The 144,179-nt window shown below is 37.6% G+C and overlaps 2 protein-coding genes across 2 annotated transcripts in view; one reads left to right on the forward strand and one right to left on the reverse strand.

Annotated features, from left to right (window-relative positions):
- Positions 1-24,471: 24,471 nt before the first annotated feature.
- CLVS2 (clavesin 2) lies at positions 24,472-71,522 on the forward strand. Its single transcript, XM_042825328.1, has 5 exons — positions 24,472-24,860; positions 33,822-33,996; positions 63,116-63,226; positions 66,927-67,147; positions 71,435-71,522. Exons 1-5 carry the CDS (start codon positions 24,472-24,474, stop codon positions 71,520-71,522), a joined length of 984 nt encoding a protein of 327 aa, XP_042681262.1.
- Positions 71,523-127,850: 56,328 nt separating this feature from the next.
- TRDN (triadin) overlaps positions 127,851-144,179 on the reverse strand; it is a 206,521-nt gene continuing 190,192 nt past the window's right edge. The window contains 5 exon segments of the mRNA XM_042827318.1: positions 127,851-127,993; positions 139,389-139,436; positions 140,396-140,440; positions 141,099-141,134; positions 142,417-142,443. Coding sequence (XP_042683252.1) covers positions 127,851-127,993; positions 139,389-139,436; positions 140,396-140,440; positions 141,099-141,134; positions 142,417-142,443 — 299 coding nt within the window.

Genomic DNA, 144,179 nt, shown 5'->3' on the forward strand with positions numbered 1-144,179 from the left:
AGAAGATGAACAAAGTTCTGGCATGCAGAGAAAAGAATGTGCTTATACTGATAGCACTATAGTAGACATTGAGTGCAGTATTTTAAAAATTACTGACAAATTGCTTTGAGCCATTCAGTAAAAATTATTTTTCCTGATAGAAATGCAGCTTAGCATTCATGAAGAATATTATAAAGATCCAGTTTTTTTCTGTGTAGTTTGCGTTCCATTTTGTAATGAAAAAAAGACAGTGAAAAAGATATTTTTAATCTATAAAAATATCAACTTACTGAGTGTTTTGTTACTGCTTCCTCTAATAAGATGCTTTCTCTAAGTCTCTGCTTTCCTGTAATCAAATTTCAAATAGAGGCTATATTTTTTCACAGTATGTCACTGGAGTAAGACAAAGAGATCCACTGTAATTTAATATACTCTTAAATTCTGCACTTTCCTCCACTATCTGTCCCGATGGGGAAAAAGACAGATGTATGCAGTATCAATTCCATCATTTCCAGGTGCGACCTTTGCTTTGGAAGGAAATTTACTCTCCAGATTTGGACTTCTTTAGCATTATGATTTTGACTGAGAATACTGGATTAACCTGATGAACATGAAGATTTTTCTACATGAAAGAAATAATTCATGAGCTATTTTGCTGTTTTGCTCTAGCAGAGCAATTCCAGGCTCTCCTGGCTCATATACAGCACTGTGAAAAAAAAATGCCATATACAAATGCTCTGCTTTTGTAGCACATTGTTTTAGGCATTCCTCGTCTCCAGGATTTATATACTATGTGGTAAAGAAAATGTCAAAAAATTCAATCATAACTTTTATTTTAAAACTTAAGTTTTTATACAGTGCTTCAGAAGGAGATATAGTGAAACAGCCTTCTAATCATTGCCTTTTATGTTACTGAAACCACAAGAAATGATGAAATAAAAGAGGAATATATTTGTATATGTTTAACTTGGCTGTTTCTTGCTGATTCATACCAATTTTCAGTATAATGATAGAATACCAGCCAATAAATAAGTTAGAAGTAATCATTTCTGCACTCAAAATCCATTATATGTTTTCGTACTTCATTTTTGCCATAAACAGCTACTTATTTTCCTGCAGGTCATGCTTACACTACTCTACTTTATAGCTTGCCTCTTAAAAGTATGGCCTATTTATTATCTCTTATTTGGATTTGTATTGTCAAAATCTGCTTCTATTTACCATGCCAGCCCAGTTTCCATGCCTTCTTTTAGCAGGTGTCTTTTTCTCGCCTTTTTGTTGAAATAATTTTGGGGTATTTTACATGTGGATTATTTAAAACTACTTTTTTCCAAGGCTATCTACAAAGCACGTTCACTGTTTGCCTTCAGGGTCTCTTTTGTAAGTGGTGTCTGCCAAAACCTACAAAAACTGTTAAGCTACTGCCAGTCTGAGGGTGCTGCTTTTTCCACTGACCTCTGCATTAAGAAGCTTTCTGAGAAGCTCAGAAATTGAGCCTGTCTGACAGTGACAAACAAAAATCATGTCAGAGCAAAGTAACTCTCCTCTAAGAATGAGAAGCAAAATAGAAATAGGAGCAAATTTTTGTGAATATACTGGATTAGCTTGAAAGAACCAACGGGAAGTACCTAGGAGCACTTCTTTTAAAGAACACTGTTGGATGTGCTACATTTTTAGTGAAATCTGGAAAATTCAACACAGAACATGCTGCTGGCATACTGACCTTGAGCTTGCAGGGTCTTATTTAATAACTTGTAGGACTAACAAGGACCAGCTGTGACAAAAAACATGTGTCTTTAAAGTAAAATAAAAGAGTTTTGTTTTTTCTACAACCTACTCACGCTTAAAGCACTTAAATACCAAGCAGCATTTCCATGGTCCAGCTGTACCCCAGGCAAGGCAGAGCAGATCCACTTTAGCTTAATACATGCTGCACTGGCTGAAGCCTTGGGGAAGGTTCATTAGTTCTGCTGTTGTAAAAGCAACTCAGTCAGCTCCCTTTTCTGAGACACAGATAAGCACATTTTCTAAAGTAAAGGGAACTTACTTTTCTATGCTTACCTGTACCATATGTTTTCTTGGAACATTCAAAGAAGCACTTGCTAGGAACAAAAATTGTAATAGCTCACAGTGCTAGAAGAGTCTGTAAGGATTTGGGTTTTTAAATCTTGGTCCACTACCAAGGCAAAAAATACAATGTTCATAACCAGGAACTAAAAATTCTGGCAGCTACTTTGATAATTCTAGAAGACAGAAGACATTAAGCGCACTGGAGTGGATGCAGAGTGGTAAAGTTGAGAGTCTGATGCTGCTGCTCTGGGTGGAGCTCATCCAAAGAGTAGGATAGTGACTACAATTTCAGTGTCAGTAGTCTTTTTTCACCGACTCCAGTGGAAATCCAAGTCAATCTCTGGGAAGAATTCCACCAAAAAAAAAGACATTTCCATTTGGCCTTCATGTTTGTAGTTACACACACAATGGTTATCGTAGAAAGAAATGTGAAAAGCTGAAGAAAGATGAAACCTTGTGGAGGGGTGATTCATTTCACCTAATGCAAGCCAATCTAAAAGGTCAGTACCTGACCTAAGCCAGTTGTCTGGGCTCCTTATCGTCAGAAAAAGCACAGAGATAGAATGGTGACCAACCTCATGTATGCTAGACATCCATCTCAGGATAGAGATAGTGAATTGACAATGGAGATGGCTCTCCTTGCAGCAACTAAACTGCTATTCTAGGTAAGATATTTAATTTCTAAATGGCTAAAAGTTAAGCAAATTGAGTCCCTCATTCTTCCTCTAATCACCAGAATATATTTTGTTTCCTAATTGCCCATGCATAATGACTTCTTGTACCATTTATTTTGGATATGTTATTATTTATACAATATTTAAAAGTTGTATTTACATCTTGTCAATTTTTTAAATTAAAGTGACAGAATAAAATAACGGTATTGATTATTACTTATATTTATCTTAGCCACTTTATTCATTGTGTTTTAAGCAGATTAAAGCTTAATAGGAAGCACAAAATATTGCAGTACGGAAATTATGCTTACAGGTGTCAAAAGATAGAGAAGGTTTACTTATAAAGGTAAAGAAAACATTGCTTCTTCTAAGGAGCACATTTTTATTTCCTGTCTTCTCCAATCATTGCAAAGCCTCTAGAAGTCTTCAGGCCGTTAGTGAGCAATACAAAGAGTAAAAAGCATTACATCAATAATATTCATTTGTCTTCCTTTCCTTGTCTCTCTGTCCTCTGTTGATCTGTCTCTCTCTCTCTTTTGTCTTTTCTCAACAAAGCACATCTGTTTCTTTTTAAATAGGTGTGATACTCCCTTGGGCTGACTATGCTTCAGCAGATGCAGAGTGTATGTAGAAGTGTGGCTTGTTGCCTATATCTTCATTTGGGAGCCAATTCTGTGAAATGAAATTGACTTTTCCTCGTCATCTGCTGACATATCAAATCAGGTAGAGGCAAGAAATACATACCTGGATTAGGTAGTGAAAAAGGTGAAACAAATTCAACAAAGCTGGTTGATGTGTTCATGTTTGGAGAGGGTCACCAGCAATAGATAAGGCAAATTAACAAAGAAACTATCATATACAAAAGTCCACTGGAGATTGAAAGGCCTGCTTAAACTTCTGTTTTTAATGCTTTCTAAAGAGGCAATCTGTAATCATGCAGTCTCCCATGGGGAGAATGCCTATGACCATGCTGTGGTTGCAGGCCAGTGAGTGAGTACTGGCTGTTTGTCTGGGGTTTCTAGCACTCTGGAGACCATAGGGAATTTCCTGGTCCTGACAACCCAGAAGCCCAGGATTGGTCTACATTAGGGTGAGGAGTCCTGCTTTTTCTGTTTACCACACAGCAGTATGGTAAGCAGCCTGATTTGGTTCTCTGTCCCGTCCTGTCTTGTTCTGTCCAATTCTATCCCATCTTATCCTATCATCAATTCTATTGTCATATAATATAACATGTAATTTACAAGGCATTTTATAACAAGAGCTTAATCCAGCAACTAATACTTCGCAGGGGAAGTCTGAAGACTTCAGTAGTGCCATAGACATACTGCACATTTGCAGAGGGAAATGGTGAAAAAGAAACTACATTTGAACTGACAGCATTCATATTCCATAAAGTTGTGGAGTTTTGAACTTCCTTACCACAGTTCTCCAGTCTTGTACTCAGCACTCTTTGACATGAGTTTTTCTAAACATCCAACTGATTCCAGAATCCAAGTCCTGTTGACACCAAAGTGCTTGAAGTACCTGCCCATATCTTTTTCTTGATAGTAGGAAGGTTGAGGAAAGAAGGAGCAGCAGCTGTGCTGGTGTGTGCAAGTATTTGATTTTCCCTTTGAAATGGTAGCTGTGACTCTCAGAGGGGGATAGTGATTATATTCTTGGAATGTGTAAGTTATAAAACTACCCTTGTGATCAGTTAAAAAATGTGTAGAAAAGCACTTGCCTTCAGGAGAGTTAACATTAAAGTTTCATTTCCTCTAGAGACAAATATCAACTCAGAGGAGCAGGAGAAGATAGAAAAGAATGAACCAGTTAACTGTAAGAGTGTGGGGGTCATTCTTATATAATTCCAGACATTTTTGCAAAAGCTGGAATATTAAATCTCACTAGGTGGAGAGATACATGCAGACTAAGGGCAACCTAGAGGGAAATTGAACTAATGAAAGTTTTCTCTCTCAGTAGTATGTAAAGAATGTCTCCAATATTGTGCTCACTAAAATAGTGTCTCTAGGCGATATGAGAATAATCATAGCTAGAAATTACACTTCCCTACTAGAATCACGTGAACAAGAATAAAAGCTGTGTCTGAAAGAACGTGAGCTGTAGATTTCTGCAAGCTGTCTTACTTTTAATGGTATTTGAGGATCTAATGAGATTTCTGGCTGGATTAGACAACATCTTCATTTCCTTGAATCCTTCAGCAATGTTGATTACTGTCTGATTTTCTTCTTTGTTCATATTTGGTTCGTGGAGTTTCTATACTGGAGTTGTTAAAACAATATATTTGACTATGTCTATTATGACAGAGCTACGAGACATAATTTCATTGAAGGATTAATCTACATTTACTAAAATTGAAAGAACTCCTGAGAATTATCCTAGTAATTTTCAAGAAAGGACTGGAAGAGTTTATGTGTTTATATAGACTCCAGGATTTTACAAGAAAGAGAGCTTGTGAGAAATAGGATCTTAAGGCCAAAGATCATAGAATCACAGAATGACTGAGGTTGGAAGGGACTTTTGGAAATCAACCAATTCAGACCTCTGGCTTAGAGCAGGGCCAGCTGGACTACGTTGCTTAAGGTCATGTCCAACGATCTGGGTTTACAATAATTCCAATGGAAAACCACACAATCTCTTTGGGCAACTAGCTACCGTGTTTGATAATCCTCAGTGAGAAAAACCTTTTTCTTATGTTTAAATGGAATTTCCTTTATTTGTGTCCATTTCTTCTTTTTACAGTCTGACAGAAGGTGTTCTCTACCCCATCAAGGATGCCCAAGGATGTTGTGGATACCTCATCCCTGGATGCATTCAGGGCCAGGCCGGATGCAGCTCTGCAGCTCTGGGCAGCCTGGTCTAGTGGTTGGCACCTGAATAGGACACTGTTCTCCTGAAATCGATTTGTGGTCCTGCTTTTCCCCTTGTTTCCTCCTCTCAGCATCCTGAACTCTGACCTTTCATGGCCACCATCTCATGATAACTGCAGCCAAGGTGGTGCCTTGTAGACCTTCACATAACTGACTGGTTCTTCCTCTTTGTAGATATGGGGTCCAGTAGAGTGGTCTCTCTTCATCATCACAATTGCCTGTGCTAGTAATGCACTTCAGAAACCTCCTAGATTGCACTTCTGTATTGTCCTTCCACCAGATATAGGAGTGGTTAAAATCTCCTACAAGGACCAGGGCCTGCAAACATGGGGCTTCTTCCAGTTGTCTGAAGAAGGCCACACTTATTCCCAGTTGCAGGTCAGTAGCTGACACATACCACAGCACCTCAACCATTTGGGTCTGTGTACCCATTCTGACTCATATACTGACATCTGGCTCATAATCTTTCCCCAGGCAGAGCTCCATGCATTCCTGCTGCTCTGTCATGTAAAGGACAACTTCACCTCCTTGATTACTCAGCCTGTTCTTTCTAAAGAGAGCATCCTCTACTCTCCGCTGTGATCCTCAGGGTGTACACAAGTGCGTGGCTAGACACAGAACAGCCCTTGGTCATTCATTTACGCTTAAACCTGAGGAACAAGATAACTCTGGTTCCAATACCATTCAGTTGTATAAGAGAAGTTGTTAGGTTGCACATCAGTAACTCCTATTGCATATTAGTCCATTTTAATCTCTCTCTCTTCAGCCTGGTTGTCATATGTTAAAGATTACATCAATCTTAGAGTTCACCTATTAGACTAGACTGCTGGAAAACCTGAAAAACTACTGAAATTTGGCCACTTGTGAGCAGAAAAAATAAATCTAGCATTTTCCGTACACATTTTAAAAATGGTTAAGTAAGATATACATCACTATGTTACTGTATCCTTTAGTTAAAGAAAGACAAAAAAGCTGTAGGAAATATGCTCAGTTTAACAAAAATAGCAGGGTCCTAGTTAGATGTAGCTACTTAAATGATAAGGTGATGAGGAATCCAGATCCTTGGACATTTGAGTGGAATTAATCAATTTTAACTAACTGATTTTAATACCATGCAATCAGTTTTCTTTACCTGAATATTATAAAAACATTTGTGTATTAGTTGATACAACTCATATAAATCTTTATTCATGTTAATGAAAAGGTTTTTAAAAAATTATTCTATCTCTTGAAATATTACTATTGGATATTCCACTGTGCTGTAACTATTGCCTGCAAAAAGAAAAAAAAAAAAACAACAAAAAAACCCTCTTGAAGAACTTTTAACATCATCTTTATGAACTCTGTTCTATACGCTTGTCCCTTCTACTTTTTATTTCCTGTCTATATTATCATTAATTTCCATACTGCACAGATGAAATGAACTGCCCCATTTCTTCTTACAAATTGTAAGATATCTTGGTAGCAGACCTCTGATGTCTGCTGGATACCAGTTCTGGCAGATGCTGTAAAACTTACCCAAATGGAAATATCTCTTTCCTTGACCCAAATGGAAATTTTTCTTTCCTAGAAATGACAAGCATTTTAATGCAAATTTACTTGCAAGGAGATATGCTGTTACCTTTCTTGGCCTTTCTAGAGGAAAAGTCAGTTAATGGCCTGTGTATGCCTCCCTAGCAAGTCATGAACATTTAAAATGGGAATGCAGACGGAGACATTGCTTACCATCTAATTTCTAGTAACTAGAAGGTCAATAATTTCCTTTCTTCCTGTCCTAAAGTGATGTTTTAGGGATTTCAATATCCTGATTTTGGCAAACTGATTGATACTGACAGGAAATAAGTGAGAGGGGACCCAAAGTGCCTGCTATCAGAAGGATTTGATTCAAGTTGAAATGCTATGTGCACTGACAAAATATAACTATACCACTTTACATATGGCTTATTCCTTCTGTGTTCTTGCACCACAATGCTGTGTGGTATGGTATTCTCAAGTCACTTTGATCACATAAAATGTTATATATAATGATACATATCCTAGGTTGTTACAATTACAAATGTATAAACGTCTCAGGTTAATCAAAATCTCGGAATGTGTGTTCTCAGTATTGTCTAGAAAAGAAATGAAGTAAATCCAATTTAAATATCCATCGACTATTTTGTGATAAACATGTTGGAAGAAAGTGGGGTAGCATTGCTACCATGTATGAATAACTCCCATTTACCTTGAGTATAGAATAAAGAATAGAGATTACAAACCCTGTCTGCCCCTGCTCTGGCTCAGGGTACTGCCTTTAAAATAGTGTTTGCAGAGAAAATCCCAAGGATCCTGTACAAGTGGAGGATGTTACAATTTTTATTTATTCTCTTGCTCCCTGACAGTTGTTCTGGAGCTTGGGATAACTACTGGAACCTGCATAAAAATTACCTGCACTTTTAAGAGAAATGAAGAAGGTTTCATACCTCGTATAGGACAACAAGAGCCAAGCATATAACCAAAACAAAAGTCCGATTTGTAAATCATTTCCACTTATTTAAGTAGGAAAGATGAATACATTTTCCTACTTCGTATCCTTTTAACTTTCTAATTCTTAACAGACAAGCTGACATCTCAAACTGATATAGTTGATGTCAATTACTGTCTACAAGAATCGCAAAAGTACAGAGGCTGAAGGTTGCTGTAAATTAATTATTTTGTGAATAAATTCTGGAAAATCACTAGTTGTGATTTCATTTAGTGATCTTCTCTGATTTGAATTGCTCTGGCTAGTCATCTTTGTACTTCTATCATATCACTGCTAAGAGGGAAATGAGTGCATTTTTGTCCTCAGACTGCAGAAAGGAGAGATAAATGAAGCATTGACGTAGGATTCGAAAGAGAATCCAAGGATAATTCATTAACTGATGACTAATGGAATATATGTTGACAGCCTACAGAGAGCTATCTGCTTTCTGGGTTCTTTTTTTTTTGTTCTTTTTTTTTTTTTTTTCCTAAGTGATCATCTGCATAAAAAGATAGAGGAAATCTACAGTGATTAATTTTGTAGTAGTATTTTCATACAGCCCATTGTTCTAGTTATTATGTGGACACAGCTATGTTAAGTGCAGAGAAGAGTGGAGGAAAATTTTTTCATGAGTGAGAGTGTAGGAATTAATGACTGATGGATAGTTATAGATGAGCACTGCAAAAAGCAAGCAAAGAAGATCACAAATAAACAACCCCAAGCTCAGCTTAAAAGTTCATTCTAGAAACTGATGTGATTGGATCTTTTGCAGCTTTTTTTTTTTTTTGTCTGAGATTGTCTCTAGGTTTTCAGGAATCCACCTCTTCCCTGTTTGCCAGAAAGCATTTCTTACGTTTTTAGAACATTTCATTTCCTGTTCTAAAAGTTTCTTCATCCCTTTTTTAGGGTCCTTGTTATTTATACAGTTCTGGCTCTTTTAGATGATTACTACCTCCCACCAACATATGCTGTAATTTTTTTTATTTTAAAATTAGGAGTAAAATCAAATTACTATGGAATAGAGAATCTTTCTCAGATTTGGACAACTGAAAGAAGTCTGAACTGGGTGCATCCTTGCGGGGATTATTTTCTAAGGAAAGGTTAATTTCCCTGCACAGAGGAAGAAGTCAACTCCTCTTTTGAGCTTTTGAAATTCTCCTCCCTCCGTTTTCCTCTGCTTCTGTAATCTGGCTGTGCTGAAGGACACCTACAAGAGTCAAGTGTCACCTTGCAACTGGCTAGCAGAAAAAAATCCCTGAATGGAAAAGCACAGTTTTGCAATTAAACTTAAATCTCTCTTTTTGTGATGTCTCTTTCATTTCTCCTTCTACAATTCTGCTTGTATTATTTTGACAAGGACTTCTGTAAACTCCCAAGATGCCAACCTGAAACTGACAGGAATGGTGGCAAAAATACTCGATGCGCAAATTCTTCTGACGGACTAAGAGTAGTCTGTCGTCTGCTGGAATCACCTTTCTTTTTCTCCCTGTGCATTTCTCCTGCTATGCCCTCCATACACACCTCGGTGACAGCCTGAGGGTGTCAAGCGTAATTCTGCAAAGACACAGAGAAGGAGAAGAAAATGCCAAGTGTCAAGTCTATCCCATGACCTCCCGGTACAGCATAAACTGAAAATAGCAGCTCTGGGAAAGCAGCCTGTTAGCTTTTTTAGTCTTGATAGGTTGAATTGGCTTTCAAGTGTTTTCACAGCTACTCTGGAGAATTATCAGTACTTAGGGTCTGATGCACTGTCTGCTGAAATCTGTAAGACTCCTTTCACTGACTGCAGTGGACTGAATGCTGACCCTGGTTTTCACCATGAGTCTTCCGTACCAAAACAATCTAATGATGCATGTTTGTAAAACTATAAAAAGTTCTTACCATTAGCCTGTAAAATTAAGGAGACAAGGGGATGAGTCTTTTGTACTGGAAATACAAATTCAGTAAAGTTGTCTGGAAGCATGTGAGATCAGATACGTACTGTTATAGATAAAAAAAAGCTTTTTTTTTTTACAATTACTGCTGCAGTAACATTTCTATTGTTATTGATCCAGTGCTGTATTATGGAGCTTTTCTGAAGAAAACTGTTTGCTGTCATTGCCAAAGCTCACCATTCTGTTGTATTGTCAGTTAAGTCTAAGTAGTAACGTTCAAGAGAAATATGAATAAACACACTGAAAAGAACATATCTTTGCAAAGACAAAACACCGACTTTGATAAAAATTGAATGAAATTGCAACATTTAGATAACCCATCTCCTTGAATATTTACCATTCTAGTTGATTCTGTTTTAAAACAAAGATTCTTCACTTCAAAGAGTTGATGTTTTGCAACTACTCACTTCAATGTTTGTTTGTGCTCTGGATACCTGCCTTCACTGCCATTTACCACAAATGCTGATATGTGTATGCACACATTGTATAGGCAAAAGAGAATGGTAGATGTTAATAAACAAGCTGGTGATAAATATTCACTTTTCAATGCAAGAGTTGTGTTAAATTAATTGATGTTACTTATTTCACATCTTTTGGAGCTGGAGTTTGCATGGGAAAGAATTGTTGTATGAAGTATAACATTCCACAGGTTTGCAAAATTAGGTTTGATTTTCCTAACATCTGTGAACTTATTTTCAACACTTTAGTCGCAAATAAAATCCACTTGAACAAACTTGTCATATAAATAACTTGCAGTACTGAAGACATGAGTTCAAAGTAAAAATGGGGAAGATATAGTCCCTACTTGGCAAGAAGAGCTAATACATCCTAGCAGTCAGAGCAGGTGGCTGGAGTGGCTTAAGTAATCCATGCTTTTTTTTTTTTCTTTTTTTTTTTTTTTTTTTTTTTTTTTTTTTTTTTTTCCCCTAGAAATTTCTTTAGATATCCAAAACTTAACAAAACAATCTATTCCTTTAGAACAAGAATGCTAGTGGATAGATGAAGTCTTCTTCCACTTGTACTTTGTCTATTGAAGAAATAATTTTCAGCACTGTCTCCCCATTTAATATCTTAGACCTCCAGTTATTGCACCTCATCTTCCCTTGTACCCCTTTGCAATACAATCATATGCTGAACTGTCCTTAATCTGTATTTATGCCTAAGTAAAACATACTGGGCTTTTATAAATTCAGTTTGAAATAGCCACGTGGTGGGGCAAACATTCAAAAAAAAAAAAAAAAAAAAAAAATCTTTGGTTTGATTCTCATCTCTTACCACTGCAAATCAAGGATAATCCTTCTGAGGCTATTGGAGTTACATAACAACATAAGGAGGTGCTTGCTCCAGCTGGATGTTCTTGACTCTTTCTAAGCAAGGGTCTGGTAATATAATCAAAAGCAGTGACAAATCCTTAATAGATACCTATTGTTCACAGTCAAATGGCCTTTTAGGTCAATTGTCAAATGGCCTTTAAGGTCAACTATCAAATTGCTTAATAAGCACTAGTATCTCTTCCATTCAGTGCCTAGTGTTGAGTGATACATTCCTGACAAGCAAAAGAAAATACAGTTACCTACTTTTCTTTATTGAATCTTCAGGAAATGTTTAAATTTTAATATGGCAGCTGGCCATACAATACAGATATTTTCAAGGTCTCTTTAGAAGAATAATATTTTTGTAACTTTCATAAAAGTGAAAGACAGAACCAATTTGCTGCTGCAGCTAGGAAGAAAACAGCATTAAATCTTTGTCTGGATAGAATCTCGGAGAATATTACAAAAAAGTCATAGAAAATGTTATATTGCATGTCTGATTTCCATTCTCTTGGGCCAGCCAGCTTGTGTTAGGAGGGTTGCCATGAAACAATGCCACCAAACAGGAGCTATCTGTCGTAAGTGCTTCTGTGAAGAGGAAACAATTACAGGCCTTTTGCAACTATTCTGAGGCCAGTTTTATAAAGTTCTTCAGAATCAGGTAAGTGGCCATTGAGTTTCAAGTTACAGGAGACATCCAGCTCTGAAAGTAAGAAGATTTGTGTTCACTTATGGCTCTACAGCAGTGTTTCTCAGACTGTTTTGGAGGATCAGTTAATGCTCGTGATAAAAATACATCCCAAACTTTGCTTGTGTGTATGCAATACTACTGAGATGAGCATGAGATTCCTGTCTTCCTTTTGCAGGGGTGTACATGTGAGGGAGGGGTGTGCAGGTGCACACTTCACAGTAGAAACAAATTTACCAAGCAGAAACAGGTGCAAACCATGCCTGTATCTCACACAATTTTATAACTGTTAAACACTATTTAATTGTTTGTTTGTTTGTTTGTTTATTGCAGTTTTAGCTTTATTTTATGGCTATTTCCTCTGTAAAGAAAAGGAGAATCTGTCTGGATTCTTGCTATTTTGAAAGTCAGCATAGCTTTTTGCCCTTTAAAAATTATAATAAATGTAACTGGCAGGACTTTTGAGACTCAAGAGCTAGATTTTCTGTGGCTGAATAAATAGTACCCTGAAAATAGATTCCATTGTCTTCAAATGCCATGGGATGACTCTGACCTTTGAATGTAAAGTTTCAGATTAGTGAGTTTTACCCCAAAAGATTCTCATTAGCATTTGTGGCAGTTAAAAAGCTGAGTGCTATTCTGCTGAACTAAAATTTAACTCTATACCATGGACTATGAATTCATATAATGAAAGTTGGAGGAAGCGCAAAATACACTTTCTCATTTTCTAACATTACCTTGCAACAGATTTGAGCATATTCTGGACTCATTATGTGTTGTCCTGGTAGTTTAAGACTTCATGACACTTGGACTTGAGATGTTTCAAGATTTATTTAACACTTCTTTGATGTAGGAATATCAAATAAGTTTTATCAAATCTGTAGAAGGTGCTTTCTTTTACAAAATGCTTCTCATTTTTAAGGCTGTTTACCCTGTTGGACAAAGAATCTATAGAACTACACCTGCTCCTCCATCAAGCGTGTTTTCTATATATTAAGCCACATTGTCTATGTATTTTTTACAAAATCTTGGAAACTCATCTGTTCCATCTGATGATGTCAGTTTTGCTTCTCCCTGAGTTTTACGAATTCCTTGGCAGTAATTTTCTTAGTTAGCACTGCGGTATGTCATTGCTTATTTTTATTTCACTATTAACAGTGAGACAGTTGACCTCACAGACATTATGCTTTACAGATTCACTTGCATTTTTAAGGCCAGAGGCACTGCTGTGTTAGTCTACGCCAACCTCCTTTGTTAGAAGAAATATTCTTCCTTACTTGCAGAAGTTTGAGTTTCCACACTTCTCAAGGGCAGAAGGAAAATTCCCCCTGACTTTGTGCATCAAGACTTTATAATCTGCAATATATTTTTCCCTGAACTGACATGCAGAAACAAATAAACTCATAGGTTTGGCGTGATCACTTCAGAGAGATAATTCACTGGACGAAGCTGAAAGGTAAAGTTTATAAGGGAATGTCTGCGTTCAGAAGAATTCTATACGAGAGACTTGTCAAACAAGGACCACATTTTATTTTTATCTACAGGACCATATTGTTACCTCTTGACTCCATTTTTCCCCCTACATCTACAATTTGATGACAGAGACACAGATTCAAAATGTCTTCTCTTCAACACAGAATCACAGAATCACAGAATCACAGAATTGTAGGGGTTGGAAGGGACCTCTAGAGATCATTGAGACCAACCTCCCTGCCAAAGCAGGTTCCCTACACCAGGTCACACAGGCATCCAGGCAGGTCTTGAACATCTCCAGAGAAGGAGACTCCACAACCTCCCTGGGCAGCCTGTTCCAGTGCTTCGTCACCCTCACCGTAAAGAAGATCTTGCGCACATTTGTGCGGAACTTCCTCTGCTCCAGACACAGAATACACTCAGACCTCTCTTAGCTGTTTGAAAGTGCGTTTCTTCTGCTCAGAGGTCTCATTTTCACCAAGAACAACCCACAGCAGATGCTGGCATTTCTCCTTGAACAGGGCAGGTTGAACGAGGACTCCTCTTGCTGCTATGAGCATTTCTGTGTGCCTTAATTTGTGCCTCACCTCTTCTTTGCTCCCCTATCTTCTGCATTGCCTTTGTGAAGGAAGTTTAGATACGGAACCCATGATTCCTCAGTGATTGTTATTTAATATCCAGTGTGAATCAAACAGTACTTGGAAATCTCAGTTTGTGAAAAGTGTTCAGCAACCGCCTTATGTTGGACTCCTTTTTTTCCATGAACTTTCTAGGTATAAAGGGGTCTAACACTTACACAGGCAAAACTAAAAGCAGTTGCTTGCCTCTGTAATTAACATATTGATTATAGGAGTACTTTTTGCCACTTAACGCATCATAGTTTCACAAACAGTAAAACAACCAAATGATAGCTAATGTTTAAATTTGTCACTGAAAAAATGGGAAGGAAACCCTTTAACTCTAATGTGCTGTTAGAAAGCCAGCATTCCTTTATCCTTATGATATTTACCAGGTGACTTGACAAAACAAGCATGTGCTTTCAGATTTCAAGTACTACATTTAAACAGTTAAGGCATACATACAAAATACATTGGCGTACATACTCATTCTTTTCCAAGAACTCATGAATATATGCTACTGCCCCTCTAGAATGTGCAAAAAATAGCTTTGGAGGTCATCTCCCCCTTATTTCATCCTCATAACTTTGTCATTATCTTCTTCCCAGTGCCCCTTGGCAGACCTTTAGCTATTTTCTCCCAATTTGGCAAACCTTCATGTCTTGTTTATGCTATAATGAGCAACTTTCTCTCTTGGTACACTGTAACTCTAAACAACTTATATGAAATAATAAAAAAAAAGTCCTTACACCTGGTGGATGCAAAGATAAAAGATAAGAGTACTCTATTGTGGCTTCAGTGCTTCAGTGAACCAGGGATCATTCAGAAAAACAAGACTGTTCACATACCAAGCAAAGCTAAACTGGAAAGTTTTAGAACTAGCACACATTAATTCCTTTTGCTAAACTAATGTACTGGTCCTTAAGCTAATATAGTGATCCTTATTGCTAAACCAGCCTATATCAACTGCCGCTGGAAGTAAATATACAATTCTATATTGTGGCTGGCAGGTGGAACACAAAAGCTATGGGCAACCCTTGCCTTCCAGAGCATCAGCTGAAGTTCAGGCGTGATTGCTGAAGGCATTTCAAGTGACTCTGAATGTCTGTACTTTTGCAGCTGAATTGAATCTTAAGTGACTGAATGAAGTATAAAATTAGCATTTCTAAGGTGATAAAATCAAATCACCTGCAGCAGTAGCTGCATTTTTGGAAATGAATTAACTTCATTTCCAAAAACAAATGTGTCAACAGTTGGTAGTGTTGAACTCTTTCCATCCATACTTTCAAAAAGACTGAGCTTTAATTTTCTATTGCAGTTTCTGTCTGTAATAAGTGCAGATAAGCTCTCCATAAGCCATGTGGGTAAGTTTAGAAAACACAGCCCCCTCTCTGCCCCTTCTAGTCTAAGGATTTTCAGTGTCTCCATTTATTTTGAAAGATGTTAACAGCAGAAGGTAATTTTGCTACTTGATAGCTTTGAGTGCAATCTGTTTTTGACTTAGTAAATAGATGAAGCTCTCAAATACCCTGAATTCTTTAATTGGAAAAAGAAAAAAAAATACTGGAATCAAAATAGAAAGGCAAAAAGCTTATTCATGCCTCACAATATTCTGAAAAAAAAAAAAATAATAAATCATGAAATATGTGGATGATATTCCAAGTTTTCAAAGAAGGGAAGAATAATGGAAAATCCTAATGAAATTAGGCTGCATCACCAAACACAGTCCATGTTTGTACACAGTACCTTGCCACACAAGTATTTCTACTGTGATGGTGATCCAATGCATTTTCCTGAACAAGCTGAAAGTTTTGCCTTAGGAAAACAAGCTGACTGAGCTTTATTCACTTGCTTTGCTTTCAGGCAGTTTTTGCTATTTCAAGGTGACTGACAGAACTGAAACAAGTTTACAAGCTCAGACATTTAAATTCATATAAATTCTGACATTTAAGATCAGAATGGGTATTTCAGTAAAGATTTCTGGACAGTACTATACTGTAATGGTAGATGAAAATAATTAACTTTTATAGATGGCATGTGATTTTGTTCATTCTGCTTATGGAAGGTGACATCAAAGTTCATAAGAATTCACCTGTAGATTATACCAAGTAAGCAGCTGATCAGTGAATATAACCAAGTCAACAGTGAGAAATTAGTTATTGTGTCTTGATGTGGGGACTAAACAGTACCAGATATGGTGTTGTGATACTGGAGGACTAATATCAGTAGTTGTAACCAGCTTACAGCTGGCAATGTCACATACATCATTATTCCTGTTGATATTATGGGGTGTTATCACAATGTGCTGGAGAGGAGCTCTTCATAGAAGGACCTATGTGTTCAGGTGGACAGCAGGTTGGCCATAAGTCAGCAGTGTGCCCTCGTGGCCAAGAAGGCCAGTGGTATCCTGGGGTGCATTAAAAAGAGCATGGCCAGCAGGTTGAGGGAGGTGATAATTTCCCTCTACTCTGCTCTGATGAGGCCGCATTTAGAATACTGTGTCCAGTTCTGGGCTCTCCAGTTCAGAAAAGACAGAGAAGGAGTCCAGTGGAGGGCCACAGAGATGACTAAGGGCCTGGAGCATCTCCAACATGAGGAAAGATTGAGTTACCCCATTCTGTTCAGCCTGGGGAAAAGAAGACTGAGGAGAGACCTGATTAACATTTATAAATATTTAAAGGGAGGTGGGAAGCAAATGGGAGAGGCCAGGCTCTTCTCAGTGGTGTGTAGTGATAGGACAAGGAGCGATAGCCTAAAACTTAATATAGGAAGTTCAGTATAAACATACAGAAGAATTTCTTTAAGGTAAGAGCAATGGAGCACAGGAACAGGTTGTTCAGAGAGGTGGTGAACTCTCCTTCTATTCAAGACCCATCTGGAGGTCTGTCTGTGTGACCTATTATACAGTACCTGCTTTAGCAGGGAGGTTGAACTTGATGATTTCTTGAGGTCCCTTCCAACCCCTGCAATTCTGCAATTCAGTGATTCTGTGATTATTTGAGTTAAGCTTTCCTAAAGAATGCTGAAAACAGTATAGTACTAAGAACTACTTATGAAACTGGTAATGAAATCACATATCATGGGAAAAGTATCCTAAAAAAAGATGCTACATTAAAGCAAAAAAATTTCTATATGTCTCAATCAAGAGACATGATGTGGTACAAAGAGTCATATTTAAGGATAAAACATGATGCTGTGCACACCATCAGGCATCCATGTCACCTAAACTGTAGAAGAGACTTACAGTGAAGAAGTGTAAAGTTTTCTGACCATGTGGACAAAGTGGGAGTTAAAAATATTGTAAAAAAATATCAGGAAACGGGAGCTGGGAAACAGAATATGATAGTTTAAATAGGAAATGTTTACTTGCTTGGTAGAAAATGAGCTCCAAACATGATATATATTTAGACAAACAGAAAAAATAAGTCAGGGAGTACAGTAATAAGCCACAGAAACCTCTGCAAAGGCTGTATTATCAGCAACAGAAGACCATTCTTTATGAAAACAAAGCACTGTTGTCTATCCAGTCAGACAAAAGTTGCAGCTAACTCCAAAACCAAATCCAAAAAGAGATTTTGAAGCTGGACAATCTTAGTTTCCCTGAATTCAACATTGAAAAGGTGAAAGCCTGTCCCCACTAGGCAAAGGAGTTCTTCAAGTAACTGTATGGTCAGGATTCCACCTGATAGCATCTCTCCCATCAGGATCTGAAGAATCCAATCCTAGATGCGACAGTGCTCAGCCTCCCAAACTGTAAGCTAAATGAGGCTTAATGAAGTTAGAAGCACCTTAATTTGCACAGCCAGAACAGACATTACCTGGTTTCCAATGCAGTGAATTTAGTAGCTACTCTGGCATTAGTAATCAGTACCATAAACTAGCCTGGATTTTTCAATCTACATGACATCCATATGCGGCTGTCACTCATCTGGTGCATATGTTGTTATATATAAAAGGACATCTTCTACTTAGAAACACAACTTTGGATACTGACTTCAAGAAAGTCAAGGCAAAGACCACCATCATCTGGAGCAGAGTTGCACGTCTTTCCTGTACTTGCATAAAAATGAATAATTTTATCCCCTAACTGCAATTATCCATTTTTAATAAAATGAGCATTTATTCCAAACTTTCCAATCTTCAACATTCTGTATTAATTTTGTACCTAAATTTTAGAATGTTTAATGTCCTAACTCATTATTTGACTAAGCTTACTGGAACTATTGGCTCAGTTATGAATTCCTATGCTTTTATTTCTCACATATCCCTGATATGCAAATTTTTATAGAAATGAATGACTGCATTGCTTCCAGTTAATGCAGTATTAATATAACAATGAACTTCATTATATTGCCAGATACCTTTTAACTTACAGTACATTAATATTTGAACTTGCTTGATAAAAAGTCCTTAGAATTGCCTATTTAAGAAAAAAAAAGAAGTTCAGATATTAAGATATTTTGTGGTGGTCTAATGCTAGATGAAACTTTTATTTTTGTTTATCATTTGCCTGTGATGTGCTGACTTTTCTAAATCACAGTTCATTTTTTTGATCTAGAAATTGACCTCAGATTGTCTATTCCAACAGTAAAAATGGCATGGTAAGTAGATAGAAGAAGAAAGCCCAGCAAAATGGTGTCCCCAGGATGCTAATACCCTGCCCTGCTCACACCCATTTCAAATGCTATAAATTCAAATTACAGAGATTTTGTGGACAGAAAGAGGAGAGACATTTTACCTGAGCTTTATAGCAATCTCCAAATTAAAGAAAACATAGCTACAAAATAAAGTACTCTGTCAGTCTACGGTAGATAAGATAAAAAGCAATGGGCTAAATTGCAGCAGGTGAAAGGTAGATTAGACCTTGGGAAAAATGTGCGGTGTGGATACTGAAGGTCTGGGACAGGCTGCCTAGAGAAGCTGTAGAGCTGCTGGAGATTTTTAAACACCATTCAGAAAACCATTTATCAGGATAGGGGATAGATAAACTAGAAAATCTCTTAAAAACTCTTCTAGTTCTATTTTTCATGATTTTTTTTTTTTTTTTTTTAAAGTAGGCTTGTCATACTGAAGTATTTATCTGATTAAGGTCTGATGCTATCACTTGTCTACTGTAGGGCTATTTATTCTTATGTTGTTAGATATATGATGATGAATAAAAGACATAGATGACTAGTTTACTTTCTAAAGCCAATTTTTCAGCTGGTCAACATTTGAATTTACAGATGGATTGTCAACATAGCTTAGTTCTAGATGTTCCCATGTTCCAGTTACGAAGGAACTTCATAGGTCAAGCATCTTGACCCTTTCTATGTATCTGCTTAATTAAAGCAGGAGTTCAAGAACTTAACACCAACTCAGATACTGTCCCTTAGTCTTCTACGCTTCGCCATTGTAAAGGTATGTTATGGAGCCATAAAGACGCTTATTGTGAACCTCTATACTTGTTCTTGTGCTCTTAAAATGTTTAAATGAACTTTCTAAATCACTTCAGAAAATGGGACCTAGACTCTGAATTTATCTGCTTTTGATTAAGCCATCATTTAGGTCTGAAATTATATTTAGCCCTTTTCAAAATCTTCAAGAACGTGCTTAACTATATACACCTACACAAACACTTTGCTGAAGAGAAATGGATGCTGGCATGTATTCCTGTTTTTATGTACTTTCAAATATGTTATTAACCTCTTCAGCTATATCATAGCTAAATGAGACAAACGCTCTCGGATACTTAATCCTATACCCACGTTTTCATGAAGTAATACTTGGAGCAGGATGCTGAGGATAATATAAATGAAGCCTAAGACGGCAGCAAGAGCTGTCCAAAGTCTTAAACCAACTTCACAGAAAGTAAGGTATCAATAATATCAATACTGGTCTTAATTGAGTTTTTATGATGGCTGCTCCATCATAAAAGCCTGATGAAAGATGGACTGTGTGGGCAGCATTTTCCTAGCAAGGATGCTATCATAACAGCTGTGAAATAGTGGGTCACCTCTGCCGGTGCAGATTTTTATGAGCGTGGCATTTAGGCTCTTCTTCATCACTGGTGAAAATGCATGGCTAATGGTGATGATTATGTTCAAATAGTTCACTGTAGCCGAGAATTTTCGCTATCAAAGTGATTATTATACTCTTTGTAGTTTCTATAGAAATAAATAAGAGGCATGACTTTCTGAGTGACCTAAATTTTTAGTTTCATGCCTGTATTCCATATTTGTTCCTGAATGCTCCAGTCTATTACTGATGTTATACAATTTTGTTCTGAATGCCAATCAGCAACCTGGTACAACCTACACAAACACCTTTGTACCTTATTTGTGTTTTATTTTTATTTCAAATCAGGTGCTTAATTGTAGTGCTTGTAGGATTGCAAAACTCAGATTTTAGTTCAGAAAAATGTAACTATAAAAATATCAAGGAAAAATAATAGTTTGTAAGAAAATGTGAAAGGATGCTTAGATTTACATAATGGCATTATTCAGATACCCTGCTGTTTCACAGAGGGAAAAGTGCATGTGCACAATAAATACATTACACTGTGCCATCAATATGTTGCATTTAACTGCATTAGAGGCTCCATTTTTTTTCCCTCATGACTTAGGTAGCACGACGTGTTGGAAAACACATATTTCTTCATTATATTATTTAAATGGTTTGGTAGATCTGCTTCTAGATGATAAAGACAATTTTATTGCTCCTACCAAGTTGTTTATACTTAAAACAAATCTTTCATGCTTTTATACACAAAGTTTCAAAATATTTTTAAATGTTAGCATCTTAATAAGCCCTAACTGTGGCTTGGGTGGAATGTGACCAAAATCTTGTTTCATTGATTTGCTCTACCTTCAGGCTGCCTTGCTGCATGCATTTTTCTTAATGAGATCCTTCTGAATCCACTCGGATCAGGAGAGAGCTGTGTAAACTGTTTCATTCATGATGACGACATTTTGACCTATGATTCAACTACAGAATTCACTAAAAAAAAGTTTTCTTGAAATTCTGTTACTGGCTGTTGAATTTCATTTTAATGTGATGAAGTACTTGCTAGAAATTTTTATATCAGTAAATCCATTTTTACGGAAATTGATCTGTTCTTTGAAAATGAAGCTTCTAAATGGGATTTCTTTGGTGAAATAACATATTTGCTTCTAGATTTTTTTAATCCTCTACCTTTGCACTTTTTCACTTTTTCCTTCTTTTTTTTTTTTTTTTTTTTTTTTTTTTTCTTGTGTGTGTGTGTGTGTCTGTGTGTCTGTGTGTGTGCTTTTTCTGTTTAGGAAAGGGTGAAGAGAGGAATCAATTAATTTGGTCAAGAAGGGGAAAAACAAAAAGATAATTGCAAAAGAAAGTTTTCGGATGAACTTCCATGTATTTTCTTAACTTTTTAAAAATTATTTTAATCTTCTGATGTAACTTCCTATGTAATTTCAGAATTATAATATTATAATTTTTGCCAGCTCAGTTTTTTTTCCCTCTTCACTGCATTTATGTACTGAAATACATGAGAAAAATCTGCTATGTGTGTATGTTTCCCTTTGTAAAAGAAAAAAGAAATTAAGGACTGTGTTACTGGAAGTCATATATGGGCTTGATTTTTCAAGATGAATGCCCACAGTCTGCCTGGCACAAAGTGAATTTGAGGCACTTGTCACATGACCTACTCTTTTATAGCTTTGTTACAGAGGCAATGGCTGAGCAGTAGCATTAGAAAGGGGAAATGATGACAGGGAAAGCCTGGTCAGCAGTTCCCTATGGCAAATGGAAACAGCTACTCTGAAAGGGTCACTCAGAAGAATATGTGAGTAATATACAGGTAGACAGTGAGAGTGAAGGAAAAGGAAGACTTAACAATGATACAAACTGGCACAAACCGAAACAAAAAAAAGAAAAAAAAAAAAAAAAAAAAAAAAAAAAGAAAAGCACAAACCATTTTGGAGCAATGACTACTCTAAGAAAGAGTTACCAACCGCACATTTGCCACATAGATGTAAGGAAGCTACTTCAGAAGCATCTTAGGAAACAGAGAATATCAAAGAATATCCGAAGTTGAAAGGGACCCACAATGATTATCAAGTCCAGCTCCTGGCTCCACATGGGACCACCCAAAAATCAGATCATGTGTCCAAGAGCGTTGTCCAAATACTTTTTGAACTCTGGAGGCTTGGAACCATGACCACTGCCTTGGAGAGCGTGTTCCATGCCCGACCATCCCCTGGTGAAGAACCTTTCCCTAAAACTCACCAGACTCTCCCCTGACACAGCTCCATGCTGTTTCCTCTGCTCCTACTGCTGTCACCAGAGAGCAGAATTCAGCGCTACCCCTCTGCTACCCTCATGAGGAGCTATAGGCTGCTATGAGGCCTCCCCTCAGCTTCCCCTCCCATAAAGAGTTGGCGTTTCTAGAGAGCAATTCAGTCCTTAGCTGGACCCTGCTCCTTCCTCTCTTGTGTGGCATCCCACAGTACACGGTACAGCTGGATGGAAGAAATAGGGACTCTCCCACACTGGCCTATCTTTAGATCATGTCATTCGTGCCCAGGAAGGACTGTTTCTGCTGCCCTCCCAGCCACTCATATTGCAAGTATTTTGAGATTGGGCTGCTGTGAGGAAATAGGTAAAACCTGTATTGGCACAAGGTTTCTGGTGAAGAACTGTTAGATCTCATAGAACACTGTGAGAACAAAACCTCCCTGAAGTCCCCTGGTGAGTAATGATTTTGCCATCTGACACCTCTCCCGGCATAGCCCCACACTCGCTGCCAACAGCCCCCCCTGCTGCTGACCTCATATGTTCCACCTGAAGCTTTGCAGAAAACGCAGGGCACCATTTAATTGTTTTTATGAGTATCTTTATTTGTCTTAGAACTCAGCCTATACTTCCCACTGGTCTCGTTCCCATCTGCACTCTGCAAACGGATCAGTGATTTCACTGCCTTTTCAATAATTCAGGCTGTGTGCTTTAGCGATGTCATCTCGGGAAAGAAGCACCAAGGCGCTGCGCTTCCCACCGGCGGGAGGAGGAGGAGCACGGCGGAGGCTTCCCTGAACCTTTCGCTTCATTTTCAGAGACATTTGCATCAGAAAGGTCCAGTCCCTCAGACAAAGGTCAGATGCTCTTCAGCGGGAACTTTTCCCTGAAATCTGACCTCAGACCCAAACTTTCTGCATCAAAAAAGCATCTTTCCTCACCGACATCTCCAATATACAGGAGCACGGTATTTTTGCTCATTGCAACACAATGCATTTTAAGACATGCGAGGCCAAAACACAAGGCTGCTGTATTTCAAGCCCAGGCTCTTACTCCTACAACGCTGCACGTTAAGAAATGCCGCCCCGAGAGGGCTGGAGGCAGCACACAGGCCTCTGATGACACCCCGAGCTCTGCGCGGCCCCTCCCGCAGCAACACCACCATCTTGCAGCTCTCGGCGCCGGCGCAAATTCCGCGCAACGCCGCGGGCAAAGGCTGAGTCTCCGCTTCTCCCCATCCTGTCCGCGGGGGCGGTGTCCGCTGGCGTTGTCGGCGCTCTGCTGCGTGGGCGTGTGTCCGTTCGTCTGTCTGTCCGTCCGTGTCCCCGCAAGGCGGGGCCGCGCAGACCGCGCCGGCTGCTGTCATCTGGGAGCCGGGGCGTGGAGCGGAGGAGGGCGCAGGGGGGGAACGAGCATCCTTCAGGCCGAGGCTCCGTTCGTTTCTGCGGGTTCCGTGCCCGCTCTTGGGCACCGGTACCAGCGAAGTACCTGCAGAATCGGTTTGCCTCCTCCTCCTCCTGTTTTTTGTGTTTTTTTTTTTTTTTTTTTTTACCTTGGTGATTTTTTATTTTTATTTTTATTATTATTTTTTTTCCCTCCCACGAAGAAGCTTCCAAAACTGGGCGAGAGCTGATTTCCCGTAGATGGTGCCGCGGCGGGGAGGGCAGCTCCCTTGCCACCCCCGGGCCGGGGGAGCAGCCCCCGGCTCCGCTCGCCCTGCCTAGCGGCTCCTTCCGCGGCACCGGCAGCGGGGCGAGCGGCAGCCGTCAGCCCGCAGCCCCGTCCCCGGTGGCGGGCGGCGGCGCCTCCGCTGAGAGGCTGCGGGGAAGATGCGGCCCGGAGAAGCCCGCCGCGGGGAGGGCGCTATGCGGGAGAGATAACGCGGCTCCGCCAGCAGCCGGGGGCGTCGCGGTGCCGGCGGGGGGAGTCAGCAGCCCCCGGGACCCGGGAACCTCCGGAGCGGGCCGGAGAACGGCGGGACGCGGCCCGGCGGCGGGGAGCGGCGATTTGCCGTGCCCGGCTCCGCGCCTCGGGACCGGCGTGCGGGAGGCTGAGGAGCGCGGGCGGCAGCAGGAGGAGGAGGAGGAGGAGGGCAGCGCCATGACTCACTTACAGGCAGGGCTCTCCCCTGAGACTCTGGAGAAAGCCCGGCTGGAGCTGAACGAGAACCCCGACACCTTGCACCAGGACATCCAGGAGGTGCGGGACATGGTCATCACCCGGCCGGACATCGGCTTCCTCCGCACCGATGATGCCTTCATCCTACGGTTCCTGCGGGCCAGGAAGTTTCAACACTTCGAGGCGTTTCGCCTCCTGGCCCAATACTTTGAGTACCGCCAGCAGAACCTGGACATGTTCAAGAGCTTCAAGGCCACCGACCCGGGCATCAAACAGGCGCTGAAGGATGGTTTCCCTGGCGGGCTAGCCAACCTGGACCACTATGGCAGGAAGATCCTCGTCCTTTTTGCTGCCAACTGGGACCAGAGCAGGTAAATGCGGGGCCACCTGCCTGCTTTTATCCCTTCTTCCCCAGGGGCATGTGTGGGAAAAGCTGTGCCAGAGCAGAGGGAGTGGGTGGGTGGACAGTGGGACACACGAGCAGGGCAGCAGCCTGGAGGTAAGGGAAGAAAAGAAATGTATTTGATGACTTAGCACCTCTTCAGCCATTTCATCCTTTAGGCTCTGAATTTTTGGGAGCTGCTCAGGTGCTCTTCTCAGTCAGGTGCTTTGGGGTTTATGCCCATCTGCTTCCCCTTCACCACAGGGGTTGATATGGCAGATGCTATGCTCAACCCTGACAAAGGCTGGCTGCACTCATTGTGCTGGTCTCCCTGCTTCAGCACACACAGAGCTGCTCAGGTACAATAGGACAAAGTGGGAGATACTCTTTGCAAGTCAAGGGTACCCATCATGGTTTTGGAGCTGAGAAGTTTGCCCGTGCAAAAAGCTGAGGCTCCAAATCCTTTCCCTCATCTAAAGAAAGCCCTTTCTGAGCCACCTGGAAATGCTGGGATGAAAGTTATAGTAACCATTTCTTTTCCCCACTCATGCTACTCTGAGTGTGAATCCACTTGCTGGTATGATCCAGGCATACAAAGCTCTGGTGGCAGGTTGAAGGAGGCTGATGCAGTCTCCAGAATAATCTCATTCTTCTGGGGACTGCTCTAGCCTGAAGATGACTTGGCAGGCTGGCCAGAAAACTGCCTATCATTAGGGCCCTTTCTTTTAGCTTTTGGCTGGGTATTATAAGACTGTCAGATGCCATGCCTATTTTCTCCTGCAGTCGTAAATCACCAACACAGCTTGACTTCAGAACATGTAAGTGTGTGCATCCATAAAGAGAGGACTCTAAAACCTGCAGCTTTAAGCACTGCATCTCTAGGCTTCTCCAGGGTCTTCATTGCATGCAGATTTAAGATCTGCAGCACTTAGTGAGAAAATCAAAACACCTGCTAGTTGCCTTCACCCACATTATCCTATACAGACAACACAATCTGGGCAGTGGCAGTGCTGAGCACTGAGGGATCTCCCTCAGCTGCTTTGAAACGGGCAGGACACAAATGTTGATCATAGTGGATAGAATGGGTGCAGAAGTATCAGTGTTTGTGCAAGGCCCTCCCACAGGCTGTCCATGGCCATTGTGGGAGGGGGCTCATTCTGCTCCCATTACCAGTAGGTGCTTCAGCTGGAGTGGATCTCTGCCTGCTGTGCCTTTCTTCCTCCAGATAGAGTGGCCACATACATGCTGCCTGCCAGAGAAGCTTCCTTGCCCCTGCTAGCCCTTGGGTTGTACCCAGGGGTCAGAAAGTTGCTGTCTAGCACAAATTGAAACTGCACCCACCACCACACTAACAAGGAAAATACAGATGGAGGTGGGCAGACCTGGGACCAGATCCTCACTCTGGTGTGGTTTTCTGGCATATGGAGCCACTGACGATAAGTGATGAGCCAGGGTGATGTGGCTGGGGACTCTGAGGAGCTTCATTGTCCTTCCTAGGGACCAGGTCAAATTCTTATTTTAAAAACAGCTCCACAAACTCTTAAAATCAGAAAAGGAGGCGTTAGCAGAGGAGTGGATGTTTGGGCCGTTTATTAAATCATGCATCTACCATGAAGAATTTCCCATGTTTAAGATAGCATGGACTGCTAAATGCCATTATTTCTCAGTAATGAAGAAAATTCCTGAAACTTTCTGACACTTTGCAGATCATCAGCACTTAATCAGATGAATACCAAGAACTGGAAACCTAACCTAAGGAACCTGCTTTAGCAGGGGAGGTGGAATATATGATCCCCTGAGGTCCTTTTCAACCCCTATGATTCTGTGGTTTTGTGTAACCTGAGCTCAGACAGATTAGCACTTCAAAAAACATATATATATATATAAATTGCCATGTGAATAGAATAACTTCATTTTCTTCTTAATTTTGATTGTGCTGATATTTAAATTGCAGGAGACCAGCTGACACAACAGTACATTTACTGTGATTTTTGTCCGTAAGTGCTGTTGGTACAATTCTTTATCTTACAACAGCAGAGTGACTGAGGTCCACCAGCATACCCAATGGCCATGTCTGCAGCAGAGCTCCTACTCCTCAGCAGCACATGCCTCAAGCATGCTCTCCTCTGGCTGAGAGATTCATTTTGAGACCACAGCACAGACAAAGGGGAGAGCCCTTGAGCCTAGCTGTGGGGAGTGGCTTGCTCCAAGGCTTGGTACACATCAGCAACAGACCTGGGAATGAAGCTAGGCCACTCTTTCTTCCTAATTATCCATTTCCATTATCTGTTGTCCAGCAGCTGCATCTATGGGGTATTGTGTGGGGAGCACACTGAGGTTTCTGCACAGTATGTCTCAAGCTCATGCTCTAACTGATTTGAAATAGTGAAGCAAGTAAACAGTGTTCCTCTGACAGCAGTGCTGGGAGGATTCCTTTTCAAAGTTTGTTTTGTTAGGACCTTATTACATGCTTCATAAACTAAGTGAATAGAGCGCAGCAAGTCTCCAAATTTATTATGGCCAGCATGGAACCATTAGAAATAAAAAGTTCTGAGGTTTTTTTTTTCTTTTTTAGATGAGTTTCAGACATGCTATAAGTAATTTATTTAGCATCAGTAGTCTTATCATTTACACTGTTCCAATTAGAATGAAAAGCATGGGAGGCAAGAATTCCTATGGTAAAACAAACCCATCTACTCAGTGTTAAATCATTAAATTAAAGCAGGGCCTGATAACTGTACCAGCTGTCCTTCCTTCTGAACAACTAAATCAGGATCAAGTAGCCCAACAGCTTTCCAGACCCTGTTCACTCTCCATTTTCCTTGCCAAGATGACACTTGGGGTAGTGGGATCAGCCTCCCACATGAGCTTCCAGGCCATGGATTCATATCTGTGTGTGGCTTGTAGGTGTGTATTTGCATTTGAAGATTCCACTTTTTCACATGTCCAGATGGTGAAGTTGTTTTGGGTTAATGGCATGAATAACTTCAGCTCTCACAGCAAAGGATCTTTTGCTGTTCATGTTCTTCAGTATGCTTTGTAGCATCTGTACACAAGCTCCTCATAAAATTGGTCCATTTTGATGCTATTTTCTTGAGCTCTTTCCTTGTATTAGCTATCTCAGAGATTTCCTAGAAAGTGCAGGGGACAAGTACACTAATTCATGGTTCTTGTCTGTGGTGTAGTGACCATGAAGCAAGGAAATCTGAGTGTGTATACCTTGTGTATATCTTGAGGGCTCTTCTTTCACTGAAATTGTGAAAAAATTATTAAGCCAGAACAGTAGATTAGAAGTGAGATGATGGCTCAGACTCAGATAGCTTTCTCCTTTAAGCCACAGTGGCACAATGGCTCATTTGAAAGAAATTTTTATTTGCCAAGACAGAGATGATATTAAAATACAAGTTGTGGATTCTATACGTTTGGCACTTTCAGGAGACATGTGGTTTAAATTCAAGCAAAGGATTTGTCATTTATGTCTTCTAGTTAACAGTTTGCACCTTGAGTGACATAATCATTCCACCCAGTTTTAATCCTCAAGTTAACTTAAAACTTTTTGATATTGTGGGTAGGATGGCAATTAAGACAATAGGATAACTGCCAAATTGGATTATCTGTTGTTCAATCTGAATGTGAACTGGCTGGAATCAAAATGTGTCTAAACATAAGATGTGGTGGTTGCCACCTATCACCAAAAATGTTTGGTATTAAAAGCAGCTGTCTGCTAGATTTGACAAGACTTCTGTCTCCTGTGTTCTCCCTATCCTGTCCTTCTCTTGGCCATGTGGAAACCACAGTGGCTTCTGGTAGCAGAGTTAAAAGGTGAAAGATTGTAGTGAAGTACTACCAAGAATGTCTTCCAGACTGTTTTTCCTATAAACCATTTGAAAACTTTGATGCTTTTTGTATCCCTTAAAAAATTCTCATAGAACTATTCTGTAAATTGCTGCCACTGTTAAATAACAAGAGAGTGGGATGTTCAGCAGGTTGAGCTGTTCTGTTCTTGACAAATCAAGGCCTCAGTGAGCGATTACTCTAGCAGGCCTTGTTGCTGTAGAAATGGTAGCCCTCTTACATTTATAAGAATCACTGTCAGCATGGCTATTAACTTGTCAGGCCTTTGTAGCCTCATTGCCTCAAAGTCAACTGGAACAGAACATTTCAGGAGGCAGTAGAGTGTATCTACACGCTGGTCCCCACCTCATTTGAACTCAAGCTGGGGTTGACATAGAAAAGGAACATTACGAGTGTATTATGTATGTGATGATGTATTTTCAGCTTGTGTTACTCACTTTAACAGCCAGGCTAAAGAAGTTGTCTGAGCTCTTCATTGAATTAAGCATGACTCTATAAATAGAGGACATTAAATACATATAAATTAGCCATGAGTTCTAGATTATCCTAGGAATTAGTGGTACCTTGCTAGCTACAGAGTGTGCTGGAAGAGTCTGCTGGAACAAGGGAACGTTGGGCATGAATAAAGCAGGACTTGTCTGTGCCCAGCTCACCTCCAGGCTGCCTCAAGACATGCACAGCAGTAAGGCTGCTAGTGCACCCTGCTTCCAACAGCTCTGCAGCCAATGCCTTGGAACTGGGACCAGAGTGAAATGAGGGTCTCCTAAATAAGCACTGCAACTTAGCACACATCAGTAAGAATAAAATGATTGTGTCTTTTCTTCATATTTTGTTCTCTTTACATTAAAGGTTAATATGTTATATTTTTTTCTTTTTGCTTTAAAGTATAGAAAAGCAGTCAGAGCCACTTTGTACAAAATTTATTTCACAGTCACTAGTAGCTCTCATCCTGCTTTTCTCCCTTTTCATTGGTTGTATTTCTGTATCTATATAGAATATAATTCCAGTGTGGAGTGAAAGCTTCAGCAGTGCAATCCCAAGGACTGGGAGTTAACACTATCTTATCTAGAGAAAGGCTTTTTCTAAGAAAAATAAGCTACCTACTTGAAGTTTGTAGAAGTTGATGGTAATCTGCAAAATATTAAAGTAAAAGCCTGCATTAAACCAGTAATTTGAATATCACCTAAAAGCTGCAATTTCTGCATCAGCTTTTACATAGTGCTCTCGGTGCTGTATTTCTGCACAAATATAATTTATTAAATGCAGAATAATGCATATTTCTCAAACCAGTATACTAGTTTTTCGGAGGCTCACAATTCGTGAAGGATTGGGAGTTCAGCTTTTAGCTGTAAAGGTGCAAAGTACATTTCATCACGCATCTCTGAAAGCTGAAATGATAATTATTTTGGCAAATATTTCTATCAAGGTTTTGGCTGGAACAAAGCTAATTGTGGGGAAGCAGTTCCCTATGTGGAATAACTAATGCAGCAGTAAGATCACATGGCTGTTGTGAAAAACAGCTCCCAATTCTCAGATGTTATTTATCCAGGGTAATATTGCAGTTGTCTTACCTACTGGTTAAATTTCCAGTGCTTGTCTGGAGATTGGCTGTATCAGATAGTTTGTGTGAGATTATGTAAAGAAGTTCAATGCCATTTGGGTTAGCTTGTGGTTGGCTGTAGGCAATGGAATAGCCATAGGTTATCTTGATGTGTGGTTTTTTTTGTGTATCTGAATCAAGTAAATTTTTCCACCTTCTGTTTATGTGGGATTTTCATGTCCCTAAAGCCCAGCTATGATTGGAGAGCACCTGTTGTGGTAAAGCCTGTGCATCCTGGTGCAAATGTGAGCAGTAGTAGCAGTGAGGTGAAATGCTGGACAACATGTAGCTGTCTGTACACAAATAAGTCTACTGTGTGAAAGCTTTACTATAGTTTCCTTAATCATATTTCATTTGCTTGGATTGTTCAGGTGGTACATTCAGTACTCAGCTTGCCATTTGCAGCACCTGAGATTTCATCTATCACACCAAGCTCACATTTCTGGCTTACCTCAGCATGTGTCCAGCAGAAAAGCTGCTTTAAATATCCATTAATGGATTTGTGTTTCTTTTCTGGTTTTCTGTACTGTACTTAAGTAATGTATCAAAAACAGAAGAGGAGGTCCATTACACAATAAAAGATCACTCTTATTTCCAGCTAATTGCCCTAAAGAGTATTAGAGGGGGGAAACTTGGTTATCAGTGTCAAGTCCCTGTGTAAACCTAATGTGGATTTTCAGACTTAAATGAGTATCTCAGATACTTCCCTTTGACAGAGAGAGTTGTTGCTTGCTTCTAGCTAGATATTTGTTCTTCAGGATGTTGTTTTCAACGAGAAAACAACCTTTTGTTTTTTACATTGGGTAAACATACAACATTGTCATTGTCACTGTAGACAGTATTTCTCACACTAAGCAAACATGCGATAGGCAATGGTGAATATACTATACATAGATTTGTGGAGACCCAGCCCTGTGGCTATTGGTTACTCTCTGTGGTGGCTGAAGTCCTCGTTGATATCTAACAGTTTTCCCACTGTCTTGAGCAATTTCAGGATATTATTAAGTACATATATATACATATATAATTCAAGTGTATATATATATATGTATGTAAATAAATAAAGATGTACTGTTTACAGAACTGATCAAACAAAGCAAAGTAGCCTTTTGCCACCAGAGAGCCATTAATCTAAGGCATACAATATCTTTTTAAAGTCCCATAGGGAGAGTGTTTAGGGATCTATTGCAGGAAACTGGGAATCTTGGACTGGAGGTTGGTGTTTCCACTAGCCTCCTGCTTTGTGGAGCCCCTGTCATGGACAATAAGGTCACCTAAATAAGGTAGCACATATGGCAAGTGGGATTGAGGCTAACTGTATAATTTGAGTAATTCCTATTTATTTTTCTTGTAAATATGAGATCTGATAGAAGGTCTGCCTAAGGCTGAGATATTTGTAAATAGCTGCTGTCACATTGCCTCACCTGGGGATGCTTTCCTTCTCTGTGCCACCTTTCCCCTTGGAAGATCTCTTACAGAGTCTATTTCTATCTAATTTTATATTAAAAAATACTAATTCTGAGACATGCCCCATTGGTTTTGAAGGCAGTTGGGCACTCTCCAGCCCTGCCCCTGAACCCAAACACAATGCTGTGTACCTCACCCCCTCAGACAAAGTATGCTTTTATCCTAATTCTGGCAGTTATACAAGACATTGACCATACGGGGGAACTTCAGTACTCTTCTTGATTAGGCATCCCCTAATGTCTTTGCATGCCTGTGCTGTAGCGGATAGGTTAACTGGTGACTCAAGGTGCATTAAGACCATTTTAGTGCCAGTGTAATCTTCTGTAGCCTTCCTGCTGCAGAACACCCTGAACATATCTCATTTCACTTTGGTCAGGAAAGAGACGATGGATGATTTCATTTTTCCTCAAGTCACTTTTTAAGCTACAGAGTTGTGGATATTTGTTGCTTGTTCAGAGACTTCAACAGCAACTTTGGCATTTCCGCTTCCCTAATGGATGTTGCATGCAGCAATTGGGCTAGGGGAGCTGTTTTGCCTGGAGAGAGGGAGAGAGCATCAACTGGGCCAAGCCTGAGGCACTGTCTGTGCCTGTGGGAAGCTTTACCCAGGCTTGCTTCACTGTACCTTCTGCAGAAATGGGGTCCTGGGATTACAGCTCTTTGATCTCCCTGTGGAAAAATTTCCATTTTCAGTAATGGCCTTTTCTTTTTTCTTTTTTTTTCTTGCCAAAAGGAAATAGAGAATTTCAGAATTTTGAGGACTTCCATAGGGAAATTACAGAGAAGAATTTTTCTTCTGCAGTTCTCTCTCCTTACTGGAAAAATCTGAACAATAAAAGGGACATACAAAACTACCTGCAAATGTGAGCTCTTTGAACAGTAAAAAATTAGAAAAAAGAGACTTCTCAGAAAAGTGGAAAATAGAGAGAGGTGAATATGAAAACTCTTATCCTAGTCAACCAAACCAAATTCAAATCAAAGAAAGAGTTTTTAAAATGAAAAGAAATATCATAGTAAACAATAGTTCCCCTATTCTTTTCAGAGGAAAACAAGCTTTTTCTTGTTGACTTGAGTTAGGCTGACATTAATTATCCCCTTTCCCGGGACTGTTTAGTCAGGAGATTCCTCAACTTTTATTAGGCTAAAACAAAACTACGTGGAAAAATGTGAGAAGTTAGCTGGATCAGATGACTATCACTTTTTTTTCCTTCTTTCAAAACATAGTATTGTGTATAATGGAACAGTGCACACACTGTATTAAAAGAAGTAGCATTTAATATAATTTAATGCAATATTGAAATAGGCATATGTACTTTTTGCTGGATATACAATATAGTGGAGATTTCTCTGAAAGTTCAGAACATTGAGAACTTCTGTGTTTGATAATGTCACAGGGCCTTATTGAAAGGACCAGAGACACCAGACAAAGGCTATTACTCTTAACCAGAGGCACTCCAACCCTATTGTATGTTACTTTCCACTTTTGAGATCCTTGAGGCTCATTACACATCGGCCTTCTTTATAGATTTAAGAGAAAACATTATGGGTAAGAGGATCATGTGGAAATTCCATTTTTTAATAGGGTAATTTTGGGAGGCTATTTTTTCAATTATTTGAAAAGAAAATATGGGAGGAAACTTTGGATCTATGCTTCTGGTATTAGACTCAGATTTGATATAATTATGATTTCAGGAAAATACTATTTGTTTATATACGTTTGTACAGACATTTGAGATAATATCCAGAATAATTAGGCAGTCTCCTAGAAAAAAAGTTCAAATTTGCTTTTGGTTTTTCATATTCTTGTATTCTTTTGGTTGGCTGATGGTCTAGATATATGTAATCATTCCTCAGAGGATGAAGTCAACTAACCAAGCTTTTGAGATCTTCCTAAGCTTACATATCCACGACTTCTGAAGTTACGTATGCTGTTGGACTCTGGATAAACAGTGCATAGGAGGAATGTTCAGAACTTCCACCATACCTTGATGTACATGGCTTAACCAATTCTTGCTTTCACATTCACAGGTACACATTGGTGGATATTTTGCGCGCCATACTTCTTTCTTTAGAAGCCATGATAGAAGACCCTGAGCTTCAAGTGAATGGATTTGTTTTGATCATAGACTGGAGCAACTTCACCTTCAAGCAGGCCTCCAAGCTCACACCAAGTATGCTTAGGTTAGCCATAGAGGGCCTTCAGGTAATATTCTTCTTTCTTTCTTTTCCCAATTCTTTTTTTTTTTTTTTTTTTTTGGCAGTTCATTGTAAATCTGGAAGGCTAAGAAAGCACCAAAACAAAAACAAGAATTATGCATTCTTCCAAATAGCAGGGCTCTTAGCACCTTAATGTGTCTTCAGACAAATTACAGTGGAGGAAGCTAATATGTGAGCTCAGTCTGCTAACTGCACTAAGTCCTGGCATGTAGGCTCCTTCTTTGCCATAAATAAGAGGGAACATCTCTGTCTTTATCCCAAAGTGACTGTCTTCCTGCAAATTCAGACCATAGCTTCTGCAGCTGCAACTTAGAAACAATCAGTTGATTTGTCATTCTGAACGGGCTAATGGAGTGTGGGGTGCTGCTGCCTTGCTAGGCCATTTGTTTTGTTGGCTGTATTGGAGACAAACTCACACTATATCAGTTGGCCTGAAAAGTGTGGGACAGATAGTATTTACTCATGGAAAGGCCAGCATGTGCTTGACTTTTTATTGGGTTAGGATTAATTTGAGTGGCATCTTTTAGGACTGAGTATGCAGTGATTTAAATTTCTTTCTGCTCCTTCTACATGTACTTTACGTGGAACAGGCACAAACGTGGATAACATACTGTTGACTCCTGTGGTTTTTTAATGCTTATTAAAATTAAAAACTGGAATCCATGAAGTGGTTGTTTCCTGTAGAATCTTGAGACACTGTGTTAAAAATACCTGTAATTCACTACTAAACAAGGTAGTGTACTTTGATTTTTCAAGGACGTATACTTATTTTCTGTGATATTTTCATCCTTTTTATGTTTTTATTACTTATAAAGCAGAATAGCAACCTCAACTTTGAACTTGCTTCTTTGATATTGAATTTTGATATTGCTATTTTGAGGAAACATGTATAGCAGTAATTTGGAGTTTTGATCTAAATCTTCAAATGGCTGAAAGAGTACTCAGCCTGCTGTTGCACACAGAAAGGTAGTGACAGTCATTAATGATGATTTGAATTTTCATTTTGTTGTGCTTACTTATGCAATGGTGTACTTACATAGTTTCAAATGTATATCACAAAGCAGCAGCGGGATCTGTGCTTTAAAAGTCCCGTTTTCTTCTATTGCATTCAACATTGTTTTCTTCTTTGTGTTGCTTTTCAAAGTTAGCAGTTGTTTTCTCATTTAGATCATGAATAAATACTTCAGTACTCCTTGCTTTTAAATTATGGTGTCTCTTCTTGTACTTTAACCAGAGGTTATTTTGAGGATGTCAGTGGATAAGTTAGTTGGACTCTTAAACTGTGTTCTCACGGCATTAGTTGTTTCATTGCTGAGTTGAGATGAAGTCCATTTGATTAGTTTACCCATCTGGAGACAAAACAGTCCCCAGTTTTGTATGTGCTAATATCCTCAATCTGACAGTGGTAAGCACCTAGGGCATTATTTTCTCACTGTCTCCAGTCTTGTTGACTTCAAGTAAGTAGAGATGCAACTCTATGTAGATTTATCTTGGAATCAATGAAAAGGGCTCAAGCCAATTGCATTGATCATCTTGGACAGCAAACCCCCCTTCAGAAATAATTATGATGAGGAAAAAAAGAAGAGAATATCTTGGTAGAAAGATTATGCAGAGAAACCCTGGGCAAGGGATGCATTTACTTGCATCTTCTTGCAGCATTTAGTGCCTAAAATATTCCATTTCCTTACACTCTATAATGATTGCCTTTTATTTTTAACAAAAATTTGTAGCAGAAATGTAATTCTGAACAACGTTAAAGTAAGAAGCACTGAGGTAGTATGAAGAAGAATAAAAGCAGCTCAGCCACACAATTTATTTGTGATCTTTGTAAATACTCTCTGTTTAATCATAGAAATAGAATTTACTTTGGCTTATAAGATTTAACAGGGCTCAAGATGCTTAAAGTTACCACTTAGAGAATTTAAATATTTTTCTTACTTGGGTGGGAAGGGAAAATGGGATTAGTGACCACTATATTTGATATTAACCAAGTCTCTTTGCCTCCTCAATGAAATCTACTAAATTTGCATTTTATTTGGTTAGCTTTCATTGTGAATAGAATATGGCAAGTTCCAAACTGAACTTATTACAAGCTATGGCATTTCCAGGCTCTTCATAACTGTTTATTTTTCAAGAAATGTCTATTGAAAGTATAATAAATAAATACATACAGCTTTCCACTGTATGCAGGCTCTGCTTTACACTTTGTCTACACATACGTGTTAAATGGGAGCATGAAAAGAATCATGCCCCTGATTAACTTGAATACATTAGAAAAATATTAAAAGCACATGCAGTTGCTTTCAGGAAAATAACCTTTTGGCTATGGGATTTTTTAATCTTAAAGGACAGTGATTATCTGTGATTCAGCAATTAACTAATATGAATTTCTAGCATATCCATTCCAACTGTGCCGTGCCATCCAGCTGGTGCAGTGTAGACCGCTTTTGATTTTCAGATCAAAGGGGATTACTAGCCAAGAAACGGTTATTGTCTCCTGTGGAGGTTGAGGCAGTTGGCTGGGATTCTTGACACTGCAGTCCTGGCTGATTCACCGGCCTTGTCCTTGTGGAAAAGAGCAATACTCTTCACTGTGGATGCAAGTGGGTGTGGGATTTATGTTGTTCCTAGTCAGTGAGAAAGAATTTAAACTTAGATTCCTTATCTTTCTGTAATGAAGGATAAGCTCATAAGCAAATGTAACATGTAGTATTCTATTTTCTGAGAATGGTTTGTCTAAGTTAGGTAAATATGAGTACCTAAAAGCTCAAGGCTGTGAAATCTGGGCAGAAGGAAGCATCAAATACACAAGAGTGAAACTCTTAAACTCATGTCCTGACTTAGCACCTGGCAAAGTACTGGCTCTTGCCAGAATATTCAGTCCTAATCTTTAGGTGCCCCAAAAGGGAGTTGGCCTTGATGATTTCTTGATGTCCCTTCCAACCTCTGCAATTCTGTGATTCTGTGCAATTCTGTGATTCTTTATCCCTTACTTTTTTCTGTTTTCATAGCTTGGAATACTTGGGCAGAAGGAAGAAAGAGGTTCTAGGTATGATTCTTTTATTTGTGATAGCTGCTTTATAGCTACTTGGGCTTTTATTATTCATCAGGGCACCGTTGTTTTCAGAAAGAAGTTAAAAAACAGTGTCAAAGACTAAAAATTCAATTGCAAAATTATATTGAAAGTTTTTTGCAGACTGGAAAGTTGTGGGCATACACGAAACGCTCTGTGTGATGGCTGATTAACTGATAATTAGGATTTTAAAAACTTGGGCTCTAAATCATTCTTGAATACTTTATTTCTATTTAGCTCACAGTAGTGCTTGTAAACTATATACAGATTGATTTTGCACGTTCCCATACAGATAGGTTTTGCAAAACTGCGTAAGTATCGAAGGCTGAATATTAATGCATTTTGCCTAAGTGAAAAACTGGGGAACAAGAGATAATACCCGTTTACACTGCAAACTGAACATATATGGGGACACTCAGTACTGTCGCAGAAGACAGAAGACTTTCAAATTGAGGATTTTTACAGGGAGATAGTGAAAGCCTTGTGGGGACAAGGCAGGCTGTTCAACTGATCATGACTTCTTTTTGTAACAGAGGGAGGATTCACAAGCTAAAACAAACTGGTTACTGTGAACATGAAAATAAAACAGAAAGATCACAAAGACAGCATATTTGCAGCTACTATAGCTATCCAAAACATCTTTCAGTCAGCTGTTCTTGTGAATTGTGAGCATAATATCCCCAGTCAGATTTGCCTCAGTAGTGTAAAGTGGAAGTAAAAGAGACCAGAGCATGTAGAATCCAGTGATGAAAAGGACAGGGCTTTCTATGCCCATTTTCTCTGAATATAAACTTCATTAGTATCTTACAGGGAGTCCGATCTGAACATTATGGTTGGTTCATTTTCATTTTATTAAATATCCATATACAGTGCTGAAATTTAGTCATCTAGTTCTGTATTACATCTGTGCAACGAACAATTTGTCTGTCAGGATCTACTAGAACAAAGAGCCTCTGAAAATACTATTTTTTTTTTTCTTTTTTTAAGGTTTGCTGGCTATTTGCTGTGAAAAAAGAGTGGGCTGGAGCTGATTGTTAATGCTGGCTCTTCGCCTGATGTTTGGATAGGCTAAACCCGCCAGTTAAGAAAGCTTGAGTGCATTTGCTTACAGGCATGTCTATATACACAGCTATTCTTCAGCATGATCCATGCTGTTAAAAACCTATTATTTGAAGGAAGACTAATTCATTTGCTTGCCAGATTTTGTTACGATGCTCATCAACAAAAGGCACTGTATTCCTTTTTAATGTTAATATATTTATTCACACAAACACACTTTAAAGATATGTGGATACTCTTCTCTCTCTCTCTTTTTTTCTCTCCAGGTGAGAGCTATTCCACTGAAAAATTACTGCTAAAAATGTCTACTAATTTGTGGTGCCCACTGTGATCTTGTTTTTGTGCACTTTTAATATTTTCCTTGTCCAGCTGCCTTTGACTCTCAGTGAGGAGGAAGATTTGAAGATTTGATCCTGAACTGTCAAGCCAGGAGCCTGGATTCTAGCATTATGTAAATTTAAAGTTTCTCATTAATTGCTCTTTGCATCTGTCTCTATGTGGGCTGCTACCTCTTTGAAATAAGTGGTAGGAAGCAACAAAACTTTCTCCCCAGAAATTGTATTTTGCGAAAGCCACAAGGACCTGTAATGGGGTTAAATATCCATCATGCAAATTCTGCTGCTGGAGTTAGTGGAGTAACTGACTGTAGTGGTTTGTCATCCTCTTTTTGAAGCAGTATGAGGAAGAGAGTGGGCACTTTGCCATTGTTTTGCAGCTATTTGCTGTAAGCAAGGCTTGATGAGTTGTGAGGATCCTGGCTTTCATTCAGACTCCTTGATCTAGCTGGCAGATTCTTAGGCCTGTTCCTTCTGCCCTCTTCCCCCGAGCCTTTGTCCCTGTCCTGCCACTGCCTTAATTCCTTATCCCACTCCTTTCCACATTGTCTTATTTTGTACCAGTCTTCACTGGTGTCATGCTGTGAAATCTCAGCTGCTGTGGGTGATTGCATGGCATGGTAAGATCATCCCAGATTCCTAAGGAGATCTCAGCCTTTTCTTGTCCCTCTGTCCAAATATTCTCCACATATGGTATCTAGTCAGCTTCAAATCTCCTTACTGCCTCCCTGTAACCAGGGTTCTCATTGCTTTTTGTGTCACTCTGGAAAGCAACATTAGAGAATGAGTCCTGATCTCTTCATGTATGAAATAAGCGAGGCCTCTGGCCACAAAGCTGTTAAAGAAACTGTCCTTGCAGTTGCTCAGACTGAAGCTGGTCTGTTTGATATAGATGACTCAGAGCTCATTGGGCCTGGAGACAACAGGAACGTCTGGCAGAGGTAGTGGAATGACACTGCATGATCAGGGAATGCCTCCTATGGCATGATTAGCTCTCACATATTATATTTTCAACTACTTTGCATAGTTTAATGTAAAGGCTTAAAGGCAGGTATGGCTCATTCTTTGGAGACCTTTCCACAGCTACTTTCTCTTCAGATTTTCTCTCAGTGCTAATACTTATATTTTATTTTGTAATGTCACCCCCTATAAACCCTTCGTTATTTCATCAGATGCTGTTGGGTCCAAAGCAGAAACTGGTGTGTGAATATCTGTTTTTGATTCACAGTAAGGCAAAAACTTGCTTTATTTGATGAAGTATCTGCAGCAACAATGATGTGGAATCAGAACCTAAGGAGATTCTTCCTGTCTTGTTTGCCAGAGGGGATGTAAGATTTATGGTCTCTTTCTTAGTATGAACATCAGCAAAATCCTTCTTATGTTTGGAACTTAAATTTGCTTTTTGTTATAGTGTCCAGATTGCCTATGTTATCTATCTATTTTTTATGTACTTCTTCTAGTTTTACCTCAGAAAGATATATTGGATCATTTTTGGAATTATTTTCTGAAATTAGTATAACCTTTGTTTTCTGTGACACTCACAAATCCTCTGTGATCTTATTAGGCTGTGCACAGTTGGCTTTCTGTTACTGTCTTCTCTACGTGATGTCTTTGCACATCATCCCTGTCTTATTAACTAAACTGTCAGTGCTCTCTCCCCAAAATATTATAGTGGAATTTATTGTGATTGTTTTGTTCACTCATTTATTTTTCTTATCAAGGGTTCAGTTCCTATGAAAATTATTTTTTGAGTCCAATTTAATTCATTTAATTTTAATTTATAAGCAAAAATTTGGCTTTGGTTATAAGTGGTTATCATATGGGAAAAACTGCAAACGTTCCTAATGTTGTAAAAGCACACATGGGAGACTTCCTTGGGTGAACTGCTACAAAAATGTGTAATTATATTGTTTAGCTGGAGATGTTTTTTTCTCATCTTATGTTTCATAATCATAAAAAATTAGAATGGTTTGATTCTCATTTGTTTTAATTGCTGCAACTGTGGTTTAAATAGGTGTTACTCTAGTGCTCTAAACTCACTCAGGATCTGCAAGTTTAGATTTGTAACATGTAAAGAAAACTACATTTTAAAGGAAAAAATAAGTAAAAGAAACACAACTTGGATAATATATCAAAAAAAGAACAGCAAAACAAAACAACAGCAATAAAAAAAAAAACCCACAGAAAAGAAACTAACCAAAGGCAAAATAGATTTCTCCATTCATTTCCTGCATATTTTGCGAAGATTGAAAGAAGTTCCTAAAAAGCAATTTTGAGTTATTATTGCGTAGAATGGAAAAAGAATGCTTGTAATCCATTCCAGTGTCTTCTGCAATGAAAAAGAGTGAGCACTAATGTTTGTCTAAATGTAATGAATATCCGAACATGGATGTGGACTGAGCTCTGAGATGGCTGCACTTATCTTTCGTTTTGTGGAGGTCTGAGTGTAGATTCAGTCAAAAAAAAAATACATGTAATCCAACACTCGAAACTGGTAAAGTCCTGTGTCAACATCTCACCCCAGACAGTTCTGGCTATGCTATAATTGAATTGGTGTCTCACAGTTTAGGCCTGACTTTCGACTATAAATAGGTACTCATTGTCCTTATGGCTGTGTAAGTTGGTTCTTAGGAATCTGTTAAACATTCTGGAAGAATCCAGAAATCCAGAAAGCTGAATTTCAACTTTCTGCACTTCTGCACTAAAATTTCCTCTCTAAAATAGGTTTTTAAAGCTACATTGTCATGCCTGTGATAATTAGCCTGTTTCACACCACCAAATAATATCAGTGGCTTTTAGCTTGGCTTGGTAATCACACTACCATTACATGGTGACTTATATGTTTGCTCAAGACTCCAGCAAGATATTTGCATTACAAGGTGATTCAGTTAAGTAGTTACAATTGATGAGGGATTACATATCACTGTGGAGCTGGCTGAGCCCTTTACCCACTTGTTTTCCCATTCTTTCTCTTTGGTGGTTTTAAGTTATTTAGAATTGCAAGTAAGGTTTGCTGGGTCTTACTTTTCAAATCATTTTATTATGAATATCCAGCAATTGATTTTCACTGGAAAACCTGAGGGCATCTTCATGCTATTGCTATCAGTATGATCCAATTCTGTTCTCCACAGAAATTCAGCAGGGGTGCAATTTAATGAGACCAGTGAAAGAAATCTGACCTCTTTATTTATAGAACACTAATTGATCAGGGTAGCTGTAGTAAGAGGAAACTTCAGAGAAAATCAATGCTGTATCAAATGAAAGTAGCACTCAAGCCCTTAAAGAGAGGTGCATGGAAAACCAATTAAGTATGAATCTATTTGATGATCCATGGGAAAAGCTAGGACCATGCTTGTTCTTACTTCAAGTTACAGGAAATAAATCAAACTAAATAGTATTTAACTTACAATGTTATCCTTGCGATACATTTTCCTCTTCATCCTGTTGATATTCTCTCCCATTAAATCTTGATGAATTATATTGCTTTCATATGGAAACCTTAAAACATTTTCTTTTAAGAGCCTATGTTTGACTGCCTTATGCAGTTTTTGTAATGAGATCTGATATCCCTTCCTGAAGATAGCAGCAATATTGCAGCATGACTGCGCAGCCTCTTGGTTTTCTATTTAGGACTCTGTCACAGTCCAAAGTCTCAGGGGTTTCACTTAAATGCAGGGAGAATGTGATCCTTTTATGTTCATTTTCATTCCTGTCATCCAAATACTACCAAAGTTCTGGTAGATACAAAACTTAATCACATATATTATTGCTGGTGTTTCTCAAAGATGATGCAACATGTTTGCAGCATATGCAGATGTTTGCTCTCTTTTCTAATTGCATTTTTTTCTTCTTGAAATCTGCTAGAAGTCCTGATCAAACCTCTATGCTCCATTCCGAAGAATTTAAAAAAATAAAAATAAAAATAAAATACAGAGCAAAAGGGAGAATTACTGCTTATGCCTTACACACAAAACTGTTCCAGCTAGTAGCATGTGTCTCTCTTCCTTTGGTGCTTAACTGTGCTTGCAATTAAATGGATAAAAACCTTGCTTTCTTTTACAGTATGTGGGATATAATGCATTCATTCATTTTCTGAGGAAGAATTCACATGCTTTTTTTTTATTCAGTAGCATAATCAAAGAGACTGCATTAAGGAGTTGTTGTATAAATAATTCTGTATTTCTGCTTTTGATTGGGAAAGGAGTAAATAATCTGTACCTTCCATGAATGCTGAATTTCTGTGGGCTAAGTTAATATTATGCCAACAACTGAGTTAATAATGCTGCATTTTTAGTTCATTCAGTTTTAAGCATAGGTAATGACATAGGGTTGTGCTTTGATTAGCTGGATGAATAATGTCAAAAATATTGTCAATTATCAATATGGTTTTCATCTTTCTGTAAGCCCTGGTTGGAATCTAGTTCCCAGTGACATCAGCAGTTGCCGTGGTGAAGTTTCATAAGCTACTCTTTAATCTTTCATCATATCACAGGCTAAGGAAGCAGACATGAAGACTCAGATGAAAAAAAAAAAACAACCACATACATTTGTAGCATTGATGTATTCTCTGAAAAAGTACAAAAGGCATGTCTCTGTGTTTTTAGAAAGAAAAATTTGCTGCGTTGGTGAGCACACTCTATCAAGCACATATATCATCTACGCAACACCGTGAAAACATAATTTGTAGGATGTAAGCAGAGCTGAAATGTGTTGTGCTTGAGAGCAGTCAAAAGCAAGGATGACACCAGGGCCTGAATAGTGATAAATAGCTTGGTGCTGTTATGCACAGTGTTGGAAAATGGAGGTAAGGATGATAAGTTTAGCAGCTCTTCTTGATACACTGGGCTTTTGGTAAAAGTGGAACATTGTTCAGTTCTAGGCCAGATAAAACAGTGTAGTTTTAAGTTACTGAACAGGAGTCTGGGGAAATCTCCATGTAATCTACCAACATGGAGATGTTTGAGTTCGTATCTGTGGAGTTGTGTGTCCTGGCTGACACATAGCGAGAGAAGTGGAAGGGACTGAGGGTTGAGTACTTTCAGCCCATATGAAGAAAGACTAAGAAACAACCTCAGGAAAAGATAGAGCAGGAAGGAAAGCCAACAAAGCAAATAAAAATTGTGATCAAGTGTACTAGTGGTTTTCTGTGGGAGGACAGGCTACAGAGTCTGACTTTCATTAGGACCTCTGAATGCAGAACAGTGAAGAGCTATAGAGCATCTTAAGGATACCAAACAAGCAATGTGCACAGTTAGGAGGGCAAATGGAAAGTAGACTGTGACTATGTCTGTTGCACTGAGCTGACTTAAGAATAAAAGTATCTGTATCAGCAACGAGGAACACAAAAGCATAATCTAAATCTTTCATTTAGAACAACTCCCTGAAATAGCAATTTGGTTCAAAATGTAATTGTCTCATTCTATGCTGTTTTGCCTACATCACTGTCTAGAACTTTAACGTACTTGTGTCATTACAGCATTGTGGCTTTAAGAATACCATCGTTATAATTGTCATTTGCACCATTCTTCTCTGCAGTTTGTTTCTGGATAGTTTTTACTTTACCTAAGCTTTTTACTATACCTAAGCTAGGAACCACTGAACAGAACTGGATGTCAATCCAGAGTTCAGAGTTTGTCTGTGTGCTTTTCAATCTGTGATGTGGCTCCTTTTTGGGAAAAGAAATACAATTACAATTTCGTAGTTGTTTTGCCACACTAGAAATGAAGTGATGATAATTTTACAACTTGGAAATGGAAAAGATGTTAAAGAGGCAGTAAAGAACAAGGCTACAACTGTTCTACTTCATTTTGCAAATGCATTAATTGAGAAAAAAACCCTAGAAAAGCCAAATTGAAACTTTTTTTTTTTTAAACAGACCTTGATGTTGAAATTGATTTCCTTTAAAATCATGAGGTCTAACTCACAAGACTTACGTTTTCCCTGAGGCTTTTCTTTCCTGGAAAGGTTTTTGGCAATTTTAACTTAGTCAGAAGTAGAACATTAAGCAGTAATTTATGTTGTCTAGCATTGTTTCCTAAAGAACTACCTTCTCACACATAGGTTCATACTGGTGAAACAGTGTTGAGTAGAATTTAAACAGGTCTTAATAGAAGAAGTTATCCGTGAGAGAATGCTGTTGCATTTTTTTTACCAGCACCAGCTTGACACTTGTGTCCTTGAAAAATACTGTTGTGTGCATGACAGACTGCTACAGGACTGGGACATAGGTTATTGCTGTGAGATGGGAGCCTTTTGGAGATCCTCTGAGTCAGTGGTGCCGTCTGTCTCTATTCCCGAAATTAGTCTGGAGTGGTGCGAGCAAAGTTCTGTCATGCTATTCAGCTTTTTATTTGGCATTCCAGAGCTTGGATCAACTGCAGGCTGATGGGGAGGCTGGTTTAGAATAACTTGTTTTGTTCCATAATCTGCAGCGAACTCTGGGCATAATCTGCTTTGATTCACATATTGTATTATAGGAGACATTTTTCTGCTAAGTAGAACCTTTTTTTTTTTTTTTTTTTTTTTTTTTTTTTGCCATTAGTGCATCAGACTGGGCTACATGCTGCCTTCTGTTTACACCTCCTCACTCAGAAGTTTGTTTTTGTTTTGAATACACAATTAAAAACTACAAAGGAGATTCAGTCAGATTCATTTAGTATTTAGTCTGCAGTTATCCTCATCCACATAGTGTCAGTCTGATTTACTTCTCTGCTTTTCCTTGTGAAAGATGTGTTCTTGTTCTTCTTTTCTTGGGTTTGATCATTGTTACATGGACTGAAGTTCACATCCCTGGACTCATCAGATCAAAATTGATACCTACGCTGTTGTCAAGAAAGGCATTTTAGGTGGTGGTCTTGTACTGAGAGCAATGGTCTTAGAAGAGAACAGGACTTTATGGATGAAAACAAGGATATTTGATTAGCACAGAGTTTTGGGGGATTGCAGTAGCACTACAGAAAATAAAAAAATAAGAGAATTTGAGCTTCATGTTGGTTAGTGAGCTTTCAGCCAAGTAGTATGAAATATGAGGCTTGTCTGTGGAAGACAGAATGTAGGGAGATGTGTTTCAGCCTGGGGATGGCAGCTAAACGCTTGCAAGTGAAGCAAATTCTGCAGGGATAGCACCTAGTGGGAAGAGAATGTTAAAGAAGGGCAGAGTTCTTTGTGTCTGTGGTAAAAACAGGAACTGAACAGGTGCTAAAGGGGAAACAGAGTAGAGTTAGGAAAAAAAGAAAAGGTCTAGAGGAGGATGTAAATACAAGGGTGAACTGCAGAATTGTGGGGAGGGCAGTCTGCAAAGAATGGTGAGGCTGGGAAGGGGATAGAAAATGGATACAGCTGTTGAGGGCATCCCATTTCTTAAGGAATGATAATTGAATAGAGGAGAGATGAAGAGTGAAGGAGACAAATGCATTTATATGCTAAAGAAAATGACAAGGGAAGAAGAGGGAGAGAAAAGAGGAGCCAGTGCTGCAAGAAAATGTAATTGGGAGTACAATTAAAGGAACTGGTACTAAAAAGCCTCATCTGTTGGTAGGTTTCCAAGGTAACAAGTGAAAGTGTCATGGGGCAGGTGAGACTGCAATGTGGAGCACAACTGCTGTGCAGTGTGACTTGAGGGGTTGTGGTTTCATGTTTAGGTATGCTGTTAGTTTTGTCCTCATTTTCGTGTTCCTAAAATAGATCCTAAGTTTCCCTTAGAATTACTTAACAGTGAATCAAAACCAAGATTTAAACATCTTTAATTAGTTTTAACAATCAAATTTCTAGTTAACACATTTAATATAATAAGGCTGCTGTCCATTACGGGCAGAAGAACTTCAAGCAGGGAGCTTTCGTCAAAGCCTATCAAACCTCTGCTACTGTTTTCTTGAGCTACGTAAGATGATCCAGTGCAGGAGGTCAGAACTTTCCAGTCTGCACTGCCTCTGGTCTTCTTTATCAGATATCCTCACACTTTTCCTTGTCCTGTACTCATGCTGTATGCATGTGTGATCTTTGGTGCATCATGGTGCCTGCAGCCTGCAACCTCCTGCAGCCCTGCAGTGCCCACCTGTCAACGGAGATCGCCAGAGACAGTGTCAATTTGATATGAATTTCAACAAAGCTAGGCCTGCCAGATTGGACAGAGAGTTACTTGCTTGAATTTCAAAATTTTGGTTTCTGGTTTGATTCTTGCTTCAGGCATTATTTCAGATCCCATGTCTGGAAAAAAAAGAAAAAAAAAAGTATCTTCTCTTTCTGGCTAGAAGCTGTGTTCAGGGCAATGTGGTATGATCATTTCTGGGAATACTTTACATCTGCAGTAATGCTAGATCACCCACTTACTTGTGCATATGAACAGCAACTGCAATTTTTACTGCTTTGTGTGGTACTGGACAACGCATCTTGGTGTGATGGATACAGGCTAGGGAAGGTTCATAGTTTGTGTGGATGAACTATATATATCCTGATAATCATGCCATGATACTTTTGTCTTATAAAGTTGATACTCTAGCAGAATGTGTATATCAAGCTTTCTGGATTGGTGCTGGATTCTATTAACCTGTCACCACTAGTTTAGCAATAGCAATTCAGAAAAGATCACTTAATTTTTTATTTTTATTTATTTTTTTTTTGTGACTGTATCTACTTTTATGTCAAAAAACACACAGTGAGGGAGAGTTTTTTTTTCCCCCAACAAATAGAATACTTGTAAACTGATTTTTCTTCTGTGAAATATAGGACCATGAAGGTCTTGATCACAGTATTTTTTTACTATGAATTCAACTTCTCTGCTAGCCTAGCTTATATTTGCTTTGGGGCTGTGCTTTTTCAGCTTGCTGATGATAGGAGGTAAATTATTTTTATTATGATGTTTATGAAGTCTCTCATACATAAAAAGGGTTCAATAGATATTTAGTAATAGAGAACCATTTTCTGCCAGAAAATGGTTGATAAGCATAGTTTTGAATAAAAACAATCTTACAGCCTGGGTGTTGTTCTCTTTAAGATCATGAGAACTCACTGTTAACATGAAAAAGCATATTACTGGTTACTGGTTACTTTAGACTTGTTAATTCTGTGCTCAGACAGGGCCTGCTTCCAAGGTGGCACTTTCTGTGGCCTCACTCCCCCTAAGCACAGATTTCATAATTGATCCTCATCTGTTAAGGTTGATACTCTTGAGTTACTACTGAGTTAGGAAGAATATTGGCAGAATTTCCAAACACGCAGGTGTCATGTTGTGTCCACGTGCATGTGCACATGCACATTTATTTTTTATTTTTTATAATATAATAAAATTCACCAAGAAAGTGTCTGGCTGCATGGTGAAGTATGGCCCATCTGATGTTGTACAAATACAGTGCCATCCATGTATCAGTTCCTCAGATTATTTTATTTAATCTTATTTAAGATTACCTACTTAACATTGCTCTTAAGTAACACTACATTGCTCAATTCTAAAGGGAAGGAACTGGGATACTGAAGAGCTAAAAAAGTAATAATTAGAAAGTGTTCTGCTTGGAGAACAGTTTACGTATTGAAAGTATTTCCACTCTATTTTCTGGGCTGTACAGAATTTGGACAAGAAAAGTTTCAACAACAGAATATGAACAAAAGAATTTATGTGATACTAATTTTCTTAAGAAAAAGCTATCCAGTAGAGTTCACTACAGTGGGTGGAAACAGCTCTCAAGACTCCTCAAAATGTATTTACACAATAGACTTCATAGTGCTTGAGTGATCACTCTGCTTAATTAGTGGTACTTAAAAGATTTAATCAGTGTAATCAATAGTATTTAGAAGGTCTGTAGCTTTCATTTGAAAGTGAATTTATTTGTTTTGTGTAAGACATAATAACGTTACACTACTTCATATTTTTATGAGTTTTCCACTGTTTTATAATGGGCAGCTGCCAGTGGAGAGTATTTCTAACGCAGTGCAACAATGTCTGTGTTAATAAAGGAGACATGCCCAGGGCTGCTGCCTGCTGTTGAGGCCATGGAATAGCTACATCCTGGCTATTAAAGTTGTTGTCATCCTAAACAAATGGCTACACGTGAAGACCCTTTTGAGAGTGGTGTTGAAGTACGCAAACTGCCAAAATGTTTGGAAAAGTGCAGGGTGGCTTTGATCTTCTCTAAATTTCATGGTATAGTTGTTTGAGTTTTTCCTCTATGAATGCTTGTGGGTGCTAAATGCCCGACATAGATGTTACTTGGGTTTTGAAAAACATTATTTTGTGCATCTTGGTATTTCCTCTGGTACATTTTAAGAAGATGGACAGATTACGGACTACACTTAATGCAGTCAAACTGGTGCCAAGTCCCCAAAGACCTCAAGAGAGCAAGCTCCATTTGAAGAACATTGTTTTGGAGATCTTTGCACTCACCCTTGCAGGTGAGTGGAGGAGAAAAGCTGGAACGTCACAGAGTTGAGTTTAGCGGGATCACCTGCTATTAGCTTTCATGTACTTATAATTGGAAGTGTTTGCAGTGTGATGACAAGAGTGCATCTTGCATCAAATGAATAGTCGTGTCTGGAGTTTTTCAGCGTCTGGTGACACTTTGAGGCAGCCAAAAGCTGCAGTAAATATGCTGGAGTCAGCTGAAGGTGTAGCATTTAGATGGACAGAATTAGATTACTTGAGCTGTTATTTGATCAAGACATTGGGGTTAATACCTCTACTTCTATAGTGGCACCATGGGGCTTTGTATAAACAGAAGTGGTCAAGGCCTCAATTGCACTTTTCTGCTGAAAGCTGGCAATTCCAGCAAGCACAGCAATCTCCTATGGTGTTGCAGGAACTTAGGCAGAGCTGAGTCAGGAGGAGCCATGTACTGAAGTGCCAGCACCATTGTGCAGCACTGTGGCTGCCACCTGGAGATGAATCTGCACAGCCTCATTTCTCAGGTGACCTATGCCACAGTTGCTGAGATAGTTTCCAGAAGCACAACAACTTAAAATAACAAAGAAATCTGTATACTCAGAATTTACTGAGATAAAGATAGTGCTCATCTATAGTTTCTTCATCACACAGCTTCATGCATCAGTTCTGCATGCAGTTCAATTTCTGATCCTGGTGTATGCTTGCATTTTATACAATCACATCAAATAACAAGGTGGAATCTATTAGGATAGCACTGAGGTGCTGTGTTTGTACACATGTGAAAACACATGTAAAACAGAACATTCTTGTTTTAAAAATTTAAGCAGAAATATTATAAGCTTAGAGACTACATTCTTTCTAAGAAGAGTTGTATATTTTCCATCCAGAGTAAATGAAAATGCTCATGTAAAGTGTCTCCTTTGTAGAGAGCTTTTTCTTCCTTCAGGCAAGTATCAAATGGGTCAGAACTGAACCATTTTGTTTGGGAAGACTGCCAGTACCGAATGGAGTATCCAGACACCTCACATACCACCTCCAGGCTGTATCTGTTCCTGTTTTCAGGAGAGACTACTGTGCACCATGGAAAACAGATTTCAACCAAATAATGTTCTCTGTATAAGGCAATAGAAGCCTAGAGCACTCAGAGCACTAAAACTGCAACTCCTAGTAATAGCCAGCAAGCATTTTGAGATAATTTTTCCTCTTTTTTTTTATTTTTTTTCTTTTTTTTAAATCCCCCCTCTTTCCCCTCTGTTCTGTATTGCAGCAAACTCAAATTCAAAGGTTGCCTTTGCCTTTTGTACACTGGCAGATTTAGCTGTTGCATTCTTATCACAAAACACTTAAATATTCATGCTGCTTTTAATTTTAGTGCTGCAAGGCTGTGGTAGTGGATATGATGGTGCAGAAAATTGTGGTCAGAAAATGGAAGGCTTTTTAAGCTTGAGCTGTGTGTGAATATTTTTCAGTTGGCCTCAAAGTGAGCAAAGCTGACTGGAGTATTGCTTTAAATTATCTATTTCAGTAAATGCACAGCCATGATCTTTAAATAGTTAAGCATACAGCTGGTGTCTGGTATCTAGAATGTGGCTTGAAATATTATTCATTCAGGATAAGAACAGATCTTGGATCTGTTGTACTAAAATGTATAAATATGGACACATCAGCAGATTCTTTTTCCTGAATTGCCAAAAAGAAGGGTAACAGTGTAGCATATTAAAATTAATCTTATGTTATTTCAATTGGAATTTATTACATTTGAGGGAATTTAAGTGAATTATCTGTACAGTTCATATTTCCTTCTTTGCTGGCAGTAGGCAGCCTGTCTCTCTATGGTTGGCATTTGTCTGATTAATTGGCCCTTTGTTTTCCTTTCTTTTTGTATATAGCTTATTCTAGTCCTTTCTCTTTTTCATATGATAGCATCACATTAGCTCAAGGTCTGTGAACTAAAATGGATTAAAAGTCAAGAAGCAGCACTAATATATAATTGATCTACCAGTAGAACTCAAAGAACTGATTCTCATTCAGAGATAAGAAATGCCTACTTTTTTGTCTTATGCTGACAGTCTGAGCTCTGAAGTCTGTTTCAGATTAAAGTGAATAGGTTACTGGAAACTGACAAATAGTGTTTAGACAAATAATGTTCAGACAAACAGAAACAGACAGTGGTTTATTACCCATGACAATAATCTATTTACAATATTAATGTGATATTTCATTTGAGGTATAATTATTTTCATACTCAGAAAGACTCATAATTTTGACACATTTTTAAATTTCATTGTGTTTTTGTTCACTGGCTCTTGAAAATGCCTTATGTCTAAGATATGTCATGTGGTTTGGGTCTGTATTTGTCTCTTGCTGTGATCCTATACCTGTTAGTACCTAATGGAAGATTTTAACCGCTTAACTATTTTCTGTGGAGGTATGATATGTGTGTGCCATTCACTTCAGATTCCCTCAACAACTACATGCCTTTGCAAGTGGACAGACTGAAAAAGGCTGTGTCTGCTCACATTAACATTGGCTCTGATTTTGCTTCAGCTTGGCATATGTCACTTTTCTTAGTTGCTGAGGAATGACTCTTGACTGTTCAGTTAAAAGGAGATGGAAGCTTGTTTAAGGCTTAATGTTTAATAATATCCTCACTGAAGTGAATTCTTCTGTATTTTCAGGCTCCTGTGAAGGTACACATGGCAGTCACAGCAGGGGCGTTTGCAGCTATAGCATGAATGACAAGAGGATGATGGTTGCACAGTTGTGTGACTAATAGTCTGTGTATGCTGGATGGTGTAGCAAGGTACAGCCGATGGTGCTAATGGATAGGAAACAAGCAACAGTCTTCAGGGTGTTTCTCCCTTCCATTAAGTCCATTCAGGCATGCCGTATGTCATCATCCATGTACTGGGGGTTTAATTCTCCTCTTGGTATCAACTGCTAACACTGCAGTGAAAGTAATGTAAGAAAGCAGAAAATTTAAGTCATTCTGGTAGAAGAGGGCTGCAAGTCAAAAGGTGACTAAGTGAGAAGAGTAGTAAGAAAGGAGTAGTAAGAAAATAGTACTTCTTGTGCTTTTTTTTTAAGGCTGTGTATGTGATAAATAGGTTGCCCAATTTTAGCATGCTGCATTAGACTTGAGACATTACAATCTGAATACTACATTAACAGTACAGCAGTAAACATTACACAAAATACAGTTACTAACATTTAAGATGTTACATGTGCCATAAAAATATCTTTTATTAAACAAATGCTATACTTGGAAAAAGGCATTCTTTCACATGCAGTCACTCTTTATTAGGTTGGTAATGCTATGAGCATGGCAGTAATCAGCCTCAAAATGGAAACTGAACTTACTTCCTAGAGACTTTGTTATTGAAATTAATCAGTGTTTCACGCTTTCCTTGCAACTGTCCCCTTTGTAACATTTCTGAAAAGCTGAACTTCTAGGTATGTGTAGATCCATATAGAGGAGAGAAGCTCATTCCCAGCTTTTGGAAGCTAAGCTTGTTCAGCCTTCTGCAGGCAGCTTGGCAGTATCAACACCTTGTTAATCCTTGTCCAGTAAATAAGATGTATGAAACTTTGAAGTTTTCAAGTAAGTCAAGTCGTCATTTAGGTAATTAAGGCTTTCATATTTTATGCTGTTACTTCTGATGAAAAGATGACTGATCTCAGGCAAACCAAGAGCTTGAGTACATTACACAGGGTAAAAAAGTCTACCTGCAGATCATTTTTTTTATTATTTATCTTGAGAAGTCTATCTTCACATTGGTGTTTTGGTTGATGATGAACTTGAAAAAAAACCTTGGGAAATGAAGAAATTTTTGAAAATATACAAAGACCTCCTGTAGTTTTGTATTTTTTTTTGTCAGTGGCTGACTTGGTTAGAATTGGCAGCGTGCTCTCTTTCGTTGTTTTCTTATGTTCAGAACAAACAGTTTGTATTCTGGTTTGTGTCCATGGCCTCTTATCTTGGCGATGGGCAGCACCTCTTTGCATCTTCCCTGCAGGTATGCATACAGACTGATAAGATGTCCTGAGCCTTCTCTTCTCCAAGCTAGACAGCCCAATCTCTCTCAGCCTCTCCTTGAAAGTCAGGTGCTACAGTACCTTAGTTGTCTTCGTGTCCCGTTGTTGGCTTTAACCCAGTGTATCTCTGTCTGCCTTGTACTGGGGAGCCCAGAAGTGGACTGGCACTCCAGATGTTGCCAGAGTCCAGTTCTTTTTCTCTGTGAGTATCCATGTAACATGGAATGAAGCTACTGTTATTTTTTTCTTCTTGAGAAGAGATTCACACGGGCTGCACTTTGGTCTTAGAAATGCAAATATCTTCTTGCTACTTTTGATCTTCTCACTCCTGAAACCTTTTGGGTATGAGTTTTCAAGAGCCACAGAAGTGGGATTTCAGGATAGGGTAACATCACATTTCTTCATTACTATCACAGTAATTGCATATTATGTGTCCTAGATATGTATGATAAAATAAATATTCATTTATTTGCCCAGTTTTTACAAACCTCTGTTTTTTGACTGTTGGGGTTTACATTGCAGCAGCTAACACAGAAACAGCCATGCTCATGTGACTTAAAAAGACAAGGTATTGGTGTCTGGAGTTAGAATTCATTAACAATGATTAACAGTAATACTCCAGAGTAATAATCAGATTTATAGTTCTCCCTCAAATAATACTGTAATTCCTTGGGCTTCCTGGAGGGTTTTATGTGTGCATACTGCCAGCAGTCATTCAGAAGAGAGAAACTGTGGTGGGGTTACCTTATAGGAAGCCACATCTTTTCAAGCATCTTTGCAAAGAGAAAGCACAGATCGGCAGTTCAGACTGAGGCTTTCTTAAAGCTGGAAGGCTGACATAAATCTACATTTTATGCTATGATAAAGACGTTTGAACACTTTTTGGAACTGGTATCGTTTTTTACTGCTGAAAACTGACCTTTTGAAAATTTATATGCTTCATAGTTCAAGATAACTCTACTTTTAATAAAATATAATACTTATTAATGGATCTCAAGTCAGATATTCAATTTCCCTAGTAATTTAAAGCTTAATTAGGCTGCATTCTAGATCTCAGTGGCTGTCCTTAACTGATTCTTCTTTAGTCAGTATCCCTCCAATTTTACAGTTCAGTTCAATTCTCAGGACTGTAATTTGCATAGAGTGACAGATTAAAATTGGATAGCTAGAAGGATTTCTGCTTTTAGTGCCTGCTGCATTGGTGAAGATTAATTCCTCATAGTATGAGGAAATATGACTCATGAAGTAACTTTTGAATCACTGCAGTTTTCAGTCTGTTGTATTGTTGTAAATTGAAGCTGGTGAAGTGATGATCTAATTTTAATGTGGCCTGTCTGAAACTAAATGTTACATATATGGAGAGTTTTCCATAATTATATTGTAGACAACAGTTTATGAGTTCTTCATCTGTTGGAAAAAAGCGATTGTTTTGATTGGAGAATTGTTTTTTTTCAGATCAATGGTTAGTTGCTGCCACAACAAAGAAGCTTGCATTTTTACCTCTGTTCACCCTATTCATTTGCAGACCTGTGTAATTTGTTGCCTATATAGGTAATATATACAGTTCAGATGTAATTTCTTGCAAATTTTGGTTGAAATCCTTAGGTAGGCTCTGGTTCATCTGGGAAATTTCCAATTGGGATGATATGCAGATACGAAGATCTGGTATAAGATCAATCAAATATCAAATCAAGCAAATATCAAATAAGATTTGGTATTTGCTTACCCTGCTTGAGATTAGGTCTGCAAAATCCATAAAGTCTTCACCTGTTATAAAAAAATGTGGGTCCTCTGTGTAAGACTGTTATTCATTTCTCTTTCCCTGACTTTCTATTCAAATTTTGAAGACGAACTACAGAAGAAATATGATGAATATGTTTTTCTCTTGTGCATCATTGTAATTTCTCTGTATTCCTCTTTGAATGAAGTTTAATTAAATCTCTTCCTTTTCCTCCGCTCCTTACTCTTACGCTATTGCTCTGATTCCTGCCCTCTCATTGTTTCTCCCTATCTTTGTTGTTTTCCAAATGCTTCTCTTTCCTCTTCTCTGAAACAACTGTGAGATCACACAAGAGATCATGTTTTGGTTATATCTCACAGAACAAATAGGTGTATCTTCCCTAAGGCAAATTTATGTATGATGTTACATAGTCTTCTAACATGTGGAAGTGGTCACAGTGTGAGGCAGAAGCTGCGTATATTTGTGCTCCTCTTTGAAATGGCCTTAGGGTTGTGGGAAGCTTCCCTCATGATGAAAAGCACCAGGACAATCATGCTGTGGGCAGTGAACTCGGTAGAGACCATGGGCTTTTTGGGATCAGGTTAACCTCTTTGACTAAAAGATGGTGACTTCATGACCATGTTGGTAGGATTTCAGATGCTGGTGTGGCATTTCACCCTCCTAAGTGCCATTCCTGACCGAAGACATTTGCCTTTAGAAATTTGATTATGATATATTTTAGGAATGGTAATTTCCTGAATTATTTTTATTCCATCAACATTACAAAGGTAGTGCTACTATATTTATGCACTGCACCGTTTTCACAGAATCATAGGAATTGGAGAGAAGCTCTAGAATTCAGCATCCAACCCCCCTGCTAAAGCAAGTTCCCTGCAGAATTTGTAAAGGAAAATGTCCAGGTAGATTTTCAATATCTCAAGAGAAGGAGACTCCACAGCTTCACTGGGCAAGCCTGTTTCAGTGCTCAATCACCTTCAAACTGCTGGCTCATGGCGAAACTCGTGTCCACCAGGACACCCAGGTCCTTCTCCACAGAGCTCCTTTCCAGCTCCTAGCCTGTAGTTATTGCACATAGTTATTCCTTTCCAGATGCAGGACTCTGCACTCGCTCTTGTTGAACCTTGTAAGGTTCCTCTCCACGCAAGTGTACTCTCTAGCCTGTCCGGGTCTCGCTGAATCACAGCACAGCCTACTGGTGTGTCTCCCCCTCCTCCCAGCAAACTTGCTGATAGCATAGTGTTTTTCCATTTGTCTGTAAACTTAATTTAATAAGACATTCACAAGCTGCCTAGAAAATGGATTCTTTTCCCCTATGGGAATTTCCACATCTGATAATTGCCTATTGTAAAACATGATTTCCATCACAGGAAAAGAAAATGGTATGGAAGAACCTACTCTACTGATTATCTCATACAGCTTTTCTGGTTTTGCCAATTTGGGAACAGCATTACACTTTGAAAAGCAATTTTTTTTTCCTTTCTGTTATCTCACATTCCAAACTGTTGAAGTGTTATGCAAAATTTTAAAAAAAAAGAGCCAGGATTTGTAGCTGAAGATAGAATTCTCCTTGGAAAACAGCATTTTTAAATTTCCTTTGTAAAATCAAATTCTTCGTATTCCCAAATTCAAGATGAAAATTGAGCAAAGGGAAAAAAAATAATCAAACCCCCCAAACCCTTGTCAAAACAAGAAAATATTGCTTATAGAATTTCACACAGTTTCTAATTGAACTTTAACTCCTACAAAATATCAGGCCAAAAGACTCTTGAAGTTAATTTACAAAAATGAAGTAATTCTAAATGCAGAGGAGAGCTTTTATGCAAAATGTTTTCTTTATCAAGTGCATGTAATTAAAAAAAATGACAGTGATTGGAGTTCTCTAAATAATGGAAATATGAATTCTGTATAATTTATATATTATTATATTCATATATAAACATGCATACAAATAAATGTCTTTTAAATCTCTACCCACCTATCTTATCAATATATAGTTTTCATGATTAACATATTGAAATGAAAGATGCAAGATTATTTGAAATTATAACAGATACTTCAGTGAAAAGAGCAATGTTCTCATTGTATGGATATAATCTCTCTCTGTTCTCAACTCATTCAATTTAACATATTTCTATATGAGCTGTGAGATAAAAGGACTAATAGAAATGAAAAGGAGAACTGCCAAAAGTCAAATTGCCTCACTGGAAGCTTCTTAGCAAAATTACAACATTCAGTTCTAGATAATTAAATCTTATTTTGTAGGAATGTCACTGAATGATGTTAATTTGCCTGTAGGTAGTGCTCTTTAAGTTGAACAGAGTAACAAAAATTTATTTGGGCACTTTTAGTTTGTGTTAGAAATGGTTTAACATTGTTTAATGAAAAAGAAAAGCTTCAGCTGAGGGATAACAACACCGTACTTACAGAGGAAAATCATTAAAGCAACTAACTAGCATATGAATATATCCATATATTTTTGGATAGGAGGAAATTTCTTAGTCAATATCTCTTTCATTGAAACTAGTTTTGATTCAGATTATGTAGATGTTACAAATATTTCAGAGATCTATAAAAATTTCACCACCTTTGAAAAAAATGAAACCTGAAAAATGAAATGTCTGGTTGCTTTTTCAGCAGTCTAATAGTAAAAGTGGTCTATAATAGATTGCAATTAAACATCTGCTTTAGTATCTTGAATTTCTTTATGTTAAGAAAGTTTTGGGACTCAAACCTTAAAAAGTTTAGCACAGAGAAATAGATCACTAGATGAAGTCTCCTGTTGCTACAGGCTGGAGAGCAGCTTCCTCATAATTTAATAATCATTGTCTCAAAGTCTCTGACGAACTTTATAATCCTTCTAACTCGGGATATTCCATGATTCTATGAAAATGTGTTAGCTTGCTTATTTCCCCCCGTATTTGTTTTATGTTCATGATTCAAGTCTCTCTGCTGTTTTTCAGCCAAGCTGTGGTCATGGTAAACTGTTACACTTTTGTTTGGGTGTCATTGTTGTCCTTTGTTTAGAATGAGTCTTTTCTCATCTGTCATTTATTTTCTGTAGCATGATTATAGATAGCATCTGCCTTCTGGTATTCCATAAGCCAAACGGTCCTAATTCTCCTAGAATCTTTATCATCCCACCGTACCAGTGGATATAATCAGAGTTTAAAGCCATGTCTTGAGCAGTTATGGTTTTTTTAAACATTGTAAATACTTTTGTCAAGGATGGATGCCTGCAGGAAGTTTGGTATTAGAAATGTTTTATTTTCTAATTCCTTCAATGAAAATTGCAGTTTTGGAGCAAAACTTTTCTTATGTGCACAGCAGTGGCTCTTTGTTCCTCTGGTACTTCAAACCTTGTAGTACCAAGGAAGTGAAGCTTTAATTTTCCAGTTAGGGCTTTTCTGTCTCTGATTTTGCATGGTTTCCTCTTTAACATACTAAAAATTAAGTTTAGTCATGCTGCATCTTTCATCTTACAGAATGTTTCAGTATTTTTCTCATGGAGCTTTCCATTATGAAAGTACTGTTTGGGCTCATTATAGTGACTTTTTTTCTCTGCAGTGCTTGATTTTTTTGAATAACTGGAGGAGATCTGAATTTTTCTTTTTTTCTTTTTAACTTTTCTTAAGTGACTTTTAAGATATTAATAATTCAATATGCCATCTTTGAACTTGTGATTTTTATTATGAATGTACAATTTTCACAGTCTTGACCCTGTAGCCTCTGGTTGACTGTGGATGCTATGACCTGAATTCAGCACAGCACTCAAACGCAGCCTTAAATTCAGCACAGTACTCAAACACAGCCTTAAGTAAAGTTTTTTTTTTCTTTGTTTGTTTTAATTGTCTAGACAGTCCATTGAAGGATGTATCGAGACTGTCCACAAAAAAACAGCTTCACTTGCTGTCACCATAAGGACAACAAACCCTCAGAATAAAACTCTTGAGCATATGTGCCTAAGCACAGTGTTTGTGCATGGTAAGGTATGTCTGGACAAGGTGGTAGGCAATGTGCTCATGCAGCCAAGATGTGGCTGGGCTGTAAGTGCATCTCTGGGCTTTCAGAGTGCGTCTGGAACTACTTTAACAGCTGTAAAAACAAAGATTAACTCAGTACTGATTTCATCTGGAGGAACTAAAAGTAGACAGGATATTTGAATGACAAATTTTATGTGGAGATGTCATTATTGTGATTTTAAAAAGCTCGTTTATTTTTCATATTTTTATTATCTTAGTTATCTTAGTACGATAACAATGCTCACACCACTAAGAAGACTCTCATACTCAGTTGGAATTTGGGCACTTTCCTCTCTTAAGTACTAATAATATTGTATACTGGTTTTGGTGTTATTACGTGTGCTACAGATATTTCTTCAGGCCTTCAGTTTCTTCAGAGAAGGCCAGGTAATCCAAGGTAATTTCTTCAGATCATGGTTGAGCCTAGCGCAGGGTGGGATGTGGTGCGAAGCAAGAGGAAACCTGGCCTCTCAGCATGTGCTATGAGTTGTAAGAGCAGCTAACTCCTTGGAAAGAAAGTGAAGGGAGACAGATCTTTCGAACTGTGAGAGGAAGAGAAAAAACTGCTGTGTGTGAGTAAAACTCTGCTGTTAGGAAATCCAGTAAAGTAGAGTGTGTCAGGCCTTGACTGACCTGGAGGCATTAGAGGAGAGGTCAGTTAGTGCCATGCAATGGTAATCAAACGGCACTGTAGAGTAAGGCTGCACTTCTTCCTTGTCAGCACACTCTTAATTGTCATTTATGTGCCTTGTATCACAAGGAACACAGGCCTTAATTCTAAATTCCTGTCTGCCTGTGTTGGTGGAATGGCCACATCACAAGATCTCTGGAGTATCTTTACATTGTTTTCTGCTTACAGGTTATAGCTTATTGTGAATGCTAAAATCCTTACGTTTTGCATATATAATTAGACCTTTTCAGGGGTTTGGTAATTCCCCATCTGATTTATTACTTTTCTAGTAAAATGCATGGCTTACTTTGTGGCTGATCTCCATTTCTGGCATGGGACATCTTTTGCTAAAGATTTGTATGATTCATGGCTTACAGGCTTTTCTGTAGAAATAAAGAATGTCTAGAGAGGCAGTCATGACTACCACCTTACCTGTGACTTCATTATGTAAAACCAAAACAAAACACAACACACAAGAGTCAGTGATTCGGAGAAAATTCTTACCTGCTGTTTATGCAGAATGGCCATCTGTCTGGCAAATCCCAATATACTAGTCAGATAGATTTGAGAAGAGCCAGACAACCTTCTGATGCCTCTTTCTCCAGCAGCTGTTGTGGTTTTTTTTTTTTTTTTTTTTATTTTTTTTTTTTTTTTTTGTCTTATGTGCTGATGAGGCTGTTTTTTGTTGTTGTTGTTGTTTGTTTGTTTGTTTTGTTGTTTTTCTTTGTTTTGCTTTGTTTCTTTTTTTTTAAATCTGTATTCAGAAGATTTTGAATTCTACTCTTGGCACTGTTGATAATGCAGAATATTTTGACCAAGTCACCCATTCTCATTATGGGCGTAAATTTTTTGGGTACCCACTTAGAACTGAAATTGCGCATGGGTGTAGTCACATAAAATGTTAAATATCCAAGAACTTCAGTCAGGTTTGGAAACTGCCTTTAGAATTGCTGAAAAACACCAAGGTGAGCTTCTTGTAATGTCAAACGGCATATCCTATTGGAGGATCATTGCAGACATTCACAATTGTCTATGTAAATGGATTCCAAGATGCAGGAAAATCGTGAAGTGTCAAAGTAGTAATTTCTAAACATACTCCATTTATCTCTTAGAAATGTAATATCTTCATAAATAACCAAATTGTCAGGGAATCCATTTTGAGTACACAATAGAATACAATTGCTGTTGGCTCTGCTCAGTGTGCATTCATGCGTAGCCTATTGAGATCTTCTCATTCAAAAATTGTCAGTTTCTGTGGGAGGCATTTTTTAAGCAGTAAAGAATAAGCATTCCATAGTTTTGTGTGTGTAATTTTGGGGGCACTTGTACTAATTTAAAAACCTTATAATAATTATGCAGGAAGACATTACTGTTAGGGATGTCTTGTTTATTTTGTTGTATTCTGTGTTAGATTATAAAAAGTGTTTGATCTTTGCAAGTCTTAATATAGTTACCATTCCAGTTAATTCTGAAGATATCTTCAAAGACATTTAGATGGCAAAATATATCTTCTGCAGATATAGTGAGTGTTCTTTTGTGTTTGCAGCCTGCTGCATTGCACTTCCTTGCTGGATAAACCAAATACACGCAACCTTCCATAGATGAATGGTATCTCCTGCAACAAAAGGTTAAGGTGTCATCCAATGATTTATCCTTCCCACTGGATTCATTGGGTTCCTGTGATAGGGACATAATTTACTACCTTTCATATATCAGAGGTTGTGCTCTCAAAATGGTGCTTGGGGATTTATGATATTGAACAGGGTGAATTACATGTCATATTATCAACCATCCTGTCTGACATTTAGTGTTGGCAGGAAATGGGCATTTAGCAAGTAGCACAATCTTCCAGTAGGATTGTTTTATTTCAAGGATTTTGTTAATCAAATATTTCTGAAGAAAATCTTCAAAATAGGCTGTTAATCACATTGGCCATCTGTGGCCATCTAGATGTTAGTGGTGTCTGTCAACCTCCATGCAGAATATTTTTAAGGTATTGTCTTCTTGATGAAAGTATTTCTTCCTTGAATCCACACAGATGTTGGAATCACAAGGTAAGTGGCACGCAGAAAAAGGGTGACAGAGAGTAAGGGAAAAGGAGATACTGTATTAATCAGATTGAGATTCTGAAAAACAAGTTTGCACATGTGTGTCGGCATTTGTCAGTTCTGTATAACACATATGCATATCTGCAAGACAGTTAAATCTTTATTCTGATTACAGCTTTGCATCATGTCGTGTTGCTTCTGAGTGGATAAGACTGCCTTGGTTAGGAGTGCCTACCAGTATCTGAATGGTACTTTTCAGAGAAGCAAATGGCCTCTTCAGTCTTCTTTTTTGCAGCAGTTATGTTAACTCTAGCAGAATATGGAAATTTCCTGGCACATACACTTTTTCAAAGTATGTTACTATCTGGCGACATTTCATTAAAGGTTTCCTTCCTGCTTTCCTTATTTGAGAACTCTTGCTTGGTTGATATAGCTTATGACTTTTTCTTGTCTACTTTTTTTTTTTTTTTTTTTTTTTTTTTAACAGTGCTCTATGACCTTAAATCAATATACTTCAAATGGTGCTTTGTGAGTTATATCTAGACTGGTGGATACTTGTATATGGCCTGCTATCTTGTCTCCAGAGGAAAAAAAAAAAAGAAGTATATTTAAATAGATGGTCCTGACAAAATATTTGATTGCCTCATTCTGAGGTTCTGATCCCTCTGACACTGGCCTGAATCTGCATTATTGCAGCCACACAAGAGTGGGAGATGTAGCTGGCAAACATGTCCTTGTCTGTACCTATATTGTCAAGCAAGAGATAGGAATTTCTGCTGCTGTAAGAAAATATGGTTTTGATATAAGTGACTATCATGATTGCCTGGGATATGGACCACATGTTGAATAAAGGTTCAAAAGGAGGCCATTCATTTAGTAAACTTGTACACCTAACACGATAAAGGTTCTGACATAACCTGGGGAAACAAAAAAGGGGCTTTCATCAAGTCTGATGCCTGTAAGTCTAGGCAATATGGGAAGCAGCAGCAGCTTATTGCATTGTTTGAGTATACGATCAATCAGACAAAGAGAAAATCAGGACACGTGATGAGTTTGGAAATAGTATTTCAGGACAGAATGTCTGTCCTCTTCAGACTGCCAAATCCTTTGGCATACTCTCTTCACTTAGAAACTGAAAATGCAAATCAGAAACTTTACTAGGGAGTTATCTACCCTTTGTGTTTTTCTATAAGAAAAAGATGTCATTTCTTCAATGCAGATATTCTATCCATACATTTAAGTTCCCAGAAGGCTTCTGCCAACATGAGAAAAATTATGGTCTAATGTATTTTCTGTTTTGTGAAATATGAATAATACTGGAGAGATTTTTAATAGTAGCGGAAATCAGAGGGACATTTCCTGTGCTCTTTAGTGACACTGGTAGTGATAAGTAAATAAAATGAATAAAATTTCAAAGAAGTGGGAAGGAGAAAATATTGCATTGATAAAATGTGGACAAGTGATGCGTGTTCAGAGCATTTCTGGAGGTTAGAAAGACTGTCCGTTCTTGATTTTTGGAATGTCATTGCTGTTTCATCACAGTTCTCAACCAGTCTGCTCCTTGGATGTGTTGTTCCTTGGTATAGAAGATTGACGCACGCTGAAAGGACACTTTTTTTTGAAAAATATTTCTTTTCATTTAAGCTATAAAAATAAAAACATTCAGTATTTTAAAAAACATATTAGATATATGTGTGTGCTACTTCTGTTAGGAGTTAACATTGCATCTACTATTTTTTTTTCTCATGTACAGGACAGTTTTCCAGCTCGCTTTGGAGGAATACATTTTGTCAATCAACCATGGTATATTCATGCCCTCTACACAGTTATACGGCCCTTTTTAAAGGAGAAGACACGAAAAAGGGTATTCTTTTTTTTCATTTTCCATTATCTGGTAATTGTAGTCAGCAGGTGTATTGTAATATAAATAGATTGTTATTGGTGGAAAGTTTTTAATTGCAATTGCATTGTAAAAACCTTCTTTAGCTGTTTTACAGACATCCTTCAAGGACCTTGTAAACAGTGTTTTTAAATGTATTTTTGCATACAAGCATGTGATTCCTTCTGGATTATATAATGGTATTGTCAGCATTGCAATTTCTATAAGAAAGTTGTGGCAATAAAATTTGGGAATGATTTGTGTCTTTCTCTTATGATAGACACATTGAATACCAAGTCCTTTCCTAGTGATTTCTTTGACACTAGTATAAACTAAAATACAACATGCACAGTAGCTTGAAAATAGTCACTTGAGTTAAAGCCAGTGAAAGGAAATATGTGTGCATGTGTCTGCATAAGCACAAGCAGTCTCTCAGACGTTGATTAATTTGCAGCATTTACATCAGTGCAATTAAGTTACAGCTTGGTAGCACATAGAATGATATTATTTCTGTAACAGGAAATTTGTCATCCAGCAAAACATAGCATTCCATACAAAATCATTACAAAGAGCATGATGATAATTTTTGCTTGTTCACTTACAGGATCAGGTCTCTAAGGAGCTCTGTTTTTTTTCTCTGCAAAGAGTCTACAAGGCTACAATGTTCCTTGGTGTTTACCTGTTTTTTACTGACATTATGCTTTAGAGGCCTCTGTATTCGCAGATTTTGAACTATAGATTACAAAGGCTTTTATGTAATATTTGTTATAAATATGCAAATGAAAACTCATTCTGCAGGATTCAGTTGCGCTCAACTGACTACAGCTTCAATGTAGAACAATACAGTGCCAGATATGTTTGAGGCCTATCTAAGCCAAGGACCATCTATCTACAACCAGGCAGTGCAGTACACCTCCTTGGTTTGTCACAAGATTAAAAATAAGTGACAAGGCAGTGCGATAATCAGGTATCTAAGTATTTATTGAGACATCTGAGTCAGTGGCTGGTGGCTCCAGCTCTTTCAACATGTCCTCGTACAAGAGGTGTTCCATCCCTTGGATCGTTTTTGTGGTACTCCTCTGGATGCGTGCTCCCACAGGTCTGTGTCTCTCATATACTGAGGACTCCACATCTGGACATGGTACTCCAGGTGAGTCTCAGCAGCACAGAGTAGAGGGGCAGGATCACCTGCCTTGACCTGCTGGCCACGCTTTTTTTGATGCAGCCCAGGATATGGTTGGCTTTCTGAGCTGTGAGGGCACATTTCTGGCTCATGTTCAACTTCCCATCCACCAGCACCCCAAGGTCTTTTTCATCAGGGCTGCGCTCAATCCTTTAATCGCCCAGTTTGTATTGGTGTGGGGGTTGCCTTGACCCAAGTGCAAGACCTTGCATTTGGATTTGGATTTGTCAGCCTGGGCTCACTGCTCAAGCCTGCATAGGGCCCTCTGAATGGCATCCTGTAGCTCTGGAGTGTTGACTGCACCTCACAGTTTGATGTCATCGGAAACTTGCTGAGGGTGCAATTGATCCCCCTGTTGATGTAATTTCTGAAGATATTAAAGAGTATCAGTCTCAGCACTGACACCTGTAGGACACCACTTGTCACTGATCTCCATCCAGACACCGAGCCACTGACTACCACTCTCTGAATTTGATCTTGCAGCCAGTTCTCTGTTCGCTGAACAGTCTACCCATCAAATCCATATCTTAACAATATGGAGAGAAGGATGTTGTGGGATACAAAGTGTCATAAGCCTTACTGAAGTCCAGATAGATGACATCAGTGGTTCTTCACTTGTCCAAATGCAAACTTTTTACAGCAGTTTTTGTTAATTCTTAGTCAGTTCTTCCATTAGTCAGATAGTTAAATATTACAGTTAATAAAGTTTGTTTTTCAGTAGGAAAGAGAACAAATTATTGTGAGAAAAAAAAAAAATCCCACAGAATTATCTTCAGAAGTGTATGAAGATCTCATTATTTATCTTGCATGCATTTCCTGAATTATTTTTGCAGTTTTTGAGAGGTCTGGTAGATTTGCAACTGATAATTGCATTGAGATAAATGTAGTACTCAGCATATATAAAGCAACTGCTAAAATAGTGAAACATCCAGTTTGAAAATGACCATAAAATAAATTGCTTTTGCTATTAATATTTGTTCTATCACTCAAAGATAACTCCTTTCTGAGAAGGAAATACTGTATTTGCATGTTTACATTAAACTTTCTGTCTATGCAGCTGACTGGAAGATGACAAAATTTATGACTGTTTCTTTTCTCATTCCCATTACAGCATCAGTTTTCCAGTTGAGGTACAGAGATGTCCCACAACCAAGTGGGCTAAAATATGAGACAAGCATATATTTGCTTTTTTTTTTTTGTCTGTCTGCCTTTTGAATTTAACATTTGATAAATCAAGGTATAGCTCCCCAGAGAAGTTATTGCAAGGTGAAGTAGGATAGAAACTGGTGGCATTCCATGTACATGCACACCCTGTCTTCCCCATGGAGAGCAAGAGGCAGCGGTATGAGGCAATAACTTCCCTTGCTTACTTGGCTGCTTCTGCACAAGTCAATTAAAAGAGGACTGGGCACTGCCATTCCTACTGTTTAATTGTACAGGCACTCTCTGGCATGGCACTGGCCAGTGCCAGCTAGTACTCTCTTAGACATTGCCTTGGAACAATTCAAGGACTAGTAAATAGTGTTGATGAGATCTATTCTGGAGATAAAGGGAATTTAACTCTGTGGATGTAAACTGTGCTGTAGCACTTGCTCCTGGTGCAAGAAATGAATCCTGGCCTTTTTGCTACTCTAGAAATCTTCTTTGAGCTCTCTGTGAAGCCACACTCAAGAGAAGGCATATCCTCTCAATGGAAGGTCTACAGATCCTCCAAAGTGGGAGAAGGCTATCCAAATCCAGAGATCCTCCATTTTTAGTACTCATTGATCACCTGTTGCAGATTTCTGAGGAGAAACAATGAGGTTAAATATAAACAGAAGTATAAATGTCAGTGTAGGTATATGTGCATATTGTATACATACATACACTATGTATATGTAAATGTAAAGCATATCTGAAAGTAAATCAGTCAATAAAAATACTGATTGACAATATCAAATAGTCTATCAGAATTCCCTTGTTGTCACTGAAAGTATTTTACTGTTATTACTTGCTTTGTTGCTTGCCATGTACAAACAGAAGGAAGAAATTTTCTTCATTATATTCTTGTTTGTCTTTTTAATTTTCTTTTCATAGAACTCAAGGGTGGATACTTGGAAGTCAATATATTCCTTAATGTATATAATGAATGCTAATTTTATTTACTGAATTATGTGCTTATTTTATGTACTTAATTTATTTCTCAGGATTAGGAGAAACAAATTACAAAAGATAAGCAGTCTGTCTGTCTTGACTTCTGTCTGTCTTGTTAGTCAGCATTAGTTCATACAATCCTTACGTTGCTTGTCCTGCAGACATTAATGCTTTAATTGCTTTGTAGGTGTATGAACATTGTCTGACTGTACTGAAGGTAGAAGTAATGTGTGCCTTGTTGGCTATTGTGTTAGCCCAACATAGGCATAAAATTGGAACTGTACAATATTCTGTCATAGTAATGATGTAATTTGGGCTTTGATGATTTTTTTGATACTGTTTTGTTTTTATCTTTTTATATAAATACAGATATTCCTTCATGGTAATAACCTCAACAGTCTACATCAGCTGATACATCCTGAGATCCTGCCTTCAGAGTTTGGAGGAATGTTGCCCCCATATGACATGGGAACATGGGCAAGAACACTGCTAGACCACGAGTATGATGATGACAGTGAATGCAATGCGGACTCCTACAATGCTCCAGCAAAAGATATAGAAAAGGACCTCTCTCCTAAGTCCATGAAGAGGTGGGTTAAAGATACTAATATGTTAACCTCATATTGCCATGAGGTTAACATTTGCCTTCTCACAATATCATAGAATAACAGAATTGTAGGGGTTGGAAGGGACCTATAAGTGAGCATTGAGTCCATTCCCCTGCTAAAACAAGATCCTTATAGAAGGTCACACAACTAGTTATCCAGATAGGTCTTTATTGTCTCCAGAGGAGACTCCACAACCTCTCTGGGCAGCCTGTTCCGGTTCACTCTCAAAGTAAAGAAATTCTTCATTGTGTTTGTATGGAACTTCTATGTTCCTTGTTTATGAACCTGTTGGTAGTTTCCTCAGCTTATTAGGTATAAGAACTTTTTTTTCCTTAAGAAGACTCTTGGCTATAATCCACAGCATTAATTTTCACCTCTTGTCCTATCACTAGTTGCTAGGCAGAAGAGGCTGACCAATTTGTACTGGTTAAGCCTAGCAGTGAACATATGGGACAGAGAATCTACATAAACTCTTTTAAATTAAGTTGGAATATGCTAATTTGAAAATTCATTTTCAGAACTTGGCATTTGGTGCAGAAAGAAGAGAGAATTTGGAAGCAAGTCAAACAGGAGAAAATATTTTGAGACTTGTCAGCCAGGAAAATGATGTTGTCTGGAGTATATCTTAAAGACTTGTTAAGACAGTGTAGCTTGAAAGAGATATATTTTTTAGGAAATGGGGCGGAGAAAATTGCCATAGAAATAAAAACAAACACATACACACACACAAAGAAAAACAACAAAATAACAAAAGATTTTATATCAGAAATCTAAAATACATTGAAAGTGGGAAATGTTCAGAGCCTGGCTGGGAATGAACTAGGATAAGTAAAGTTAAAAAAGATTGTGAATGCATATGAAAAAGATGCAACTATCACAATTGTTTGAGAAAATAGGACAGGGAAAGAGTAGCAAGGGGAGAGCGTGAAAATGAGTGGCATATTTATATACAATTTGTACTTAGAATTATGTAACAATTATACGTACGTAGAATTATTTGTAGCAAGAATTATGAAACAGTAGAGAAGTTTACTTGGAAAGATTGGTGGAATGTAGGAGCTGAAATACGGAATTCTTAGTGATGCAATTAAACCATGAGAGGAAGTTGCCACATCCAAGGATGCAAGAAGGACCCATGAGCAATTCTTTGACAAGACTCTCTGAAGCAGAATTTCCCAGACTACTCTGAAGAAACACTTTGGAAAAGCAGCAGATTGACAGATTCTTTTTTCTTTATTTAAGGAGAGAAAGCATACCTACTTTCTTCTCATTTAACTGGTGCTGAAAAGTCTTTCAAGCCGACTTATACTTCATTATATACTTCTAATTGATCTGCAGTTTACTGTCAGATATTCTTTCAATCTAGGCTAGCTGACGCAGTAGGAAACCTATTGCAGAAAATAAGGATGTTGAAAATTGGATCTATGTTAAATCCAGCTGAAATTTCCTCACCATCATTATATTCATTTTCAGTTAGCATATCTGCAGTACCTGCTGAAATCCTCCTTCCCAACTGCTGGATATAAAAGGTACTAAGTAGGCTTACTGTGACAGTACCAAGTAGGAGGGAATGGTAGCAAAATTCTGGACAAAATCCCACAATTTTGTAGTATTAGCTGCACAAACATTTTAAAAACAGAAATAAAGAAGTTAAGATAAGTAGAAAGAGGTAAACACTATGAAGTTTAAAATTAAATTTAACTTGAATTGGATATCGGACAGATTATACTTCTCTCTGCTTAAAACCACATTAAGTGTGGTATGTTACTGCAGAAACAGGACATCTGAAAACATGAGGTAGGTCAGTGAAAGTGCTTGAGTTCATAGGCAAAATTTCACAAGGGTAACAAATCGCCAACAGTTACCTTGTTTAATTTGGTTTGGCAGTCTAGAATTAACTTATTGCTTTGAAACATTATCATTCATAAACCAAGATCATGCTAAGAGTTCATTTCTTTGTTATTCATTTTTCCCCTTACGTGAACCACTGAAGTTCCTTAAGATCTGCTTGAACTTTGGATAAATTGGATGACCTCTCCTTGGAAAAAAGGCTGATCGTGGGTAGATTGGTGGAGATAAGGAGAAATTAACCCCACCAAATAGTGTAAATCTCTTATGAGAACACCTTCACAACGTGACACTGCTGCAGCTGTCTCAGTAATTGTATTTAGTTTGTGGCCATGTACACCCATGGCTCTCATGGCTGAGGCATTCAGATGGGGTCACAAGGATCTGCACATCTAACTCCACAGGGCAGATGTCTGAGTTGACCAAGTTTGCAAATTATCTTTGTATAGCTTTGGTTCCTTGCCTCTGCAATGGGACTTTGCATTATAGCTCTGTCCTGTTGTGACTTGTGAGAATATATTCAGCAATGTCTGTAAAGTTGTTTGGGAGACAGAAATAAAAGATGTTACGGATTTACATAAATACTTTCCCTTTTATGTGACTTTGTTCAGGAATTGCTGCTGAATTGGAAGACAATAAACATTGATTTAAATAAAATGAAAGCTATTTCTTCTTCTTCTACAAGGAATTTTTTCTCCTGAGCTTGCAAACCATAGGTTAGGATTTGTGCAGTTTCATTTTCACATCTGTCTTGGAATTGGGAAGCTTGGAGGCCCTGAGAATTTATGGTCGTTACTGCCTCTCCGGGAATTTGAGTCCCGGTTTGCCTACTTTTCATCTCTCCTTTAATTCCACAGATGAGAAATGGAAACTTCAGTTTCTCAGATATTGGCAGCCTAAGAAGGCTCAGTCTGCTATTAGTACTTAAATTCAATTGGGAATTCTATGAAATTAGTATGCTCCCACAGCATTTTTTATCTTGGTGAACTGGATCTTCCAGTACAGTTTCCCACCAGTAATTTTTAATCAGCTTTGATTTAAAAAAAGCTTTTCCATTTCACTGGTTTAACTTTTTGCCTGTTGAGCTGACTAACATTGTAGATGACGGTTATTGTACAGTATTAATTAAAAATTTTTAATTGTGTTTATCACAAGAGAGGCCATCAGATTTTCAAAGTTGATTTTCTCAATTGTAGCACTGGTAAGAGCATAATTACTGTTTGAAAATATCCTTGAATTTCAAGAATTCACATGAAGTTTGATTCAGATGTTTTTCCTTGTTTGTTTTTTTAACTGTTTTCCTTATAGTTTTTGAAAAAAAACTAATCAACTCCTGCAAACAGACTCATTCATTGGCTTCAGGGGATCGTTCTAGAGTGGGATACTGATAATATGTTTTTATCTTAAATTGATCAAGATTTTTCTCTGTGCTGTAGTCTTTAAGGTGGGCAAACTTGTAATGTTTCTTCTGATCAAAAATTTGTGCCTATATTGTTGAGATGCACACACATTCTAGCCATATAAGTCCTCTTTGCAGGAAGGAAGAGAAATTTATACCTCTAGCAGTAGATTCATCACACTTTAAAGGAAACATCTATCAAATATTTCTTTTACTGTACCCTAGAAGTGTCTGTTTTTTGACAATCTTGTGACATGATGTGAGACTCATTCTTACCACTTCAGGCTTTGTTTCCAACAGAATGTTTTATTTTGCTGGAGGCTGGGGCTTCTTTCTCCCCCACAAATGGCCGTTGCATGGTATCTATACCAGTGTCATGCTTCTGTGCTGAATCAGAGAATCTGGAAAAGATTTACAATCATCACTGAGTTCGTCCTTTTGCCATCCTTTTCTGCTGTGTTTAACTGAGCTGACAAGCGAGTTTGACAGATGTGTCCACTGCTCCAGAAATCCTGCTGGCTATGGCAGGCTTCCCCAGGGTTGGCTTAGGAGCATGCTCTGTTGCATTAAGTGCTGTTTGCAAAAGGAACAAATACACCTCTAGCTAATACATGCCACTAATTGCTGCATGCCGTTTGCCAGCTGGGTGGCTGAATTATACCTTCTTTACCAGACAACTGCTTTCTGGTAGGGGGGGTCAATGCTTACATCAGTACAAAAGACAGCTTAGTTTGCTCTTTGTTATGTGCTAAGGACGCGCTTTACTTGCTCCTTCACTGAATAAAGGAGGATCTATTTTATTGCACTTTTTGTCCCTATTTCCACAAACCAACTCAGAGCTCTTTAAAGGCATGTATCCACTCTTTAAGGGTATTTTCTGACCATTTGTGTTGACTGGATGCTCAGTGTAACAGTATCATTGTTTTTAAGCCCTGGCAGAAAGGAAAAGCAAAAGAAAGCTGAGATTTATCTTCATTTGTTTTCATCTAGAAATGTCAAATAAGCATGTTGCCCTTCTGCAGGTCTCAGTCAGTGGTGGATCCTGGGGTGCTAAAACGCATGGATAAGAATGAAGAAGAAAACATGCAGCCTTTGCTTTCCCTTGACTAACAGTTCCTGAGCATCAAACATGAACTGCAGTGGAAGGCACTCAGCAACAAGCAAACCATTGGGAAAGAGTGTACCAGCTGGAATCCTATTTACTCATGTTTATGTAGCATAATGGAAGCAGGCACAAGATTTTACTATTCTGCCTGAATTCTGGATGCCCTGGGGTGAAAAGAAAGAGAAGAAAGAAGGAAAATAATTAAAAATAGGAATCAGTAATTTATTCTGTAAGTGCCAACCTGTTTGTAAATACAACATAATCCTCTACTTTGACTTTCTAAGATATGGTAAGCAAATACTATGAGTGACTTCTAAATATGTCAGTGAAGTGCATCGTACAAAAGAGTAGAAAATGTGCATGCATACACACGTGTGCACACACAGAGAAACATGTACTGGACAAGAAAAAGTATCAAAGCCAATTAAATGTTGTCCTTCTTATAGGAAGCCATACTGCAGCTAGTACATTGACTGCAATATACAGTATATTCTCTGCAATGCTCAGTAATGTGCAAAGATAAAGAGGGATTATAAGAACTTGGGGATGCTGTAGCCAGTCAAGTATTTCCTAAATGTAGGAATTTATTTCCAACTAACTTTGTGGCTTAGAATTGTGACTTAGCATAAACCATGTAGCATTGTGAAGAAGATAACAGATGAGCTGGAGCCAACTCTTTGACAGTTTGATGTTTGGCTGTATGAGTCTGTGAGGTTTCTTCCTTAACTTTTTATTTACACTTTGCAAGTAACCCAGCGTGTTACCCTAAACTGGGTGCTGTAATGTGGGTCATGTTGGAGTTATTTCTCTTGCATTTTGGGTGCACGTCAAGAAGTTTTCCAGAACTCTGTTCTCCCTCGTAATGAGAAAATAATCCTCTAAATTCAGTGTAAGAACCAATGTTTGAAGTTAAAGCCTGGCAGCAGAGTTCAAAAGTTAATCACTGAATCCTGTGCATTGGGAGACTTGGATACATACATATATATATTTTTTACCAATCTCTGACAAACATGTAAGGTGACATTGTTAGACAAGTATATTTAATTGAAGGTTTATACAGGAAATCATACCAATTCAGTGTACTTGTTGTCAGCAACATGTACTTAGATATATTATAGATTGTATATTGAGATGACTTCATGATTAATATAGTGCAACTTTCCATAGAACAACAGCATCCCACTCCAAGCAAGGATTAATATGAATAAGTTGTAGTCAAATATCTCAGCCTATGTGTTTGGGGCACTTTTTTGTTTGTTTGTTTGTTTTTGTAGTGTAAGTGTATGTATTTAACATGTGCCATAATAGAAAAATATGTTTTACCTCAAAAGGGCAACAGGTTTCAGTAGGTATTAAGTCAGCTGAAATGCAGGGGCTGTATGATCATTGTGTGTTGACACGAGTACCATTTGTTATATGCTGAGACAGGAATACATCCTTTGAACTAGACAGGCATTTCTTATTAAGGTTTAACTTTGCAATCAGAATAAGACAGCATGGGATGCTCACCTAAACATCCAAATAATTGGAGATATTGCAACGCAGTGATTAGAAATATGCTCAACAGATGACCACTAGGGAGGCAGTAGCTCATAGGTACCTTGCCTCTGAAGCTCTGTGGTAAGAGTTTCCTCCATCACTTCAGTATTCACTGAAATTTCAAAATTGCTGGTTATGGTTACCTCTCCTTGCCTAGGATGATTCCAGATTTCAGAAATGGTGGACTGTGGAGAATTGAGAGAAATCTTGCAAATGTGTCATCTCAGAATTTGTCCATGGTGGCAACTTTGGCATTCCTCAGTGCTGAGATAAGCCAGTCTCTTCCAGCATCACCCTTGATTAGCTCAGGCAGTACATAGATGAAGCAGTTCATTAGGAATACTGATAAATAGAATATGCTTCAACATGCATATTGCAGAAACTTGTCTGAACCAGTCATCTTTTCACACTCTTATTTCTATTTTCATGATATGTGTTATGGAGAAACAAAGGGAAAAGATACAGAGCCTGAATTTGAGAAGTATTAATCAGTGGCAGTTGCAGAAAGGGCAATTGGGAACTGTAGCTGCCTACATCTTTGCAGTCTGTCCTACAAATTTTTAGTAGGTGAAAGTATTGTAATACTACTTCCACTCTTTGATGGGCTTGAATGTATGATGAGTTCTTATCTACAATTTTATTCTATTTTTTATGAATCTTGTAACATCATGCTATATAGTTAAGATGTATCTCTAGGATTTATGTAAGTGCCATATTTGAATGTATGTTATACATTCCCACATCTATGGCTAGTGGAATAGTGTATTGCTGTAGCTGATTCTTAAATCCTTACTAGATAAACTGTAATATCAGTATAAATGTTCTTTTCGTAAGGGCTTTGGGATTTAGTCACATCTGTGTAAACTGTGACACAGTAGTGATCAAAGTCTTCACAGATGCTGCTGTACACTTGGGCCAAACCTTGGTGTGAGCCAGCCCAGCACTGATTGCAGAGTACACCAGCTGTCTGGACAGAAAATGCAAATGCCTCTTAATCCTGACAGAGTATCTTTGTAGGAAAGTATATCTGCTCAACTGTATGAAGCTTCTGCATACCAACTGATAAATTTATTTTGTTTGTGAGGTCTTTATTAGCTGTAACGTTTTCTGATGCCTGATTTCAGCTTGAAATTAGTGAGCATAATTATTATTTACAGTTAGTGAAAGTGGGGTATATTATAAATTTGCATTACTTGGTCTTCATCTTTCACCATGAACAAACCTACTTTTTCAATAAGATCCTCACTGTTAAGGAGTTAGGCTACAGCTTTTATTTCACTGAAGCAAATTCTTGCAGTAGTAAGTTGTGACACTGGAAAAAATGGATAAAAATGGATAAGAAAACCAATTTTCTGTCACATGCTCTTGGTATTCTTTGAAGGCTTTTCTCTTTTACTCATTAGAGTACATAAAGTGTTTTCCCCTTCTCCCTGCTTCTTGTAGAAAATCTTTATAGATAGGTCAATTTTTAATAGCTGAAATTTGGACTGAAAACTTTTTCCAATCTTTATTATGATAAGACTTAATGTTGAATTTTTATAGCAGAATTGAAGTGCTAAAAATAAAATTCAAATGTTTGGGAGGGTCATTTTTATTTCTGACCTTTGTTGTATACTGAGTAGAATAAATCTTGTGCTTATGCATGCTGATATGCATACCAGAAGAATCCTGCCATATGAGGAACTTAGTGGAAAGACTGGATTCACCTGTTCAACCAGCTAAGTGAAAAAAAAATAAATAAAAAGGAGAAAAAAAAGTGTAAAATTGATTTAATGCTTTCGACAAGAACAAAAAATGCTTTCACAGAGTCTTTTCCACAAAAGACTATTGAACATACGTGGAGAAGTTGTGGAAACTTTAATGCCCAATGCTCTTTGATCCTGCAATGACAGATGTGCAAGTCTGTTGGCCTTATAAAGACAGGTAATCAGTCCCACTAAGCTCCAACAAACATGCAGGTTCCCAATAGATATTAGGTGTAATATAGCTTTAAGAAGTCTTTACAGAAATGTAAATTTATTGTACAGCATATTTAAAAAGATGTTTTGCACTCTGCAAACATGAGATGCCTATCACTAAAGATATTTATAATGGTATACATAACACAGAATTAAAGAAAATAGGTGTAGAAGGGACCTCAAGATGTCAGCTGTATTGTTGTGTGGAAGAGCAGATTTTCTTCAGTCGTGTTTCTCTTAAAGAATTGTTTTAACTCAGTACATTGCATGGAATGTTCTTTGTATCATTTAAACACAGCCACAGCACAGCCTAAGCACAATATCTGACAAAATTGTAACGTGATCATATTACGTTGATTTCTTTTATTATTTACTTTCATTATTTCTCTTTGGGAAATTAAAAAAGTTTACCAAATATAATAATTCTACCATTCAGAATTACCTGGAAATCAATTTACAGAAAGCTCTGGTCATGTCCCTGTTAATATATTGTTTTTACTATTATTAATGTATTCAACTGTTCAGATTTTTGAAAGGCATGTTTGGAAGAACATACGCTTAAGAAAAAAGTTCAAAATAAGACTTAAGGATTGCAGGCAGGGGAAAGCTGAGTTTGTTTTGGATAATTTTTACTTGCCTCTGGGGCAAGTCCTTTTGAGCTATCAACAGGATTAGGTACTAGGACAAATTTGTAAGAATATCAGTGTGAAAAACAAGAGACAAGATCTCAAAGGATTGAGTACAGAAAAATCACTTGGCTAGCTGTGTAATGTCCTTTTAATGAAAGGCATTTTGTGAGTAGCTTCTGTGCATGCATTTGTGGTGCTGAGACTTTGGACTTTCATCCAAAAACTTTAAAATATAATATGAAATCAAGAAAATAATAATCATCCCATTTCTCAGGTAGAAATATGGAAACAGTCAGTTAGAGACGTTCAAATCTCAAAAGAATACATTTGTGCTGAGTTTATGTATGGCAAAAGCAATGCTTTGATCACTCAGTCTGGTTTGAAATGAAAGAAAGAAAATCTTTTTTGTGAGAAGAATGTCTAGCTGTTGATTCAGTCATGCCCAGTTTCCTTAGAAATGTCCTACGCATTTTAGCTTGAGCCCTTTGCAAACCAGGGATGGTTTGCTTGAGTTACATCTGAATGTACGTGCCTTCTGCTGAGGAGCTGGTAAAAAAGGAGTATGTCCCCAAAATGAAATAACATTTTCCCCACCTAACTGATGAAAAACTGTTTACTGTTGGCTGCCCAATAGAGAATCTGAACTTGTCAAGGGAGGATCTCTTCACGATGGCTTTGAACAATAGGTCCTGTTAGCCATACAAGGAACACTGACATTTCATTTGGAGGCATTCTTAAGTGACCTCCAGTGAAAGTGGAGGCTAGCTAGATAGGATTCCACATTCTGTACTGTCTTGTAAATTTTAATGATGCTTTTTCAAAGGTCTCTATTTAGGACATTAACTTTGACGTATCATTCAGTCTGCATTTCAGCTTCCATTTGAGCAGGAATTTTTTTCCTATCGGATTTTGGGATCTTAGTTTGTCTCCTTTACACGAGTCTGTTGCCACAAATATGGCACTGAGCCTTGATGGAATGCACAAGTTGCAACTTGATTTTGCTGTTTAAAAATTGGTGCAGTTGAAGCATGGGTCACAAGCTCACACTAACGTGTCATTCATTCTCCAGTGTTTTGTGTATATAAAGTGCTTTGATTGATAGCAGATATATCAAACTCCAGTTTAAAATTGAAAAAAAAAAACTTTCTACAGTGAGTTCAAAATCTGAGTTGGTGATATTTCTGCAGAATTCAAGGAAAGGAAACACTGCTCTAAGGGAAAACGTGGATGCTCTTTTTATGGCATGCTATTTATGTTAAAACACAACCAAAGTATTTTGTCTATGGGAACTCTAGTCAGGCAATTCTTTTGTCTCTGTACCAATCACAAACAACAAGCCCTCTCTAATAAAGAGGTGTGACAAATCTATTTGTTTTTGGCAAATGATTTCCAGTGAATTGCCATATCTCAACATCAGACAAATGGTGGGAATTAATTAGGATTTGTATTTAATATGGAAATACTGCTGTGATTCCTTAAAATGCTGCTACATCATCAGCAATGCACAGCAGTGCCTAAAGGCAAGCATCTCAAATGGGGTCCCTTGGTTAGTAAAAATTTAAGGGGACAAAACAAAGAGAAGAGATAATAGAAAATTGATAAAATGCAATAATTAAAGACAGAAAGTGGTCTGTGCTGGAAACCTGGAATGGCAAAAATTATGTGAAGGTCTACCACATATATTATGAGTAGAGTTCCCATTTTGTTCCCACACCATTTCACTTGTATGGCTATAATGGAGTTTCCCAAATCTTCAGAAGATGCTTCTGAGCTACCTTGTGAAATCACATACAGAGTGGTTGAGCCTGAGAACATGACTTCACAGATCAGTGCTTGACATCAGATCCTCAGAGAGGAGACCCGGGCTGACTGAGACTTGGGCACTTGAAGAAAGATGCAAACTGCTGTGCCCTGCCTGGCTGAAGAAGTCATGCAGGAAGAGAAGGCAAGGAGCCATACACCCAAAAGTAAAGGTGGGAGGCCTGTGGAATAAAGGACAATGGGGAGGTGGAGTGAACAGAACAATCATTGGAATAAAATGGTGAGAGAGGCTTTCATTTGCTCTGTAATTGATGTTAAAGGGGCTTTACAAAGCCCAATGGCGAATTTGCCATCAGAAGGGTAAAAAAAATATATTTCTCACTTTCCAACACAAACTTGATTTTGATGTATTTAAACCTGATATGTACAGCAGGCCTGAACTGTCTCCACTGCTGTTTCCAATGGGGCTTTGGGATGTGGGCATCACATAGCATCCAGGAACTGCAAAGCTCATGTTCACAAACCTGTCCAGAGGAGGAGAAGGAAGGGATATATTCTGCAAGTCCCTGCTACAGAGGTAACTTCACGGGAGAATGGATTCAAGTCTGTTTTGCCCTATCATCTGTATCTGCTCCTGTTCTGTGTAGAAGGCTGTGAGCATAAATGGTACAGAGATCCCCCCTACACACCATGGTGCTGTGCGATAATTATGCAGCCTTCAAGCTATTGCTAATGGTGTGTCCTGTATCATTAACAGGTCTGCTGGTGATGTTAGTAGTAGCCAGTAGGCACCCAGAGTGGAGATGATTTAAAGGAAAGAGAATTTTATGAACTACACTTAAATATAAACATACTAAATTGGTGATTGTTGCAAGTAATACTAAGATTATAATGAATTAAAGGTTTTCAGTGTTTGGTTGCATTGTATCTTGATGAGACTTAGCGTGTAATCAATTTCCCTAAAATATAATTTTCCCTGAGGTTCATGTGCACCTTTAATGCTTCAGTGGCAGAAGGAATTGAATGATAGAAAATATTTTAAAGCTATAAATTTATTCAAATGGACACTTGTAAAATACCTATCCGTATTAAAAATAAATTTTGCAATTAACTAGGTTTCAGCTTGACAATAATAGCTCTTAAATCAGTTGGCTCTAGCATTTTCATGGACTGTTGTATGAAATGTATCCTGCTAACCTTTCTCATGTGCATTTTTTTTTGTTTTTTATCCCTTGCATTCCACAACATCTTGTTTTCTGTATATAATTCATTCTGTGTGTAACTGGGGAAAACTGTAAAAGGAAAAACAAAAAACCAACCAACAAAACACTGACGATCTACAGACAGGAGCTTGAAAACTATTATTTTAAAAGTTTCCCTTACAGAAATCTCTGGTGAGTGAATCTCCCTTCCAGAGTGAAATGGAAGATGGAATAGAGACTGACTTCACCATAGATGAATACAAAAAAAAGATTTGGACAAAAATCCATGAAGGTGTAGATAGACAATTACCTGGGATAGCTTTTGTAATTTAAGGTGTTGCCTTCTCCTGGCTGTTAACAATCAATCTTCAGCTAGAGTTTACTGCCCCAACACTTAAGCAGTAGTAGATTATGACAGCAGTCCTTTTCCAATGAATGTTGTTAACAAACTCACACTGTTGGTTCTGTTTTCATGCATGTGTAAAAACATTCATGTAATCTATTAAAACATCTTAGATGATGGTGATATGGTGATTAACAGCTAGTCATGGCACCATCTAAAATTGCAGAAGCTAGGTTGGCTGTCTGTGCCTTAAGCCTCTCCTGATCTGTAGTACTTGTGTAGTAGTGACCACTGAATACTTTTTTTTTTTTTTTTTTTTTTTTTTGCATGCAGTAATCTACTTTGGAGCCTTGCAGAAATGCCTATAGCACCATATCAAGAATTCAGAAGTTAGAGAAATAATGTACAAACAGCATTTGTATCCTCAGGATAAATTTTGTTTGTTCGTTTCTAATATAGTATTGTTAGGACTCAGGGGGTCTGAGATTTGTAAAGTCAGGACAAGTCTATCTGTTATGTTCTATGTATATTTTCATTAAGTATTCTATTTTCACAACTTGTTGTCAGTTTGAACTTTATTATTGGACCTAGTAAGATTGTTACTTATGGTCTGTTGTGTTCCAACCTAAAATCTGAAGATTAAGCAACTTGTGAAACATGTCACTCTTTATAGTGCATATTTAAATATCATCAGTTCTCTGTGATCAGTGGGCTGCTTTGGAGGGTACTACTACTTTAAGTCACTGTTGGATACTGAGGAAGAATTACATTGTTAAATAAAATATGACCAAATGAAAATTAAAATACATATATATTTTTGTGTTGTATTTGGAGTGTTTGTCTGGCTTGCTAGCACTAAAAAATAAAAAAATACATGTGAAGGACAGATGTTAATGAAATTAATGTTTACAGGCTTTGGAAAGAAACTATTTCTTTCTGCTCAACATTAGGCTTTATACACCTAACACATTACACCTTTACAATGATATGGGTAAAATACAAATGCCCAGGTAGCCCAGACACGGGATCCGGTTGGAGTCTCTTGCAGCTCCTGTGTGACTACCTCACCTTGGTTTCCTACTAGAGGAGTCCAGGCTGCAGGACATGGGGAGGAGGACCAGTTTTTGTTTGGCCTAATGGAAGTAGGTTGTTGGTGCCCACTACAATAGAGCTACAGGGTAATTTAGATATATGGCATCATCAAAGCAGGTAGTCGGGAAGGGAAGAGCAATCCTACTAATTCCCTAATGGATTATAGAGTTAAGATTTTGCTATCAGGCACCAGTGTTTTTTTTGTTTTTGTTTTGTTTTGTTTGTTATTTTAAAAACACAAGCTAAAGGTCATACACACCTTCCAGCCAAATGGAGTAGCAGTGTAGCTCCCACTTCCACTGTATGTACCTCCATACTTTTTGGCCACAAGGGCACACTACTGGCCCATGGCTGAGCTCTTGTACACCAGAACACCCAAGTCCTTCTCTGCAGAGCTCTTCACCAGTAGACCATCCTCTAACCTATACCGATGCATGTGGTCATTCCTCCCCATGTGTAAGACTCCACGCTTGTCATTATCAAACTAGAGCAGGTTCCTTTCTGCCCAAATCTCTGGTCTGTTCGTCTCCATAGCAGCACAGCTTTCTAACATCTCCACCACTCACCTCAGATTCACATCATCAGCAGACTTCTTGAAGGTGTACTCTATTCCCTCATAATGCAACAGAATGCACAGCAAAAACAATAGAGCAGCGAGATTCCAGGCTGTAGCAAGTGCAGAACAGCTCAAATACAACAGCCATAGACGTAAAGAAAAAAAAAAAATACTACTTACCTCCAGAAGGCCTCAGATATACAGAGATCTCCAACAAGATACTCCTACCTCCACTGTCAACCTTTAAATGAGCTCTCGGAAGAGGTGGGTCCAGGTTCCACCCCTTCCAGTTGCTCAGGTGCATTGAATGCACCTGAGATCTCATAGATTGGTGCTGCCTTTCACTATTTCAGGCTGTGACTTAGCATTTCTGCTATACCCTTCAGATTATTTTACCTCAATTCCTGCTTGTATCTTGACAGGCCTGGTTGGCCTTCTAGATATGTACAGAAGGTTAGCTAGTCAAAAGCACTTCCAGCACCTGAATCCTGACTGACAGAGTGTTCCTTTCCCTCTGGATAAATTAGTAGGCTGTCAAACAATCTTTCTTCCCTTCATCCATCTACCTAACTGTTGAAAACTCTGGAGATTAACAACCAAGAAATGTGTATATGCATCAAAAATATGTTGTATTGATCAAAATAGAGGGAATATTTTTTATGCTACTTTTCTATTCATATCTATTCTATTTATATCAAACGTATTAACTTTTCTATCACTGAAGTTTAAAAAAAATAAGTTAAAATTATTTAATATTAATAAAAATCATTTTTAAAATGTTACTTACAACAATGGTAATGATAGAGGATGCAGTTAATTATACAAATTGATAGCAATATTTTTTATTTCAATCTCTGAAAACAAATACATTTCCTTAATAGATGGCACTTCTTCACGAAGCAAGAAATACTACACCTAGTCACAGAATCCCTGCAGAAAACCTAACCTGATGAAGAAGCTGAGATGTAAAAGCTGGTCTCGATGAAAAAAAAAATATATATATATATATCAAAATCTGATTTTATTTTGATGTGCTAACTGAAAAATTGCAAAATTTGAATGTGAAAAAAAAATAGTTTTTTTTATTTTTTATTTTTTGATTTTTGTTTTCTATATTGACACAATGCTGAAAAATTACAACATTCAAAAGCTTACAGTTCATTTTTTTCACAATTTAATAAATTGTGAAATTTATTAATTTTCATTGCATATAAATTTTCACAATTCTTATCAAGGTACCAACAAACAAGAAAATAACCTGAAATATTAAAGTGATCAGCATAAAACATAAAGCACAGCTGTTTATCAGACTATCAACTGAAAATTTTCTAGTTATTAAGGCTTTACATTAGTACTAGATCCTCTTAATGCTTGGATAACAAAGATCCCAATGATCTTCCTTAAAGAAAACAGCAACAAAGGAGAAAAGATACAAGGCATATCACAGCTCATTCTGATCTCTGTTTATTTCATTCTTCATACATATGACTTCTTTAAAATATCTAGATCCATGCACTGCCTCTGAGTGATCTTTTTTGGAACTGACGCCCCATGTACAAGCACATTAAACCCTAATAACATCCTATGTTATTATAGTGTGATTGCTTTCAAGCTACTTCAAAGCATTTGTGGACTAAACTTGATAATGAAATAATTCTAGAGCTCTAAAGAAAGTGTTTGGAAAAATCCTTCAAGAGATATATCAAGTACCTAGTTCTTCAAAGCAATCTTGCAATGGAAAATTGACTTTGGCTTACTCTTTAGTTCACACTGTGAGAATACTGCCATACTGTAATGTTTTGATAAAATGCAGAGGAAACCAAAGTGCAATGTGAATTGGTTAAAATTCAGGCAGGCATTATGTAAGATTTACCTCTAGTCAGAATTCTTGTGAATGACATACTTACACTTTTTTTTCTTTTTTTTTGAGGATCTTTACGGAAGTTTTCAGAAAATACATGAGTTACTACCACCGATTCTTTGCTTCTTTATTAAGATCCATTACCTTTATTTTTTTCCTACGTTATGAAAGGGAGTAGATGGTCCTTTTATATAGGGATTTCTTTATTCTCCATTTATTGCCAGTATTCTGTCTTCTAATTTTATCAATTCTGACATTATTTTTGTGTTGTTTTTTTCAAAGGAAAGTGAGGAGATAAGTCTTTTTTTTTTTCTCCTTTTGAAGTTGATTAACCAAGTGATGTTTTCATAACTCAGCAGCTGTAGACATTTATTTTTGGCCGTTTGATTTCAAAACCTCTCACCCCATCCTCCCTGTTTATTATTCAAGGATCAGCTGTTCATAATTATTAAATATAAGCATCTCAGCTGTGTGCAGTGATACCAATTTTCTGCCTAGTTTTCTTTTCCTGGAAGCACCTTATCACTGCAATGTAAAACTCATTGACAGCAATTTACACCCTTGTGTAGGTAGTAAAATGTATAAAATGTTGCTTAGCTTAAGTATTTTCCTCTGAAAACAATTAATTTTACCTTATCATAATTTTTCCTTGTGCAAAAAATATACAATTATAATATAGCTTTTTCATTTATTTTACTTCAGAAAAGAAGTTCTCTGTTACAAATAACTATCAGCAAACGTGTATTTTTTGGATGCAACATCCAGTTACTTGCTTATTACTTGCTTATTGCCTTTTGTCACTGTTTGTTTATAGTGTGTAATTTGTTGGTGTCAGATTACTAAATTGAGTTTGTGTTATGGGCTGAAGTCACTAAATGGAGGCCGTGAAGGCTGGTTGCAGAATGGTTCATGATTTGGATTTGGAATGTACAAAGTTTTTGGTTTTTTTTTTTTTCCCCTATAAATGATATTTGACATGGTTCTTAGTCTGTTGAGGATTTTTTTTGTCACTTATCCTCACTGAGTATGGTACCCTAGGGATAAACGTATAGGTGCTTTCAGAGAAATCATTTTGGAAAGGCAGAGAATGTAACTGTCAGCGTTCTTGAGCTCAGTTTCCCAAAGGAACTTTTTATGTTGTGACAAAACTTCTGCAGGCTTATAGTATTACCGGTGTTGATTTCAATATTCTAGTTTGCAGTTTTTATGTGCAAGAGCATTTTGAGTAAAATGATATTAGCCTTTGGTTTTCCTTTTCAAAATGTCTTTAATTTTAAAATGATTTAATGACGTATGTAGCTAAAATCATTAAAATGATTTTATTTTTTATTGAAACTGCTATTCTGATTACCAGTATTAAAATGATATTATTAATGAGCCTGAATGACTAACATTAAATTTTTTGAAGGCAACCTCAGATCGTATTTGGTTTGGTTATGTTGGAATGAATTGAAACTACCACAATTTCCCATGGAAAAGGAATTCTTAGATTGAAGCTGCTCTATTGTTCAATTTCTGTCAAGAGAAATCAGAGGCAGTAAACATATAAGTTCTTTTCACTAATGCATCCAACAAAGATTAGAGAATAAAAAGAATGCTGTAAGTTACTTACTTGCTGATTTCCTGAACTAGAATATGATCAGATAATGAGCTCCTATCTTAAAATATAAGACTAGGCTTCTGAGAAGTTTAGCTCATGCCTGCACCTGCTCTATAGATTTAAGTAACTCAACCTTCTGCTTTATTACTTGCATAACACTTATAACCATGACGTACATTTTTCCAGAGCAGGGCAGTGGTGCTTAATTTAATGCTATTTGAATTTCATATAGTAGTTCAGTAACAGAGATAATCAGAAACTGGTGTTATCTGCAAATTTACTCAGTGCCCTCATGCAGATCAGCAGTAAAGATATTGAAAATGACTGGGTCCTTGACCTCGGGGGATCACCACTAGTGACCAGTCACCAGCTGGACTTAACTCCATTCACCACCACTCTCTGGATCTGGTCCTCCAGCCAGGTCCATACGCAGCAAAGAATGTACCTGTCCCAGCCATGGGCTGCCAGCTTCTGCATGAGAATACTGTGGGAGGGAGTGTCGAAGGCTTTGCTGAAGGTAGACCAGATCAACAGTCTTTTCCCTCATCCACCAGGCAAGTTGCTAGATCGTAGAAGGAGATCAGGTTGATCAAGCAGGACCTGGTCTTGTGAACCCATGCTGGCTAGGCCTGATCTCTCTGTTGTCCCACGCATGCCATGTGATCTTCCTCAGGACAATCTGCTCCATAAACTTCCCTGGCACCGAGGTCAGGCTGACAAGCATGTAGTTCTCCACATCCTCCTTGCGACCCTTCTTGTAGTTGAGAGTCACATTGGCAAGTCTCCAGTCTTCTGGGACTTCTCCAGTTGGCCAGGAACACTGATAGATTATGGAAAACAGCTCAGCTATCACCTTCACCAGTTCCCTCAGAACTCTCGGATGGATCTCATCTGGCCCCATGGACTTGTGGCAGTCTGGGTGGAATAGTAGGTCTCTGTGTCCTCCTGAATCATGGGGGTTTAGTCTGCTCTCTTCCCAACTGAGAAAAACCAGGTTAAAGAGTAGAGTGCCTTGAGGATACCTGGTGTGACTTTTAAAGACAGACATAAAGAAGGCATTGAGAACCTCAGCCTTCTCCTTATCTTTAGTGGTCACGTTCCCCGCCACATCCATTAAAGAATAGAGATTCTTCTTGATCCTTCTCTTACTGTTTTTATATTTGTAAAAAATTTCTTGTTCCTTTTTACCCCAGTGGACAAGTTGAGTTCAAGCTGGGAGAGCATTAGGATACACGTAAAATGCATGTAATTCACATATGTAAGGGCCCCCTTTCTTTTCTGATCAGTTAATCAAATGAAAATCAACTATATAAATTGATTTTATATATTAGCAAAGAGCACACCACATGCTGGTGCATTATTTACAAAAGAGATTGTCACCCCTTTGCAGTGCTAATGACTGCCATCAACAGTCAGGACATTTATAAGTTGGCTTGCACAGAGAGGACATAATAAAACTAAAAGTTCACTGAGAGGGATAACAAAGATGATGTAACAGTATCTGCACATGGGGAATAAATGCAATAGGACAGTTAAGCACAGAAAATAGCCTGTGGGGTTTGAGGCATACAAACTCATGAATGGCTTGGAGAAACTGAATAGCTTTATTTTTCTATTTTTAAATATAAGAACAAAGAGTCACCACCCAAAATGATCTGTAAGCACATTTGGAACACACAAAAGGCGGTGTGTCTTCATGTGACCTGTAATTCAAATCTGTCCTTCATTGCCGCATGGCACTGTAGGTGCTGAAAGTATAAATGACTTCAAAAGATGTTTTCATAAAATAATTATTTCTATAAAGTCATTATAGGCTAAAAAAATGTATAGCCACTGACTCAGGGAGTTCTTGAGATACAAGAATATGTGCAGTTCATCAAGGGAACACAATTGCCTGCTTGTAGCATTCATATATCCTTCCTGAGCATCTGCACCTGCCCATTGTTGGAAAAGACCAGGCTCAATCAGGCCTAGATGGACAAGGACACATCCATGAAATATTACAGAATCACAGAGTCACAGAATTGTTGGGGCTGGAAGGGACCTCTAAAGATCATCTAGTCCACCCCCACCACGCCCCACCAAAGCAGGCTCCCTAGACCAGGTTGCACAGATAGGTGTCCAGGGTCTTGAATGTCTGCACAGGAGACTCCACAACATCCCGGGGCAGTTTGTTCCAGTGCTCCATCACCTTTACCTTGAAGAAGTTCTTATGCATAGTTGTGAGGAACTTCCTATGCTCCAGTTTATGGCTGCTTCCCCTTGTCCTCTCTCCACATACTACTGAAAAGAGTCTAGCCCTGTCCCTTTGCCTATTGCACTTTAGATATTTATAGACATTGATCAGGTCTGCTCTGAGTCTTCTTTTCTCAAGGCTGAGCAGACCCAGGTCACTCAGGCTTTCCTCATAGGGTAGATGCTCCAGGTCCTCCACTGGTCTCTTTTCAGGAAGTCCTTGGTTTTTTTTGCTTATTTTTCACCTGAATGTTTTCCTTATCCCCAGTGAATTACATCTTCCCAATGTATATCTGTATATATGTTTATGATGATACCTACACCTTTAGCTATATATTTTTTTTTTCCAAGTTGGCAATCTTCCCTTAATGTCTCTCTGCAAATATAATAGGCAATTATTTCTTCTTCATTATGCTTAAATTGTTCATTACTCCTCCTCCGTCAGCCAAATTAAATGTACTACAGCATTTTGAAGACACTCCATCTATCCTGAGACAGGGTTCTTTACATAATCTAGACTCCAAACGTTATGTTTTGCACTGTTAATTTTGAAGGGAACTACCTGCAGACATGGTGTGATTTGTTTGGATGTAATGGTACAGCTACAGGTTACTTATCTGAAGGAGAATGTACATCAAAAACAGCTAGATATGATAATTTTAGTCAAAGTAATTGGAATACATTTGACCAAATTTGAGCTACATGTGGGTTAGCCGTACATGCTTTAGTCACTGAGAAAAAAAATTACTTCTAAGGCATTAGTCATCCTGTCTAGGGAAAACTGTTGGCATTACTGGCAAGAGAAGCATATTGGGAAACTGAAATTGCATACATGCTGCACAGAATCAGTATAGAAAATAGAATGTTTCCTTCTTAAATTATTGAATGCTGAGAGTAAGCCATTTCACAACATTTACTTGTCATGAAAATGTAAGTCTCCAAAAGGAAAATGATTGCTTAATATAATATATTTAATCAAGATCTTAATCTTTGAAGAGATGCTGTGTATATGTGTTCCCATTTCCTGCACAAAAGACATGTTGACTAGTATAATGAAATGTACTCAGTCTACTCTTCAGGAGCAAAGAAAAAGAAATGTATGAAATTATGGCTCAAACTTTTTCCAAGTTGTTGTTAATGATGATGGATATTAAAGTTTTCAGAAGTGTGAGGCATGCAGGCTTGGTCTTTCCACACTGCAGTGGATCTTAAAAGAAAGTGACTCTTAGCACATTCTGTATATACTGAAAAGTAAACTAGCTTTTGGGATGTATGTATAACATACTTTGAATTTTTTTCTTCTTTCTTAAAAAAAACAGCAACAAAAACAAAACAACCTTGAAATCATAGGCAACTATACCAGATCTAAGGACTCACTGCCTATAAATCTTGACACTTGATTTTCTGAGGTCAATCAAATTCTTGAAAAACTCAGCTTCTACTAAAACAGCAATGCAGATTCAGGCTTTCTGCTTGGGGTCTTTACTCTGAGCTCTCCTAGTCCCTTTTGCTAAGAGGATACCGTAACCCAGAGATCCTGAGCTGTTTTAAGTGGTGTAATTAGAACACACCCTTTTACATTTTTGGATTATTCTCATTTTATTTACATTTTGGGTTATTCTCTTGTTGTGTAAACTGCAGGAAACCTTCAGTATGAGATTCTGGTTGCTTTTGTTGGGTGGTATAAATAACTTAGCCTCTGCTCTAAGCAATAACTTCGTGAGTTTGAGCAGTGGCTGAACACTGACTCATGAGAACAGAGAATGGAAATGCAGCTCTCGTTCTTGGAACAGCAGTCAGTGCAGGTAGGATTATTACTTGCAGAAAATTTTTTCATAGTAGCTTGTTGCATAATTTTAAAGGACGAATATCCTCTTATATACTGACCGTAAAAGAGGCAAAAGAGCAGAAGGAAAGTCAGATATGAGAGCCAAGCATTTAAAGTACTAGGATATCTATCTTATTATGTGGGTTTGAGTTCTATTCTAATGCTAAAATCTCTCATTTAACACAAGTGCAACTGCATACCTGCCATTTGAGGCAGGGTGTTGAGTTGTTGCTAGCTGTGCAGTCAGACATGGGAAGTTGGAGATTGCTCTCCTTCAGAAGAGACTGGCTTCATGTGCAGAGACAAAGCCTATGTATTGCTACATACCCAAATGTGGCTGCTTTTCAGAATGAGTACCATCTGTAGATTTGGGAGCCTGCAATTAAGTGTGACCAGGCAATATCTGTTTCACTAGAAATCAGGATATTCCGAGGCCCAAGTTTAGTGCAAAATGGCAGCTCATTCTTTCTAGCAATTTTAAAAAACCTTCTTTCTGTCTTCTCAAGAACTGTCTGTGCTTGTAAATCATTCAATAGCTCTTGCTTTCAAGTGTATCACAGTACTACCATCTTCAGCCATGCTTTGTCTATTCTTTGGTGTACAAATTGTATCATTTTCTTCTGTCACATTTTCATGGAGAGGTGGATAGTAGCAACGATTACTATGCAGGTTTGAACTTTTTTGTTTTGTTTTGTTTTGTTTTCTTTAATTCATAGAGTTCTGTTCTAGTTCTAATGTTAATGTTAATGAACAATGGCTAATGTTAATGAACAAAAAAGAAGTGCTATCAATAATAGTTGAAAGGCAATTTAAAGAGTTTGCAGCAAGAAAAGAAAATGCTGTGCAGAAACTAGTTTTATAAATTTCAGACTTTCTTCTTAAAAGACACAGGTGGTAGCTTCCCTGTCATGAGAAATTGGAAAAGATTGGAAATCAATCAATCCTTCCACAGGAATCTATTAGACTAGGTTAATCATAGCAATCTATTACACCTCATTGATTGATTCTGCATCACTCTCTGATTCCCTGGACTTGCATTTACCAATGATTTAGGATGGCTGGCATCTCTAAAATACATGAATTGACTGTACTACTACTGTGAGTAAATTCTTATATAAGGATGCATATTAATCATAGCCTGACTGAGTGCTTTAGTGTGAAGGTATGTGTTGTCATGGTTTTATGATTTTTGGTTATCGGTATTCCACATCATAACATCATGTAGTGCACTGGGAATTCAACTGCTAATGCTCAAGTTCCGGGTACCTGTTTGGAAGAGAAGAAGAACTACATTCCGCAGGGGGCTTTGCAGTCGAGAGGAGATATAACTCCTGGCAAGGTCTCCTTATGTGCTCTTCTTCCACTCCTTTTTTTCATCTGCTCTTCTTTTGTCTCCCTGCTGCTCAACTGGATTGCACATCTCACCTCAGCGTTGTGGTGAGGCCTATCCACCTTTCAGACATTCTCTCATTATATTTGATTTATTAGCTTCAATTTAATTATATTGTATTATGGTGTGTTATCTTGCATTCCAATACTCTATTTAGTAAATTAGTTTGTTTCTCCTCAGATCGTTGCCACTGTTTTTAGTTATTTTGGGGTCCCCTGTTCCCTTTTCTGGAGGAGCGGATTTTGCAAAATCCCTCTGCCCTGCTAATCATGGAACTGGGCCTAACCAGCCCATAAACCGTTGACATCACAGCCTGAGTGCTTTAGTGTGAAGCTCACACAGGAGCTGGTCAGGAGTTAGATTTTTTTCCTGGTGTGGGGATGACCTGAAATGATCTTCCCATCAGATCCAGGGATACGAAGGAGGAAATTAGCACTGAGCACATTTTGATATTTGCCAATGTTTAATATAGTATTTATGTTGATATTTACTAAGATTCTTCTAAACAATACTTACAGAAGCAGAAAGCAGCTATGTTTTTAGGCAAGTACTGGGGGAGAATTAAATACACATTTTAATTTGCTGGGAGAAAGGAGCATATTTCCTGTTAGTAGAGTAACAAGAGCAATTAATCATGTAATGTATTTATGTATGATACTGAAATGTTTGTCTAAGAAGTCTAATTAGTTAATTAGGAAGTGTGAACATTGGAAGACCTTATAAGACATTCCTGCATTTTCTAAGAAGGCCGATCTTCAGAAATATTTTTACTCCAAGGATACTGAACAGTAGATATGTATTGAATAACTTGTAATGTTTTAAACCAATAATCATAGTGTATATATGCTTATTTCAGTTATGTAGTCTGAATAACATGTTAAGGAAGGGAAACATTTATTTAAAGCAAAAACCTGTAAGATATGTCATTTATTGTGTTAGTCATAAGCCAAGAAGAAAGGTGGATATCAGTTTCTCTTAAAAAGTTTATTTGTTTATTTGAAGATTTGTAGTAAACATTTATTTTATTGTTTTACTATATAAACATAAATATTTATTTTAAGGAAATAAGTAGTTTAATGTGTTTGAAGAGGTTTATTTAACTGAAAAAGTGCATATTTAATTGATTTATATCTGTCCAAGAGCCCAGAAACATGCAGCCATACATCACTTCATTTCCAGAGTTAAATAAACACAGATATTTTGAGTAGAATTAAGAGTACTTCTCCAGTTGTCATGGAATCAACAAGTTGAGTCCTGCTGACGAAATGTCATTTTTAGTCTGACTGTATAGGTAAAGGATCAGGAGACTGAGCACAACCCCAAGGAGGGCTCTTAAATCTTCTGCAGGATCCATAGAATGTTGGCTGATAGGAATCTTGTGCAACACTTCAATTAAAAAAAAAAAATAAAAAATCAACAAACAACTGAGGAGGTCTTACTCCTAAGAAACATGTCTATTTCCCATTCTCTTAATATTGAGGAGAAACAAGTTTCCCATCTTTATCTTGTACACCAGATTGAGCTGAATAGAAGCAAGGATACAGGATATGGGACCATGCACTTGTCACCACACTGAGTGAGAGTGCTGAGACTCTCTTAAGAACTGAGAGCCAGGAGCATAATTCAGGAGTAACCTCCTTTCAACTAATTCTCAGCACCACACGCACGTGTGAGAGTGCTGAGCAACACTGTTAGCAAAGAAGGCAAAGGGCAAAGGAAAATTGGCTGTGAGCATAGCAATGTTGTGCTGTCTGGTGGTTCTGTATGGCACTTCACTTCTTCTGAAACAGCTCATACTTTTGTCCACTGGGTGCTACACATAGAAAAGAAATGGATGCAATGAAGAATGGCAGTGAGCAAGGTATCTGTGTGTTTAGGCTGTGACAATTCTTGGAAGTTTCTCCTCTAGCATTCCTGTGCTGGCCTTATCTGTGTCCCATACAGAGTTATGCTCTTATCCCCAGCTTCTATTCCACTATTTACACACTTGCAGTGACTTTGTTATCTCTCTTTTACCACATTATCACACTGGAAGCTCCTGCTCAGTAGTTTTCTCAGTGTGGTTCTCACAGACTGCCTGTTCTATATGCAGTATTTAATTTGAGAGGCATGGTCCAGATGCTTAAGCCTAGATACTTGGCATTTAAAAAGTTTTTTTTTTTTGAGTGCACCCAGACTGACAAGTTGTGTGTCTTCATCATTACTATCTGCCACTTTGACAAGCTCTGTGTTATCAACAAATGCTACTAGCAGTAATATTGTGGTTTTTTTCAGAGCATTAATAAAACATAATTGAATTAATCTCTGCAAAGGGATCATTGTTAGAATATTCCTCATTTGATGATTCTCCATTGACAGCTGCATTTGGGCATCTGCCAATTAGTGATTCTTAATACACATAATGTGTTCTCTATTGGCTTATAAAAGACTAATTTTATAATAAAACTCACATGTGGTACTAAATCAAACACCTTATGAAAGGCAAAATTGCCAATTTTATCAAGTGAGTTAAAAATCTAATCAAGAAAAAACAGAGGTAAAATCACCATGTGGATGGAGTTAAAGAATTTGAATCAAAACTTCTTCTAAAGAGAAAAGAATTTAAATATCTTTTTACAGCTAATTTCTCTAAGGAAATTAAGAACTGAGAGCCAGGAGCATAATTCAGGAGTTACCTCCTTTCAACTAATTCCTTTGCCACCTACAATGAATAAGTGAAAGAATGTCAGGTGTAGCATCTGCAATAGGAGGTAATGAAGATACTTTCTCTTGCTTCTCTCTCACTAGCAGTTTCCTCCCTGAATATTCTTGCTATTCAAACTGTTTATTACAATTTGTGAGAGAGGCCTTAATGCACTGTGGACAAAAGAGGAGGGGGACCTGCTCTGTTGAGTTCTGTCAGTCTTTTCCCACAGTGCAACTTCTACACAGCCTCCAGGGGCTGAGACTTCACCAGTTCCCCAGGTAGACTGTTCCATGCTTGATCACCCTCTCCATGAAGAAATTCTTCCTGATACTGAATATAAACCTCTAGCAAAGTTTGGGACCATTTTATCATGTCCTATCACTTGTCACCTGAGAAAAGAGACTGACATTCTCCTTGCTGCAACTCTTTTCACGTTGCTTTAGAGGGAGAGGAGGTTTCTCCTTAGTATCTTCTTTTCCAGACTAAACAACTCTAGTTCTCTCAGCTGTTCCTCGTATGTCTTGTTTTCCAGTCCTTTCACCGGCTTCTTCACTTCTCTTTGCACAATCTTGAACAACTCAACATCCCTCTTGTAGTGAGCGGCCCCAAACTGAGCACAGTATTCAAGAATTCAAAGGGGCAATTAGTGGTCACACTATGTCCATGCAGGCCAGATGCTGTTGGCCTTCTTGGTCACCTGAACACACTGCTGGCTTGTGTTCAGCTGGATTTTTACCATCACTCCAAGCTTCTTTTCTGTCAGGCAACTTTTCAGTCACAATTCCCCAAGCCACTACCACTACATAAAATTGTTATGACCCAAGTAGAGTACCTAATACTGAGACTTGTTGAATGGCTTGCTATTGGACTTGACCCATAAATCTAGCCTCTGCAAAGTTTTCTATGGTGTTTTGTTTCTTCTCCTGGGTAACTAGCAACAGGACAAGAGAAAATGGCCTCAATTTATGTCAGAGGAGGTTCAGATTGGATATTATGAACTTCATTCACTGGAACTCTTTTAGCCTGGCCTTACAGCCTATTCTTAACTCAGTAAACCTTACACCTGTCTAAGCCACAAGCAGATAGTTTTTTCCAGGAAAACACAGCAGGAAACATGCTTGACTAAAATCCAGGTAAACAACATCCACAAACTTTCCCTCAACTATTCTCTAGGTCATCTTATCATAGGAGATAAGGCTAGTCAGGCAGGACCTGCCTTTCATAGACCCCAGTGGCTGCATCCAATCATTTGATTATCCTATGAATACTGTGTGATGTCATTCAAGATGATATGTTCCATGAACTTCCCTGGTATGGAAGTTGGACTGATATGCCTTTAGTTCACTGGATCTGCCTTCCTGCCCTTCTTGCACATTGGAGATACATCCGCTCACATCCAGTCAGCTGAGACCTCCCTGGTAAGTTAGAACAGCTGGCAAATTATTGAAAGTAGCTTGGTGAGCATTTCTGTCAACTTCTTCAATACAATTGAATGACTTCCATCTGGTCCCATAGACATATGTTCAAATTAAATTCAAACATATTTTCATTCTTCATTTTTTCAATCATATTCTTCAGCTATTTTCAGACACTTTAGCTCTGACTAACCTGAATGTAGAAGCTAGTACTCCCCCCCAAATACTGGCTCATCTCTGATTTAGAAGTGAATCCTTATACTTACGTCAGTTGTTTGCCCATGTTTATATCCACTTGGAATGTAAGTATATGTGTGTGCAGATACTTGATCTGTGATTACCCAGCTGGCGTTTATGCACGTAAATCTACAAACGTCCACAAACATCTGTGTTTGCTTGTCACAGAAAGTCTGGTTCTCAGTGAGTTAAATGCCATCCTAGTTAAAAACATAGCTTCATACCATACAGGTCTATTTGAATGTAATAGAATCTATGAGTCTCAGGTCTGAAAGAACACTCAGTCATAAACTCTGCATAATGCTGAGTTGGCGCTGAGTTATTTTCATGAGTTTAATAGATTGCTGTGAAATGGAGTCTATAAACCTATTAATAGTAACACTGGTAGAGCCTTGTACAAGTTTTCTGACAAGGTTGAACTGAAAACAATATAGGTGATGTTACTGTGTATGTACTTTATGAACAAATGTGATTCAACTTTGTTTGATTTGATAACTATGTAAAAATGATTGTAGAGCCTTCACCCAAAAATACAAAAGTAAGCAGAAAATAAGGAGAATAATTTTCTAAACGAAGTATGCCCAATTAAGCGTGAGGTAGCTAAATGCCTGATTGCACTCCCAATTTGCACATTAAATTTCATGCTTGCTTAATTGGTTCGGGTAATTGTGCGTGCAAATGAACAGGTAGTCGCGTAACCCATCATTTATGTAAGTAACTAACTGACACATATAAGTGTAATTACTTTCTTTGTAACCAAATCCAAATTCTGACTCCTTAAAGTTCATTAAGAACAAGTCCCTTCAGCAGGAAATTAAGACCAATGATCCACTGAGAAAGGGAAATTCACCCGAAGTGAGATGTTATCTTGCCAATCTAGATTATCCTAGAATGTTTTCTTTTCATCTGGGTGTGAAGGATACCATCTTGTCTGGAAGTGATAGATGGCAAGATCTTTGCAGATGTAAGCCTAGAAACAAAAAATTACTTTAATATCTACTAAGTTGTTGATATTATTCTTAAGAGGATTAAAAACAGAAATAATTGATCAATTCACTAATGATTTTTATATTAAATAGCATAGATACCATATAGGTACCTAATATATTAATGTGAGAAACCTAGTCTCATCACTGTTGTGATGTAACAGGCATAACAGAGATGGGATAATTCATTTGACTGGAAGATGAACTTAAATTTTTACAGTATGCTCATGAAGGACAAGCAAAGAAGGGAAAACTTATTATAATGTGCATACAAGATAACACACTTGCTTGGAGGTTGCAAGTAAATTTATGACAACATTTTTTAGGTTATATTTAAAGAGAAGAGGGAATAAAGACTGCAAATTTGTGTGGAAAAAAAACCCAAAATTAATCTCAATGGGAACACAGCAAAAAATTAAAAAAAAAAAAAAAAAAAAAAAGAGAGAGAGAAAAAAAAAGATGAAATATCAGTTATTTGAGATAGAATCTGGGCTTTATGGTAGAAAATAAGCAGAACATGAGTTAGTAATCTTGCACAGATATTAACATGGGGAAGTATGCTTAGAAAAACAGCCCATGCAATGTCTTCTCCTCTCAGATCTGTATGACCAAACTGTTTGTTGTGGTCCTTACACCTTGAGAAATATGTGAAGCAGCTGGAGAGAGTCCAGGAGATTTTCTTGTGAAGATAGATTTTAGGAAAACACTGAAAGAATAGAACCTGTATAACACACAGAATGGGAAATGGTCAGGCTGAGGTAACAGACTTTACGTGAATAAAAGTGTGATAAAAGGTTGAGAGGATAAGCTCTTTTCTAAGTCTTTGGACCTCTTAAAACTGTTAAACAACTTAAAACTGTTGTTTTAAGGAAGACAAGATCAAATTAGATATTAGGAAACATTTTCTAATTATAAGGTAAGAAATAGTGCTTGTCAAAAATACAGCTTTGTGTACTATGAGCAGACATCTGCAGAGGTTGTAAAAATCTTAATTGCTAGAGATATTAAAAACAGCTTAGCCACGTATCTGTTATGAATGATATAGGGATAATTTCTCCTACAGGGCTGTGTTAACTGATTTTCTCAGGGTTGCTCCCAACTGTTCTTTATATAATTCCATTATTTTATAGTCAGGTTTAAAATCATGTATTTTTAGTAATTGCTTAGGCTTTTACAAAACCAGAATTGAGAATACTTTAATAAATTAGCTACCAGCAATTCCTGACCTCCTATTGGCCTCTTTATTTAGTGGGTCTTTCTAGAAAAACTGGTTTTGCAGCTTACTTGTGCTCATCCCTATGGAGAGACCCTAACGGAAGGTTGATGGTAATATCTCTGTCCAAGAGAGAAACAGTCATGAAGACTTTATTCCTCTGATGTTGACTAATCCAAATGGTCAGGGCTGTCTGGATTGGGTAATTCACAAGGTCTCTCAGGGACAAAATGACTGTCTACTTTTTTTTTTTTTTTTTTTTTTTTTTAATTTGTTATCTTTCATGCTCTGAGCGTCTATGGGAGGTAACTGAAAATATAGCAAAATCCTGAGATCTATATGTTTAACCTTTAAGGAGAGCTTCTTTTGAATCTTTCATCCACAAACCTGAAAGCTGGAAACAGATACTGAGGAGGGAAGACTATTGTCTGCCTTTTAACTTTTCTGAAGTCTCTATCGATAGCAGTTACAAACAGCCTCAAGAGAAAGTTGAAGAAAAACAAAAAGTCAATGTTTTATTAAAATAGATATGTCTTATATTTTAATTCAGACTACTGAATTGAATTATTTTAAAAATTTTGATTCTTGCAATGAGGATTCAACAAAGTTTACTAATTATTTCATGAAAGATTAACATTGGCTTCTAAGGTCAACATATGCTGCAGAGTCTTTTTTGTAAAACACCCCTTTACCCCTTTATTTTTATGAATACCAATTTCTATCACCTATGACTGAAGTTTTGTAGGTATAATTCTGAATTTGTTACCTTCATCTCTGACAAATAAGCCTCTATTTTGTCTTACAGCAGTCTCTGTGTTATTAGGCAATGAAATGACTGAATGAAAGCAGCAAATTGAGTAGGTCTGGTCTGACAGAGAGTGAATTCAAGGAGGCAGCTCAGAGATGTCCACCCCCTGGTGCAGTGGGGCGGGAGGTTATGTTAGCAGCCACTGCAACAGGAGGTTCTCAAGAAGCCACTACCAGAAGTTCTGCAAGAGTCAAGCAAAAGTAGGTCAGTCTTGGATCTCAGCTGAGCTTCCAGAGCCATGTACTGAGACCAGAACCTACTGGCCACCATGCTGCAGGAAAAAGCTCTGAGTTGGAAATGAGTTACTGAAAACTTATGATGCCATGCAGAGATTTGCCTGTACTAGGTTAAACGGGCGTTAGTAAGATTCCTGGCCTTTGAGACATTTTTGTGCAAGGCAGAATCCTTTATGGGGAGCTCAACTCAACTGGGGTTATGGTTTCTTCTCTGAGAGAAGACAAATACATTTGAAATTTATATTTATAATAAAAAGATCACTGCCAATTCAGACTGAAAATCATAGCCATATTTTTCTCGCTGCTTTTTAAAACTTTCAAGGATCTCTGCACCATTAAATAGTCAGGCATACATTCAAACAAGCTCTCTATTCAAAACATGAGGCAAAACACTGATGCTGGAAACTCAGATACATAATCTTTATGCAAGAAGTTTTTTTGCAGTATGTTGATGCTGCTTTCAGACCGTTTTACAGCTATTAGAATTGTGCTTTACTAGGGTATATCTTCCCTGCACTAAAGTAATTAGATTTAAATGGGATGGCAATAGTGATTGAACCTTCCCACCAACACACCTTTACATTTTGCTCCATACAACTGACGACAGAAGAAGGGAAATCTGGCAGAGTGGAATCTGACCTGGTGTATATGAAACAAAGGTATGTCACTGAATTCCTCCATGTGGAAAAAATGACACCCACTGACATCCACTCATACTTGCTGAATGGTTATAGAGACCAAATAGAGGATGTGAGCACAGTGAGGTGGTGGATGCTGCATTTCAACAGTAGTGACAGTAATATGAAAGAGAATTTCTGGATGGCCATGTACAGCTGTCACACCAGGTAATGAAGACTGCTTGACCAGCTCATCCGTGTGAATTGGCTAACAGTGGTGAATATGTTGAAAAAAATGACAAAGGGTCAGATGACTAAAAACTCTTAATTGTAAGCAGAGAACAAAACTGGGCTAGGAAGCTGAAATAAGTGACATCTTGAAGGTGTCTCTGAATAAGCTTTTATGTTTTCTATAGAAAGGTGTCAGCTAGCACCTGTCCAAAATATGTAGCAACAAATATGATGGCATTAAATTCTAAATATTTTTTCAATCAAGATTCTTCTAAAATTCAAGTGAATCCATGCATATTCTCCATTTAAGAACTATTTTACTTAGCAGTAGCTGAAAAAAAAAAGTGTATCACATTTGAGTTGTTTGTATAGCTGAAGAAATCAAGGTAAGAGCTTGATGACCATCTCTTCTCTGTATTAATTTTGCCAGATCCAAGTTTCTGTAAAAATTTTCATTTTATTTGTTGGCTTAATAAATTTCTTTCCTCCTAGTGTGATCCAAACTTAGGTAAATGAAAATCATAATTTTGTAAGTAAGAACATAGATCTTATATTTCTCTAAGTTGTCCATAAAAGGTGCTTAATTTGTGTACTTAATTTATTTCTCAGGATTAGGAGAAACAAATTACAAAAGATAAGCAGTCTGTCTGTCTTGACTTCTGTCTGTCTTGTTAGTCAGCATTAGTTCACATAATCCTTACGTTGCTTGTCCTGCAGACATTAATGCTTTAATTGCTTTGTAGGTGTATGAACATTGTCTGACTGTACTGAAGGTAGAAGTAATGTGTGCCTTGTTGGCTATTGTGTTAGCCCAACATAGGCATAAAATTGGAACTGTACAATATTCTGTCATAATAATGATGTAATTTGGGCTTTGATGATTTTTTTGATACTGTTTTGTTTTTATCTTTTTATATAAATACAGATATTCCAGCTTTTCTCAAGTAGCGGCAACTAATACTTAATACTGACGGTGCCAACTAACTGTTCAGGAACAGCTGGTAGTATTTGTGCAAAAACAGTGCAGCCCTGGAACACAGCACCCTGAAAAGCTTTTGCAGCTTTATCATTGGAGGTTTTTAAAAAGTACAGCAGGCAAGAATTTGTTAGGAACAATTTAGACATAGCTCATCTAGCATAATCAAGATTCTTCTAACCTTGTTTTCTAGTATTTACTTGTTTATATCACATATCTTGAACTAATTTTTTAAGCTCCATTTCCTGTCACTGTGAGAACGCAGACTGTCAATGAAAAATAAGTTAAGTTCCTACTGTTCCCGCCATCACAGGAGTGCTGAAATAATTGACTCTAAGGTAGCCTGAGGATCCAGCACAAGAAAAATTTAATAGTAAAAGCCCACTCTTAAAACACATTGTTCTGTGAACAGCAGAACGGAGGAGGCCTATTTTCCTGTGGATGCTTGGGTCACATTTCTTGCCTATTTTAACAATCTTAATTCCCTGCAACTACTGCATTCCCCTTGTTGCCTTTTTCAATCTGTCAGGACAAGTCCTTCAGCTTTCTTATAACAGAAAGGGATATTGTTCCTCCTCAAGAACCTCCTTTGCTTTACCTGTCTCTTCAAAATGCTGCTGGGGCAAGCAACAACATTTCCTGACTGACTCAAAGTTGTGAAAATGGTGACTGGCAACTGTTGCTACTGGGCAACATAAACAGGAGAGGTGATGTGCCCCTGCCTTTCCAAAATTGGCCCCACCATTAGCAATTTTCATTTATTGCCATTTGCAGGCCTTAATATTTTTGAGACCCCAATACTTCTGAGGTCTTGATTAATATTAGCATCCAAAAATTATTCTGAGAGACTGGCAGACACACAGTGTGATCACTGAAATTTCAATTAAATTAGGTAAAATAAACTTTCAGGATAATGAAGTTTTTGGGAATCAGGCCCACGATTCTCAAACTGTTGGCAGGGGTAGTTCTGAACAAAATGTACTTTATAATAAATAATTCTATAATCCAGAATCTTGTAAGCAGTCTCACTGGCTGCTTTAAGTCAGCTTCCATTTTTGTCAGGAGTGTAGCTTCACTCTTTCATTTTACCCACAATGGTGTGGAATTGTTCTGAAAAATTAATACATATTTCTCTGAAATTTAGACTGATTCCAAGTAACTTAAAATAAGAGATTTAAAAGCTGATAATGGATGTCTTGCAGGTGTGATTAAAAAAATGTAAACACTAGGGAGTTGTATGTTCTAATGTCAGGAGTTCTTTCAGAAATACAAATGTGTTCCTTTGTACTACCTACACTTGGGAAAGCACAAAATATACTGATATTAATTCTTATTACTATAACTTGTTTTGTCAGAGGCTATACATTTTCTTTAAAACGAGTTTAGATTATTTTTCCATTGCAGGTAATGATTATAAAACTGAAGATCATCTTTGGAATATAAAACCTTGACAGTAGTTTATTAAGTAATGCAACTTTTAAAATATTTCGTGTGTAGAATTTTGGTTTTGATAACTAAATTGAAAAGAATTCATAAATCTGAAGAACAAAAATGAAATATTAATTTGTACCGTGAGCTGAACTAGTATTTGTGAAATAATCACTTCAAATACTTAAAAATAATATTCAGAATTTTTTTTTTTTTTAAAAAAGTACTCCCAAAGGACTCTCTTTCAAATATGTTTTGATGTTCTCTACAGTGATTTACTATGGCAGAAAAGAAACGTTAAAGATTGCACAGTAGCAGGAGTTCATGGCTTTGCTGTGGTCATCTAACCTAATTCAGTTAGAACGCCAGATCTGGAATTAGTAGCTCTAAGATTTAAACTGAGAGGATTATTCTATACTTGCTGGTGAACTGCAGTTCTTTTCGGGTTACAAGTATAAAGTAGAAAATGGACGTGGAAAAGACCCATCATCAAAGACCATCCCACCAATAGCATCTGAAGACTATGTACAGAAAATAATATTTCTTCGCTGCTATGCTTTTTCTATGGTTAAAACAGCAGTAAATCATAGTGGCTTTGACTTCTGAAATTTTATTCTCAGTAAGATTTTGTTATCCTCAAGCCAGAGGAAAAAAAACCAAACTCACATTCTTTCTCAAAGTGAAATTGGAACTTACTGTCATCACGTTCTCTGTCATCTCCTTTTGGAATGAAGCAGTAGAGTGAGTTTGGACATGGAATATTTGAGACTGAAGATTTGGATTTCACAGAATAATGTTTGGAAAACCGATTGCTTTAAGTGTCAAAACAAGGGGTGAGAAAGGAATGTCTTTCCCTGGATAGTGATAATTGTTATCTAAAAGATGTCTAAAAGACATTATGGCCTAAATTTTGACATCTAAAAGATCAGAAATTATCTTTTACAGATGTGCATAGATAGAAATTATATAATCTGCTTTTCAGATGAGAATTCTCCTCGTTCTTAGTCTTCTCTTCTTAGTTATTTCCACCATAATCACATGTTGTGGTGAAATTACCCTGATGTACAATCACCACGCCAGATTTTCTAGGATATTTGGTGATGTGGAAATGCAAAGCAACAGCCAAAAATAATGGGACCTTGGGGCCATATGCCCTGAAGAAAGCCCCTGGAGGGACCATGAGACCATATTTTGGCTTCATCCTCAGGCTTTCTAGCCTCAGCCACCCTCAACTCTGAGCTGCCCAGCCTGGCCTCAGCACTGAGACTGCTGTGGGACTGAATTGCAGACACTCAGAACTCCTGGCCAGGTCCAGCTGTCCTGAGATCCTGTGGTATCTATGGTAACCTGTGATTAATGCACTTTACTTTCATTAACTGTGGTATTTCCAAATTCTTACTAATTTCTGACCACATTTCTCTGGGTAAGGATGAGTTTAGAGACAAGACTGCAGGTGGTGTTGCCAAAATTGTGTAGATGACAGAGTTAAAGCTGATCTGAAATGTACAGAGCCAACAAATCTAATTGTGTGATTCCAGCTTCTGTTATGCTGCTCTACATATGAAGAGCAAAACATCTGCCTTCTCTGGAATGGCCAAATGAAAGTTTTGTTACGAAATGGAGTTTTTGCATCAAAAGGTTTGATCACCTGTGTGGAGAAAAATCACTGAGTATTTTGAATTTAATAAAATCTCTTTGATTTAGAATAACAGAAATTAAGAAACTCCAAATATTTATATGGTAATAAAGTGACTTCTCAGTATTTCGCTCAATGGATGAGTATGTCTCTGTAGACAGCAGCTCACAGACACTGCCAGTAAAGTAATTGTTTCTGAAAAGGTCCTGGAGCCTTTTGCTTGGAGTACTGGAATGCCTTTTTCCCTCTAAATGTTAGGCCTTTCCATGACTTCTTTTCACTGTGGACTACTAGTTTACCACCTTTCCATTCTAGTCTAGCAATTACTGTCCCTTACATTTCAATAAAATTGGCCATTTTCCTAAAAAAAAATGACAGAAAGGAAGGAAGGAATGAAGGAAGGGAGGGAAGGAGGAAGGAAGGAAGGAAGGGAGGAAGAGAGGGAAGGAGGAAGGGAGGGAGGGAGGGAGGGAGGGAGGGAGGAAGGAAGGAAGGAAGGAAGGAAGGAAGGAAGGAAGGAAGGAAGGAAGGAAGGAAGGAAGGACGGAAGGAAGGAAGGAAGGAAGGAAGGAAGGAAGGAAGGAAGGAAGGAAGGCCTCAGCTATACCACCATTAATCATGTTGGACAGTATCAACAAAAATAGCACATTAGATAGCTAACAATCACTTTATCTAATCTGGATTTTAGCAGCAGTATGTGAGCTATAGGAACCACACAACAAATATCAGCTTCCCAAGCCAGTGAACTGCTATGCATTCATAAAGAAAAACTTGAATTCTACTATTAAGTAGAATCATTTTTGTACCAGGACTATTGGTAGTGGAAATGTTATCACGGACAGACCCAGAGTGAGGGAATATGTGCCCTGGCTAGTCAATGCAGACTTGCCCAGCAGACAGTGGGGGAAGCTGCAAGTCACATTCTCTCTCAGATACTTCTTTCTTAAATTATACTTGCTCTCTTTACATTGCTGACAAGGGCTCCAATGATGAGGAAGGGATCCTGTGGTGACTTCCATCTACCATTCAGTGAGGTGAACTCTTACATCCTAGTCTAGGAAAGTTTTGGGTAGGCCATAACTCTAAACTCACCTGCATTGATCATGAGTCATCTTTAAACCTTAACTGTTAGCGCAGGTGATGGAGATGTTCTTCAAAATATGCTATCCTGCCCTCCCAGTAGTGATTGATGAATTTTGTATCACAAAGCAAAGAGATTTCTGAAAGATTTATAGCATGTTAATTTGAGCTTTTGTAAGATCCAATTAAGAACATACATATTTTTGAAAGTGAGTTGTATTATTCAGAAACAGCTTGATGATACTCCTATTTGTGTGTTCAACACTTTACATTTGAGCTGGCAAAGGAAAAAGTGAAATGACAGGCATGGCTAACCTGATCTAAATGTAGCATTGTTAATAGCAATCTAAGAGTCTGTCTTATTTTCCTCTGCAGCTATAAAATGATGAACAATGGTTCTTTGTTACTTGATCAAAGGTTTTTTTTAATCTACTGCCAAGATCATTTTAGTTTGCTGAACCAAAATAACAGATATCTGCTGAAGTGGGCATGAGTGAATTGTTATGCTGTTAACTTTAGTCAAGAACATAAATATATACTCAAAGAAGAATTTGGTATAACATGAGGATTTATCATTCATATTTATAATTCTCATTCATCCACTAAAAAAAACCAAATATATATATGTATAAATGTGCAGATGGAAAGCATCAGTTCAACAGGTGCATGTCTGTAGGAGCTGCAGTTACCATAATGGTAATGGATAGCTGATTAATCAGTGAGCTGGCTGGAAACTTGTGTTTAGTTCAGTTTTCAGATCTCTCATACGACTTACATGACCTTGGGTAAATCACACTTACACACAACATCTGGCATTTTATGCATTTCATAACCCATGAAGAATGAGTAGGAAGCCACATAGCCCAGCTTTTACCACCCTTACACCTTACTGATTTTCTCTGATAGAAATTGGTCCCGCATTACTTGGTGTAACAGAGGTTCCAATACTAAGCATACCATGGTTGGAATTGGAATTCAGTCTGAAGGAATCACAAGGAAGTTTTGGTTAGAAGGAAGCTCAACAAGTCACCTGGTCTCACCTTCTGTGCAGACCTGAACTACTGCCAAAGTTGTATCATTTTGCTCATGAAATGACTTGGCCAGTGAAATATTTCTTAAATTTCTGAGGATAGAGCTTCCATAGTATTCCTGGGTGCCTACTCTGACTGTGACATTTTTTTCTCTTGTTGCACCTTGTGAGAATGACGCCTCCAGGAAGAACTCTTCACCACTGTAAGGATGCACTGTTGCCTCAAGTTTAGCTTGATTTCCACCATCATCCTCATGAGTTTTTTTTCTTTTTTCTTCCCACAGAATTCAGTTGCCTGTACAATTCTGTGGATTTTTCTTGCCACTTGGTACAAAAGTTTGCCTTTACTGAAGCTCCCTGTGTCCTCTGTCACTTCATCTGTTGAGGTCTTTAGTCAATCACTGATGCACTGTGAGGATACATTTTATCTCTCTTCCCCAGGTGGTCACCAAACAAGTTAAACATATGGGATTCATTATTAAACTCTGTGGGTTAAAACTGGCTGCCAATTAAACTCTGGAACATTAATCATGACTTCAACCTAATTTTTGGTCCAGCAAGTGATTCACCTACCTTGTAGTTTAGCCATCCAGTCCACTAATCTAAATCTTACAGAGATTATTATTGTTATGTTTTTATTTCTAGTCCCATTGTTATAACTTCCAATTTAGCTCACTGAGTTAATGACAGTGAAACATATAGAGAGAAGAAGTTTTCCATTTTCATTTAGCAATAAAGAGGATTGATTTCAGTGTTTGAATAAGCTATCAAGCAGAATCTGTTCTGGGCAGTTTAAAGCTCAAATATTGCAATTTTATTGCAGGAAGGAAGGAATCTTGAGTCAGGCTGACAAGGAATAAATAGTGACGCTCCAGTCAGTGCCAAGGGACACCATCAAGGATGCACAATGACAGTGCTGGTTGAGAGGATGATAGAGCAGTGCTGAGGGTCTGCACAGGAGGTCTGGTTCAGGGGACCATGGACATTTTGAAAAGTCCTAAAATGAGAAGGATAATTACTCCTCAAACTATAAGTGAATTCCAAAGATTAATTGTCACAGCCATTTCATTTACTCTTTGCCTGCTGCCCTCCCTCCCTGTAGGTATGTTATCATTTTGTGCAGCTTACTGGTTGGGCATTAGACTCCCAGAGGGACGATGTTAGCAGGAGTTAGCACACTCAATTTCCCTGAAGCAGGAATGTTGAAAATATGCATATGCAGTTCATTAATTTTTGTTCTCATTAGAGTTCTATGAAGCATATTTATTTTACTGCTATTTATACTGTTATCTCTGGAGTTGTGTATTTACAATAAAGTATTAATATTATGAATCAAATTCCCAGAAAAGTACTGCTACATTTGCAGTGCTATTCCTACAGTATATTTCATTCAACGTGTCTGACCTTGAGAATAATGTAAATGAATTTAAGAGCAATAAGCCTGTTCACTTTAAATGAAATTAAGTATTTGCTGCAAATGAAGGATTTCAACACTTGTGTTCAAATTTTTGAAAATATTTCTTTTTCTCCACAATGGAGAAAAATTGTGTTTAGAGAGCAGTGAGGTACTTTTTCCATTTTGAAGGGAAGAATTCTAAAAACACATTAGGAGATGGAACCAGAATCTGTAAAAGCACAGCTGCCTGAAGGGAGAGGTAAAAGGAGAAAACCATTAAGTAATTGGATTAACCTCTATTTGGCCTTTCTCAGCTGACTGATATTTGTTTTGATAGCATGCTGTTTGTTTTCTTCTGGGTTTGCACACAATATAGAGGCTTTTCACAAAGACTGAAAAGAAAGCTGAAGAATGCATCTTAGTAAAAGCCCCTTAATGAGTAATAAAGTAATACATCTTTCTGAGTCTTGAAAAGTAAAGGAAGGTTATCCACATAGCCATAGTCTGAATAATACTAATGGAGTGACTGTCTTATGCACAGCCGTTTTCCAAACTGCAGCTATGAGGAAAACGTGCAGAAAGTAGGAAGCAAATGACAAAAAAAACCTTCTTCTTTTACTTGAAAATGGATTTACTAGAAAAACAAACAAACAAACAAACAAAAAAACCCACAACTATCTTGAGTTAGAATAAAACAACAAAATCCAAGGGTTTGCAAAATTGAAGCCCAACTGATTCAAGTAAAATATTTTTCACTAATTTTTAATATTAACAAGTTAAACTGGAAATCTTTAGCTTAATTGAAAAACAAGATTATTTTCAAAGAAAAAAGTGTAATATTCTTGTTAGATAAGATATAAACTGTTCTGACAATTTTGAAAGTAATGTAAAAATAATATTTCTTCTAAAATCCTAGCCTATTGTGCAGGTAAATTATTATAAAAACTCTCTAACACAAATACATTTTGTAGCATCAGTGGGAAATGCTTATTTGAATTAGGGGTCACCATTTTCATATTTAGTGTGGGGAGAACTTCAGCAAGCATAAATTACATCTTCCATTTATGTGAACAAGTTACAAGGTTTCCTTTATCTGCTGTAAATGGATCTGGTGTCAGTGGGGTCGAGCTCATGACCTTGAGCTGAATCCATCCAGAATATCCAACTCAACCTGTGTGTATTATTGAGATGGGTGTGCAGCCAAGGGCTGGATGGCTGATGTCTAATTTGAAAAGAACTAAAATGCTGGTTACAGAAAACAGCAGGAACAGATGGCAAAGATAATATTGCTAGTTTTGACTTGGAAGAGTCAGGTAGGAATGAAGTTAGTTCACTGCTGATGCTAAAAAAATCAGAGAGCTACTATAGAGAACGAGTGTGGTTATCTTCCTTGTCCTTCACTCTTATTTAGTTAAGCAGCTGAACTTTTTTTTCTTTCTTTTTTTTTTTTTTCTTTTTTTTTTTTTTTCTTTTTTTCCTGCAGGTATAACATTTGGTAGCTATTACTTTCAGCTTAGATTTTGTAATGTATTTTACTCAGGGCTATTCTTTGCAACCATCTGGAGACTGAAAGTGTAGCACAATTCAAGTATCTATTCATTAAGAACATGTCTTTCTGGAGCATACAAACTAATGTTTCTGTATTTGTACCATCTACACAGTAGGAACTAAATGGATTTTTTTTTTTAATTTGCTGGCCTGGGACCAGCTTTGCTGTAGTCTCCAGTATGTTGTTGCTGTAGTTGGAAGGAGACATGTTTCATCCCTTGCCTCGAAATGACCCAAATGTATACAAAGGACATTGCAATCATCTACCTACTTGACAGGGTCCTGGAGACCAGCAGTTAGCTTGGCAGACATGGGGCAAACCACGTCGGGGTGCATTAAACACAGCACAGCCGGGTGGTCAAAAGAAGTGATACTCCCACTGCATTTAGCATTCATGCAGCCTCACCTTGAAAGTGTGTACAGTTCTGGGCTTCAAAATATAGAAAGTATTGTAAAGTCCTTGAAAGGATTCAGAGGAAGGCAACAAAGCTGGAAACAAGCTGGAAGGCATGTCCTGTGAGGAGACGCTGAGGACATTGGGTTGCCCAGACTGGAGAGGCAGAGGCCAAGAGGCAACCTCACTGCTCCCTGCAGCTCCCTGAGGAGAGGAAGCAGAAGGAGGTGCTGGGCTCTGTCCCTGGTCACTGATGGCCTGGTGGGAATGGTACAAACTGCACCGTGGAGGGACAGATGGGCACTGGGAAACATTTGTTTACTGTGAGGGCAGTCAAATCCCAGAAAAGCCTTCATAGAAAGGTGGTAGATGCCCCATGCCTGTTCAGGAGGCATTAACCTTCATTGACATGATGTAACTTCTGATTTTTCCCAGAGGTTCAATCAGTTGGAGTTGACAATCTTTGTAGGTCCCTTCCAACTGAACTATTTTGTGTCAATATCTTCAAAAGAATTTTGATTGTATAACACTGAATGTAATTCTGTGCATGGCTGCTTTTCTGCATCTTTAACAGTCTTTGGAAAAAAAGCTCATTTTACCACATAAAATGGTTTGACTCAAACTAGTATATTTTGCTTAGCTTAGTTATCTGAGGTGGAATTTTCATAAAAAGTCATAATTTTGGATCCAAAATATTATAAAACATCTGGAATTTCATGCCTCCTTTGTGACCTCACAGATTTAGGTGTAGAGCTGAACAAAGCTAATGAAATCTGCTTACGTTTTACAAATATTTTTCCACTGTGCAATTTTCTTATGACAGTATTTTACTATAAATTGTCATGCTTCCCTTGTGCGGAAGATAGAGTGCTGGACTAACTTCTGATTCTTTGAATCTTTGAAGAATACAGAATGTAAATGGTTCCTAGAGAAAAGTAACTTCCAGTACTATAGTTTAAGACTTACAACTTCTTCCTTTCAAATTTCGTGTTGGAATTCAACAAGAGACAAACGATGAAATTAGAATGACAAAAAATATTTCAGACAATATATTTTCCTATTAAAAAATCACTGGTAAGCCCAAAGAAAATAGTATGGACTTGTGCAATCTCTACTTTTTATTATAAAGAGGAACAGAACTTGAACTTAAATTGCAAAAGAATTCTTTACCTTTGTGATTATCTTATGAAACAAAATCAGATGTAAATACCAATCCATACAAACATACACACTAAGAAACCTTTCCAGAACTGTCCTTATGCTCTCCATGAAAGCGCACTGATGTAGGGGCAACAGAGAGGTGTATCTGTGTCACCTCTGATTTCTTGCCATGGGCTTGCTGGATTGGGTATATCAGGTGTGTAGAAAGAGAAAATATGGAGTTTTAGATAAATGCGATCATGCAGGATTTTATCAGACTATTTGTGCCAAAGGATCTTATTAGTAAGCTGTGAATTCAGTTTTCATGCAGCAGAACTAACTATGCCCTATGCATCAAATATAGACCAAATGGCAATTCTAACATTTAATTCTCCATCTTTGTTCATGTTGTAGGCTGGAAACAAATACAATTCTTTTTCCTGCAATTATTTTTCTTCCAGAATACTGCTACTGATATTCACTTATGCTTCTTTGCAGAGGCTAAAGATATCTCATTCCTTACCTAACTATTAAATATCTGGAAGTTGCAGAAGGTACTATTCTGAGACTTTAGTGTAGAGACAGTTGGTCATTCTACATGCTTTTGCTATTGCTGTGATTAAGGCTGAAAACATCCAACTCCACAAGAAGCCAAAGATCTGGAAGTTAAGAGCTGATAATCTGATGTCAGAAAGCAGCACTGAATTATTTGAATGTTGAATGATTTATAGATAATAATGGGTTTTCTTGAGGCAAGAGGAAAGTGTGTTGTTAGGGAATATAATGTATCATATACTCTTGCAGAGATAAAACAGAGGGAAAGCCTTACTTAATCCCTGAAAAAGTCTCACTGCATTTAAATTTCTTGTTTATTTTTCTTCTCTCATCAGAAAAGAAAATTTATGTGCCCTGTCTTCTTATTTCTTCACTGTTTGAATGTTTCTTACAATGTTGTCATTTTATATATATTGACTTAGAAAAGACTTCAGAAATAACTACTTAGGAAGCCAATGTGGTGCATAGGTGAGATGCCCTTGGTGCGTTTATTTAGTTAAGGTAACTTTCATTCTCTTCTCTCAATATGCTTAGAAATTTTAATAGACACACTTAAAGGAGACTGTAACAAATGTGGTATCTCTTTTTGCTCTCAATAAGATTATGTGCTTCCTCATTTTGAAAATATTTTCTGTAGTTACAGGAAGCAGAAAAGGTTGAGTTCACATCTTGTATAACTCAGATTGGATTTGAATTTTGTTATAACCAATAACTGATAATTCATGTTAGGAAATATGTTCTGAAAATCCATAAAGGGGAAATTGGCTTAAATGAGGGGACCGGGATGAAATGAATTATTTTCTAGCAGCTTATTTCAGTGGTTAAATATCCCTGCCCTGAAATCTTAATTGCACAAAAAATTTTGGCCATTTTCCAGAAAACTATAGATGATTGGTTCTAAAAGCACAGGCAGTGTATTATGGGTCAAATATTATGCACTGTCACAAATTTAGATCTGAAGCAAATATGTATTTCAGTCAGGACACTTAATATAAGTTGAGTGATAAATTAAATATAAATTAAACGTACAACAGAATTTGATGTTAGGAAAAGCAAAGGTGTCAAAACATGAATCCAGAATTTGAACTATTTTCTTTCCTAAGCAGAAGTGTTAAAAGAAATACATAATGTTTTTTTTTTTTATAACTATATTGTTCCAGGAAGCTGAAACAATAGTTTTCTCTCTGTTTGTATATATATACGTATACATATATATACACATTCAATTTTCTCGTATCTACATCACACAGATAATAAACCTTTCCATCAGTTATCCTCATTCTTACACTTCTTCACTTCTATAAATTTACTGTCAGGTCACAGTCTGCCTGTGAACATCCTCCTTCTCTGCAGTACCTTATTTCATCCCTCCCTGTTGTGCTAGCTCCTAAGATCATGTAGCTCTTTCCTCTACTCCCTGAATTGATATTATTATTTCTTGAGTTTTATAAAATTTTTGATATTATGGTTCTACTTATTTTATCCTGATGAAGTTTTTTTGGCAATTAAATTATTTCTACTGAAGAACATCCTCCTGAACCTTCATTTCTCTTATGTTCTCCCTTGTCTGGCACACTGATTTCTGATGGGCTACAAAACTGATCTGGTGGTGATGATTTTCCCCACATAAAAAACAACTATGTTATTTTTTTCAAGGTTACATCAGAGTTTTAATACAGAAATATGTGTGACAATAAATACAAATTTCTTTAACGGTAAAGAAATCAGACACAGAAGTCAGGTATGTCTCTTTTCAGATAGACTGACCATTGACTTAAATACACATGTTGCAAAGACTGCATGATCCTAGGAAAAAAAAAATTAGTATTCAGTCACTCATATCTAGAACTTGAAATTGAAATCACACTGTAATTTATTCTAACATTTCATAAGCAGAGATATCAGTTAAGAAACAAATCCAATACAGTTGCAGGCAGCAAAATATTGAAAAATCTTAGAAGACTACATACTGGATAAATGTTTCTATGTTATTTATAAGATATTACATATTATACTAGGCCTTTCTAATGAATAGCAATAATGTGGCACAACTGGGAACCATTACATTAGATAAAAAACATAGGAAAATTAGCCTGATGAATGCACAGTTTGTCTTTTGATCTTCATTCTATGAACAGTTCCAAAATGCTACAAGAAAGCTTTTGGATTGCAAAGAAGTTTACTTTGTTCCAAGAATTACCAGAGTGTAGTGGAGGTGGAGTGTGGGGCTTTTTTCTATTGCAAGTGAAATTGCTGGAAAATTGAAGAAGAGATTATGCACATTTAGCTGAATCTGACTGAGAGGGACAAACCAACCAAGCTATGAAAAAGACAGTTGTACTTATCTTATATGTTAGAAAATTCTATCCATAGAATCTATCATCTATTATTTTAATGTTACTTACAAAAATTGTCCTTTAAATAAATGATTTTATTGCCTATTTCATGATAGTTATTGAATTTGAAAAAGTTTTTAATGGGAATTTTTTTTTCTAATCAAGGGAGGCCATATTTTCTTTCAGAGGCTGTAGGAAAAGGGAAGGCAGAAAGAGGGAAGATAAAAAGCTAGAAATAATAGAAACTAAAGAGAACTATTATTTTCCCAAAAAGCTGATATTTTTCAATCTGAGAAAAACTGTTGTGGCATAAACTGTTTGATGATGTGTTCCAATGCTTTCATTGCAAGTCAAATAAAAATAATTGTTTAAATATCACAAATTATCGGAATTACCTAACACAAAACACAGAATCAAAATATTTCTTATAGTATTAATTTCTTCACTCTTAAGAGAATACACTTCTGTTCTAGTGATATGCATGTTGAAAATAATAACAGTTCAGATGGCATTGCTTCGTGGCATTCAGAAAGTAGAAAACTATTGCTTGTCTGGAGCTAATGCTGTGCCTTTTATGCAGATTAGCTGTTGCCAATACATTTATGGACGGTTAAAAGTAACTAATAATTTGACTAAATTCAGTGGAGTTTTGCTAAACTGACTAACAGTGTATGTGACTAAGCATTGGCCCTTGGATTATAGATCAGATATAGAAGCCTCAGATATATATCAGATATAGAGCCCATTTCAGCAGTTGGTTCAGCGGGGTTATGTTGCACCAATGCTAACAAAACCTCACTGAACTAGCTTCCACATTGGAGTAAGTTCAAAATCAAAATTAACTGAAAAAAAAGTGAAAAAAGGGTCTTCTCCATAGTCACAGTTCTGATCATAAGTGAAAACATTAAAGTAAATCAGGAAAGACGATCACAGTTGTTCCTTGGTCGGCCTGGGACGTCTTTTCTTTCAGTGTTCTAACTGAGAAGGAACTGCTCTATTTGTGAGTGAAGTGCATTTAAGTAGTTTTGGACCATAAGTTTGTCTACAGATGCGATATGTCTTTCTCCATCATTGGTTTTGCCTGTTACGGTCTTAGCATGACAGATTTTTCAAAATCTAACAGTTCAGAAAACGTCCTCTCTAGGCTCTTATTTTTATTGAGAAAACATGCTATAAGGGAAATAAAGATCATCTCATCCAAACAGCATGAGAGCTCATTGTTCACTTCTTTCACAATGATTCATGAAGGTTCTGAAAATGATTAAGAGGGAGATAGGGGAGAGAAATAGAGGAAATGTGATGTTAAAAAGTACTCATCATTAGGAGCTGTCTCAAGTAGTTTTCTGGGGTAAAAGTCTCCTTTAAAAACAATCAGAATTAACATTGTTGCCCTAAGTTAGAGGAGGATTGTAATTTATTTTTCATTAATTAACTAAAGAAAGAGAATGTAAAGGTGATATGAATTAATGCAATTGGAAATTGGAAACCTTGAATAAATGGCAGAACATCAAAAGACAAGGCATTTCCACTTCAGTAACATACAGGAAAGTAGAGGTCACCCTACTTAAAGATTTAAAAATTTAAATCATTCTGATGGGAAACATGTCCCTTGTCATAGCTCAAGCCAATTCAGATTTCAACTTTACCAACTCATACATTACAGTTTTTGACAAAATATTTTGATCCAAAGAAGACCATGCATAGAAGATGGACTGTGTGAGTGGAAAAAGGTAGTAATACTAATATATTATGTCAGCAGAACTTTCCAGTTCGGTGCAGAATTATTATGAAACTTACAATTCTGATAGATGGAAACTGGCTTCTTGGAAACTGCTTGTAGAAACAGAATTTTTGAGAACTTTTTGAGACCATTTTCTTAAAGAAATGAGCTGATGAGACTTTATGACTTTTCGTGTCTGTTTTCCTCATTCACTTTTGAATTGTTAAGGCAAACTTCAGCCAAATATGATAAAGAAGACAGTTTTTGAAGTGACTTTGTTTCAGCAAATATCACACAAAGTGGTGCTTAGTCAGACGAGAGATTCCCACATTGATGATCTGTCTGTTGGAATGTAGATGGAAACAGGAACCACAGTAGGCTATTCAAGTGATAGTGCAGATCAGCATGTCTTCAAGAAGTGAAGTCTTGACCAGCCTGTTATCCAGCAGATAAAAATGATGAGCATACCATAAGAGAAGGGGAAATTCGTGACATCGTGGGAGAAGCTTATAAGGATTTGACAGGTTATTCCAAAACAGTGAAAGTCACAGGAATTGGAAAGGGAATCATTGTTTTAGAGGGATATGAGAGAATCATTAGTTTAGCTGCTTCAGAACACTTGCTGTTGTTTCTTCTCTTAATTTGTTCATTTCAACATTAATCATGCTGTTCTCCTTAATTATTTTTTGCCTTCCTCCTCCTTAGTTTCCAATATGTGCAATGATACTGATGTTCTTCCCGTGTCTTGCAAACACCCAGATTATTTTAAAAAAATGTTATTAGTCTACTGGAAGGCATCAATTCAGATAAGTGTAATTAAACAAATAGGACAGTGTCCGAAGATGATTTTGGCAACAATGTGGCATGAAAATTTTATTTAGAGAAAACTAATTCCGTTAATGTGTTGTTGGACTGGTAAAAAGGAAGGAGTTCTGGAAAGAATCTTCCTGGCAGTTGTGGAGAGATATAAACCTTTCATGACTGAAAGAAATAATATGCAGTCTGATTTGCTTAAGAATACATAAAAGTATGATCACCACTTGAATGAATGAACAAATTTCATGGGATATATCAGACAGAAAATGCCAATGTGAATCTTAGACAGGCTTGTAGGCTCAAAACTGTGCAAATAAGCCCAATGATGAATCATTACTATTACTTTTTGAAAGGACTGATTATGTTTATGTAGCACATTCTGACTGTTATCCTGTATGCCTCTTCACTTCTCTCTTGTAAATCAAAACATAGATTATACAGACTAAAAAAATCATGCATATTTCAGACACTTACTTGTAGAAATCATGTTGATTCATCCCTGAGGATGAGTCAAAAACCTAATGGATGTTAGTAAGTTATTTAAGTAGTCTGCCTAGACTATTTAACTAGTTCATGGAGAAGGATAAACACTTTCATAAAATGATTCAGAGGAATCAGAATCAGCTTATGTCTTAACTAGATATACATGAATGGAGTGACACAGACCAAATCTGGATATATTTAGTGGTAGGAACCCACTATAGTGTGTCTTTCTTGTTGGTACTCTAGAAAATAGCCAGGGAGAAAAAAAGGGTACATTTTATCATCTTAATTTCTTATGGAGTGAAGGTGGCCATATTGCATTCAGGCTGAAAAAGAACCAAAGTATAGTGTTACCAGAACAGTATGGGAAGAAATGATGATTCATGATCCCATTTCTTCAGATAATGTTGGAGCTTCTCAGCTATGTATAATCTCTTGAATAAAACTTGTTGAAATAATAGACTTGTTAATAATATTAGTCTATGTGAAAGTCTTACTAGTGGTAATTAATGTATTACATGCTTAAAAACACTGAAGGAGTGGCTTAACATGGCACTGAACACAGAAGCGTAACAGGTGCTGAAGCAAATGCAAAAACAATTTCAGAGCTGATAACTGTAACCAAGAAATAGAAATGGGAGCTGTACAGTGAAAGATTTCTATTGCTAGTGGAAGGATGACAAAACAGGAAATACACTTCTCTGTATTTCTGTGTTTTCACTTTGTTTAGTCCTTTATCTCAAAAAGTATTATTCTTATCTTTAGAGATGAAAATAAAAAAAAGTATGATGGTGTTATTTCTCCCCCTGTAGTTCTCAACAGTCTAAATTATCCAGATGTATAAAAAACAAGCCATTCTGTTTGCTATTCTGTTCCCATAACTACTATCAGCTGTTATCTCTGGGTATGCTGTAAATATATTCTTGAAAGCGAATTTAATTGTTTTTATTATTTTATTTCACAAACAATATTTTTAACTCAAATGTCCTCAGAAGAATTCAATCTTACATTTAAAAGCATTTTATGAGGGTATTACTGTCAGTGGTGGGTGTTAGTTGGATGGGACTGGAGAAACCACAGAGCAGCAAAGGCATTTGTTGACATTGCAGAGTTCTCCCACTGGCTCACCAGAGCAATTCATTCCTTATTTCATTCACTGAAAGAGTCAGATTGCCTAAATCCACAAGATTAAAACTTTGGGAACTGCTGATGAGTGGAACAAAGAGTGGCAGGCAGTGGCTCTGGCTTTGTAATATGGGATTCTTTTCATCAGATGAAGCGAAATAGAAAAATAATTGGTTTCACAGTTGGCTGCACTATCATGTAAAAATAATGCTCAGACAATAGCAGATCTGGCTTGAAACCAGCTTCCAGTGTTGAGCCTTGGTATCCCAATACTATTCCCCATTCCTCTACAGCTGTTTGACTATAAAATTTAGTCAACTACCAACACGTTTCATGAGCATTGTGGTGTAGAAAATGAATAGGTAAATTTTCAGTAGTTGTGCAATAACAGGTTATTTTTGTTTGTCTCCTTAACAGGAGATGAATTGTTTCATTGTGTGGTTCTGTGCTGTCACACTCTAAGGTCTTATCACTCACACCAACACATTTTAAAAAAAAAACAGTTTTAATAAAGAAGGACAATGGCATCCTGGCTTGTATCAGGAATAGTGTGGTGATCCGGACTAGGGAAGTAATTCTACCCCTGTACTTGGCACTAGTGGGGCCCAATCTCTGGTACTGTGGTCAGTTTTGGGCATCTCAATACAAAAGGATACTGAGGTGCTGGAATGGTTAGAAAACGCCTAGTTTATTTCATGGTGAAAAAGTGAAGAGCTCCAAAATTTTAACAATGTGGAAGAAAAGATCCATTGCTTTATAGATGCTGCAAGGGAAGGAGAATTTATGGTGGTTGAAAGAATATTGCTGGCTAGCTAAGCCTTTTTTCCTCCATCACAGAGAAAGGAAAAAGATGACTTTCAACTTAATTATTTAAATTGCCTCTTCTTTCTCTGTTGCCCTAAGAGCAATTAAATATTTGGACACATCCCTTAAGTCACTGACTAGCTTTATATTAAAACATAAGGGAAAGAAAAAAGGGAAAGCCAAATTGGAAAGACTGGATAATAAGTTATGAACTGCAACCAAGGACATAAAAACTTGTGTTTGATGTCAGCCCGTTAAGCGGTGCTTTAATAGGGTGAATTGCAATACAATTTGCCACCACCTCTTCACATATAAGCTCCTCTGCACTCATTCATTCCATATGTAAAGGAGATATTGAAAGCCTTAGCATGACTCTATATTTTCCAAGGAATAAACAAGAATTTTAATGTTTACACATTAGAATTTAACACACTAAAATCTTCTATTTATCATGTGATGACAAAAAAAGCATTCAGAAATTATGTATTACTTACCAGCTTTGTATTAATCAATTTGTGTTTCATTGGAACTATTCCTTATCTGCAGTATAAAAAAAAGTATTTCTATTTATTAAAGAATTCTTATTAAGCTAATTTTAGTTATAGATTCTAATTTAAAAGAAAGTTTCATTAATTTTATGAAGAAGTACAAACACTAAAAATAATTAATAGAAATCCTTTAGTAGTACTATTACACTATACTTTTGGGATTATGGTATATAGTGGGTTTCAAGAAAGGCAGCCCTAAGATCAGTGACCAAGATGAGATAACAACAGCTTATTAGCCAGTGAGCAGCATGTCATGAGGATGCTGTGTCTGCTCCTTCCAAGGGCTCTCATCATAGCAAACACCTGGCTGAAAGCAGTCATTGAGCTCTTTGAGGCCTCTCCAGACACAGGAACCAATGGCAACCCAGACAGAGATCCTCAGGGAGCATGCAGCTAACTAGGACTCAGACTGCAAGGTGTGCCCGAGCTTTCTGTCAATGTCTGCTGACAGAAATGAACACACGTGGGAGGTGTGCCTGGGTTGAAGAACTGCTCAGTCTGGGGGCAGAGCTCTGGGAGGAGGTGGGCTGTCTGGGAGGAGGTGTACTAGGGAACCAGAGAGAGAGATGGACTGGTGGAATTGTTCTCTGCCATCCCTTGAGACAGATGAGTCAACCAGGCACAGCATAAGAAATGAAGAATCCTCTACCCTCCTGCCACCATGCAGAAGGAGGTGACCTAAGGGACAGAAGGGAATGGAATCAGATTTCTGCTTTGGGCAGCAGGCTAACCCCCTCCCTGCCTACCTCACCTTCACAGATGCTCTTAAACACCAGATATGAGACTCTGAAACTTGATGGACAGGCAAATCATGATATGGTTAAAGGTCCATCCATATCAAAGAGGCCACCTAGAGCTCATGCGCCTATCTCCCGTATCATAACAACATCTGCCAAGAAAAACAAAGGTGATGTTGTTACAGCTTAGTCATTTCTGAGGGGAAGAGAGGGCCTGATATTCTGATCAGACCTGACTCGTAAGGAAGCCTGCTGCCTCCTTGGGTCCTGGGTAAGAGACATTATGAGAAAAATCACTAGCCTGGTATAGCCCTCTGATTGGTATCCGTTATTTTTTTTCATATTAGTGGTGATGAGGTAGCAAAAAGAAATCCAAGGTCAATCAAAAGGGACTTCCAGGCTTTTGGGTGATTTGTCAAGATCTCTCCATAAGACCTCTCTACTTTTGAGGGACTCAATAGTTTCTATTAATTTAGTGTTGTCTTGTAAAAATAATAATAATAAAAAAACAGCATTAACATTGACAATGATAAAGAAAAAACAAAAGAAGGACTGATATTTTGGTCACTCTTGATGTTATAACACACTAAAGTAGGAGTAAAATATGTTCAGTATGCAAGAAGTGTGACAGAGCTGTGTACACAGAGCTCTATCATCTTTGGTAGGCATCTGACACAGCAGAAATGTCTTGCACTCTGGACAATTGAGGAGTAAGGATAGCCCAGCAAGCGATTGCCTCCACAGTGTTATCATTGAGGAATTGTCTGAGGTATTTATAATGTACCCAATAATTGAAACAAACCTTATATTCTATGTAATTCTGCGAGAAGGAGAGGTAGGCATGGAACAGTTGGGAAAATATTGTTTAGAGTTTGAGATGATTAGCACTCATGTTGTTTTGAATTCCATCTGGCTGCTGGTGTATTAACTTTATATTATACTGTTTCCTGTGTTAAATCTTCTAATTCTTGAAGAGAAAATTGGAGGGACATGGAAAACAGCCAATTTTTTTGTGGGTCTAGGGACCCAACAGCCAGGTTAAGCACTTGGTACTTAGAGACAGATTTTCCTTGCTTGGATCTGCAGTAACTGTGTGCTACAAGAAGATATTTCGAACATGAGTAAATGCTTGTGTAGCATATCCCCCATCATAATCACTGCAAAGATATGAAGCCTCCAGTGCCACGTTATTATTGCCCACTTTTTGTTCAGTAGATATAGATATGTAGATAGTGATAAATTTTGTGAAACATCATCTCTTCATCTGATGAGAACAACGTCCGATTAGAAAGTCAAGTGAAGACATACTCTTATGACATCTAGGTGACAGGCTATTAAAACAAGAGAGGGGAAAATAAGAGGCAGTAATGTCCCAAATCTAGTACTTTCTTTTTGGCAACTAAAAATTGTATGAGATGCAGAGAATGTTGCATTGCACTTTATAGATAAATAAATTTTTCTAAGATTATGATTGTATCGAAGCATGCCAAAGTTAAGCATGGTATATAGTACCATACATGAACCTTATACTGTTTCAGCCCTATGAAATCTAGAGAGATCTGCTCTTAACTAGTTGAAAATACAGCAAATGAAGAAAGATGACTTATTCTCGGGCCTAATTCATCCTACCTCTCAGATAGTTACTGCAGAAAATGTAGACTGTCATCAGCAGTTACCTCATGTCTCTCATCACTGACTACAGATTTAAAATTGACTGAGCTACTGCCTTAGGCTGGACACCTGACAAACCACTGATAAAGTTAAATGAGATAAATAATATCTAAAGTGCCCATTGAGTGATATGGTTCTGAATTCACAGAATCACAGAATCACAAAATCACAGAATCACAGAATCACCCAGGTTGGAAGGGACCTCAAGGATCATGTAGTTCCAACCCCCCTGCCTAGCAGGGCCACCAAACACACACATTCAGATCAGGTTGCCCAGGACCCCGTCCAACCTGGCCTTAAACACATCCAAGGACGGGGCATCCACAACCTCCCTGGGCAGCCCGTTCCAGGGCCTAACCACTCTCCTTGTATAGAACTTCCCCCTAACATCCAACCTAAATCTTCCCTCCTTCAACTTCGATCCATTTCCCCTAGTCCTGCTGTTGTCAGCCCTTTCGAAGAGTTTATTCACTGTGAACTTCAGCTGTTCTACTTTTGTGTAGCAGATTTTCTTCACTATGACCTACTGGGAAAGAAGAAATACAGCCTCAGAAAGTAAAAAGGATTATAAATTTATTCTGATAATGTCTAGAGTAATAGAAATCTATTGGTTGGTTGTTTTTCACTCCTATATGTCTATAGAAATTAGAACAGCTGCAGGTACAGGAATCTTAAATAACAGGATTTTCGCTTCTACATGTTGCTAGTACTCAACATTTCTGAATGTCTCCTTGGGATTCACAGATGTTTCATTATCAAAGTGAGCTCTGAACTACAAAAATTAAGTTTAATGCAGACCAACATTTTCAAATGTGTTTGAAAATATGCCATAATAACGAAAAATAGAATGCAAGTATTTCTACAAAAACACCTCAATGGTGTTTTGGAAGCTAGTTATCTTCAGAGGAACCTGTACTGTCTCCTTATGTCAGAAATTTTTCATACAATCTACTTGTAATTTGCACGGGAAATGAAATGAATTCCCTATTCATAAAAGTAAACAGGGACATGACACATCCAAAGATATTGCCTCGGAAATAGTTGCAGTATTGAGCAGCTCTCCAGTTGTGACTTTCTTCTCATCTGCTTTCACTCCTGTCTTCCATTGGTTCCAGAGGTGACCAAGTCCTTGCAGTCTTGGTCTCTCCTTTCAGCTGGAGTGGGAAGAAATGGAAGATGATTTTCCTCAGCAAGGAGAACTTCCTTTAGCTCATGTGCACTAATGTTTGTGCCTTTAATCTATCACCCTCATGTATGTGATTTTCTACACAATAGCTTACCCACAGATGTCTTTCTCACAAGTCCCGCAACTTCCCAATTTAAATTTAATCATTTTCTTTCACTTAAAAATTTTTGGTTAAGTTCTATATATAACAAAGGAAAAAACCCACAAGAAATAGATGATTTAAAATTAAATAAGGAACTTACTTATACTATAATTCTATAGTTCTATGACAAGCCTAAAACACTCAGCTCCATACTAAAATTAGACATTTGTATCTTAGCCAATGATTTTATTTTTAGAGCATGTTAGTAGTAGATGATGAATGTAAGAGAAGGGCTTTAACGCTGTAAAACTACATGTATCTAAACAAAAATAGAGGACAGTACATTCTTTGTAGCAAAAGACTTGCAGTGGTTGAACAGCATATAAGCTACAGAAGCAGTCTCTATATAAAGGATGGAAAATGTCAAATGGGATCTTACTCAAACCTTGTTAACTGCTCTGTTGCTACATTTTTTTTTTCACAGAATCTGTGATGTCAACTAAATTGCAGAAACCCTTCTCTCTGCAGTGTGTCAATCACTACCATCCACAATGCAGAAGTTCACAAGCAGATGTATCTTTAAAATACTCCTTATTTATATATATATAAATAAAGTATATAAGTATATAAATACTTATTTAAAATAATGACAAGAGTGAATAGGTCTCCTTTACATGGATTTCTGACAATATTTTTACAATCTTTGGTTACATGGGCTTAAAATTCCCACTAATTTTATTTCACCAAAACCATAGGACACCTAAACACTACTAAAACCTGAAAATGTCTAAATTATTTTTTTCCTTAAATCATTACATTTCAGGCAAATTAGAGGCATGCTACTGGCTATTTTCTGAAGGCTGAAGCACCCAGATGTTCCATTTTCAGTGACACTTCATGTTTAATAACCTCACCGTCATTGGTAATAACTCTCTGCTTTTGGTTTGAAAATGAAGATGTGAAAAGATGCTTTGATACTTTAGTTTTCTGTTTTTTAGGGAAGCTACCAAAATGGTTAGCTAAATGACCAATCAGTTCAAAATTTGGATTCAAAGTTGGATCCAAACATCCTACAAGTCTATATGATCCTGTTAACTTCAATGGCCACACTACTTGTGCCCAGAGATGATAAATAAATTGGTGAGATTTTCATGGGAAAACACACTTGCAAGTTAACTAAAAAGGAAAATTTGCCTGACTTAAATAGTTATGTGTGATCCTAAACATTTTTTAGAAAGGCAGATAAATAGATAAAGACTTCCGCCTTCCAAACCATCTCCAAGCAGCAGTGATTTATACAGGTTTTCTCAAACTAAACTTTTACCCACTCAAAACAAGGTCAAGGAGAGAACAAAGAGAATCAGTTTGGAGAAGGAGTGACCATGTCTCTGACAGGAAGATACAATACTTAGTGAGGCATATGGAACATTCTCATCAAGTTGTCATCATGTTGCCTTTTTACTCATTGAAATACTACAGCTAGGCTGTAATTTAACAGCATGGTACTCAAGGCTCCCTCTTTGCATTGCTTCTGAAATCAAAAAAACAAGGAAGTTGGGTTGCACTATCATTTATATATCTGTCTTGTAGCTAGAAAATATGTTTGATTATTAATGTCAGCAACTTTGTTTTCCCATTTCCTTAAGAGACTCAAAACTAAGAAAACCTTCATTCTGTAGTGCCCCTCAGTGGAATAAAGAAGTTGTTGATGTGTTTCTGTCTAATTTTTTCAATAATTACGATTTTTCTCTTTGGTGATTTGATTTCAGACAATTATTGCTTTTTCTGGAAGCTAGAACTTAGCATGCAGTAGATAGGAGAACAATTGTATTTCTGAGTAAATTTTACCACAAAATAAATGAGAAAACTTATAAAAGTGAAAAGTATCCTGTATAAAAATATTCTTCCAGTACTAGAAAATGAGACTATTTGGGATTTTCTTAACAGAGAACAAGAAAGAGAACCTAGGGGTCAAAATGGTCATCTAAACAAGGATATACTTCTCTCTTTGAGAATAAGCTATCTATACAAAGTAACAGACTGAAAGCTGTAAACAAATCTTGTCTGTGTGTATTGGTAAAACAGAGCCTCCTTTCCCTGCATGCATGATGAACGCATCACTGAATTATTTAAATTGCTGGGATTTTGGACCAAGTAAATTAAAATCATGTTCTAATAATTTTACTAATTTCTGTTATAATAAGAGATAAAACAGTGGACAAAACTCCTGAGGAAGTATTTACAGCAATATCTAATACAATCTTTGAGACACGAGTACAGAAGAAAAGATTGTTGTTGTGTGGAGGATGTTATTACAAACAAGCACACAAAAAATTTCATAAACGAAGACAGCAAGCACAAAGGATCATGTTCCTTCTTTTTTTGATTAAAAAGACAACGGCTCCTACATTAAGAAGCACACTGTACAGGAATGCTTTGCTCACAGGTGAATAATATGATTCTTTATCTCTTAGTTAATTGGGAATTTTTTGAGAACTTTAGTCAGGAGAAATGGGTAATATGAAAGCTGTACATCTGACCTTTTCAGCTGTATAAATAATTATATAAATCATATTTTAATTTACCCTTGTATTTCTTAGTTCTGGAAAACTACAAGATAGGAGAAATAGATTCATCTTCAGTATATTATTCTTTTTTATGAATGTTCATAATCATAGGAGGTTCATTCATGAGAATTCTCACAAGACATTTCCTTTTTTTTTATCAGTTATCAGCCCTTCACACTTTCACATTCTCCTCCCAGTGGTGTTCACATTCCTTTATCTTTTCTTCTTGGCTTCCAGTATCTTGTATCCTTGGTAAGAAGTGCTAGTGTTGGTACGTAACTGTGAAGAGTTAGCTGCTGACTCTATGTGAAGCCCAAAGCAGCTTAAACAAGTGCTTTCTCTAAGGGAGAAAGACTTTCATTCATTTCTCACTGTACCAGGTGGATTATACAGTAGGATGCTGGAGTGGATAATAAAGCACTAAGTAAGATAGGAAAGGGAAGAGACTCAGTTGCTCTTCTGAGTGTTTATGCTCTGGCAGATAAAGACATCCCTCTGCAAGTGGGCTTACTGCATTTCTGTTCTCTTCTGTTGGATTAAAGCAAAATTTCACAGAACTTTTTCTGCAGGGAATTTTGCATCTAAGCTGGACCATACTAAGTTGTAAATGGCAGTGCAGAGAAAAAGCTAGGGTATTTCCAGGGTTTGGGATCAACAGGAGAAATCTTCATAGTGATTTACAAATTAAACATGTTCTGTCTTGAGTTCTAAGTGGAAAATGTAATATGGAACAAATAGAAATTTGTTGGCGTTCTGCATCAATTAGTAAGAGTAGGATGTGTATAGATCTGTGCAACAACAAGCTGCAGTGTGCTACCTTTTGCTAACAGCCAAATTCTACCTAGACATTTGTTCACTGCTTCAGCAGGGTAGGGGAAGAAAACTGGAAGAATAGAAATGAGAAGGCTCATGGGAAGAGGGAGCTCAGGGAGCTTGCTTGCTAATTACCACCATGGACAAAGCAGGCATAGTTTTGTGAAAGTTAAATTTATTGCCAATTAAAATAAATGTCATTAATAAAAATGTCATTAATAATTGGATTGTAGGAAACAGAAAGGCAAACATTCAGACAAAACCCTTCATCCCCCTTTTCCAGAGTCTACTTCAGTCTCAACCGCCCCTCCTTGATCAATTAGAAATGACCCACTGTGAGAACCCACAGTTTGCTGGAAAGATGGGATGAGAATTAATTAACTCTAGAAGCTGTAAAAGGCTGAAATCAGACTCCAGCTGCAACAGAAGTAACAGTGTGAAACAATGAATGCGGTCAGAGGGCTGAAGATGAGATCAGTGAACTGTATTAGCAGGAGCAGGCAGCTCTCTGGTGATCACTTTGCTCTTGGCTGAGCAACATAAAATTTATCTATTGGGCTTCTGCAAGCCTTGATGAAGCCTTTCCGTTCCTGTTTACTTCAGCAGAATTTTAGCATCTCAGGGAAAGGTGAACTGCAAGAGGAGTTTCATCTCATGAAATGTTGATTCACCTGCACAACAATCCTATGGAGCAATAAGCCTTTCATGTGCAAAGATTCACCAAACTCCATGGGCAGAGAGACTTCAAATCCCAAAACAGGGATGTGCAATTAGTTGTGCTGTCTTCAGACCATAGTCTGGTTCTTGCATCACCTCCTGGGTTTTAGCAATTGCTAGCATAGACAAGCCATAGTTCTTAAAAGTGTTTAAAAAATCTTATTGTAAAAAAATCTCCCATTTTTTGGTCTCTCTGTTTCTTGGCCATCGAGATCATCTTGAGCTCAGATTAGTTATAGGAGAATGCATTTTTCTTTCTTTTCTTTTTCTTTTCTTTTTTTTTTTTTTTTCCTAGTTTTACAATAATAGTTTAAATAAGTATCTTGACAAATGTGGGTTATTTTGGTACCAAATGAAGTTCTGTCTTAAATGGCTGTAAATAATTTGACTTAACTGTTAGAGTATAATCCATAAAAAAAGTGTGTGGAAACACTAGTTAAGATAAGTATTGCAAAAAGCCCATTAGGAGTGAATAAAATGGGGAACGATTCATTTTCAGCTGAAAGAAATGCCATCTTCATATTTATAGGATTTGCAATTACTTAGCAGTAATTACTTAGTAATTACTTAGTAGGAATAAAATTTTACATACATAAACTCCTACCTTCCACTTTTGCATTCACAAAAACAATCTTACAGTCACAGAAACACAGTATATAACCTTTATTTTTCAAAACAGATAACAATCAGCGTATGATTTTGAAATATTTCAGGCTAATTTGAGTAAAGCCATGCAATTCAAATAATACTTTTTAAGGTTCCAGTTGAATTTAAAGAGAAAAATGCTTGCCATTTTGAGAGCACAACTGTTTCCTTTGTTCTTAGAGGATATCAGATTGATATTAGAGAAGAAAAATAAATAGCTCATTTCATATTACTTTTTCAGTGATAATCAATATTTATGTTTACAAAGTGCTCAGAGGCATAACTGAGACATTATGGGAATGATACGTGAAACATATCCTCACCACCTCTCAACTCAAATGAGAAAGAAAGGTTATGGCTAATCATAGTGTATGGAATTGACAGTGGTAAAGATTGTTGAAAAAAATGAAGGCTTATAGTGCAATCTTGCTTTGATTATTGAAATTGGATAAAGTCCTGAATGAAATTAAATGATTTTTGGAAAGTTATAGTCTTATTTTAAGATTCATAATACTAGCCTAAGGCAATAACATCCATAATAATATACACATAATCATAAATTGGGGAAAAAAAACAAAACCAAAACAAAAGAACCCAACACTGGAAATATAAAAAGGCCTACTGAAACAAAAGTAACAAGTGACATTTTATCGTGAAATATTCTCTGCCAGCAGCTTTATATCACTGTAAATCTGCGAAAATGATTTCACAGGTAACAGTGGAGGCCTGAACTTTTTTTTATCTGCCATGCACTCCAGTACGGAAATAGCTCCTCCTAGAGAATGATCCTACCTCTTTTCAGAAACCATTATCTAAGTTGCTTGTTGCAATCACAGATTTTACAGCAAAGGACAAAATATGAGACTGGATCTAGTCTATGTGAGTCCGTAATCAATAATCAGAGTATCAGCTTGACTCAACAGTGCAACAGCAAAGCAATCTGAATTGCATTAGTTTGTCAGAGATTCAGTTGTCCGAAACACATGTGAGTCAGTTATTTAATTGAGATATGAGCAGGTTGGCAGGCAGAGAGAATGGGGAAAAGCAGTGATATTGCCTGGAATTATGCAGAAAATAGAGCAATGGATTGTTACAGGTGTGGTCAGATGCTACAAGTATCCAGTTTTACAATGAATGTAGTGCTCCTTCAGCTGGTAGTTGTGTCTCTAAGATCACTGCTGTACCTTTCATAGATTCAACGCAAGCATACAGCAGCTTGAGAAAATGCGTAGCATTTTACATTGTCAGATGTATAAACAAGCAAGGTATTGATTTTCAGTTAAGGGTTTTCAGGGATTTAATGTCTTCCCATCACTTTCCTAAGGTAACCAATCAATTATTTCTATAGAAACAAACAAAAGAAAGTTGAAGATAGGCTTACTTACTTCCAGTTCTCATCTATAATTTATCAACAGGGATGTATTCTGAAAAAATCCTTCTAATAGCTCAGAAACTCTGTCTATGGGGAGGAGTTACTTCTAGTAAAATCAACTACCCAGATTATTGCATATGCTTCTGATTTTATTTTTATTTTTTCTCTCACTGATCTGAGATTGTAACAAATTGGCACGCATGCACCCTGGGTATTTGGATTGGTTTCATGTTTTGACCAGCATCATATATCACAGCTTTCCATCTTATGCTCATAGAAAATGGTTGGCTGGTGTATCCTTAATTTTCATGGTTTTTGCTGCAAATAGATCTGATTTTGTTTTGTTTTGTTTTGCTTGTTTCTTGGGATCGGCATGTTGATAAAACATCGATTTTTCTCACCTTTGCCATGTTGTTTTACTTTCTCTTCTCACTTTGGGCTTTATAATGTGAACTACTTGTACTTTGCCAGCAGGCAGGGCAAACATAGTGCCTTTAACTGCTTCAGGTTAAACAGAAATATCCATCATTAGCATGACTTGAAGAATCAACTTACTGGTAGTATGCTGAGCTGCTGATAGCAATTGTGAACTTCAAGCCACAATAGTCAATGAGAAATAAAAATAGCACCAGTTGCAGGGCACATTTTCATGATTTATTGAGACTTTCTCCTGTCAGCAATTTGATTGAACTTTAAGAAGAAGTGATTTAGGATTGCCGGCAGTCTTGCAATCTTGCTGATATAAAAGCTATGTTCAGCCTCACACTCCCTAGTTAAGAATAAATGGAAAACAGACTGACTTTAATGCTGAGCAGGTTAAGAAAAACGGAGCTAAAGAGGCAGGAAATCACACACACGCTCACACACACAATCAGGCCAATGCTTTGTTAGCAGCCTTTCCACGAGAAATGGGGTGCTTTTACTTCTCTGCCTTTGTCAAACACAGCTTATTACTCTTTGTTTTGCCCGTGTCTCATGGAAACTTTTCCAGGTACATGTGACAAATGGATCACATTCTTGCAATGACAAGTACCACTGTGACTACTGTGGACCTCAGCAGAAAAGATAATGTGCAAAATGCAAGCAATCACAGGACTCAGTCTCTCTACTGTCCTGGCTTCCTTGTCTTTCTCTTGGAAGTCTTTGAGTGACTCTTTTCTTCCTTGTCTGAAGAAGGATTGGTAGGAAACTGCAGTCCAAATCCGTTAGGTCCATTTATGAAAACACATTGAAAGTAGCGGACAGGAGCTAGGAAAACAAAGAAGAGGTGGTTAACATTTATAATTTCCAAATCAACACCATGAGTCTCTGTTGTATTCCCTCAGAAAAGGACCGTATAATTTAATTCCCATTAATTGAGTTACAACAACACACATCTTTATTGTCTCACAAGGCAGACTGCACATGTCAACAAGATTTTAGCTGAAGAGTTCAGCATGAGATATTTGTAGAAGTTTAGAAACTATAGACAATTTACATTTTTTTTCCATTATTCCACACAGTTGTAGGCCTTTTTTTTTTTTTCCCCACAGAATATTTACATTCTAGGATAGCTGAGTGGAAACTCCTGAAAGCAACATGCATATTTTCTGATCTTGTATTTCACAGACACTTAGAGATAGATTGAGAAGTTCCAGTAGGTCTCCAGTGAAATGGTGATGGTGGCATTTTGTATTAGGGTTCAGATGAGTATATACATGTATCTATTGGTCTGAAAAGGGCAATACATGGCACTGGCTCCTTTTTTTGATTTTTGAGCACTGCTCTGTATAGTCACACTTCATTGTGCAATATTTTAACGGTTTTCAGGAACAGATCTTTTCAGCACAGATGAAATAGACCTTATTTGTTACAGAAGCTGAGTTGTGTGGACTCTGAAATTAATGCTGACAAGATTTTAAAAGATAACTATGAGTCTGGCATGCATTTGTGAAAACGATTGGAGGAGTGCTGGAATCTGAAAAAGTTAGTTCTCATACAATTATTTTTCTGCTGACCATTTCTTTCCTCTGCTGTTCATTCCACATTAAAAAAAAAAATAATAAAAAATAATAATAATAATAATAATAAAAAAAAAAAAACAAAAAAAAAACCCAAGCTGTTTATTCTAACAGGTCGATCTGAGATGGACTCCAAGGCTCCCTTGTGTTTTGAACTCAAAAGCAAGGTTTGTTTATTTACCGCCAAGTCACAATAAAAAGTTGAACACAGAATGGTGTGTCAGAAATGCTGGTATGTTCAACCCAATTATTTTATCCTCTGTGGCTTTCTTGCTTCACTCATTCAAAGGTTAAGTATATACTGTCTAAAAGGTGCACTTGAAAGTGATGTTAGAAATAAGATTCTTCTGAAAATGACTTACTGCTTTCCCTCTAAATCTAAGAATAGAACCATTTTTTTCCCTCAGGTATTGGTATTTTCACTGTGGTCCTCTGTAAGATGAATCCAGGATCTCTTTTAGAAAGATGAAATTAGATTAGAGAAATCACTTTCTGATTAGAGCCCACAGCAAGGATATAGAGATTATTATAAAGGCATTTATAGAAACATGGAATCATAGAATCACAGAGTTGGAAGGGACCCACGAGGATCATGGAGTCCAGCTTCTGCCTCCACACAGGACCACCACTGAAATCCTACATATGAAAATGTTGTCCAATTCCAGCAGTCTTGGTGCCTGTTTCATGCTTGACCACCCTCTGGTGAAGATCTTTTCCCTAACCCCCAAATTACCCTCCCCTGATGCAGCTCCACGCTGTTCCATTGGATCCTGACACTGTCACCAGACAGCAGAGTTCAGTGCTACTCCTCCACTCCCTGTGAGGAGCTGTAGGCCACCATGAGGTCTCCCCTCAGCCCCCTCTGCTCTGGGCATCTCTTAATGTGGATCAGCTATATTCTCTGTGTTTGCTTACTGTGTGGTATACAGTAGTTTCTGGGATATATAATAATTACAATTAACAGGCTTATTTCACTCAATAAGATATCTTTCCTAAGTAAAGCTAATTAAAAACAATAAATTGCCACAAAAGAAGCTATGATTAAAACCAATCGTTTCCTATCAAAATGCTCTGCCAGAGATTTCTCAATAGGTTTCACTTAATTAAAAAAAAAAAAAAAAAAAATCAAGACTAAAATCGACTCCCACTGAGCATCAATTTGATAAAAAAATATTTTATAGGAAAGAAATTGCCAATTTAAAACTCACCTTTATCTTTTAAAATGGAAATAATTTCTGCATATTCCTCTAACGGATATAAAAATTAAAAAAATAAAAATGAAATAAAATTTAAAAATAATTAAAAACATAGTCAGTAGCCAGTTCACTCTTATGAAGAAGGCAAGTAGGGTATCATGCACTTTCTAGCCTCAGTAAATACCAGTAAGTACTTTATTTAAAGACAGTAGAAATCGTTTCAAAAATAACTGTGCATGCCATCAGAATGCAAAATTCAACTCTTTCTTTCACACATTCAGTAAGACCTGATACATACTCGATCTTTTATAGGAAGTACTTTAAACATGTTTATATATATCATAATCAGCATGCTTGATACCACAGCATTTTGTAAAGAGGTCATTTTTAGTTTTTGGATGGTATTCAAACTTTTTTTTTTTTTTTTTTTCAAACTGTCTTGGTTAGTTTTCCTATTAATACTCCCAGCACATAACTGCTCCTCATTGTTTGCCTTTTTTTTTTTTATTTTTAAAGCATATAAAACAAACCCAGTCGCCTATACACAAGAAATCCTTTTCCACTATTTCTCTTTAATGTTGTCCTTTTCAACTGCTTTATCATGCAAACCTAAGCTGCAAAAAAAATACAGATAAAATGCCATTCAAACAAATGCCAACATCTTTGGAACTATGTATGTATCAGAATCTGCAGCATTGTTACGATGCACCATAGCTACGAAACAAATTGAATTTTGGCATGCAAAGAGGACTATGAATGTAACCCCTTCTGCTTTCATAATTCCCACATTAAATATGAATACAGAATGTGTCTTCTAACTGAAGAATGTTCCCAATTCTAATGTATTGTCTCATATCTTCAGGGCAAATGTTATTTAAAAAAGAGCGATGAGCAGTAGGAAACATGGCTTAACATTGTAATTCTTTCCTTAGATTATCAGAGGAAAAAAGTCTTATATCTGGACTTATGCTTTTGGATAGGATGTAATGTATGATAGCTTTCAATTCTTTAGCAGAAGAGGAAAAAGACTGGGTGTCATGCTTGAGGCCTTTTTTCATTAAAAAGTTACTCTAGTGCTTTAATCATCTTCATTACCCTTTGCTGGATTCTCTCCAGTAAATCCACATTTCTCTTGTATTGGGGAGCCCAGAATTGGACCCAGTAAACTACATGTGCCCTTACTAATGCTGGTGTATCCACGGCTCCTAATTTTAAGTCATCTGCAAACTTCTGACAGTACACTCTGCCTCAGCATTAGTATAATTAATGAAGACATTAAATAGGATCAACTCCTGTGCTCACTCTCTGACACTTCCAGCTTAAAATCCCCAAAATAAAAATGATCATACGTCTCACTTTCATGGACTTTATGCATACTGAAAATCAAGTCCAAGTGAACTTTTGTCCTTCTGCTCCACAAGAGGTTTCCGGTATCCCTAAGCTCATCTTAGGAGACCTGCTTTACATTTTGACAGGTGTACCATCCCAGTGAAACTCCCCTATCCTGGGGAGTACACTGCTATCTGCTCTCCAACTTTGTACCATGGATCACCACACCCTGGGCCCTGTCATTCAGACAGTTTTAAATCCATATCACTGTTTGCTCATCCAGCCCTTACTTCTCCATGAGCATCCTATTGCTGATAGTGCTGAAACCGGTAGACAGCATTCACTTCTCATCTCAGCTTAACACAGCTACCAGTGCACTCAATCAGAGAAATTATCAGGTAGATCAAGCATTTTTTCAGTGACTATCTTGAAGGATTTTGTCTGTAGATGTCAGTGATCAAACCGAGACCTTTATATGAAATGGATAAATCTTGTCTAGTATTCTACAGTACTAATGACTCTAATGGATCTGGAATGCTGTTAGTGCAAAGGAACAGGCAGCTGTGTCCTGCTTGTATTATTCTGTAATTTTGTACTGTGAGAATCCTTCTTTGGTTGTTTTTTTTTTGGCTCAAAGTTTGCTTCCTGAGGTAGTTTGTTGAGGAGGCAAGTGATGGGTGCTGTGTGGCAATCAACATCGCTGTGTGGACAATTTTCCATCTTTGGAGCTGTTTGCCTTCAGAAGATAGTGCTCAGGACTGTTTACTGGTGGAAGAACTAGCCTGTGACCAAATAACTCCTGTTTGCTATGGGAGGCTGGGGGATGATACCATTGTATCCTGCGAAGGCAAGATGCAAGTTGGTGCCTCCCTGCTTCCTCTTATCTGCTGGCAAGGCCAGGAAGATAAGAACAAAGGAGTTTCCTGCTGAGGCCCCAGAGCCAGAAGCTGCCACTCAAAGGAGAGCTGATTCGACCACTTTGGATTTGAGCTGTCACTCCAAAGACAGCTGACTCGACCACTCTGAAACTATTGAAAAGGGGCCATCATCACCATGGTCGTCTCTCGTCGTGCTTCGTCGTCGTTGGCAACAGGACAACTCTGCCTGACGACCCACCGCTACTGAAGATCAAAGACTGAACTACGAACCTCGCTGGATCCATGGTGGTGACTATCTCCCTCTTGCTGCCTATAAAGACCCCTTGCTTCTTCTTTTCTATCTTTTCTATCGCCCTCCTTCCCTTCCCCCATTACCCTAATTCATGATAGTGTCCATACTCCCCTTCCCCAGTTCCCCTGATTAAGATTTGTAATAAACTGGTTGGACCAACATTTGAACCGTTGCTTCTTAATCTCACGCCGGGTATATAGATAATAAAAGAACCTCCTCTCCCTCCTATAAATTGGAGCGAGACATGTACTCCTGCTGATCTTCTAGGAAGAGGTGTGAATTTGAATGTCTCCAGATAAGAGCAGTCTGAAAAACTGTCAAATTAACTGGGACAGCAGTTCCTAATTATAAACCAGTCCTGACAACAAATAAACTCGAGGTAAGGTAACAGAACTGACAAACTCAGACAAGATTAATAAAGGGGGTTAGTAGAGTGGTTGGGGTAGATGTCGCAGATGTCCTCCTGTAGTAGGAGCAGCATAAATCCAAAGTTCTTCCAGATCATCCACGTGACTTTGATTATTTCAAAAAAGAGTACCACTTAACTTCGATTACAATATCAGTGTGCAGAAAGGCTACCCATAAGTGTATAATTAAAATAAAAATGGATGTTTTTCCTATTTGTGGTTTGTATGTACAGATTTTGAATTTAAAACTCATTACAATCTACAGTTTTCTAGTGATGTTTAATTGGCTTCAGATCAGATCATAAAGCTTTCATAGTTTACCTATGACTATGTCTGATATTTCCCCCTTATGTGAATTTTTAGAACAGGAATGTTAATTTGAGTTAACTTTTAAAATAGATTAACTAGCTCACACAAAAATTGATGCGTGGGAACTCATCCAGAATTAAAGCAGCCCCAGTGAAATTGTCTTCAATTCAATTTCAAAATAGGTTCAACCAGATTAAATCAAAGTCCCTTTAGTTCTTAATATGTGATCACTCAAGCATTTTGCACTATTTAACCTCTCCTTAAACTTTTTCTTATTAACACACGATATTTGTCCATATCAGTGGTTAGACAAGCCTACTGAGAGTTAGTCTCCAACTATTTCATAAAGATCAGCTTCAGAATGGTGGAATTACTAAGATCAAGTTACTGGAAAGGTTGAATAGGCAGCCTTGGTTCTCAAACCCTAACAAACCTCAAACATTGAACCATTCATGGCCAGTACTTAAAAGGTGTATGCCTGAAGATCAGAGGCTGTTCTACATGAACTCTCTTGCAGGCAGTATTACCATGCTGCTTGTTCTACTATCATGCTGCATGCTTACAGTGAAGAATGGTGATGACCCTGGGGAAATCTTGCTGCATGAGAAGATCTGTGTAGACACAGGACTTGTAAATGAATGGACACTGATCTTACTTAAAAGTTTTTGAAAAACTCTCAATGTGCCAGTTCCTTCTATTATTTTTTAGCCAATGGTACACATCCTGATGTCCAGGAAAAACAGTATGAATATTAATGATTTATTGCCGAATGTTAGTGAGGAAAAAAAAAAAGATAAACATCTAATTCAAGTTATTTCAAGGATGTTACTACTGTTTTCATTACTACCCTCAGAGACGCAGCTATTAATGTTCTCTTTATTGATCTATGCTTTTATTTTGAGAAAAGATTTAATATCTTTTCTATATTTTTGGGCAGCTTCTCTGGTGAAGTTGTATTCAAATGGTCAGTTTTGAGAGAGTGAGTCTGTGCAGACAATGTTCTGAAAGAAACTACTGACAAAATACTGGAATTATCACAACTCTGAGATATACGGGCTACCTGGATGATGAGCAAAGTAGAAAATACATTATCCACAGTACATCAGAATGATGAGTTTCTCACCTATCTATAGATAGGAGCAATCTATTTTGCACTCTCTTCTGACTACTGTGTATTTTATTTTATTTATTTTATTTTATTTATAGTAGTTCAATTCTTATATTTTATGGAATCAGACAAATATGTTTCTGCTTAATGATATTAACAGAGTGCATCTACAAAATGATGAAATAAACCATACTTCAAATATGGAGTCTCCAAATACTTCATGCCAGTGAGAAAGGAAAAAGGAAAGTATTCTCATTCTCAGTGAAAATAATGATCAGAGGAAAAAAATCTTATATTGCATTTCTGACAAGTTTGTGACCCCTGAGCCCTGAGGAAACATCCTTAAATATCTCACATTAAATCTCACATTCAATAGAACTTTCACTTTTTTTTTTTTTTTTTCTTTCTGAAATTTGGAGATCATACTTGCATTGGAAAATATGTTACAGAGATACATATGGTGAAAGGCAACTAAACAACTTTGTAGAAACAAACTAATCACCATATGCTAATACAGACATACAATGACTTCACCCATTGGAGCTGCTGAGGTTTTCATGTGCAATCTTTTGCTGACAATATGTTGAAAATATTCTTTTCAGAGCAAGTCCGAGAGTGCCTCCTTAGACTGAATGAATTCAAGTCTATGGGGCCGGATGGCTTGCATCCCAGGGTCCTGAAGGAGCTGGCTGAGGTGGTTGCCGAGCCGCTCTCCATCATATTTGAGAAGTCGTGGCTGTCAGGTGAGGTCCCGGATGACTGGAGGAAGGGTCACGTCACTCCCATATACAAGAAGGGGAGCAGGGAGGACCCGGGGAACTACAGGCCGGTGAGTCTCACCTCCGTGCCTGGGAAGATCATGGAACGGATCCTCCTGGACAACATGCTCGATCACATAAAGAATGAGCATGTGATCCGAGACAGCCAGCACAGCCTCACCAAAGGAAGGTCATGCCTAACTAATCTTGTGGCCTTCTATGATGGAGTGACGGCATTGGTGGACGAAGGGAAGGCGACTGATGTCATTTACCTGGACCTGAGCAAGGCCTTTGACATGGTCCCCCACCACATCCTCATCTCCAAATTGGAGGGAAGTGGATTTGATGGGTGGACGACCCGATGGGTAAGAAACTGGTTGAAAGGCCGCAGACAGAGGGTGGTGGTCAATGGCTCTATGTCCAGGTGGAGGCCGGTAACAAGTGGTGTCCCCCAAGGGTCTGTCTTGGGACCGGTGCTCTTTAACATCTTTATTAATGACATCGATGAGGGAATTGAGTGCACCCTCAGCAAGTTTGCTGACGACACCAAGCTGAGTGGTGCGGTTGATACGGTGGAAGGAAGGGATGCCATTCAGAGGGACCTCGACAGGCTGGAGGGCTGGGCTCGGGTGAACCTAATGAGGTTCAACACGGCAAAGTGCAAGGTTTTGCATTTGGGCCGGAAGAACCCCAGGCACCCGTACAGGCTGGGAGGAGTGGTCCTTGAGAGCAGCTCGGCAGAGAAGGACCTGGGGGTCCTGATGGACGAGAGACTGAACATGAGCCAGCAGTGCGCTCTGGCAGCTCGAAAGGCAAATGGGATCCTGGGCTCCATCAGGAGAGGGGTGGTCAGCAGGGACAGGGAGGTGATCGTCCCTCTCTACTCGGCTCTTGTGAGGCCCCATCTGGAGTACTGTGTCCAGGTGTGGAGCCCTCAGTACAAGAAAGACATTGAGATTTTGGAAAGGGTCCAGAGGAGGGCGACTAAGATGATCAGGGGGCTGGAGCACCTCCCCTACGAGGACAGGCTGAGGGAGTTGGGCTTGTTCAGCCTGGAGAAGAGAAGGCTGCGGGGTGACCTCATTGCAGCCTATCAATACCTGAAGGGAACCTACACCCACGAGGGGAGTAAACTCTTCAAAAGGGCTGACAACAGCAGGACTAGGGGAAATGGATCGAAGTTGAAGGAGGGAAGATTTAGGTTGAATGTTAGGGGGAAGTTCTATACAAGGAGAGTGGTTAGGCCCTGGAACGGGCTGCCCAGGGAGGTTGTGGATGCCCCGTCCTTGGATGTGTTTAAGGCCAGGTTGGACAGGGTCCTGGGCAACCTGATCTGAATGTGTGTGTTTGGTGGCCCTGCTAGGCAGGGGGGTTGGAACTACATGATCCTTGAGGTCCCTTCCAACCCGGGTGATTCTGTGATTCTGTGATTCTGTGATTCTGTGAAAACATCTGAGAAACAGTGTTGCAGAAGCAGAGAATAAATCTAGTTGAGAAATGCTTTTTTGCATAGAAAAGATAGTGTAGTATATTCAAATAAAGGATGTTTCAATTGCACATAATGGTAAGTTTAATTTTTCCTGATGTACAATATCTTTGACTAGACATAGGAGTTCATAGGATAGAAAATCTTATGTCCAAGAAACTGTAAACCTCTTAACAATTTATAAGGGTAGATACATGAATTATGTAAGACACAGGATGCTGGGGAATTTAGCATGACTAATTTGATTTCTATTTACCTTTAAAACAATCCACATATTTCTGTAGTTTAACCTATTTATACAGGTTTAAGATCAATCTCATTATTTCTCACTTTTCAAGCTCTTTCATCACTGCCTCTCTTTAATTTTGCCATATTTGCATACTTGTCATTTAAGATAACAGCTTAAAAAAACAGTCAATCTCTTTGGCTAACAGTGTGACAAATGAAAGAAAGTGTTACCTGGGCTTTCAGCCATAAGGACAGTTACATGGCAATTGCAATAAACATAATCAAGTACTGGTTACTTTAAATTTTCATACTCTGACATGAGCATTGAAGCAGATTAGGACTTAGAGTCTACAGTTGTTTATATAAAGGATATGGAAGACAACTCTCATCACAAAGTTGAATTTGTACTCTTCTCAAATTCTACTCCAAATGCCCAAAAATCTACTTGTGTCTGCTTGTGAATAAATTTCTTGTAAGGCAGAAGGAAAAACTAGTGCTTAAGTTTCATTCTGAGCACAGGTGTCAGTTTTGACACTTAGGACAGGAGAAAGTAGGGGGAAGAATTTTGAGTAATTGCTTGCAGCTCTACAGGGGAGAGAAATTTAGTGTCTTCTGCACATATCACCATTGCTTATATGAAAGGTACAGAGATGCTTAAAATTCTGTCCAAATGTGAAACTTTCTGAAAACTGAAGATATATTCATCTTTTTAAATTGCTTATTTCACTTTATCTGAGTGCTTCATAATACCGGGAAAAGGCTGAAGGACTCTGATCAAAATCTAAGTACATGTGAATCTAATCTATTCAGCTTTTCAAACTGGAAAGGAGATTTACTATTTAAATTTTTAGATTCGCTCAGAAAGTGTAAATCCCATTTATCAGCAGAAATTATTACGATTTGGTGCATTGGAGAAAATGCACTGTCTTCATCTTCAAACAACACAGGAAGAATAAATCAACTTCAAGAGGACATGACCTACAATTCGGTCTCAGCTTTTAAATTCTCAAACTGAGCAAATACCAAAGAACAACACTGAAAAGAAAAAAAAAAAGTTGATGTTCTTTTGGAAACTTTTCACCCACTTTCTGAAAGCTTACTAATTCTATTTAGTGGACAAAGAAGATACTGACATAAAGTTATGTTTGTGAAGCCAGTTACAAAGGACTGTTTGCATAGAGTTGTTTCTGATCTAGGAAACATCCAGTCAGTTGTGCAATGTTAGAATATAATTAGATTAACCAATAACAGCAATTATTGTTCATAAAAACAGTTTTCGAATGATGCAAACTTTGGTGTGCAGAAGACACGATAATTAGTTTAACACACGCTTATCTTGAATTTGTAATTTTACTACAGAAGAAAATCTCTGCTTTAATTCATTAATTTACTTGTTATTTGTTTTCAGTATTGATATACTGTTAGAATGGGTATGACTTTTAGCATAGGGTCTACATTCTGTGTATTTTGGTCAATTACAGAATTATAAAAATACTAAAAGGAATTTAATTTTATACCTGATTCTAAAATGGCATGCATTCCCTATCAAAGAAAAAATATATAAAAGGCTAAGCTAAGCCAAGCCATCCTTATATAGATATATCTAGCGGCACTCATACAACAAATTCTTGTGAGCTATGTGTGCAGCACACTACCATTTGGGAGCTTGAGTTTAACATTTCATTCACATTTTCTTTCCCTTGATGTCTGATTGCACTGCATATGTTTTGCACTTAGCTATCATTTTTAGGTTTATTAAAATATTTATATTTAAAATTTACAGATACATGTTTATACATACATAAATGTATCTACACGTGCATCACACATTTTCCATCATATATATGGGATTGTAAAACATTCTGCCTATAGTAAGCATGGAGAAAAAAAAAAAAACAAAAAAACAACATACAACAAAGCAATCTGAATTATTTGAGATGAAGTCATTTTCTCGACTGTCTAAGAACAACAAAGTTTTAACAGGAAGATTCATATTAATATTTAGTTCATATTTTGGTTTTACATAAGTACATAAGTTACATCTCAAGGTGAGATAAATAACCTAGATCCTTGTCTAGCGTGAATCAGTGCAGTTCCACTGAAATTGCAGGGATCAATATCAGTCAAGTATCTGGAATGTATTTTTATTCTTATCTTAAACTAGGAAAAACATGGAGCAAACAATAATGCAGTGAGAGGAGATGTCCTCCTCAGATGCCCTACTCTTTTTCACCTTTTTTTTTTTGTGGAGAGGATGTGAGTATTTGAAGAGACAATATTTATTCTTGTAAGAACAAATAAATGGAACACAGTCCTCATTATGTAGTTTTGCTACGGAACAGATTTTCTATGAGAAACACGTGCTTATTTAAATAAATTACTGCCAAATTAATTATAGGTCACTTGGTTTATAATTAGCTACTTATTTCTTTAAAAGTTTAGTAAAATCATAAAGCAATACAATTTGAATACATTGTTTTCCACAGGAATAATTCTTGTGGGTCTTACTTACTTTGTTTTCCTTGCATCATGTTGCCTTGACATGAATAACGGATACAAAACAGCTGTAGGAGTGACATCCCTTACAACAACAGGAGCACTTTGGAAAGGAAAAGGAATTTCTTTTATGAAAAAAGAAGGAAAACTATGTACCTGATGTCAGGTTGTGGTGTTTTGGAGCTTCTTTTGCTGGTGGAGCTCCTAAAGAACAAAACATAGATCATAACTTAGTTTTCTGTTTCAGGACAAAACATTTAATTAGATTTCAGTGAGAAACATCCTGGTGTTGGAATCAACTATGAGATAGTATTGGTATGATCCCAACTGTTTTTCAAATATGACTTTCTTTAAGCATAGAAACTGTATGTCTAGTAAACCCATAGAGGCAGACTGTTCCTAGTTTAGTAGATCTGCACTAGTACAATTAAGCATAAATCTCAAATGTTATTCAATCTCAAATGTTATTCTTTGAGATTCCAAGATTTTAATCATACATAGCACCTAATTGTTCTTGAAGACTAACGTATGCAGATCTGACTTCAAATCTTCACTTCTGTAAAAATCTCACAGCCTTTAGCAAATATAAAGAGGATGTTTGTGTCATAGACCACTAACTTAAAATGTATTAGTGTATATTACTATTGATTATCTTCAGAGGTATTGAAGAAATAATTTCTATTATTATTATAGAGAAACAATCAGGGTGGTGCTTTATCAAAATGTTAACCAGACTATAAAAGACCATGAAGTATACAACACACACAAAAAAGTGCTCTGTTATGACACAATCATTCTACAATATGAGGTGGATGATTTAAAGCATCAAAGTGAACAATACACCACCATATCAGCAACCATAGCAGCAGACTGACTAGGGTAACCCACTCATCTGAGGACATAGAGCCAGAGCACCCAGTAGATCAGCTAATGATGTACCACTTTTGGGGTCACAGACAGGGAACCTCTGCAGCCAGATTGGACATACAGCTGTAGTACTTGATGTTGACACCTAAAGGAGCCATCAGACATTCAGTTACTGGGAATCTCCACACAATTTCATCATTTTGGCGTACTTGCATATGTTTAAAAATGTTAACAAAGCTCCTCTTTCCAACCCCATGAAAAAAGCTGGTTTGCAGAGATTTTCATCCATTTATTACCTTTGTGTTTTTCATCTTTCAGATGTTTCTTCTCAGTTGCTTTTTCTAGGCAGAAAAATGAAAGGTAACTGAGTTCAAGGTTGGAAATAATTTAAATTCTAATTCTTAATAGATTATTATCTAGACTTTTCAAGTACAATTCTTTGAAAATTAATACAGTCTTTTAGGAGCTTTTTCATATACAAATACATGTAAAATTACGATCTGATATTATTGTACAATCATAGAATCATAGGTTTGTGTTGGAAGAGACCTTAACGACATCTAGTTCCAAGCCCCCTGCCAAAGGCAGGGTTGCAAAACACTACGTCAAGTGCTAGATCAGGCAGCCCAAGGCCCCATCCAGCTTGGCCTTGAACACTTCCAGGTACGGGGCATTCACAGCTTCCCGGGAAAGTCGTTCCAGTCTCTAAGTCAAGAATTTCTGCCTAACATCTAAAGTAATTCTCACCTCTTTTAGTTTAAAATCGCTCCCCCTTGTCCTGTCACTACCAGACAGTGTAAAAAGTCTGTCCCTTTCCTGATTATAAGCTCACTTTAAGTATTGGAAGGCTGAAAGGAGGTCTCCCCACAGCCTTCTCTTTCCTAGGCTGAACAAGTTGAGCTCCTTCCACCCATCTTCACAGGGGAGGTGCTCGAGTACTCTGATCATCCTTGTGATCTTCCATCTACACATACATGCATACACAGAGTAATTTCCTACCTTCTTTTTGCTTAGATGTCTTTCTTTTTTTCGGGGCTAGAAAGAATTGCAAGGAAAGAACATTAAGTGACAGCTCTCAGAAACATAATATAATCATAGAAACATAAAATGGTTTGATTTGGAGGGGACCTTTAAGATCATCTAGTTCCAACTCCCCTGCTATAGGCAGGAACACCTCCCTCTTAGACCAGGTTGCTCACAACCCCATCCAGGCTGGCCTTGAATGCTTCCAGGAAGTGGGCATCAACAGCCTCTCTGGGCAACCTGTTCCTCAAAGCAAAGAATTATTTTCCTAATATCTAATCTAAAACGAGGCTCTCACAGCAAACACATTGCACAGAGCTGATCTCCTTAGTAATTTTCCTGGAAAAACTGGGCTAAATGTGTCTCATGGCATATATACAATGGATCTAATATTACAATAATAGTTGTTACCCTAGTGGTAGTAGCAGCTCTGAGCTTTCTGAACAGCCTTTGGAAATCTTCTGAATATTGCTTGTTGTAGAGTACTTCAGAAAGTTCTGATTGAGACTTTGGGCACTAGAATTCTGTAATTCCCTAGCAACTGAGAGAATTGCCTAACTGTTCATTGCCAAAACTGCACCAGGGAAGGATCCCTTTGCCTTCTGCCTTCTTCTCACTATATTTCCTTGGGCAAACCTGATCGCCTGAAACAAATAAACAGCAGGACTTGGAGCTAGATGTACCTTCAGAATTGCCAGATATGACCATTCTGAAGTCATACAGCAATAGATTCTTCTTTATTTGATTTATTTATTTTTTTCTCAAATTGTACATCCACTTAGAAAACCTGTTCTTTCTTTCTGACATCCTTTTCTCCAGACTCCAAACAAGAGTCGTTGGTCTGTGATTCCATTCAACAAGGCAGACTGACTGAAAGTAAGTGAGGTGTATTGCTGGCAGGTGCCTAAACCCATTTCATTATTCCCTGTTGACTATAGCAGAAAACTGGCAGGCTGCTTTCAAAGTGTTCATTTTCACTTAGTATGGTCCAACCACTTCTAATATGAATTTCCTCAATGTCTTCTGATGCCTATGTAATCTGATTATTGCTAGCTTGCTCAGTGCTTATCATCTGTGTATATCTCCCAAGAAACATGCTACAGAACAGTTAAAATAAGATAAAATAATCAACTGATAAAAGCATTCTTTGATGGAGAACTTTACATCTGCAGTTATGTCAGTTTACCAGCGCTGGTTCACATCAGCATTGTTAACTGTTGATGAATGTTACGTGCTCTTCAACAACATTCATTATTTCTTTCTACAAGACATAGCAGAAAAATGTAACATTTACCTGTTATTTGGATTTCACTTGCTGACTCTACAGGAAAATTGTTAAAAATGAGGATGAAGGGGGAAGGAAAAGAATATGAGGCTTAGTACAATGGTTGCTTTTTTTTTTTTTTGCCTCAAGAAAAGTAACCATTTAAATAGATCTTCTCTTTCATCTGCAACTTTTCTGCAGGATATTAATTTGCAATAAAAAGTGTCTTAATGGCACATACATAGGATTTCACAGTAAAAGCTAAGAGCCCCACTCTTTGAAGTACTATAATGCAGCATGCAACGGTTAATGCAAATGCAAACACTGTACCAATCAAAGCTTTCAAGCAAGTGAATATTTAGAGCTCTTTTTAAACATGCACTCAAGGTTATAACTGCCTTTGCTCTTTCCCCCCAAAATATATTGCTTATTACCTCTCTTTTCTTATCATCTGCACATCTCAACCAAAGACTGACACTTGAATAGCTGACATTCACCTCTGTATAACTTTCTCCTGCACCATCAGACTCCCCTCCCTTTTTACAGTAAAAGCTCTTGGAAGCTGGAAAAACTTTTGATTATGTGTTTGCATAGCACAAAATCAGCATATATTAATACCCGTAATAGTTAAAGATAATTGAGCAACACAATGAGATAAAAATTCCCTGGTGTAAATGATCATTACTCTTTTGTAATCAAAAGAATTTATGATGTCGGAATTTGGAATCCACGAGATTTTTACCCCTCACTTCTTTGCTAGTCCACTTTATTTTAGAACTTCATTGTAAGAAAGGAAAATAACCTTGAATAAGGTCACAGAGCACTTTGGGGTCTCCTCTGACTGAATTATCCCAGTGTTTACTTCATTGTTGAATACTGACATCAGATGAATGTGAGGTTCTACAGATGATGGAAACCCACATGAAGGCAAAAATCTTTCAATACCCTCTTTTACAACAGGAAGTGTGAGCAATTAAGCATAGCTTTCACTAACATATCCCAGGAAACTTTGAGTCTTGATTTTGGTTCATAAGGAGAGTCATAAATTTCAGTGCTCAGAACAGGAACCTCAGGCACTCAGTAAAGGCCAATTTTACTGCTATTAAATGCTAACATGCTTAAATCCTTTAATATTTACAGTTCTGCTTATAATCTTGCCCACAGATGTTGAAAACTTGTACATTATAGCATTCTGAGTGGATTAAAACTGCTTCTCATTTTTATTTAAGAAAATGTTCTCTTTGAGGCACTAAATCTGCAAAATGGATTCATGTTCTGACTGCTTAAGTAGGAGTTGCCTAACTCTGAGGGACAGGCTCAGTTTTCTCTGCAATTTCTAATATTTACATTCAGATGATTATTGTTTACCTCCTATAGATCATGTAAATTCTAATTTGGGATTAGAAATTCTCTTAGTTGACCCGAAGCATGGTTTGTTTTACTTCTGTTGTATTCAAGATAGAGGACATTTTCTTTTTCCAACACATCAAGAAGTTCCCACTTACTCTCAGATCTTTGGAAAACACTTTGCCTCTACCGTAGTATTCTCATTACAGAGTTAAATGGGAATAAAGTTTGGCCAATGCTGAAATTTTGCTTAAAATACCAGCCTCTATAGTCTTCCTGTTTTTTTGTTGTTTGTTGTTGTTGTTGTTTTTTGGGTTTTTTTTTTTGTTTTTTTTTTTGCAAAACTGTTTACAGTTTGGTGTAATTTCCTGCATGAGTCTGAAATACTATAGTTTTGTCCTCTGTTCAAGGTGACTTCTCTCACAGTTTGAGAATCCTTAGTCAGT

Source organism: Centrocercus urophasianus, unplaced genomic scaffold (genome assembly GCF_019232065.1).
Source record: "Centrocercus urophasianus isolate 14NV4802_14NV808 unplaced genomic scaffold, USGS_Curo_1.0 seq_10, whole genome shotgun sequence".
Taxonomy (NCBI): domain Eukaryota; kingdom Metazoa; phylum Chordata; class Aves; order Galliformes; family Phasianidae; genus Centrocercus; species Centrocercus urophasianus.

Coding starts and splice junctions, on each gene's coding strand:
- CLVS2 (XM_042825328.1), top strand. CDS start 24,472: ATGACTCACTTACAGGCAGGGCTCTCCCCTGAGACTCTGGAGAAAGCC. Junction 24,861..33,821: donor GCCAACTGGGACCAGAGCAG/GTAAATGCGGGG, acceptor TCACATTCACAG/GTACACATTGGTGGATATTT. Junction 67,148..71,434: donor TCTCCTAAGTCCATGAAGAG/GTGGGTTAAAGA, acceptor GCCCTTCTGCAG/GTCTCAGTCAGTGGTGGATC.